Genomic DNA, 134,100 nt, shown 5'->3' with positions numbered 1-134,100 from the left:
TTTGTACAGAAGTAGCACCACCCATGGAGTAATTCAAAAGGTAAAGGTTTGATTTAGCCTCCAAGTTGCGCTCACCACTTAAATAGCCTCTCTGTTAGGATCCAAGCTTCCCTCCAGACTCTTCTTGTTATTTATTTTTTTTAAAAAAAAGAAAATGCATAAAGCCACACAAGACTCAAGATTAGATGATAGGAATTTTTCTCAGCAAACATGTTACTGAAGCCCAGCAGATCCAGAAAGTAGGAAATCTGCTATGAATGGGGGTGAAGAGGCAGGGTTTTACAACCAGTAAGTGAGGACAGGGACGGAAGAGCAGCAATACCACTACTCAGTTCACTGCAGTCAGCTGCATAACTTCTGCATCATAAAAGTTCATGCTTGTACTGAAAACACAATTGCTGACTTTCTCTGCTGGCATGAAGGTTCCTTCGGATCAGATCAGAGGTGCTGAAGCAAAATTAAACTGGCAGTTCAATTCTGCTGCTGTGAAGTGCCTGCTTTACGAACAGACAGCATCTACATCTGGAACTGTCAATCTGAAACCTTTAATTTACTTCAGAACTGAAAGCATAAAATTTTATAAAGAATGAAAAAAAAAAGGGGGGGGGGGTATAAGAATGCCACATGGCAATATCTCATGTTACAAATACGTATCTGCAGAATTATAATAAGAATGCCTCAGTCACAATGCTGATCTTACACAAAAGTAGAATGGCTCCAGAAATGAAACAGAAAGATACCCTTTTTTGGTCTTTTTCTGGCTCTGTTACTTGCATTAGACATGCAGACTACATGTATTTGCTTTTTCAGACCAACACATGGGAGACAATGAAGCAATCTCACCCCTGGCAGGTGCTGGGTGCCTACTTAATGCATTTTACTAAACCTCCCAAGTCAGCCTTTCAGCTGAGCCAGGAGAGAAAACATGGCATCAAGCCCCAGCTCACGAACTTTGGCTGATGCCACCTCGCCAGATGCTCCGTGACACCAGGACCTTGGTGCTTGCTGTTCAGCTCTCCTCTCAGCCAGAGCAAGGACGATATGGAGCCCCCACAACTGCCTGCCCAGGAGGAAAGCCCTGGAAGAATTGGGTGGGCTGCTGGCAGAGGCAGTTCCTCCTGTTCTTGCAGTGCCTCTGGTGCAGAAACTCGGGGCATGAAGAGCGAGACCGGCTTTTGCAGCACTGTGAGATGGGGCAGTTTATCTGGGGGTTGGTGAAAGGTTTGAAGACTTTAGAGCAGGATGAGAGACAGAGACATCGAGGCTGAATTTGCAGCCTGGGGACGAGCTAGAGCCAGGGAAGGGAAGGGAGGAAGATCCCAGACTTTCCAAAGCATCTCAGACCCCAGACTAAAGAAAGAAGAGACGACCATTGAAAGGAAATTGATAGAAGCACATCAGAAATTCCTGCCGTAGACTGCATGTGCTCGCCCAGTAATAAAAAGGAGCTGTTTTTAGAAACCCTTCCCAAGTGGCTGGTTCCTAACTCAACAAACAAGCAGCCCTGTGTTTGTGAAGTCATCCCCCACCACGCACGGAGCAGCTCCATGCACAGATACGAGAGCTCCCTGTGCTTTCGGCAACTACACTCTCAAAGGGGGTGATCTCCCTTGCCTCAATCTCCAAAGCTTTTCGGAGGCTCTCCAGAGTCACCATACACCAGCCCGTTAAGGGACACCGATCTGATTATGTACGGTTATACTTCCAAAACGTGCTCACAGAATGACTTAATTCCTGTTATTAGCACTTGACACGACTGCAGCTCCACTCAGCAATCAGGCGATCCCCCGAAGAGTGATCCCCAAGATGTTCCCGCAGCTCAGCCACAGCTGGGCAAGCTGCATCTCACCTCTGGAGAGATCGATACCGGTGACCGAAAGATGTACGGCGTGCTCAGCCGTGCGAGTACCGCGTAGCATCCCTGACACTGGCTGGCTCCTGAAATTGCTGGTGTTTATCTGCTCACTCATCACTTGCATTAGCTTTCTCACTGCTGACTGCTGGGATGATCCAGTTCTAAAAGGCTCCACTGCTGCGTTGTACATCTTAAATTATACATATGGTGCTCTGCCATAGGAGAAGAGCAATCAAAGTGATTTATTTCTGAGTGAACAGAAAGTGTCCCCTTTGTCTCAGAACATGTAATTACCGTGGGCCACATTCCGATGCTACCCTTACTCACAGCAGAAGTTTCGAGAATAGAGATTATCTGTAGAGTAAGGTATTTCTCAGCAGGTATCAGGATGTTGGTTTTCAGCCCTAAAACATCTACATTAAATACCACATCTTTAATTATTTCAATTTATCTTTAATCAAAAGATGTGTAACTGCAGTGCCTCTCTTTCTCTTTGCTGATAGCTGCTCCCATAGATACACAGAAAAGCAATTAATTAGTGCAAATTTTAGAACAGAAATAGCTATGTAGATATCTGTGAAGATGCTAAAAACATCAGGAGAAAAGCAAGATAAATGTCAATGTTATTAAAAATAAATGTCTACTTAATGCAACATTTACCTAAACGTTTGTGAGGAAAACAATAAATACAGAATTTAAGTCCTGATGTAGCACAATTACACAGAGAGGCTCAAAGGGTAAACTCCACCCCTGCACTGAAAGGCAGCCCGAGATGAAAATCGCATTCCAAGCCTTGATATCATCTGTGTGAGCCCGCTGCACAAAAGTGGATTTTATCCAACATACAGTGACTTTGTAAACAACCCGCTTCTTTTTACCAATACTGAGTTCAGCTTTCTGACGTTTCCTTCCACATCCACAACGGTGCTTTATCAAGCCCCACAGCCTGGCAGAGCGTCGGGATTTATACTCCTTTTTCCACCCGTCAGGGCATTTCAGTTGCCACTCTGCAGGACCGAAGCCTCGGGCCCCTGCAAGACCTGCTGCCCTGAGCTCTAAATACAAGCCCCTGTACCGGGCAAATAATAAACAACCATTTCTTGCATTCTCCCAGTTTATCAAATAATGCAGACAGCTCTTCCAGTGAGCTGACTTATTCATCACCTCAGCAGCCTCCAGCCTGCGTGCAGGTCTGCAAACATTATCAGTAATGATTTTATGTTTTCTAGCAAGCTACTGATACAAGAATTAAATAGCGAAAGGCCAGCAAATGATCCCTGAGGAACCCCGCTATCCACACACTGGCTCAGAGATGATTCCCTCCATCCATCTCCATTTGGAGATCCACCAGCGTCAAAACCATTTTCTGTTGGACGTTGTTCATTTTGTTTCTGGATCAAGATGTGAAGGAGGGCCACTCAGAAGACTACTGCATCTTTTATCAGGCAAGCTTGTAATGTTGGTAAAGTAAAACCCATCAAGCTGATTTGACAAGATTCGTTTTCCTTGGGATCAGGTAGACAGACGTTAACAAAGTGGTCCTCCCTTAATTCGTTATTAAAGGAGTCCTATTTCAGTTGTTCCATTATTTTGCTTCGGATCAATGTCAAGCTGACAGACCTATACTTACCACCAGCACTCGATTTTCATAGCGTGTTAACAACACGCTTTTTTCCACTCACTGACTAAAAAGCAGCATATAGAGGTCAACAGAGCTCCTCTCTTGAGCTCTTCAAGAATTCTCAGATATGAATTTCTTGGATTTAATGATTCTAAAATGTTCAGTCAGTACCTGTCCTGCACAACCTTCTCTAGCTGCCGTCTCAATGGAAAATACTTCAATTTCATCTTCTGTGATACAGCTACATCTTTTATTTTCTAGGCCATGCAAAACCGTGCATTAGCACTGACTTGAACACCCATCTTAACAGAAACATCAAAACCGAGCCAGTCTCCAGGCTGAACATTCCAAGCTTCCACCTGAAAAGCTCCTGGAAGCCTGGTTTCAGCTCTGCACGAGCTCATCCCCTCAGCCCCATGAGAACAATTTCTTTTCTAGAACATCTTTAAGCATTTCTGTCTGAGCTGTAACAATTTCTTTGACGCTTGCATGATGGACTAGGAGGGAGTATAGAGGGCTTCACGCCAGAAAGAGTTAAACCTCTTCTAAACTAGAATAAAACAAAAGCTTTGTTCTACTTAATGTGGGTTATGAGCAAGATCTTGGATCACTTCCTAATTTTACCAGATTGATTTATTCCCCTACAAAACCGTGCTGGAAGCAATCACCCTAACACCAGGGTAACGCTCAACTGCATCCACATCACAAGAACAGTGACAGAAAACAGTGAATGTCCTCGCATGCACTGGCAGCTCCTAAACCTGGCAGGGGTTTGATTGCCTGATGGGGAGAAAGCTGAGATCTTGACACTGGTCAGACTAATAAGCCCATGCTTGACTAAGATTCGAACAGTTTTAATTGCCATCTGTATTATTTGCCTCTGCCATGTACAAACAGTGGCAGGCCCATGTTTCTGGAATATTCAAGGAGGAAAGTCAAGATGTTAATATGTGCCTCCTCCTCACAGGCTGAGGGTCAGGGTACACAACTCCGGTTATTTGGGTTTTTTTCACCCCCCTTACCCTGTTGGATCGCTTCTGACAACATAACGCTGCAGCTTCATCTTCTGCGAAGTTTTGAGAAAGCCCTAAAAAATCATCTTTCTTGTGGAGAGCAGAAGGAGGTATCTGCAGACCATTAAAGACTGCATTTGCATAGCCTAGATATTATCAGCTAATATAGAAACGTAATACCTCTTCTTAGTCTCCCAGTAATATCTAACCCATCCTAATTTCCTGTTGTTTCTTTCATGAGACGGCACATCAGAACAACTGTGGAAGCAAATACACCCTTCAACAAGCTGGAGATGTTGCACAGAGTGCTCCTGCGCTCACATCACAGGAGCAAGAACAGCAATGGTCTATAGCCAGACAGACTTGAGTGAACAACACAGTTCTGCTTAAGGAGAAGTTTGTATCATCAGAGATACAGCTCTTCATCCCTCTCAGAGAAAAACCAGCCCCTTCCCCGCTAACATTTTAAAACTCGCTGCAGAATTTATTGGATCTGCTTCCGGACACAGAAACCCTGCTGTCAGTACAAATGATGTAACTGCAACGTAACGAAGAATGAATACCCACTTTTGTGTGAAAACGCAATCCTAGAAAGCTATGAAAACATTCCAAAACAACAGCTCTTTCATTTGGCCGTAAAACTGCCCTCGTGTTCAATCCAGTTGACCAAAGACGACAACCCGGTATCGCTACAGATGATCTCATTGTAAAGCAGCTCCTAGGAAGTTTTCTTACATAGGAGGCTTTAACCACCAGCCCCGATGCAGCCTGACTCACAGCGGTGTTTGCTCAGCACATTCTGGTGGTTTCAGAGACAAAGCCAGCATTCCCAAGGCTCAAGATAATCAAGTAGATGAAGTCATGCTCTCCGGATGCTCCAGAAAGAGAAATGGACTGGGGCGGAGGGAGGGGGGGGGGCAACACAGGGGACCACATTTAGCATTACCACACGGAAAAGGAGAGGGAGAAAACGTTCCCCTTTTAATGATTCTATACATGAGTGACATGCTGGCATTACCAATAAAATAGTATTTGAAAGGATGGACCATTTAACCCCAGGAGAAGACAGACACACAGGCACTACAACGGAGCATCTAAGTCTACGTGCTTTCCTCAAGAACAAAGCTCTCTGGTGGCTACAGAGGGAGCCTAAAGCCAGTGGCATCTTATTTTAGGAGTCTCAATTAAGCGTCCACTTGTTATCATCCCCATTCTCTTTTGAAGAAGGTACTGCTAATACCAGTCAACAACACATAGCAAAAAAAAGGTGAATCCCGAAACCCTTCCATTTTGGAGCCTGCTTAGGGAGCAGGTTAGGGCAGAGGAGGAGTGCAGAGCAGCTCTAGGTAGCAGTGCTTCAAAGGCAGCCCAAGGTTGGGAAGCAGGCCAGGATTAGATATTGATAACCACAAACATTTCTGAAGCAACTGGGGTTTTAAGAGCCCTTGGGTTTCGGAGTTCAACTCCAACCACTTAAGGGAAAAAGATTTTCAGGCCTTCCTAGAAAATCCTGTATTAGTTGCTTAAAAACTGAAGTCATTGTTTTGACCTAATCCTGAACTCCTGTGCCGCCTTTTTATATTCATCTCTGCCTACAAGCCCTCCAGGGAGGGATCTGGCCTCACGCTGCAGCATATTTCTGGGGCTTACATTGCAATTATTATAATGGACAGCTTTCTTTTCAGATTGGGGGAGAGGCTGGTGAAAATCCTTTCCATTCGCATGTGTTTTCAATCATTTTTTCCTCCTTCTTAGACACACACACCTCTTTCCAATTCAAAAATATATCATCTCCCTGCAGCTAGCACAGCTGGATGGGTACAGCTCATTACTTTTTTAGAAGCTTCTTCCAAATTCCTTACTTTTATTTTAACTCTTGCTTTGTGCTTTCTTTCACCTGGGTATGGAGTATGGGCACGGTCTCTTCTTCTGGATGGAAGTGTACTGTATTGCAGTTATCCGCTCCATATTAGACACAGCCACCATTGGATAAACTGGAAAACTCCCAAGGAAAGCACGTGCCAGGTGCCATGCCAGAATTTGTCTCTACACAAGACAGGCAGCTGTGATTGGGCTCAATTCACTCTTATTGCCACTGAAATGGCAGCATGAAAGTTTTTGAACAGCAAAAGTAGTTTACGCTTAGGCATTCCAGCTGCAGAAAAAAGATAGCTGGCATCTCTGTTGTCAAACATCCTACCGCCTCTCACCACATTGATTTCACTTCATGCTGAGTCTAGCGGCAAAATCCCAGCGCTAATGAAGTTAATGGGAGTTTCACCATTGGATTCAAGAGGGTTGGGATTTCATACAGACTCTTTAGTCATAAAATTCCTTCCGCTCACCTCTGAGCTTAAAGACTGTGCCCGTCACACCCAGCACGGAGGATCTGGGGGTGATCCAAGATCCTTTTAAGTTAATGGAAAGGCTCCCACTAACTTTAATGAGGACTGAGACAGATGGTTAGTGGATGAGAGCATTTTATTTGAGAGGAGGATGTTCTACAGTCACTCACATTGTCATTTTAACTCCTTATGTACTCTTCTTGTGCTTCTCTTATCTCCTGTCTTGACCCCAGTTGTAGCTGGTAATGATTTTGCAAGAGTAGGGGAAAGGAACCTCCCATCATAATCATTCAGGTTCTTACTCTTCCCTTCTCCTACCATTTAATGTGAGCAGTAACTATTGAAAAAGTTTGAATATCAACTGAAGCATTCAAGAGAAAAAAATATAAAGACATAAAAATACACTAGAAGAAAAAAATCTGCCTAACTGGTTGAGAATATGGCACGGCCTCGGTTATACCTGCAGCTTACAGCAACCTCTCTGCATTAAGGTAATGTCCTTTATTGGGAGGGCACATCAGCAAGCAAACAGCTGTGACAGCAGAGCTGTGCTTAAGGGAAAAGTGTTACTTTTGTACCTATGGCAATCGATAGATCTGAGTTAATGCTCTTCCCTTTCTGTGTATCGGTGGAGACTTGCTCCTCCTCCTGATCTTTCCTGTCACCTCGCTATCCTTCTTGCTGCATCAAAAACTCACACTTGGGCACCTTGGCTTTCTCTTGTTCTACCCCATACTCAGTTTTTCTTCAGATATTATTCTATAGGGCACCTCCTTAAAAAGGGCTTACTTACATCTTACTACTGCCCATTCATTTTAAATCCCAGTCCTACAACTGGGAGGCAGTTTCTTTTATCCTGAATGGCAGAAGACACAAGAGAAGAGGTTGTGCTGACAATCCAGGTAAACTTGGTCTGATCCAAATCGCCAAGCCTGTAGGAGGGCTCTGGATGACCCCGAAGCCCATGTGAACATCATGCAAACCTTCACTGTGTCTCCTTCCAACCATTGGCATGAAACGGCTTTTCCTAGTATTTCACACTTTTATTTTTGCTGCTCTTTTAAGCCCTATCCTTGGTATTATGGCATGCTTGAAAACTGAGCAGAAAGTTGCAGGGGCACATGGAGGGCTGAAACAACAGTCACAGTCACCTAAAGCATCAACCAAGGGGTTTTAATTCCGTGTCACTGGAGAGAAACATGTTTCAGTCCTGGCCTTCCCACCCTCAAGCTCCCACATGCCCATTTTTTATTTTTTTTGCATCCCAAGTGTATTCTCAGAGCAATGTATTCAAATGGAAATGAATAATCACCAGCTTAACAAAAGTCATTAATCCCCTGTAAGCACGCTTCTGCATGAATCTATTAATTCTCATTTCCAAGTTTTCAGAATTAAAGTGTTTGATATAGTACGTGCTACCTATTCTCTTTAATTAAACAACCTCCCACAGTTGAAGTGGGTGAAGTATTTCATCCGTCAACAGCACGCATAGCTCTCATGGAAAAAGTTTCAGAGCTTGCCTGACACAAAATAAAATACTGAACATCAGCTGAAGTTTCTTGGCTCACACTAAATCCCATTTGTGGCAGAAGCAGCGAGGGAATTAATTCCCTGGCATCTTTACGATGCGTACCTTAAGAGAGAATTGCACAGGTCAGATTTATATTGAATATCCCCTGCACCCTTCTTCACAGACTAAAGCGTGGCTCAGATCAACAGCAAAAATAAGCATCGCTAATGGTCTGAATGACAGCAAATCAGTGACCTACAGACAACAGTTTTGCAGCACCAGTGCAATTCCAGGTGAATCAACATCCACTCAACTAGTGCGATTTGCCACTTGGCAACTCTGGCAAGGAATCTGAGTAGCAGAGGGGTACGCTGTCTAATCAGTGCTGAAAAAGGGAGAGACTGGCTGTGTTTATACTTCTCAGTGCTGCAAAGCATGTGGAAGAAATGGAAGCTTTAAAAAGCAGGTGGCAGAAAACGCACAGTACCAATTATTTTTCTAATTCTCTTTTTAATTCCCTCTGTTTTTTTGAGGTGTCTACAAAAATGTGTACAGTCTACAAAAGTAATATTTTGATATTTTGTGATTTGTTCTTGTTCTCATAGAGACTGGAAACATACCACTCTGCCAAGAAGGTCGACTTTCATCTATCTGACACAAGCAGAAGTCTGTAGAGGTTTTTTAATGGTGCCTCATAAATAGGACCCAAGGTTGTGCTTTTAGTTCTACGCATGATCGAGAAACCTCACGTACTAAGCACGCAGATACACAAGAAGGTCACAACGGTGCAAGCACTGGGGCAGTACAGACATTGGGGGTCATTTGCCACGGGTGCCCCACGCACACGTGGGATCGCGACCCTGCTTGCTCCGAGGAGCTTAGGACTAGAGGAGAGGCAGCAGGAGAGCTGAACTTGGAGCAAGCAGTCTCGCCCAAAAATGCTCAGGCACTTCAGTAACTCATGTTTTGGGGCCCAGAACTGAAAACTGGTGATTGTGTTGAGACTTCTAAGCTTTTGGGTCACTTTGAACAAGCTTCCCTTAAGTGCGTACAATGTAAGCCATTCCCAAAAGTCCCAGAGGCCTAACACCATCCCCTTGATGGAATCAGATTGCAAGGAAAACTTGGGTCATCCAAGAAACATCATCTAATAACAAAGTCATCTCTGGCAGTCCCAGTGGACTGCAGTGTAGGAGGCTTGTGAATCACTGAAGACGTGGGAAAATGGCAGCAAGAGGAAGAAAAAAAGGCCAGCTTGCAGCAGATAAACAGGTGTAACCTTGCTAAATCCTTCTGCAAGCAGTTGTCAGAACCTGATCCCTGCCTGGAAACTCACTGCTCTTTTCTTTAAGTAGCCAAGCTCTGATACTAAACATCTTATAATGAATTCCAGAGTAATTACTGCAATATTAAGCTTGTGAATCCAGCCAGCTCTAGCCAGCAGAGAAGAAAGCAACATCGCTAAGCAGCAAGGTCTGAGAAGCTGAAATAAAGAGAACCCAAGAGGAACAAACTGCCAAACTTTAGCTAAGCTTGGTGTTATATCACTACACCATCGCAAGATAAACATCAAAACCCACGTGATGAGCAAACTGAAAACAATCACTTGTAATGTACCCTTTGAGCTCATTCACATATTGATAAAGCTTTCATTACAATGACACAACAACTGACTATCTCAAAAGCAAGTCCCAAAACTGGGAGTATGCCCAGGGACTGTCTGTGGTATCATTCCAGAAGACTGAGAGAAAGCATGTTTCTATGCCCAGAGTTTATTTTTTAATGCTGGCTTATTGAAGGTGAACAAAATGGGCAAAATCCCTATGGGATGGGAATGTAAGGTCCAAGAGCACAGGCACAGTAATACGGTAGTGTTCCTTGGAGAGATGGAACATTATTTGAAAGGTGAAATAAAACAAATAAAACCAAGAAAGCAATAGCATCCTTTTTTTTTTTTCTCCAAGCTGAGCTAAGTGCAGAAGTCTAACGTTCTTTAAATTCATACTATTAAGAAAGTTTTGTCCATTAAAAATATATCTATCACTTAAATCACTATCCTCTAGCTAGGATAAAATAACATTAGGAAAGAGAGCTCTGGAGTCAGAAGGCTGAATTTTAATAACCAGAAAATCTGGGGAAAGCCATTGTGGTTCTATAGCAGAAAACCTAGGAAGTCAGGTTGAGCTAAAGAACAGTGCAATAGCTGATACCAAAGTAAGCATGAAATCCTCTTTCACATGACGTTTTCTTTGCAGATTTGGCACCATCTCCACTTTTTATCCTTTTTGCAAGATTGGTAAAGTAAATCTGCTTCGCCTATGATAGTTTAGAAAACATAGATGCATAATTCAGTCAGCTGCTCTGGAACAGAAGTAAGAGTTCTGATCCTCTCTATTCTCTAAAATTAGGCCTCTTAAAATCATAAGGGTAAGTGCCTTAATACTTTCTGATATCAAACAGAAGTCAGTAAGAAATGAATTGTATTAGAGTTTGATCCAAAGCCAAGTCTAGTCACTTTGATCTTTCCATTAAACTTCAGCCTGCCTTGGTATAAGCCCACAAAAAACATGCAAAGTAAACGTTGATGCTCTTTGTGGTTATTGTGTAATGTTGCGAGGCTCTTTGCAAATGATTTTCTCTTTCTGCGTCTCAGTTCGTGGCTGCTGCCCATTAAAAACCAAAGCATTATCGAAGTAACAATCAAGGTGCCAGATAAAGGATATGAATCTGCATGCAGTATCTGATTGTGGAAAGCAGCCATGTACACAAAGGATCAGCTAGAAGTCTGCAAAAACACGTAAAAAATAAACACTATCATGTTCTAACACCTAAAAGAAAAAGGTCAAAAAAAATATATATATGCTGAGGCACATGTGTGCTTACCAGTGTAGGCAGCATCGCTCAGGGTCAGTGATTTTGAGCCTGTGCTTGTGTAACTACACAAGAACCTTGCTTAAGTATGTTAACAAGTCTGTACTTACAACACATGTGGCGAGTGCAAATTGTAAGCATTTACTAGAAGGCAGTACGAAGACTGGCCAGCTTGCTGAGTTGTGGGGCAAGAAATAAGGAGGCAAGGATGCATTGTCAAACTTCCCTATGGCACCTTCATTAACTCTTTCCATTTTTGCAGCACCTGGCTATCTGCCATCTTAGATGAACATGAAAATCCTTAGTGGTCTAGCTCACAATTTATCATAGCTTAATTTCAAAATATTGTTTTTCCCAATTTCTGCTGAAATAGATCCAAGACTTTGGGAAAACATCTCTGCTTTCTTTTCCAGGCCACTAAATTATGGATGTGGTTTTAATCACCAGGAAGCACAGCAGTCCAACGGCCAGGGAAGGATTAGCTCAGAGCACCGTGCTAGAAGTTCAGATCTCGCTTCTACCCATCCTGTCTGGGAAGAGATGGGTCCCATCCAGAAGTCAGAAGGCCACACAAGAAGTAACAGGGAACCAGCAAAAGACTGGGTGAGCCAATACCAGTAACAAGAAAGATGTATTTTAGTCCAGAAGTGAGCAAAAATTTAAAAAATGTAAGAAAGAAGAAAGCCAGCCTACTGGAGGAAGGAAAACATTCACTGCTTTTGTAGCAATTACGTTCTCCTACTTTAGAAACAGAAGCACCATAGTGGATTTCAGTGCTTTTCAGGCCTCACATCGCCCTAATGTATGTGTACTGGTAAGTCTACTAATACGATTGTACGGTTATAGGAGGGCCAGCACAGCCATTAAGACCTCTGCATTGAGGAGAGCCAATTCAGAACTGACATGCACCATGTTTTACGTCTTCTTTACGTTTCACACATCATTAGCTCCTGATCCAACTCATCCACATCAACTCCACGTGGATGTGGAATGACAACACCGCTCTACATAAAAGCCTCCTATTGCTCTTCCATTGGTGATGGGGCAATCCTTTATTTTCTGGGTGCTGATGGCAGGCAACATGTTCATCTGGTTATGGCAGTGGACAACCAGGTTCCCCAGCTGGCATGTGTACAACTACAGAAGTGCAGCCATTTTTCATATTCAACGGAAAAGGGTGGTGTGAGGAGAAGCAGGCTCAAGTTGTTTTTTCTCTCCCTCTGCAAATATCAGACTTGTTGGAATAAATTTCAACAGGGCTGCAAAACTGATTGCAGAAGGCAAAGGGATACGTGTCTCCAAACAATCGGCATGATGGGGAAAGTGGAAAAGCAGAGGACTTCTAATGCAGCCACGGGCACAACTGCAATTGCTAAAACACCATCTCTCCCTTCGGAGAGCACTGAGCTCATCAAGGATTAGTCACCCGTGTGCGGTCTAAGGCAAGTCTGCACACATGTTCAAATGTAATCTAACCTTTCCCCAACGATCACCCTGCTATGGGAAGGTGTGCACCGATTCTGAAAGGATAAGCGAGTTAGTTCTGGAACAAATCAAATTTGAAGGCATCTTTCAAATGGAGGGAAAGTAAACACATGCACACACACATCTATCGGGGACAAAGGGGATTTCTTAGATGTCTTCATTTCCTGCTGCAGAAGCAGAGGCTGACTGCTTATTCAACCCCACTCTCTTTATGCTCGCTCTCTGCATCTTGAGAGAAAAAGCGAGAACCACTTCAGAACAAAACTGAAGTTCCTCCAGCCTGGCCCTGGCCAGCCCAGTCCCCCAGCAAATGCCTTGTGCAATCCTTTTGGAACTTCCCTCCTGCTCGTTGGTGCCAACACATGCATCATTGCATGTGCGTGGGTGAGCGCGCTCCTAATAGCGTTATCTGTCACCAGTCCTTTTATGATGCTTCATTTCCATGGCTCCTCGGTGTACGCTCTTTGTCTGCTTTCCATCATCATTGTACAGTACATAGCAATTATTTTGGCTTCTCTTTTCAGTTTGAGCTGTTCCTTCCTTTTCTATGTGGGCTGGGGGGTATTTTTTTTTTATTTTTTTAATTAAAGGGCTTTGTTTACAGTATCAGGTTTTGAATGAAGATTTATAGCAGACCCCATAATTGTAACAGTCCCAATAAACAGTACAAACTGTCATCTACAGCTACAACACAGTGTTATAGATTTACACCAGCATAACATCTCCACCATGTCAGCATAACTATGCGTCGATGCACTTCAAGCAAATCAGATCTCAAAAAAACCCGCTACTGTTGAATTGCAACTCTCTTGGAGGAATCCTTGGTATTTTTTCCTCTTCAGTACTGGAAAATACCATCCAGTAGGCCAGGGAAAAGGAACTCAAGCAAGCAGGAAAGGAGGAGTGGGCACTAAATTGCTTTCTTCACAACAAAACCATGTATATTTGCACTCCCCCAGCCCTAAAATATCAGCATAACGCAAGAATTTCACTGCCCCTATTTTGATGAGCACGCTGTGCGACGTTTGGGGTAAATATGCAGAAATACTGACCATGTCATTTTCTCCTCCCCATTTCAGAGCTGCAGCTGCTTAGCCTGTAACAGTGAGAACATGTGCACTGAAGCCCTAAAGTCAAGCTGCTGGTTTAGGCTGGGATTCAACCATCCAACGAACCACCTCTGTGAATGCTAAGAACAGGTTTGCTCCGGCGATGCAGTTGCTTGACAGCCTGTTCCTTGCTGCACCCACAGCACAAATACAGCTCCACCTGGGGCAGTGGACCTGCTTCTCTGCAACCTGGATGTGTAAGGGAGAAATGTGGAGCACAGCAATTTTTTCCTGTCTGTTAGGTAGGCTCTAAATATTAAAAGTTGAAAATGGAGGGAGAATAGAGACGACTGAAGAAAGCAAGGAGCTGAAAAACTGGAGCTTTAGGGCACAAGTGATAAAATAGAGCAGGAAAGGGGAAAAGCAGAGTAGGAGACAAAGGGCGAGTGGGGCAGGAAGGGAGTACAGAAGAACAAAGCACAGGACAAGCAGGATTCCTGGAAACTCAACCAGCTCGAATAGAAGCAGTACCAGACCACATGCAAATGCACTAAAAAACACACAAGATGAATGAATATATCAGAGTCCTTATAAAAGTAAAATCATTGCGGTAACAGAAAAATAACAAAGAATTCAAGCTAGATGACTGCATGGTGCCCTATCCTCAAAGGTTGAGAACTGTTTGTAGTATGCACAGCTTGGGTATGGATGTATTTCTAAAGGTGGTTGAGTTTGTTTTTAAAAAATTCTGCAAGTATTGCAGAATTCACATTCTGCTGATGAAAAAGGAAAGCAGCCTCCTCCTTCCCTTGGTAACTAAAGTAGTTCCTGCCATTGCAGTATATGACGAGCTTCTCCATTCTTACAGTTTTAGCGATTTGCAAGCATTTACAAAGTGATTTGATTTAAACCAGAACTGTAAACTGTTCCCTTTTTTTGTTTCTTTTCTAAAGAACGTCCAGAGCTCATGCCATTAACACAAAATGCTTCCAAGAACTAGCATAAAATAGGAAAGCACCTTCAGCTCGTATTTCCCCCACCACAGGATCATGCAATTCATTAAGAAGGGTATTATTTCCCATTAAGGCACCACCGGATGGAAACACTGTTGTTCCAAATGGTCCACAAAGTTTCTAACAGCCAAGGAGACTTTCCAGAAGGTAACAGGACTGCTGAAGACTGATGCATATGCATTTTTGAGGAAAAGGTGGAGGGGGAAAAAAAAAAAAAAGACAAAAGGAAAAAAAAAAAGACAAATCTGAAGTTCATTTAGGCAGACATGTCTCAAAGACCACAGTTAAAAAACATGAGATATTGCCATCACAGGGCCCACGACTGGCAATCTAACACTCACCACATGGCAAAGGACTGAGCTGAGATTGCTGACTTTTGAAACATGCTCAGACTTCTCCCTTTTGCAGAAGAGGTTACACCAAAGAGCATGAGAAGGCTGACAAAGTAGGCGTGCACTACGCATCGCATCAGAAATGTCAGCTAAAAAGAAAAGACACAATTTCTCTTAAACCATCCTGAATTTCACAGCAGAATGACTTCACAGAGACAAACCAGAAAAATGGCACATCTTATCAAAGTTACCTGTTAGCACAAGAAACAAATCTATGCCTTATTAACACAGAACAAACACTGCTAATGCTGGTGCCCATTGCCGAATTAGTACGAGAAAAAGACAAAAATAACTGGAGTAAATAGTTCTCTGCAGCATCCACCCATTCAGCATTTCCTCTTCTCTTCACCTTGAGCTCTGTGCTTAGTCCACGCCAGTTGCAGAAAAGCCTTGACTATGTTATGGAAATCTCAGTTCTAACATAATCATAGTTACCCCGTCATCAGCGGAGACAGGTTATGCCAGCACAAAGTCAGGCCAACGCTGCTGCAAAACCAAGCAACACGGAGTATCCCGCTTTTCACTGGGATATACCCTGATAGGATTTTTCAGTAGGAGGGCAGCCAGAAACACCAGTACCCTTCACTGTTCTTAAGGTCTCAACACCTGGTTTCTCTCCTGCAATGCTAATTCCTGGAATTTACTTCTGAATAAACAGAGTGGACACCAAAAAAGGGTTAAATTTCACTTTTACAAATTAGCTATGCATATTCAAATTAAAATAAACATCCTAATTCTCCAACGAGAAACCATCAGATACTTGCTTCATGATCCCAGGAGCCTGTACTCTCTGCCTGTCTGCTGGTGCCCTTACCCGTGACTCTTTTTTGCTGTATTATCATCATTATCTATGGACTTAGTATTCCAAACATACCAGCCGCCCACAACTGAAGGGCTTCTTTGCATTACAAATTATAATTGCACTGAATGCACTACTGGTTCTGTGACATAAAAAGGAAAGAAAAAAAAAATCATCATCAAGCTTATTTTAACTTGACAGAGTTGAACCCAGGTGAAAAGCTAAGTCAGTAACCCACGGAACCCACTAATTAACTACCATATAGATGTATGTATCCAATTTAATGGAGATCAAAATTTAAAAGAAAAAAAAAGTAACCCATTATTCACCACGAGTTTCAATTACAGCTGGGAAGACAATTCCAGTTAACCTACTCTCTGTGGCCTGGCTCACACTCAAAAAGATGCTTGTCAGGAAGAAGCTCAGAAACGAAATTTGGCTTGAAAACTGGACCAAGACACCTCTTTTGAAATCTTCCCTCAAAAATCAAAACAAAAAACCCACCGACAAAAAAAAGTCCCCAAAATCACAGTTCTCCCCTTTTGAAGATTACCACTGTTTTCTAGAGTAGGACGTTGAGATTAGCAATTTTATCCATCCATTCCTTTATTAAGCTGGACCAAATTAGCATTAATTTGTTAACCTTTGTAACACTTCATGCACTGGTGCCATACATCAAGCTGAATTCCAAACTAAATTCACTTAAGAAAATAGAAAAGAACACTTCTTACCTGTAACTTTTTCCTCATAACTGTGGACTCCCACTGCTGAAGATAACCCATACATTTAAAGAGTTGTTTGTTGTTTGTTTGGGTTTTTTTTAACCTCCTACTCCTAAGACATTTAATGTTAGCATATATGAAAGAAAATGCAAGGAAAAACTTGTCTAATCTTTGAAGAGTTACATGCCACTTCTCTTAGTCAGGGTCTGTACGAGCTTGGGTAGGTATTTCAAACAACAGCGAAGAAAAATCTATTTCATAACAAGAAACACCAAGAACATGCAAGAAAGACTTGCATTTTAAAATATAAAAGTAGCATAACATTCCAGAGGCATGCAAAGGACCAGAAAATATTATTGTTTTAAATACATTATATAGAGGTTATATTTCACATTATGTCAACTTAGGTCCAAAAACACTGAGCGACGGATTTTCAATCTAACAAATGGTTACTATATCCAACAGCTGTCGATGTGAATACTCACCCAAAATGGAGAAAAAGACCACAAGCTATAGCTTTTGCAATACATCAGCACAAGGACATGCACATATGAGCCACTGTTATCATATACTAAAGCTGCTGCATGTTTGGGTTGGAATTGCAGTATACTTTCTAGAATAGTATTGCACAACTGATTCACGTTACTTAAAAACCTGTTACACCTAGAAGCAACTAGCGAACAGAACAGCAGCATTTACCTCCATCCTGCTTTTATTTCAAAACCTTTCATTCACATGGTCCAGGTCTATAATACTATTCAGGGATGCGCACCCTGCACTCTTGCTGTTTTACGCTTTTCCACTTCTTAAAAAAGGAGTTACTTTAGCAATGCACTTTTCACAGCTTATCAGTATAAATATGTTAACAAGTTTCCATTTAAAAATGAGTCGTCCCATCCCACTGGAGTAAGAGAACAAAACTCATCAGATTCGGATTCTGGAGATTGCACAGGTTTCATTTACATCTAAATTATGGAATTAAACTAGATTAAGACGAAGAAGGAACGAAATCCCTTACAGTAATTTAGTAGCTTTTGCCAAGTAAATAGATAGACCTAATCCAAAAGAAGTGTGATCTCTTTTCTAGTTTTTCATTTATAATTTAGGCAAAATCTGGCTCATTTTTATAAGTAAAATTCTATAGTGGTATTTTAAAAGTATTTCAGCTTTCTTAAAACAAAAGTCATCGTTCTAAGTGTGGAAGATCTCTGTTTCCCCACAGTGAAACCATTAAACCAGGCAGCAAGCTTTACAACGTAAGAAAGCTACAATAGAGGCTTGGAAGAACAGCTGTAAACTTTAACGATTTCATATAAATTTATGAGACAAAAATATTTGAATAGAAAACAATAAACAGAATCTTTCAGGAGTGGGACTTCAGAGTCCATTTCTATAGTCCATATTCATGTTAATTACCCAACCACACATCTTTAGTGTCTCTCCTCTCCCCAAAACCAAAAGCTAAGCAAACCGTTTGCTTTTACAATAGAGTAGGACAATGTGAGTTTACCTGGCAGGTTCTTGGTTCACTCTCAGCTTGATCCTTCAACAATCTGACCCCATCTAACGTGTGATTACCCTCAATACTAAACCAGGTCAGCCATGGCACTCAACTGTGCAGTATTCTGCTGACAGACGCTCCAAGCCAGCTGAACACCGCACAGCAGTATTAAGTTTTTCTGATGTACTTCTCTGCAAGACTCTCAGGCTGAGACTCAGCAATCATGCCCCAGGTTCACCCTTCTTCCAATTCGGATCCAGCTAGAAGCTGCCTGGCTTGGCATCTGTGCAGAAGCTGATGTGCCTTTCGCTACAAACCAGTGTAAACCTTGAAGCTCTCCAATGGTTTTGGCCAAATACCACCATCAGTAACAGTTGCATGGCAGTCGTAGGCACTTGCGCAAAGAGCAGCAGCTCCCAGTTGGCACGGGGTTATATACCAGTCAAACAGCTGGCATAACACTTTTAATAGAAAGGTCCCCCTTCCCAGCCTTTGGAATCTTCTCACACACGCATGCTTCCAGAAGACTGAACTGCATAAAAGCTGGGACTGAGAACTGCACTGTAGGTATTTCTCAAGAACAGCAACTACAGCATCCTCCAAGTATAACGCCCTTGGGAGAGGAGTGCTATAGAGCAGAAGGGCTGTGATGTGTAAGTTTAGAAGTGACAGGATTTTGACCATCTTTTTGTACCTACTCAAGGTAGGGCTATTCGGTGATACTACAAACGGTCGAGCTAACTGGAGCTCACTTTTAGCTCCGGGAGCTCGTTGATGAAAAACATGGATCTCAAATTCCTGCCACTGCATGGAAAGTATAGCAACTGCTATGGATTTAGACAACTCATTCACATTTCTGTGTAAACACCAGCAAGGCAAGAAAACATTAACAGCTGCACAGGAATAGTACTTGAAAGTACCAATTATGCACCTATATACAAACCAGATACGATGGGAAATGCCAGACTGAATATTATAAAGAAAAATCACCACTTCTGCTCCATCAGAAATTGAGTCTTTAATGAAAACTGCAGGTGAAGAAACTCAGGTCACCACAATTCTTCTAGTCTTAAAAAAACCCAAAACAAACATTACATACCCCTGACCCCAAGCGCTGACAAAGAGGCTATAAGTAATAAAAAATAAGGGTGAGGTTTTGTCAAAAGATAGAAAGGTACATTTAAAATAAGAATATAAAAACAAAATCCATGTCTATTGCCCCTTTACTAAGCAGTTAGCACTGAAGATTGTTAATGTTTAGGCCCAATCCAGCAAATGAGGTCAAAAAGGCAGCAACACTTGCAGAAACTTATCTTAATTAATAAAGACTGGGAACAACTGAATAACTATTAATAAGTCTGTTGAATGGAGAGCATTTTGATTAAATACAGCATGGGCAAAACCAAGATGAGTCTTGTTTAAAAAAAAAACAAAACAAAAACTCAAGCTAGTCATTCACACTGCTAGGTCATAAATTAACTAACTGCTTCCAAAACAAAATACTTTTACAATTCATACCTCAATACACAGAAGCTGTTTACAGAGGATGAGGTAACAAAAAAAAAAAAAAAAAGAGTATGAAATATCCATTAAAATATAAAGCATATAGTAAAAACTTCATTGAGATGTCTATTTGATTTAGTTGTAAGCTACTGAGACTAGAAAGAGGTTAGGAACTAACAGAGCTTGTAAAAAGGGACTAGGAAAAAAAAAGTGAAAAACAGGACAGCAAGAGACATATGAAGGCTCCTGGAACAAGAAACATGGGGAACATTTCAGAAAAATGAACAAGGGGCATGAAAGAGTAATTGCAGTAATCGGTTTACTGAAAAGGAAAACCATTCCCGTATATCATTTTTCCAAATACTACAAAGAGTCTAAGAGACTGAAAAACAATTCACTCAAAACTGAAAATGCTCATACAAGATATAGTTGACTTTCTTAGCATCATTGCCATACTCACGGTACATGCTTAGATTCACCTAAAGAAAGAACTAGGTACTAGAAGGCAAAAACCTACATTCTCTGCAGAATTCACTTATGAAGTTTAAGAAGCAGCCGACCATGGAGTCCTTCTGTAGGCAGATTGTAAACAACCAGTACTTCTCACCAACTTCCTAATGAAAGCTTCTATATTCTTAGAAGACAGTCACGAGTAGATGCTCTTCAACATGTTGCATGACCATTTGGCATTGGTCTGAATCACTGCTTTCCTTCATTAAGCTGGACCGAGTAGTGTCACTGCCTGATTTTTAGTTAATGCACATACAGAAAAATACAGTCACTAATTCAAATACAGTTGTCAATTCAGATAACCTTAAAGAAATAAGATTTCAAGAGTGGTGGGAAAACAGTAAGTGTGTAGCACTTCAAAAATTGTACTTGCCTCTGGGGTCTGAGCAAGACTGCAATGCGTTCACAGACGTACCAATGCAGTCTCCTGGCAGTAAATCTCCTGATTTACACCAAAGCAAGTCAGACAGTGCCTGTGTCTGCTTTGCCCACACTAGAGTTATGCACAGAGATAGGTGTGCTACCACTGGCTGAAATACAGAATAGGTAAGGAACAAGTTTCAATAGCAAAAATGTACCAGGAAACAGCTCCATCTTGCAGTTTTCATTAAAGCTATAAACAGGCGTACTTATCACAGAATCAAGCAACATGGGGCCCGTTAGACACTGCCTCATAGCAAACTGTCCTCTGCAGTTGTAGTAATTTTCTTTTTAGGCCACGCAAATTCCAAGATCAACAGAGTCATTATTCACTCTATTTCACCTGCTAAAGCAACACCAGGACTACCACCCAAGGATAAATCCAATACTCCATCATCACATAATACCTTTTTTATTACAATATCCAAAAAACTGAGTATGCAAGATTTTGAGATCTCAAGATCCCTTCTTCAATCTCAGGAATGTGCCATCTAAAGACTGTATATTTAAACCATAAAGGAGTTTAAATGTAAAGAAAAGAGGAAAAAATGCATTTTCTTCATAAACATTCTGTGTGTCTCTTCCTACCAACCACGCCATCCTCTGTAAAACCCGAAGATTTCTTTCTGTAAAGCAAATATATATTATAGTGTTGGTAGCCCACCCCGCCCCGTCCCAAGATCAGTTTTTATTAATCTTCTGTATTAGTGTCAACAATCAGCTACAGATACATATTACTTTGAGAATTAAATACATAATCGTTTAATTCAAACAAGCAAGGGCAAGAGGAAAAAGCATTATGTGGATGGCACATTTGGTTGTAGATAATCAAAACATTCAGCCTTTACAATTCAATGATTCTTTCTCTAGTAATCAACTTTCAAATAAAATTTCTCTTTGTTGCAAATACAGACCAAAATACACTAGATAGTTTTCTTTTACTACAATCTTACCATAGTAGTTTAAGAAGTACTATTACAAAATGCTTTTAATTAGTGTACTCTTTACAAAGAGTCAGAGAGGCAATGTAATAGCAGAGTACAGTGTAAAGAGTGCTTCTAGGAACTAGGAGGTTTTGTAATATACTACTCGGTAAGCGATATAGCTACAGAACTCACAGCCACAACTGGTATGTCTACTCTCTCTCTCACTTCAGCAGCTGCAGCTTCAGTGCATTCAAACTGTGCCCGATGTCTCTGAACGGAGAGTTCTGCCTGCGTGAGCAACCTGAACAGGTCAACACTGGTTTGAATTGAAAACGCCCCTCCTTGATCTGAGCTAACTATGTAAACGTACACAGGAGAGGGGAGTTTTGAACTCAGCCAGGAAGGTGAGTGCTCGCCACGGCCACCCAAGGGAAACTCTCAACCTGAAGGGAGGTGGTCGGAGATTAACAGAACTGGAACACAAAAAGAGGCAAACAAAAAAAGGACAAACAGCAACCGACAGAGCAAACACTTTAGAAAGAGCCTATTCCTTAAGCCTGCTTCAGATATTGCTCTCCTCTATAAAAGTGAATTTAGGACCTAAGGCTTGTAAATTATAAGAGGCCCAGGCGGCCGAGTCCATCTTCAACGTCACTGAAGTGCTTTCACAAGATATAGCTTTTCCCCGTGTTCACTGGTGAAGATGGGAGCCTTTTTGTAGTGTTCCACCAACTCATCCATAGTATTAAAGCGACGCTGCCCAATACAATAGACATTGTCCACGAGCTGCACCTTGAAATGTTTGTTCTTCCCTGATGCCTTTAGAGATACCGAGAAGTCACTGGGCTGTTGAGAAGAATTCAAAAAGAAAAAAGAATTACATAAAAGTGAACAAAATGAAGGCGTAATTTTGTGGTTTCAGGAATGAACTGTGTCATATAGTTGATGGTAATTTATGCTAGTCTTTGTTCCACAGCTCGGTGCTTTAGCTACTTAAGAAACCCAACAGTCTATTATTCAATAAATAATTGCCATCATTATTAACGTGCACAGTTAAGTCAGTTAAGTGAAAGCTCCCCAGATGCATAGTCTGAAGTTGCCAATTACATGACTGAATTGCAAATATTATCTTAGTTACTCAATCTAGAAGCAAGAGAACATCAAGGAGAAGGGGAAAAACTTTCATCATGCATGGTCTCCTTGCTAGAGAGCCCTGGAGAAAGCAATTACTGCATTATTGCTTGGTGAGAGGAAGGAAATTCCCCGTATCACCTTTTTCAGAGCCGTGACCACTAGAGGGCTGTTCTGGCTTTGCATTGCAAAAGGCAAAAACCACGTTCACCTTTTATCTTCATCACCGCCTGTACGGGGAATAATTTCTCCTATCGAGTACACCTTTTTCGTAAAAAAAGGATAAAGCTATAGAATACAAACGCAGTACAAATCTCACCGTCAAACCACTGCCTGCGAAAGACAAAACTTAGTTAACACTTAAGTTCTTCAGGACAGAAGAATTTCACGTGATAAATCTCTTCGTCTCGGTGATGGGCTGCTTTAACGAAGAGAGCACTGGCATCCAAACAGCCGGGATGAGACCATTCTGCTTTCTGTACCACATGCTGCCATGGGAGGGTAGAAAGGACACAGTGTCCCTCGCTTCCAGCCAAACTCCATCTCTAGCCATCAACCGCTGCTGCCTGGCTGTAGAGATGGGAGTACAGGCTTTGCCCCATGAGAGGTGGCTGGAGGCAGGTGTCACTAGCCAGAGGGAAAATGGAATAATAAAAACCAAAAAGCACACACCAGAGCTTGTAGCAAGTACTTAATGGAGATAAGTAACGCCTGATGGGACTCCGGAGGTCCTGCTGCAGGGTCTCCGGAGGTCCTGCTGCAGGGTCTCCGGAGGTCCTGCTGCAGGGTCTCCGGAGGTCCTGCTGCAGGGTCTCTGCCCACTGAAGGCACGGCTTCAGGCAGGAACCGTTGGGAGGTGCGTGCCTGTTTCAGACACAGCCTTCCCACAGCCGCTTCGTCCTCCCTCACACCATGCTGCTGCTTCGGTCAGGCCGGCGCTGTGAACCTGAACTCGTCCAGGCCAAACAAAACCCACAAGGGACCATCTGGTTCACAGCACTGCTGTACGAACAACCCCCAGCGCAGCTGCGGCACAGCAGGACTGAGCCCTGAGACGTTACTGCTGTCTCCAGACTCTGGTTTACGAAACCACAGCCTCCGGAGTCCTCTGCACTGCGCTTGGGGGGTCAGGTACATGGTTGAGTACATACCCAAATAAGCTGAAGGACAGTATTTTCTCAGGCATGCTGTCTTTTTTTCCTGCAATGACACGGCTCTCTGCCCCACACATCCCCCACGTTCTGTCTATCCCAAAATGCTGTCCCTTGCATCTCCCCCTCACCTGTTCTAGTACTGATGCCTTCTCTGCCCTCCGTCCCTACTCCATCTGCCCGCCCAGTGCAAACAAAGCTCCCGCTGCGCCTGTTGGTCTGGCTGTGCCTCAGCCCCCCTGGCTTGCACCTCAGCTTTGGGCAGCAGCTCTTCCCCTCCTGTGCTGCTCAAGGCAGTAGCTGCCTCCTTGCACCTCTGGACTAACACTCTTCTATCTCAAGCCACTACATTCCAGATCCACAAGTAACGCTTCTATAAAAATTATTTTACCTAACATCCATAGGAGAATTACTTCTTCCATCTACAACCTGGTGCCACTGGGCCTTGGCCGGGTCCGTGCAGGCTCCAGCAGGAAGGCAGCTTCAGGCATCGAGTTGTTCTGAACCCACTGGCTCCAAATCCACACAACATCCTCCACAACTGCCAGGAGGAGAGGACTGGGGAGGGTTGGGGAGAGGGATGGAAAAAGATGTCTAATAGCGAATCTTTGGGGTTTCCAGCGCTTCACCCAAGATGTTTTGTGCCCTGTCATCTATCCCTAGCCCCATGCTTGAAAACTGCTATTTTAAGCCGGCTAGCTCCAACACAAAATCCCAGCCGCAGCAGCATCACAAACAAGCCGGCATGGAGCTCACACCAAGACTGACTTGTTTCCAACACCTGCCCTCCTGGTTAAGGCTAACCCGGTTGTACCAACACTGCGCTGCCATTCAGACCCCAAAGGCAGTGTGGACAGACCCTTCGTCAGCCATAACCACTCAGGCATAGGACCTGTGGCAATGGACATCTCCGTAGCCCCAGGCAGCAGCAGCCATCAGATGGTAACAAAGCCCAGCCCCGCACAGATGAAGCTCTGGAACTCTGGGCTCATGGAGCAGACACGTAGGGCATGGGCTGTGGGCAGCGTGCTGATCGCTGTGCTCTAAACACAGGCCACCAGGCAGGTCCATAGGGTCTCTCCAAGGACAGCACTGAGAGGAGCACTTGGAGACCAGCTGCTTAGGATTCAAAAAGATGATCAGGTCTTGCTGACTAAGTTCTGCTGCTTCCATGGGCAATGCCTACGCCAAACAAAAACCAGTAACCAGAGGACTCTCATCTAAAATAGAAGGACTTAAAAATGGGAAGTTCATAATCTGAACTGAACACATTTTTTTTTGTTTTTAGGAACAGGAAAAGATGTTATGATACAGGTTTAAAATAAGTGAAATAATCACTTTGCGCTCAACAAAGTTTTAATGTTTTCTGACAAAGCACAGTTGTTTTCAGCATGTCAAAATTATGAGTTTTCAAAGATCCTTGCATCTGCTAAGAATCATTATCTTTAGACCAGAAAAGATGTGCTAATGACATAGAGAGGGGTGCTAGAGTAGGTCTTAGACCTCTGATCTACTGCCCTATGTCCCAGGCACTGGCCAGACTTAGATCTTCATGAGGTCATCTACACAAGACACTAAATACCTTTCCTGCCATTTTAATTATAACTTTAACAAACAAACATTCTCCTGAACTATTGCCCATTCTTCCCAGGCTCAGAGCTTGTAATTACACTGATGCTTAAATACAAGACATTCGCTTATTTCTCCAGAATATGTTACAAAGTTTATTCTTTTCATGATCTGACTTAATTAAAAAAAAAAAGCGGAAAGGCTGATCTAACTCTTTTGAGAGCCATCATCCGGTGCAAAGAGATGGGAGAGCTCGAACAGCTGTTGCAAAAATCCTGAAACCCTTTATTGGCCTCAGTGTAGTAACTTCTACAGGATGCAAGAACAAACAGCAAAAGCAACTGGACTTGCATTTGTTTTTATTTTGGTTCTTTCCCACTCTAACAAACATGTAAAATGGTTAAAAAGACTACTTTAAAAAAAATCTCTAGATAAACTACTGCTCTTAACATTACCATTTCAAAGCATGTTGGTTCGATGCAGCTTGAATTGGTTCCCTGCTGTCCTCCTTGGATTTCCTCCAAGTCTGTTTATTTTATTTACTGTTTAAGCTATTTTGTTTCAACTGCTGGCCAATTTTTCTCCCTTCTCCCTCTCAAATTAATTGCTACATTTGGATGTTTGCACACTAATTTTTCCAGGAATAAAAGCTTCATATACACCGGATAAAGGCACATCAGAAGGAAGCTTTAATCCCTGAAATCTATAGAACAGTCGATGATTCTGCAACAGAATTACAGAGCATAACTTCATGGCAGGGAACCTCCAAGTATTTATGTACCATCATAATTGGGAAGACCTAAACCTGAAGTTAAATCAATTCCTAAACCAGAAAATTGAAGATTAGCTGTTATGCATCTGCAGCTCTCTAGTCCAGGTGTAGCACTACTTTGAATTGTTTCAGATACCTTTATTTGAACTCCTGCTTATGACTAAGATGACCATAGGCTAGCTGATACCTACAGTATGTGGAAGACGACAGGCAGGAAGATGCTCCTTTAATTTTATTTCTTTGGTCTGGAACTTCACTGTCTTTTCAAAAAAAAGACGGAAAACTTTATCATGAAGATAAGGTATAAAGCAATACAAGGGAAAACCAGGAAAGAAGGTTCCCTCTTTACAATCTCCAGTTGAGAATGAAACAAGACAATTTTATCATAGATGGCAACGTTGGGAAAAATAACTCCCTCTGAAAGCCTTTTACTGATCCCATAACTCACTCTCCCCCACTTTCAATCCAGTTCCACCCAGCAATAGCCTTCCTCCATGGAAGACTCATTTTTCAGGCTATTCTAGACCCTTCAAGCTTCCATCTGTGAGCCTGGCCTGGAGGTCCCCAACTCCTTCCACGTCCATACTCAAGTTTTTCCTCATTCTTCTTCCTACTCGGTCACCCATCGAAAAAAAAAAAACAAACAACAAGTCATAGCTCAAAGGTCTAAGGTCAGAGACTGGAAAGAACCATCTGGGAGGATTAAAAATTCCTTTACTTATCCCTTCCACTCCATTTAAATACATACAAATACCCTTCCTCTCTGCAATGTTCACCATGTTCCAAAATCAATTTCACCAGGTCAGAAACATGAATTAGCTCTATCGATCTTCAAATACAGCTCTAATAACATTTCTATTCTTCCATTTAAAAATAAACCACCAGGAAACTTCCTTAAGCCTGTTTTTAAAGATAAACTTTCTCCTCCTCTCCACTGTACTTATCAATCACAGCATGTCACAGAGCATGACAAATGCTTCAGTTTTTGAACAATTGCCATGTTTCATTGCTTCCATTCAACACTTGCAGGATTAAAACCCCAGGAAAATATGAGACACCCTGAACGCTACAGAATGAGCACCTCAAAAAGCAAACAAGCTCTCCACCTGTGCCTCCTCCCTCTGCTGTCACTATTACTGGACAAAAAGCACAGAAGCTAAATGCGATCTCAGTGGACTGACACAAATCCAGCCTCCCTTACAATCTTCAGTATCATCTTAATACATCTACAATACGTGGCATCACCTTAATGCAATACCCTGCAACCCCATTCAGGATCAGTTACTGTAATTTGATAGCTGTGACTCTATTGGCAGAAGGTGGCCATTACTTCCTAGTGAATAATTGCCCCTGGAACGGTCCAAAAAATTGCACAGCTCATTCCTGCTAACAAACAGAACTGGTTTGAGAAAAATAACATCTTCCCTGCTCCACGGAAAGACATCGTAGGGCTCTGGAGCAGTGGTGTTTGTCTAATCGCTGGTTTCACACCCACCCGCAGTGGAGTATAAGGGGACTACGAGTCTTAACAGAAGCTTCCTTTGAAGTCTAAGGGTATCTGCAGCACAGGATCTGCTCAGAAGCTAGAGGTGTGGTGTGGTTGTCCTCCCTCATCACCGGCCACAACCTATTACTGTTAGCTACAGCACTTGCAAGCACACTTGTTTCCCAGGGTGAATCTGAACAAAAACACCTCTTCCTTCCAGATTTGTTTCTCTCCCCAGTGGAATCTTGGATCTTCAAAGCATGACGATCATCTACCCAACCCAGGCCAACAATGTCAGCCAAGACTTGTTTGTCTTGTGCTAGGTACTACACAAAGAGAACAAAAATCTGGCCGCTAAAGAGCCTGCAATTCAAAAAGGGTAAGAAGTGACTGTACAGAGACTGCATAGATTAAATCTGTGTTCAGGACTGCTACTTAACTGAGACAATAAACTTCAGTTTTTAATCAGCTGAGCAGTCTGCAACAGAAAGAACAAATCAAGTAGTATTTCTAACTAGGTATGTTCCACTTCAGTCTACTCCTTTACCTCTCCAAAACTAAGGTGCCATTATCTAGGTATAACAGAGTTGGCAAAAATGTTATCAGTAGGTAACTGTGCCTGTTACATAAACTATGGGCTTAAATGGTTCAAACAAGTTGATGGTTCTAATAATAGTATTCCGGAATTAATGAAGATAATCAGGCTTCTAGCTACCTGACAGAGTTCATCTCAGGAGATTCTCCACCACGGCAGCATCCCTTAGATCTAAGTGTAACTGAGGAGAATATTTTTGGCTAAAGGAATGTAGCTGTGAGACAAACATCTGGTAAGTTAAATCTAGAAAAACATTGTAAAATCTTGTATCTACTAAAATTCAAAATGGAAAAACATGACAGTCTCATCAAGTAAACACAGAAATATACAAACCGCCTTCTATCCAAGAATGCTCTTGTTACTGAGCTATGAAAGGTAAAGTCAAAGAAATCTAAGCAAAACTTATACAGATGACTTTCCATAACTATGGTGATGGAAGGCTATAGAAAACTCTAAAACAGGTCAAAAATCAGGCATGGGATTAGCAGGATGACTCACAGTTTTAGCTATGGTCCTTTTTAGAAAAGAATAACCCCTGTATCCACAGCTTTAATAGGTAGGTTCATAACACAATGTAATGGGAAGTGCTGGTCTGGTGGAAAGATGAGCAAATCAGAGAGTTGACAACTTCATTCTGTTCAGCCTGGTCTCTTTAATCAAGATCTTTCATTCTGATTGTGCTGATGCTCCTGGTGACTTTTAGCCACAGCGTGAACAGCCTCTGTAGTCATGCCCGTGAAATACAGCAACGGTTAAGAATTTAAGAGCTATTTCTGAAATCTTTCTTTGTTCCATACATAAGAAGCTTGAAATAGATCTTTTGTGATCTTTTTCCCAATGCTATCAAGTATGCCTGTTCACTTATTATATCACTCCTAGCACTTCACAAAAAAAAACCCAACCAAACAAAACAAAACCAAACTAGTAATCCCCAATTCTTTTATAATTCACATAAACAAATTTTACGACGGTATGATATACAAAGATTAGGGCAGACAAAAGTTTGAGATGTAGTAAAATATTTCTTTAAACCTAGCAAAAACTAAAACTCTCAAGTAGTACTAAGACAAAGGAGGCATTTACATGCATAACTACAGTCTGTCTTATTGCTCAAAAATCCCCAAAGATAGGATTTGCAAGACCAGATCAAGATTAGAAAAAGAAAAAAAAGATAAGTTCCTCAATTCAGCACATTTTTTTTTGCGTGTGTGCAAAACACTCGCTGTAATATGAGTTGAGTAAATTTTCTGGGATTCCAGTAAGTGTCAGATGCTGGAAACAACTTGAAGACCACATTCTGAATGAATCTTTTTGTGCTCCACAAGCAACAATTTCCCCAGCAACAATGCAGGCAGCAAATTTGAAACTGCCTTGAATACGAGTGTGTTTAGTGTTATGATGTCATATTAAATTAAAAGGTTACTGTGTCCTTTCAAGCAAATTCATTTACTCAAGAGGTAGAGCAAATAAATAAGCTGTAGCAGGGTGGTCACCGTGACATGGTGTGCAGTGAGAAACGGCTGGGCAATTTTTTAAGTAATGTATTCATTCTCAAACTGTCCTTCTGGCACTTTGACAAAAGACAGAAGAAAATTGATATCTATTGTCTCAAATTAACCCAAAACGCAGCATCCAGATCTAAAGCAAGCTTCTACCTGCTGGATGGACGCACCAAGAGTACACTGCATCCAGTATAGCCGCCTGCCCCTGTCAGACAGGACACCACCTTGAAGAGACAGCTGAACTACTGTTATTTAATGATTGCCATAATCTTTTTAGAGGCTTCCTACATTTTAGAAGACTGTATGCCCCACCTCAGTCTTTTCTTCTGTTGACTAAACAAACATGATTCCTCTCAACCTCTGTAACTCAGTCACGTTTTCCAAATTTCTATTTTTCCTCCTGTTCTCCTCTGGTTTATCTGCATTTGCCTTCATTTCGTGATTATAGTTAACTAAGAGCAGAAATAGGAACTCAATGACACAGGGCTTCAAAGAAAGGGTAGTTTGACAGCTATCATGTCTTCTGCAGAGCACATTCATCAAGGAAAGATGCCTGAAATTTAATCAGACAATACTGTATCCAGAACAAAACATTCCGGACTATTACAGAGTTAGATTTTGTCAATAAAGTTACATGTGATGTAAAAATTTCAGGGAATAGCAAGAGTCCTAACTTCAATAATAATAATAGACTACTAATGCTTTCCAAAAATTAGAATGCAAAGTTTGATGTGGGTTTAGAAAAATCTTACAGAATTATGATTTCCTTGCCTTTCAGCTCTTGTTCTGCTGTCATTAGAAGCCTCTGTTCATCTGCCTCGCCAAGAGCCAACATGTCACTGAATCCCAAATTTTACTGTCGTTACATTAAAAATGCAGGCTCCGTTAATTCAGAATATGGATTCTGCTCGTCTAGAACGCTGCCTTTAGTTTATTGAAGTCGTGTTAGGAAAGAAGTTTTATTCTAAAGGGATAGAGTATGCACTACCTAATGAGTCTGCCTCAAGACTACCTCAGATTTTGCCTTCATTCTAGGACCTCTTCTGAATACCTGAAATAGTAATTTAGGAAGATCACAATCAGCAAATAAAAACATGAAACATGCTTCCAAAAGAGTACTGGAAGATAGAAGGATCTTTACTTCCAAATTTGAGTTCAAGCTTAATTCTCTCCCTCACTTAAAGCAAATTCTTTGTTTTCCAGCATACAGTCATGCCAACACTTACTACTGACTAGTTACTGAAATAATTTACACAAGGGATATGCATATGGGAACATTTTTCCACCAATTTGTAGATGATTACGATAAAGAATATCACATGCTCTAACCAGAAATGATGTATGCAATCAATACAACCTTGGTCAGACTCAAGAAATCTTCTAAAAACCATACTACGGCCCAAACTGTATGCAGTTGACACTGCTTTGGTTTTCATTTGCAAAGCATATTGTAAACCAGGATAGCCCACACAATACAGGCACAGTGAAACCTGATTCAAATACGGCATATAGATGTCCGCAGCTGTATAAGGTACATTTACCTTAGTAGTACCATATGTTCAAATTAGAAGACTCAGCTAACATAACTGACTATATTAATTTTGAATTTTTATAAGTGATGCAACAAAATACTTAGATGGAGGCATCTACTAAACAACAATCTGTCTTTATGAAATGGCCCTACAATTCAAACAAATGCAGAAAAGCCCTAACCACAAATTCTGATTTTTTTTTTGTTGGTAGCTTTTGAAAGATGTATTAGGGAGTTATTAAAATCTGTCACCTTTTAAAAAATACAGTCAAGGGATAATTAAATTTTGAGTGCTTTAACTATGAATTCTCCAGCCTCAGCATACATGAAGGGCTTCTCAGTGCAATTTTAAATTTGAACTTTCAGAATTACAATGATCCCTAATCGGCATTATTCACATCCCTCTGATTTCATCAAGGCTCAATTTACAAAGCATATGAGCTGCTGACTTGACCGTCTCTGTTGTGTATCATAATCTTATCAACTAGATACAACAATAACTTTACCTTACTACAACCTGAGTAATCCAAGTAGAGCATAAAGACATTAAAATGGGATTTTAAGCAATGGTTTAAAGAACCTATGTTATTATTCAATTCAAGGCAGAATAAAACTGACCAATGCAAAGATCCCATTTGAAATTAGCTTTAAAATCAAATTTATGACCAAATTTGCAATTCAGTAGAAATATTTATCTTGCAGCACTGTCAATTTGAGGAGGACTGCATATGAGGAACACATGAAAAGTGAAATTGGAGCCCGAAATACTTAGTTGCTTGTGCACTAATTAAGAAACCCTGAAGGATACAGCCCACAGCTGTTAAATTTCAGTGTAAATGTCACCGCATTTCAGTAACAGACTGATTCTCACAAGCAGTAAGCGTAGGGGTTGGTTACGTTGCTTGCTTCTTTAAGGGTGAGAAGCCCTTTACTACAGACAGGGAAGCTATTAACTGCCATGCTCGATAGCCCAAGCATCGGGTATTACATCGGCTGAGTATCACTTACCGAAGATTCACTATCTCTAACAAGGAAGTCTCCTTCCACTCCCCTTTCGTTGAGGGCACATTCCGCTTGGTGTCGGGTAACATTCCCGTAATACCACTCTCTTCCAGCAAACCGTCCTGTAGAAGATGGTCCCGTGTAGCTTATCTGAGGCGGATGGGAAGTGTTAATGGTAGGACCATCGCTAACGATTACTACATAGTTTTTAGGAACAAGACCGATTTGCCCTCGGGAATTTTTACATTTCCACCATTCTGGGTCATTTTCTGGCTTTTCAATGACTTCCATTGTTTCCCCTTTTTCAAAATTGAGCTCTTCTTCTGTGACAGAGCTGAATGGATACAGTGTCTGAACAACGTGGAGTACTTTGGTGCCCTGGCCGTTACTCATGGAAGCGCCTTTCCTTAAGCTGAGAAAGCTGGGTGAATCTGCAGTCGCCTCCTCAACCTCCTCCACAACATAGTTCGAAGGAAACCAGCCAATCTGTCCATTGTAGCTACCTCTCCACCAGCCGTCGCTGCACTTCTCCATTACAATCACTCGGGACCCTTTAACCAGGGACAGTTCATCCTCCCTCTCTGCAACGTAGGCAAATTTCACATAGGCTGGAATGTTAAGATCGTAAATCCGGTCGGCGCTGCTGCCATTGGATGGGTATTCGGCGTCCGTGCTAGGAGTGGGCGAGGCGTCTCGCGTGCTTGTCTTTCGCTTAGTTTTTCCCAAACCTGTTAAAGAGACAAACAAAGTGGTCACTCGGAATGCCTGTCCCCAGACTGCAAACGCTGGATTCGGTGACATGCTCCTCCGACACTTCAACAACACTGCTGAACGGAGACATCTTCTGTAACACTACACAGTCAAGAAACAGTAACCCCTTTAAGTGATTATCTTTAACATCCAGCTGATGCACCATTAGGTAAGGAGCAATTTGCATTATAAGGATCCTCTTCCCTTCCCAGAAGTACCAGAGTTTTAAACACACTTAAAACCGGTGGTTTCTTCACTAGGAGAACAGCTAATCACTGGAACCGTTGCACAGCTTGCTGTTATGTCTCTTAAAAATCCAGCCAAATGATCATGCCTTTTAATTTTAGTGATGACTTTAATTTGGCTCAAGCAAAACATGAAAGAAAACCTAGAAAAATAAACTAGCACAGCAATAAAAGCTAAAGTTTCCCTGCAAATTACTTTTTACTCTCTCCATTCTTCAGTCAGTCCCCAGGCAGCTACAGCTGCAACTCCTCCTTCCAACTGCAAGCTCCCTTTCAAAATCGACACCTCTTTCATCTACGTTTTGTCACGTATTGTAAAAGCGTAAACCTGACGGTGAGGAAGGTCATTTGCATACGTTCCCCTATAATCTGTAAATTCTGATGTACTGTCCCGGCTTTAATTATAGCATGAAATACAATGTACAGAAAAAACAGCAATAACAGTAAGTATGTAACTTTTTTTTTTTCTAAATTAGAGCAACCATGCTAATGTTTGTTTAAATATGGAAGAAAAACTGTGCAACACACTTGGTGCACTTTTCAAACTTTTGCAGCGAGAACTGCTTAAGCGTATATGTAAATGGAAAGATAAAGCGAACAAGTAGCCCTCTTGTGAAATTCACTTATAAAAGTTCTGAAAACAAAAGGTAAAGTCTCAGTACAGCACAAACCAAGCAACACCCAAAATGTCATGCAGGGGACAGAAAGCAAAAACCAACTCAGAAATAGGAGCTTTTGTACTTTTCTCCATGCTCCTAGAGCCTTGCTGGCAGGCGAGAGATTCACGTGAGACACAATGAGATTACAGCAGATTGAATGAAAAAAAAAAAAGAAAAAAATAAGACTTTGCTTTTCTTTCTTCAAGTAATCTGATATAAGGAAACGAATACCATTTCATTTTTATGAAGTAGTCTACTTCAGGACTACTTAATCTGGCCATTCCACTGCTGAAAAGAATGTTCACTTTTTAAATATACATACATATATACCTACATGCATATACAATTAATATCTTCAGCAAAGGTGTTTGTTCAGTGCAAAACTACCTGGTTTATTGCACAGGGTTAGCTGTACAGCACAGACAAACGGTGCACACACGACCATGTGGGGATTGCTAACTAGAAGGGTTAAATATGTTAATTAAAACAGTCTTAAGGTCTCAGAAGACGGCAGAAAATTCTGATGATCCTAAAGTGTTTCCTGACCTTCCCCAGCAGCTCCTTGCTTCCTGCTGGAGCTTGCTTACATCCTACTGTCATTCTAACTACATAATTTCAGCCAAGAGCTGGTGGCTGCATTTTCAGGCAAAATGAGGGCGAACAGTTTATTGTACTAAGGGAGACAATCGCAGGAAAAGAGTGTCCAAGCAAGCGCTAATCAGAAGCCGGCCAGGCTCTGATCTCTGCCAAGACTGGAAATTTTCATCAGTTTAGAGATCATTTTCAATCAAAAGACAAGGATGTATCAGAATTAAGGAGCATTAAATTAGGGTGATATAAACAAACACAACTTAAGGGTCATTGGGAAATTACTTGTTATGACTTCATGGAAAACAAGCAACTGTGTTTCAATAGCTACACTCTACATAAAGCCCTACACTGAGATTGAAACTTCCAGATTAAAAGCTTTGGGTTTGATGTGCTTTGTAATGGAGATATGCAGCACCACTTCTTGGAATTGTAGCAGAACAATTAATAATATAAAGAAAACCAGCAGATAAAATTAAGTAGCTGGCCAGGAGAAAACTAGTTGAAAATCAGAGTACAGAGAAAACTGAGATATGGGGATGCAGTGTGATAAGAGAATGCCATAAACTGAAATATCAAGAGAAAAAATTGTTGACAAACTGGTGAAAGAAAAATTTTTCAAAAAAGAATTCTGAAGTCTGATAAAGGTGTCTAAACACTTAGCGAAACGTTAAGATCCAAGCACTTTCATTCACTTGGAGTTTCAGAAGCTGCATCTTTTTCCACAAACTTTTCAATGCTGTGTCTGGTGTTTTACATGTTTCTGTCTATCCTCCCCATTGAACAGAAACCATAACAACATAGGAAAAAAAAAATCAGAAAGTTCATTTTTTTTCTTTATCAATAAAAGCAGTGGAAGCTCTTCAGTTTAAGCATAACATTTAATGCAAGCAAACTTTTAAGGCTGACAGTATGGTACTGATTAGCCTTTTGCAATAGCAGCAATGTGCACCAAAGACTGCGTTTCCAGCTGGTCTGACCAAGGTAACAAACCATGCAGAGACCTATCTGCAGCCAAGCACAGCAAAGGGCATGCACAACATTATCTCAAACTCATTTTTTCTGTGAGGATACAACATTCATAACTGCGTCTATGACAGAAGAGGAAACAAATTGTTCCACAAGCAGAACGAAGGAAATCTGTTCCTGTTTTTCTCCTTACACCTCCTGCTGCACTACTCCTTCTCTGCCTCCTCCATCTCCTGCAGGATCCACAATAAGCCCCCCTACCATATGACTGCCTTCGCATCCCCAGGTCCTTATCGTACCTCCAGCTCCCCACTGCAATCTCCAAATTGCCCTCAAGGTACACTCCATCTCCCCTGGTGCTGCCCTCCCTACCTTCACTGGGTTGGCCAGCCAAGCACGGTGCCTGGCACCCCACTGCCTTTCAGCCTTGCCTGGACCAAGCAAAGGGCTGGGTGGGATTGCTCTGGCTTCTGCTCCAGTGAGGGACACCAGCAATGACCCTCTCAGCCACCGAGCTGGAGAAAACTAGTTTGTTTATCTCTGCCAGTCTGTCAAGTTTGCTTAAAATTGGATGAGTTATCAAGGGTGGGCAGATGGATGGACGATGACAGCTGACTGTGACAGCATGACTACTGTAAGCTTCACTTCCTTAGGAAACAAGGCTAAAAATACGATTTAGTAGGATGGCTAGTCATAGCTAAGCAAGAGTAAAGTTAGGATGATTATAAACTTCATATGCATCTATGACAAAAATCACAACTCCATTAAAAAAAAAGTACAATCTACATGAGTCATCTCTGGAAAAGTAAACACTGCCATTACTCACTACTAACAGAAATGTTCACTTACTACTATTTATAAAGGTATCTCTATTCTTATGTCCAAATGGAATGAAACCCATGTAAGGAATTCCATGGAAAGCAAAACATCCAAGCGCTTTAGGAGTCACATTTGGAAGAGTCAAACATACTTGTGATTGCAGTCATAATTTTGGCATTTTTATTCTCTTTGTTTTAATGAAAACTTATCTACTAGTGAAATACAACTGTATTTTCCCATTCTGACTCATTGGTTACAGTTCAGGTATAACTAGCTGTTGTAAGGAGAAATCTAAAGCAATGGATTGGCTTTCAAGTGAGGGGAAAAGAGTCAGAGCAAAAGCCTTGGAAAGCAGCAGAAAGCCTGTTTTATGTCACGGCATCTTGTAGGAAATAACATTGTTCACAATCTACAGCTGACCCACACTGAACTAGTTCATTTTCCTTCTTACAAAAAAGTGGCCAAGTGACGTGAGTAGGTTTAATTTTTAGATAGATATAACACTGAGACAAAAAAACTGGTTAGCATAATTTCCAGAGAAGGGATCCACTGCAAATCCTCCCTCTCACTGCAGTGAAGACGAAATCCTCTGGCCCTGAGGTTAGTCTTGGGGAGACTCCGAAACGTGCCTCCTTCATTACTCCGTGCCCTGTTCCTTTCCTCGCTCAGTTGCAGCTCTAAAGAATAGCTTGTTTTTCGAGCAGCAGGCCGAAGGAAGACTTGTTTCCTATGAATTTGCTTCCTGTCTCTTAAGTTGCCGTTGCGCAAACCCCAGCTTCGCACCCTTTCGCTACCAGCTTGTCCCTGCGATGGCCTTCCCGCTGTACCAGCAGGTCCTCCAGCTCACATCTCCAACACCCTCTCCCTGCAGCTCTTCCAGCCTTCCCACCTCATGATCCTTAAGTTCCTCCAGGAAACATCTTTAGCCTCCCCTATCCCCAAACCTCAAAACGGTGTAATTTCCTTCTGGTCACCCTCCTTTGGCCCAACGCTAGGATACTGCCAGTTCCCTTGCCCTTACCTACGTCTTTTGCCATGCTCCTGGCCCAAAGCTTGGCCACCTGTCAGACAGTGCAGATGCCCCAACTGCCCAGCCTTCTCCTCCTAAAATCAAAAGAAGGATTCCCCTCTCCTCCTTCTGCCTTCAATGAAGGCTCTGAAACATGGCTGCTTACCTACGATCTTTATGAAAATTGGTGCTTAGGATAGACAAGTTTAATTATCTTTACAACTTTCATCAAGTTCATACATAACAGTTGTATGGAAAGGGATTTTTTTGCCACTAGTCAAGATTCATATTCCATTTGCTAATTATGCTTTATATTACGTACTACCTTTACCAGAAAAAAGCCCATTTACAAAACAGATATTTTCTCCTAATTTTAGAAAGACTTGTTTGACAAGTCTTTCCATGCTCCTGTGAGCTGGTGTCCTTTCCTGAAACATGGAATGACCACATTTTGGTTTTCAACTGCTTTTGCTCATCCCCAGAAGCAAAAGAACAGATTCACTGACGTGACTGTATAATGCACCTTCACAGAGTTATCCATACTCACATTTATTTTTTTAAGTTCTATTTAAGAATAACATGCACTAAACACTGAAGATATTTGCAGTCAAATTGTCTATCATCCCCCTCCCAAGACTGCTCCCTAAATTTATTACATCTCATATGTGGCTTAACTTTAAACAGACTAAATACAGTAACATTTCTTTTCCAAAGGAATTTTAAGTTTATTTGATACCTCAGATTACTGACTTTTCCATTCTCCCATCTTCTATATATAAAAAAGGTCAGTCAATACCCAAAGTCAATTTCTGAAAAATAGTTGGCAAGAAAAACTAGTGTCATCTGAATTATCCCAACCTATCTTTTCTAAACTCTTCTTTGATTTTAATACATAAATCATGAGCAAAAGTATTTTCTGCAGCTTACCTGCACATCAAATCAAATTCACAGCACAAAAAAAAAGGCCTTTCAGAAAAAAGGTGCAACACAAGAAAACTGTATTGCTTTGAGAAATCATAAAGGCAACACTAAACAATTTCCAAAACAGAATTCTTCAATCCAGAACTCAATGAAAGAGACCATGCCACTAAATACGCCAGATGTGACTGCTTCAGAAGCCTCCAACAACTTCTTATTAAAATATCGAGAACAATTAAGGAAAGATTCCCGTCCTCAGCAAGTAAGTGACCTTTAAACTGTAAAAACCCTGCAAAACCAAGAACAAAAGTGCCTCAATACAACCCAGTTCTTGGAAGCTACTTCCTCTTTAAGGGACTAGATTTCTACGAAACAGCATCCTTCAAATATCCTGTATCACTTTCGGGGAAGCTAGTTGTAAGCCTAAATATACAGCTGGAAACAAAATAACAAATGCTGCTGAGTAAGGTTGTTACCTTCCCTCTTCTCATGGCAATTAGAAAAACAACTTCTTATATATTTTCTTTTATTGCTATATTTACACATTTTAATAGATTATTTTTCGTAACAAGTCAGAACTGATTTTTTGTATCATGTATTCAACCTTTTACGTTTGAAATTAGTTTTCCATCATTTGTTATATATTATCACAAAGCTATAAATCAGGAAAAAAAAACCTCAAGTATGATAAGGGTCATCAAATAGATATTTTGAATTAATAGTACATCAAATACTGCCAGTTACCTTCTTTCATAGTCAGTTTACAAACACGACAAGCTTTTTCTCAATTAAAAAACCTAAATTACCCTGTATCATGTAGTCAAAACACAAGAACTGACACTAAAGCTGAATTAAAAGCACATTTACGTACAGTCAAAGGTGGGTAAAAAATTGTATATTTCATTTTTATCTCTCTAAACTAAATTTTGCAGAGGTTTTTATTCTTTAAATCTCCAGAAACAGAAACGTGATGCTCTGCCCACTTGGAAAGGCAGGCAGGGCTAGCGAGGATGCCTGCCTTCCCACCTCCTGGTTCCTCACCAGCCCCCAAAGTGCCCAAACCAGCCATGCTCTCCTCAGAGAGACTTGCTCCGCCATCAGGTTAGTGCCCAAAACTCAACCCGTGACACCCAGTTCTGTCAAAAGCTGACTGACTGCCGTGATTTTAGCCAGATGAACGCAACGCTGGGCCGATTTTGATGGGTCAGCAGGAGCACACGGATGCCCTTCAGCCCCTGGCTGCAGGGCTGAGTGTCTCCCTCCTCACACGTGACAACACCCTTGCCCAACTTCCCAGTTCACACTCGATGGCAACGCCTTTCGGCACGATGCTCAACTTCAGCACTTGAGTTCGCAGCCATTCAGTATCAAACCGACCCATATATAAAAGCAAAGGTATTGAAAAGAGGAGGAACGAGGGAGAAAAGTTCTCGCAGACAGTTCCTTCAGTTTCTGTCACAACTCTCACACAGGCTGTAAAAGCATGGCTTTTAAACATAACATGAATGAGTATTTGAAAATTTATTTATGGGGAAAAATAATTTAAAAAAAAAAAAAATCTGTCATTGTCATTACAAGTTATCCAGCAACTGAAATGTCTTTACATTTACTGGCCATTCTTCTCTGAATTAAAAACCAAACAACAATAAAGCAGTTACTTGTAAAATTTTTCATACAAATGTTAATACATCTCAATTTGCGTATCCTTCTTCTGAAGTAAAATCCTTTAAACAGTACTTTACAATGAGGGGAAAAAAAAAAAAAAGATCATAGAAGCCACCACAAAAAGCATAAGTATAGTATGTTTTTTTATAAAAATATTTTCATTTTAAATCAGATTTTTAAAATAATGTTTTTCTTCTTTAACAATAAACCCATTATCATTAAAATTGAAACAATGCACTCCAGAGCTGAAAAAATTAACATTACTATAATCTATTAAGACAACTTCCATTGAACAGTTGAAACATTCAAGCAAAACAAAATAAATTTAAGGAAGTCAAGCAAATGAGCTAGGAAAACTCCCTAGAGCAAGAACTTGTTCAAATACTGAATAATAACAGTAATCTCTGAAAGAGTTAGAAAAAGCATTCAAAAAGTAATTTGTTTAGTGACTTACACAAAAAGTTAAGAAATCTGTTTCAGCTGAGATGCAAATATGGTTTAGTTCCCCCCAAATATAACCCCAAATTTTACAGAACAGCGCTCTCAGTTCTAAAAATCTTCAAAGACATGGTAACCAGAATTTCTCATTCAATTTACTAATCAAGGGTTTTGTGATAGATGCAGCAGAAACAAGCAAGTTTATCAAAACCTATTTTTATTTAGAGGCAAGACTTATTCAATGTTTTAGCAAATTTTTATTTGAGATTCTTAAAATCTTTATTTTTCTTGTGCATTTTAATAGAATTGCAATTCCATCTGGCTTCGCACACATGCAGTTAAAAAAAAAAGATCCTTTTCTGTTTACCAAATAAGTTATTAATTTCCTAATACTAAGGCTCTGAATTATATTGCATATTAATGCATATAGTTAATAATTATGCAAAGTGTACAGTTTCTTTTTAAAACAAACAAAACGTATTAACAAAGAAGTAATTATCTTTTTGGGAAAATTCTTAAACATTAAATGATGTAAATGAAGTGATTAATTCACTCAATACAGAGACAAACACATAACTTCTGGATAGCTGGAATGTCCAGATCAGGCATTCATTTAGTTTTATGTTATTTATTATTTTTATAATTTTAAATTCATTTGTCTTTGCTTCTTTATTGAGAAGGAATTCAGCAGACTGAAGTTTCTTCTGTTACGTAGAAAGAAAAACTAAACATTTCTGCAAATTTTCAGCCTGCAACCTCCCACCCCTTCTTCTCCCCCTCCACCTGCACGTTCAGTTTCCAAGTGACCATTCAAAGGCCAAGATCCACATGGGATAGTTAGTATTTTAGAAGCAACACCTCCATCAATAGCACTCTTTAAAGGACAATGCTATACATTCCAGAAATCTTCAGCTGCATTTGTGATACAGAAATGAAGCCTTACAGCTCTATTAATGACTTTTTGTATCTCCTTTAAGCAGCTCAGTATCAAGAAAAATTACACTAGAACTAATCAGAAAATGGAAACTCTTATTTAAATGTCAGATTCTGACATTTTGCCAACAAGGCTGCTTTATCATTATGTTTTTCAAATACAGGAAGAAGCAGTGTCAAAGTTTCCCATACATCAAACACTATTTGGTATGGAGGCTTCCATAAAGAAATCAACTCAACTGTATTAAAAACAACTACTGCGTTAATTCTTGTAATTTCAACTGTGTTAACATGCCTATCTGTTGTCAGGAAAGGCACACTCAAATTCCAGCACCAGATAACAAGTTTCCTGTACCCAAAGCATTTTAGAGCAAGAGGAAAAAACGAAAGATATACTACAGGGACATATGCGGACAGAGTTTTCCAAAGGTGTCAAACATACAATCCAAAGGCTTCCATCCACTGGCTCGTGTATGTTCTTACCCCAGTGGAAAAGTGAAGTAGATGAAGTCTTACTATGCAAATTTAAAATGGCCTTGGGATGTTAAGTCCTCTATGGAATAGGATAATGGCTGTGTCAATCTCAAACAGAAGGCATATAAAACGAATGGGGTTTCTCAAGATCTATGGTTCCAATTTCTGTCTACAAATCTAAATTGAAGATAGCTTGCTTTAAATACACAGTCTTTGCTTTCAAATAGTGATAATTTCAAGATATTTCCACCTACTTCATAATCTTATTAATGATGCTCTCTTGATTTGGTAGGACGCCTCAATAAGAAAAAATAACCAGGACTACCTTAAACCTAAGGCAGTCCTATCATTCTAAGAGCAGATTCATAAGGTGTGGGGAGAAGACACACTAGCCCTGTAGGACTTCCAGTGCTTTCAGTTCCCCTGATATAGAGAAGGAAAGCTACACCGTTTTGCCTCTCCTTCACAAATGCTAACAGAATATTGACAAAGAAATCCCTAACGTGCACAAGGTGCTCCAAACCGTCTACCCCAATACACGCTCCTGTCCCTCAGTAAGCATACAACAGTTTATGTTCTCCCTCCTCCTCCAGCATTTGATGGAAAGATTATTTATATTTAGCTATCGCACATTTATATGAAGTAAAAGAGGTGCCTGGGACAGCTCTGGATACAAAACCAACTTGCTCTGGATACAAAAACCACTCAATTTTTTGTTTTCTAAAAAACATGTAATATAGCAAGTACAAAGTAGACTACCCTGAACATAAGACGATGACCCTCCAATTTAAAGACTCTTCTAGATATCTGAGATGAAATCATTCTATTATGGATATGGGTGATTATAGTATTAACTTGGTCTTTTCATTTCTTCTTGTTTTCTCAGATTTGCCCTCAATTCTGTACGTGAAAATGAAAGGCTTAATAGGTGTTACAAATATAGATTGAAGTTCAGATCATCAAGCCCAAACCTGAACAGATAAATTACAAAGCAGTAATTACACAGCCTCTTCATGCAAAGAAATGCATTAGAAGACAATGATGCAAACACTGACTAAAGAAAGGCAATCTCTCGGTATCGAAAAGCTCAAGATAGTCCCTCCTGAATGGAACATGGTCAGCTACTCTTTGAGGTTATAGTGTTCCATTTCAGTTAGCCCATACCAACACCAAGCGTGATGTAAAGCCTTAGTAACCATACCGTAAGGTCAGATGACAATGCTACACTACACTGATGTTTTCAAACATTAAATACTACAATACAAGAAAATCCAAGGTGTTTATTACTTTTTTCTTTGGCAATCTCAGAACTCCTTAGAAGCCTGTCAGATACTGCAATTTTATTCAAAGCTCCTTTTAGGAAAGGAAAGCAAAGTAAATACCACCTTTTCTTTACTAACTTCTCTCAATTGTGATGCCTGTAGCTTCACTAATCAAGGGCTCTCAGGTTATTTGCAACTACATACGCAAAACCAGACCTCCCCACTACTGAAGGGGAAGTAACAGGGGAAAATGGCTTGCTTAACAAAATAGCCCATCTCCTCTGAGGCTTGGCCCTCACAGTCAAAGCGCAAAACCCCCAATTCACAGACTAAAACAATTTATTCTGTAGACCAAAACTCAATGATGAATTAGTAAGTAATATAGTAATAAATTTACCTCCTGTTCTGGAGAACAACTTCCTGAATGAACAATTCAAAAAATATCTTACAAGTTTGTAAATTGGTAGAGCCTATGTACAAGAACAACGGCATTTTCACTACAATAAAATACATTTTCCCCTTCTCTTTTCTTTCACTTTCCATTTCTTTCATTTCCAAGGTCCCAAAGACCGCTAAACAAGAGCGATGGCAACAGTCGCGTAAAGTTTAGATGGCCTACAGGCAAAGTCCTACAACAATCTTCTGGTGTGAAATACAGCTACAAATAGTCACCTAGCAGAAACAGCACCCCTGAATGTCCACCTGGCCACTCATTCACAGTAAGAGCGGTGTCTGTCCAAATCTGTTTGCTGAGACCACAGAAAAACCACTTGTCAGTAAACAATCACGTTTACCTTTATATAGTGACTCTCAAAGTAAGCTGTCTCTGCCACTGGAACCCTCCTCCTTAAAAACAACGGAGGTGGGCATTTTCTCTCATGTAGCAGGTTTTATGCTGGGTAGGAAGGAAATCTTCTCTTGCGTATTCTAATACAAAGGCCAAATTTTTTGGCATGAATGCCATTCTAGAAATTTTGTTTGTGCGGTATGAAAACATGTCACAGAACAGCCATCTATTGTTCAGGTCTTCAAAACACCTAAGGAACAGAAAGCAATGGAACCCAAGCGGGCCCACACAGAGAAAAAGAAACAAATCAATATTCCAAGAGACCCTAGAATATTAAACATTAGACAGCCCAAGGCCTCAAAAAGATAGACCCAGTAATATTGAAAGAATTATTTAGGGATGGATATTGGAGGAAATACCCACATCTGAATAAGAAGAAACTCCTCAATGGTGCTAAGATTGTAGGAAGAGCAGCCACTGTCACTTCAGTATAGACAAATCACTTGTCCTTTGAGTCACTGGAATTCTTTGGAAAATGATGTCCCTGAGAGTACATACCCCGATTACTGATTTTTGTCAGCCATCTTAGTTTGGTCTTAGAAGGTGATCTGTCTATACACACACCAAACAAGGTATACACAAGACTTCAAAATCAGCTAGTGTCGGCTGTTTCTTCTCTGCTACCGCCTTCACACGCTGGGATGTGAAGCTGAAGGAGAGGACAGCACACAGAACGTATAGAGACCTCATTTTCTGAAGAACTGTGGTCACCACATCCCCCCTCATAAGCACATGCTTACGGGAAGGGTCCAATCCAGGCAGCAGGGTGCAACAAGATGACCCACATGGTGGCCTCAGTTCTGCTACCTCAGCAAAAGCGAGTTCTCCCAGGAACCTGAGGGAAAGGAGGTCAGAAGAGCATGCAAGGCAAGTAGTCCAGTACAAGACACTATTCAGAAAAAAAAAACATACTCTATTTTCACTGCCTCAGAAGAAGAGACGTAATTAGCAGATTGCTCAAAGGATTTTATTCTATGGAAAAAACAAACATCAAAAGAGCTGAGGGTTCAGACACATACTTTTAATGCTAAGAGAGCAAAAGGCTCTGCCTCCACAGCTAGAATAGGGTGTAGGAAGAGCTACCAGCAACGGGATGACTCCCTTTAATAGGCAATGACGAAACTACCTTGGGAGCTCATTTTTGGGCTTGCTATGAGGCCAAACACGAATACATGTTGAAACATAACTGGCTTCAAGAGGGGCAAACCAAAGGTTCTTGAAGGTGACAGCTGAGTGAAGTAATACAACCAAGAACACCGGTACGTGCAGCCATGTTGAGTTAAGGTGATCCTTTTATCTTTTCAAAACACAATTGTGACTAAAATAAAGACTCGTTCTGCAATCTCTAAATGTCAAATTATACCTTCAAGCACATGCACACACCACATGGGGAGGAAGAAGAGGAGTATCTACTACACAAAACTTCTAATAAAATACAAAGAACAAATCTATTCACTCAACGTGCACCAAAACCAGCAAGATTTCTTCACGTCTTCAGCCTTGCTATATTTTACTACAACCACCATATCAGAAAAATCTGCCAAAAGGTAGGACACATCATGGTTTTCATTACATATTTGTTTCAAACTCTTGAAGCAGTAAATCCTTTACATAATCCACCCCAATAAATAATTCACGTAAGATAAACTTTCAGCAGAATATAATGCATGCAACTGTAGACTAAAAAAGAGCAAATTTCTGCTCCCATCACCAGCTAGCACTGGAGCTCAGGAGCACTGCAGCAAGCTGCAGGTTCTGCTTTCACTGCTGCTTTTGGTTTCTTACCTTGAATCAGTTAGAGCGCCCAATGCATACATCCGGCAGAGACAGTCTTTTATCAAGCAGTAAAAGAAGCATTACTCTGTACCTTTAGTTCTTAAAAATATTTACCAATTTTCTTTGCTTTCAAGTCCTTTTGCTACAGGTAACAAAAAAGCATTAAGTTTGTGTTTTATTTTGCCTTTTTTTTTTTTTGCATTAGTTTGCTCTGCATTTTCAGATTTTTTCCTTCTTAAGCACATGTTCTGTTAGAAATTATAATATGGTATTTTTTAGGAAGTCTGATTTTAGTTCAACGCAAGGACTTCAGTTCCTTTAATGCTACTTTCAGTGGACATAGTTGATATGCATAACGTTATTTAAATTTTTACAGGCATACAACAGGTCCATAATCGTAAATTTGTGAGTCGGTTTTACATTCTGGGTAGCTATTTTAGCGTGCATAATAGTAACACTAATTCAAAATGAATATCTTCTTCTACCATTATGTAGGTATCAAATCGATAGTGAGATAGCAGACCCTGCCATGGCAGTAATATCTTCTTACATCATTTTCCATATGCAGAGCTACTGCTGTTGAATATGCCTCTAGATCTTCAAAGACCATCAATGAATTGAAAATAGCCACTTCAGGTAAGTCTATGTTTTGATGATGATCATGAGGCAGACATAGTTTCCAGAAAGTAGGAAAGCATTTGAATTTCTTATTATACAAGTCATCTGCTACCACTCCAGTGGTATCAGCACTGCCAGCTCCTAAATCCACATGCTCTAGATGCAATGGAAGAAATCTCTTCCCTGTGTTACGAAATCACTGTGAGCATTTCCCATTTCTCCTTTCTCAGCATCTAATGACAGTAATCCATGCAATCAGATTCATCTGTTATCACTATGCAGATGGAAGAAACAAAATCGTTCCAGCTTTTTTTTTTCCCAAACCACCAAAGACACCACACCTAAGCAGAGTTCTTATCAGCTTCTCTCACTACCACAAAACCACGTTCCTCAATTTCATCACTTGTGAAGAGTCACTGCTGCTGCCACCCTGCCCCACAAACAAACATGTTTGCTTTGAGCAACGCAACTAAAAAGCAGGATGAAGTGCAGTAGCGAAAGTGCTTTTTCTCAACAACTTTAACCATGGAATAAGCTATCGAGGGAAGTGATTCTGCCCCTCAGCTCTTGTGAGACCCCACCTGGAATACTGTGTTCAGCTCTGGGGTCCCCAACACAAGAAGGACATGGAGCTGCTGGAACGAGTCCAGAGGAGGGCCACGAAGATGATCCGAGGGCTGGAGCACCTCTGCTATGAAGACAGGCTGAGAGAGTTGGGGCTGTTCAGCCTGGAGAAGGCTATTGCCTGGAGAAGGCTCCGGGATGACCTTATAGCAGCTTTCCAGTACCTAAAGGGGGCCTACAAGAAAGCTGGAGAGGGGCTCTTTACAAGGGCGTGTAGTGATAGGACAAGGGGCAATGGATTTAAACTGAAAGAGGGCAGATTTAGATTAGACATAAGGAAGAAATTTTTTACATTGAGGGTGGTGAGGCAGTGGAACAGGTTGCCCAGAGAAGTTGTGGCTGCCCCATCCCTGGAAGTGTTCAAGGCCAGGTTGGATGAGGCTTTGGGCAACCTGGTGTAGTGGAGGGTTTCTCTGCCCATGGCAGGGGGGTTGGAACTAGATGATCTTTGAGGTCCCTTCCAACCCTAACCATTCTATGATTCTATGATTTTAACACACAGGATTCTAGGAAACTGAGCAAGAATTTGTACTATATATAAAAACTTTGACTACTTCCTCTCTGCAAAGACAAACTTAAACTCCTGTATATCGACTGCTTAAAAGTGCCAATACAGACGACTTATCCTCATCCAGTCCTCCAAAAGACATGACAGATGTGCCACTGCTGTCATGCCCATGTTTTCTGACAAGCTAGAAAGCTTCAAAGCAACACAAACTGACACAGGAAAAATACTTTTATTCCTGTTGAATTTCCACAAGGGGATTTTACTGCTAATTTCAACTAGAGATGTTTAGCTAAACTAAAGAATTCATATCATTCCTTCTTGGAAATCTTTATATATGATCAATAATTTGACAAGTAACTACATACTGTATAAAGTTCTGAAAGTTGGTTGGTTATTTAGGGTTTTTTAAAATCAAATGTATTAAGTCCCTGCTTTTGAGTGGAAATACTAGCATTTCTTGCAGGTCTGTGACAAGGAAGCCCAACAACATCAGGAACTTGAAGTTCTAAAGAGATTAAAGTAACTTCTGTTTGCCTTGTAAGGCAGCTCTGTTTTTTACTAACATGAGCTCTACAAGGCTTAAGAGGCTGTGCTATATGACAAGGTATTTATTATATAATGATACTATATTTATTCTTATTTTCACCATTCTTTCATATTGTAGTAAATTTTACACCCACATGGTGTCCAGAAAATACTAAAATTGAAAACAACTAATTAAGAACTAACAGAAATATTTTCAAACTAGTACTTGGTCTGTTACCAATTTAATGTGTTTTCTGTGATCTTGCAGCTAATATGGCTAAGGCTGTTTGCTGATAAACAAACAAAAATTCATCTACCAAAGAATACAAAGGACTCGATTTATAGCTACAACTGTGCCAGAAATACTGTGTATGCTTCTCATGACTACACTTTTAAAAACTAGTGCTGAAGAACTGGAAAAAGTTCAGTTAAAAACCACAACAATTAGAGTCACATAAGTAACTTTTACCAGCAAAAGGCTTTAGTAATCAAACTTTAGTATGCAAGAAAAGATTTAGAAGCGATTTAATGAATGTCATAATACTGCCTCGTATAAAGAAGAGCTTTCCGTAACAGATAGCTCTTAAATCTACTAGACATACCAGGTCAGAACTACCGACATTAAGCCACTAAGATATTTTTTAAAAGTCCTCAAAACCAAAAGAAAAATAGAAAAACAGAAACCACTAACTCACACACCAGAAGTTAAAGGTTGATGACTTATTTGGAGAATGAGATTTCACGACCACGTTACGCCGAACTATGATGGTAATAGTTTAAATTTGACTTGAAATATTTACATCTAAAAAGGAAGTATACTAAACTTTTTAACCAACATTTTTTTCCCAATGTTAAAGAAAACATTGCATTAAAAATGACCTTGTCCACATTTCTGCTTGTTACTAAGCAGTGACTGTCTACAGAAAAAGAGCTAACTTCCCCGGCAATTTCCAGAAAGGCATGGTGAATGTGGTAATAAGTAGCTCTTGAACAGGAAAATGTGAAGTTATAAACATGAAAAAATCCTTTTCACATAAACATATAAAAACAACCAGGGGAGAAGGGGAGAAATGTAAAACTGCACAGATCTACAGATTGACCCAGGTGGACACAGTAGAAACTGACAAACTCAGGAAATACTCCTGGAGGCTCACAACACTTCTGAAATAACGTACGAGGAACAGTGGTGCAAGTGAGGACTGGTTTCCGTACTTTAGTGAGTGAATTAAAACCAAAAAGTTACTGAACAGTAATGTATTGCTGATGTACAGAAGCTTAATAAAGAAGTCATTTGAAGAGTCTCTCATGCAACTTAAACATCTCTGTGAAATGTTACCAAGATTACTATCATTTGCCATCACTGCCAACACTCATCTCTAGTGCTTCTATTGTTCCTACACATTTTGCAAACACGTCCTGTATTCTTGGTGTCCAATCTCTCTTTCAATACCTTTTAATAAACCTTCTTTTGCTGGGCATCTGTTCAAAAATCCACACCAAGAACAAAATGGAAACATCTTCAAGGTTTCTTCTGTGGTTGTTCACTAAAGAGAGCAAGACCAGACACCTTTAAGAAATCCGTATTACACAGTGCTGGTTGTGAAGCAAAAGCAGTAACGTTCAGAAAATCGTGGATTCCCATGAAAATGGCACCCCACTGCCGGATCACACGCATCAGTCACCCGTGGCGCGCTGCTGCCTGGGGAGCTGTGCTGTTGCCAGGAAAATGACTCGCAAAGGGATGGAAAAAATGCAGAAGGGTTTTTTTTTTTGGCTTACACAAACAACCGACTTCTTAATTATTTTTGCTTCCTTCAGATAAGGTTTCTGTTCGGCATGACAGAGATGAGCCAGCAAGCATAGAGAAGGGGAAACTCATGGAGTCGTGCTCGGAGGCATCTCTGGGGGTGGTGCTGGCAAACACCCGCTCCATCCAAACTGGTATGGGAATTCCTTCCCACCTCCAGAGCATGGGAAGAATCATATTACAGATAATTGCAGTTTGGAAGATGCATGCTGGAGGTCTCTTGCTTAGAAAGACTTCATCAAAATGTATAAAAAAAATACTCTCCCCATAAAAGAAATACTGTATAAGGAAACTATTCTAAACTTCATTATAATGAATGAAGATGAAATTTTAATCACAGGCCTGGAAGCTGGGTTTTGCCGTAAGAATAGTAATAATTACCAGATTTCATTCAATACGAGCAAACAGAAGACAGTAATTTGAAATGGCTAAATTGCCATTAACTTTTTATTCACAGTATTACTCAGTTCAGACAAAAAAAAGGGAATGAGAAGATGAATCATTCAAAATACTTAATAGGTGGCCTATACGCTACATTTACATAATTAAAACCGGTCTGTCGTAGCTATGTATCCATCAGAGTTCACTCAAGAAAGAGATTTAAGAACACAGAAGTAATGTATATCAAACAGAAAAATGATATAAACAGACAGCTATCGATAAAAAAAAATACAAGTCTAGCAATGTCTCCAAGTCACTTAAGGAAAGCTAAAAGTTTTGGAAAAATTCCCTAATGACAGGACTAAAAGAAGGTACAGTATAACAGAGTAAGCCCTTAGAAAGTGAAAGACAAAGTGAATGATGCAGAAAAGGATATTGTTTTGCAAAAATATGTAGGATGATCCAAAAGTATCTCTTCAGAAATTACTGGGAGTCATTTAAGATTTGAGGCGAGCTGTTTTTCAGCCCACAAGTAACTGATTTAATGAATATATGCTAAATAAGTGTTAATCCGCATTTTAATATGCACCGGACACATTTAAAAGAGCTGGCTCTGAACACGTTTTATTTGCTGACGTTCCTTCCTAAAAATGCTGAAATACAACGGAAATTCCAGAGGCCTTAAGACATTGCTGAAAAAGGGCTGATTTTTTAAAACCATCGAGCTGCGTGTTCTAGGTACCTACATACCCCTTAACCTTTCACCAAAGCCAAGTCAAACAAGAGTAAAGTTGATGGGATTCTATTAATAAAGTATTCAAGAGCTGAGATTCAATTAATGACGGTCAACAGAGGCCCAGGAAAATTAGTTTTCAGCACCAAACAGGCATGACTTCATTTTCTGATGAGATTAAAATTTTTCCTGATAAAGATAACTTCGTAAAGGTAGTAAATTTACTGGTGTATTTGGCTGTTTATGTATGAGACCCTGTTGTATTAACTGGTGCCATAAACACTCATTAGAACACAGACTACATGGATTAAGAACTATGTAGATGATGCATCTTCAAGAGCCAACTGTGGGGACTATTAATTGAACAGTAATAGCTCTTATAGGGTCTGCCACAATTTGAACTACGGCTAGCACTTTTCGTATTTATTGAATATCTGGTAGTGAGTGTAAATCAACCACTGGTAATTACTGCAGATAACCATAAGAGCGGTGATAGCTATGGGCCATCACACACACAACATACTACATCATTTGTGCGATAACAATGCTTTCAGATGAAGTGTGTTTGTACAAAGGAAATGTAATTGATAAGGAAGAGGTAGGGAAAAGCGCATCTCCATGGGAGCAACCATTTGCTGGAGCACCACAAGTGTGAAAGGTGGGTCCAGGTATGTCAGAGTCCCTCTCTTTAAAGCTGGCTAGCCTTGTCACTAGAAGCACCTAAGAGCCTGCTGTTTCCCTTCTGAGATTTCACAAGACTTATGACTGATTGGTTCTTAAAGGACTTTTCTTTGTTTTTTTTTAGTTCAGTACCTGATATTTTGGTAATAGCGTCAAGTTCAAAGTTGGAAACAGATTTGGTTTAAGGACTAATACTCATGACCGCCATTCCCATCTGTGCTGGGTTAGTGGGTATTTTAATGTGAGTTTTCTTGTGATCTTAGGAGAGGCATGTGTGATGAGATATTAGACATATTTCTATAAAAAGAACTTAAGAATTTGTTTCACTGTGTGCAGCAAGACTTTCAAAAGCTGCTTCTCTAGATCAAGCATCAGCCTTGCAATCTGCAAGCCTTTGTTTAAAAAAAAAAAAAAAAAGATGTGCATTCTTGTTGACGGCTCAGAACAAAGGATCCTCTAAGGAAGGACACATGCTCTCCTTGTTCTGAACGGGAAATTACTGTACAGCAAGACAAGCAAGGCTTAAAGATTATACTTTAGTTGAGGACTCCAACTCAGGAAAGGTAAAAAAAAAAAGTACAGATATGAGGTGTGTAGCACAGATGTAAGTTTCATTATGATAAGCAGTTCACAGCCTTTAAACTATAAAAAAAGAATACTCTTAAGCACCTACTTTTCTGGGAAGCTGTTAAGAATATCCTGAGCCAATATGTGGGTTAGGTATAGCTCAGGCAGTTTCTTACTGCCACAGGATGTACAAACATAAAAGAGCACGAGAGGTGCTTTGCACTCTGCATGCTTAGCAGGTACATGCGGTCACTGCAAAAGCAAAACCTCAGCTCCACCACATGGTATTTTCTGCCTCAGCTGAACAAACAACACACAGATAAAACCATTAGAAAAGATGCAGGGGAATCAGTAAATTGTAATAACGGTCCTTCAGAACTCAAAAACCCACGTACACACGCACGAAGGGCTGAGGTTTGGAAGACGCGACACTCGTGAAGAAGGCTCAGCCATGCAACCACCAAACTTTGCTCCCACACCGTTTCATCGGTCACCGCTGTAGTGAAGCGAAGCACCCTGCAGCACACAGCTTTGTCAAGATCAAGGAGGTAAACATGCACATACGCTAGGACACGTCTCTGCTCCTTCACTTCAACATATTTGTTGGATATAAATAAAAATGTGTTTATTTACATCAAGTAAAACCATCCACATTTTACACAAACACTTGATGTATTATCACAACAGAAACACAATCCTTTCATAAAGTAGCTTTTAGACTAAACACATATTTCAAACAAGATAAATGGATATAAAAAGACCATAAATCACAACTGGAATTTTGATTTTAACTAGTTAATTGATGTTGGAGCTTTTTTTTTTTTTTTTTTTTTTTTTTTACACAAATCTTTGAAAAGGCATAATCAATTTGCTGGCACTATAATGAGTACACTCGAAGAGAACTTGTGGGAAGGCCTATGGTTTTAAATACTACCATAGTAAATCTTGTGAAAACCTTGTTTGCCTGCCACTCGTCCTGTAGTCCTCAGTTTCTATGTACCTTATGATAGCAGCCCAGCAATGGAGAATACAGTAAGAAGTGCATATCTCAATGAAAACACAGTTCTTCAGCCACTGAAAATATAAAACCTCTGACAAACTGGAACAAAACCAACATCTTATTCTCCTGGATGTGATGTGAGAAAATCTGTTACAGATTTTTCCGCATGATTCCACTCCCACCTCCCACTCTCTCCTTCCATCATCCACCATGTCACCTCAAACTAAGGATCAAGAACAAGCATGTTTAAAAATTTTTATAAGCACATTATATTCCCAATCTGAAACCCATCAAGTCTACTAAACTTCTTGCAAAATACAAAACGACTTACCCAGTGTGTCTTTCAGGTTTTTAACCAGAGAACCTTTCTTCAAGCTGTTTTTTCGCTCCACATAATTTGATGGCACATATCCCGTTTTGTTGGCCGCGTTTCTTACCCTCCACCATGTCTTGGAATCATCTAATAGCCAAAGACGTTCATTTTTCTTGATGTCAAGTTCTTGGTCCTGCTGTGCAGTGTAATCCCACTTTGCAATAACAATAACTTCTTCTGTCATCTTTCATGGAGTCCTTCTGCAACAAAATATTAAGACATGCTTATCAGTAAATGATATCATGTAATTCTTACTCAATTTTTGCTTTGAGCTCTTCTGAAATGAGCAAGAAAAGGGTAAGGAAAAATGAGAAAGCCATACAAAGAAAAGCCTCATAGATTGGACTTTTTATTGACTTTTCTTGCTTTTTCTGCTACTAAAATATGACAATCACCTGACAATAAATTCTAGTCATAATGTATTACGCTTGCTTCTTCTGAATATATATAAAATACTATTCAAATAAACATTAACAAAGGCTAATTTATAAAAACCATGTAGTTTTGCATATAGCATTATAAAACCATTCCACACCCGACATTCAAAGTTCTGATCTGAGAGAAAAAAGAAAGAGCAGCATTTCAAAAATATTTTTTCCTTCTGCCTTAGTTCCTCGTCCTACCATATTATTTACAAGTTTTCTGCTTTTAAACAAAGTTATCCATCTTTTTTTCAGCAGTAAGTTAAAAAAAATTCAAGAAGTAATGTAACTCAGCAGTGAAATCTGCCAAAAAGAAGAGTGTACTGTCTTTAGTAAGCCTTAGTTTACAACATTTTGTGAAAGCAGCACAAGATTGCATTTTAGGAGAAGCCTTCATTCCTCTCTTTGCTCCCAGCTCACAGCAGCCCTGCACTGGGCACAAGTCAGCTGGGTAGAGAAGAGCACTCACTGCGCTTTCCTCAATTGCATTTTATTTCTTCCTCACCCGAAACTTATCCAGAGTTCTGTCAAGACTGAATGAGTTGTCTTTTACTTACCTGTAACAAGAATGATCTTTCCCAAAGCTATTTGTCAGCTGCATAAAGACAGCTGCATGCCTCCACGTTTTCCTACGCATCCCAGTAATTACCGGGAACAATGTGAAGGAGCACAATAGCGTGCAAGGAGAAGAAAAGTCCCATGCCAGTACCAGTGACATTCAAACACATTATAACGCCAAGCAAAACATGTTGATTTTATTCTCCAAATTCTTTGTATAAATTTCTGAGAAGTTACTTAAAGTTTTCTAATTGCTGCTGGGGGATTTTTTGGGGGGAAGGGAAGTGGAGAAGGACGAGAGAAAGTGAGAGGTGAGAATATATTTGAAAATCCATGTAGCAGATTGTTTTTTAAAATAAAAGTAAAACCTGTAGATTTCCTTTGAAGTACAGATTAGTAGAAACAGGTTCCACAGTACTTCACACTATTAACGTCCAAGGATCTTGCTACCATGATTTGACTTTGTTGCCTAGTTCTTAGCAGCGCCCACAACTTATGAACTCTGATACCTAATAGTTTACGTGACAGAAAGATAACTAAAAAACAAAACCCAAACCTCACTCAGAAATCTTGTTCAGCGTGTCAGTTAGATCACCTACATTCAGAAAGGGTTCCTTCTGCAGCCTGTAAACACACACACTTTCTCCCTTTAGCTACAGCACAAGCTGTGAAAACTACATGCTAGACAACCTAGCAGTCTACTCTTTCAAAGAAAAAGTAGTGTTTTCCGTATTTAAAGTTAATCTAGAATCATAAGACATCATTTTTGGTTCCAAGAGAGCATTATATAGTGTTGAGCTATGGTTACTAAACTGCTTGACAACAAAGCTCTGGAAAGCACCACCACCATCACCTCTCATGGACACCAGGTACAATGCAGACACGACAGCCAAGGTAGGATGACATATTTGAAAACCTGAAGCTGAAATCAACAGGCTTAAGTTCTCATTTTCCAATCAGAAAACACAGAGGAACATACAGCAACTAAAACATTATTCAAATGTGAGTTTGCGTAGCTGACAGCCCCAAGATGAATTCGGAAAGAAGTTACGATGTTTCAAACAACTGAGAAGAAACACAACCCTTGCGGTTCAAACAGGCTGTGACTTATGCAGGTGGAATTGATGATTTTACAAGAAATAAGTTGCTATACCCATCGACAATTTTTTTTCCCCTAAAATAATAATTCCATCTGACACTGACAATGACATAGGAGAGCTTGAGCTTTGGGCTGCAGTCTCCAATAAACTGCCCTGGTTTCTGACTCACATAAAACAGACAGCCTACAGGTCGATAAGATGATGTAGCCACAGGGGGACTGCAATCAAGCATGTTCTGTTGTCAATATAATCTCTCTCCAATTTAGATCGGTTTATTTTATCTCAGCAATTGTAAAATGGTCAATTCTTACTATTCCTGGGGACATGGAGAACATGAAGAAATAGGACATCATCAATGCAGTTGGCTGATGTTGCCACCACATGTGCTCCACTTCTAAACAATATTATTTTCACAACACAGGCAAGGTAAAATAGTCTATCAATATTACCATATATTAATAATAAACAACACATTAGGCATAATATTTGACTAGCAACTGATGGAAAACTATTAAACTTTCCCTATCGCTCTGAAACAAGAAAAAAAAAAAAAAAAAAAAAGAATTGGCCCCCATTGCAAGAGTTGTCAAGTGTTCCCCCAAGGTGCTGGGCGGAGACAGAAGCACAGGAAGAGAGCGTACGTCAGGGCTGCCAACATTAATTATACAGTCTTCCGAAATTCACTCTGGACAGGGAGCCCCAAGCTGCCCGATTTCCACACTTCCAGTTATTGTCCACGTGTAAAACTGCCACTCTGCCTGAGAAACGATATCACTTCAAAAGCAGACCCCTTGCATGATGCAATTTTGGCAAAAGCATAAAGAAGCCAAGTTTCGCAAGCAGCATGCTCAGACAGAACCCAAGTCAGTAAAGTACTCCAGGTTTTGCTGAATACTCAATGGCACAAGTGTTCCTACCTAAACGGGGACAGGATTTATAGAGTCAAAATGCATCATACAATTGCAGCTAAACATTTGTCCATTTAAAGCCATATGCATGTGTGTGGAAGAGTTTGGTTGTGCTGTTCTTTAGTTTTGTTGGGTTTGGTTTGGTTTGGTTTGTTTCGAGGGGGGTAGTTTTGATTTTTTGTGTTTGGGGTTTTTTTTTTGTTTGGTGGGGTTGGAGTATTTTTTGCATGTGTTTTGGTTTTTGTGTGTTTTTTCTTTTTTTTTTTTAATTTGAGGAACTTGCATTCAAGTTCTTTACAGTATGTTCATATAGTTACATCATTAGATGGGCTTCTTCAAGGACAATAAGGTTCTTCCTGCGACATTTGCAGAGCTAAGATTTCCTTGTATGTGAATAAGGACACATTTGTTCCACAGAAGGGGGGATGTAGAATTAATAGCTTTGAAATACTTCTGCAACACAGCTGTGTGTCAAACAAAAGATTATAAGCAAACAACATAAGTAGATTTGGGGAAAAACATAAGGAGAAAAAAAAATAATACAGCTTTCCAAAGCATCTGAATGTCCCACAAAAACTTGACATGCACTCAAAACGTGGTTTTTCTTTAGCACACTGCTTATAGGCTGCACAACAAAAAATACCAGAGTCCTTATAGATTCTAACATTAACACAAGACTGCTCCACATCAAGAAAATGAAAATCCTTTTCCATTACTGCTAAGAGTGTACCACCTTCTGGAATGTTCCTCCTCAAAAAAGTTCAAAAGTCCTAGTGCTGAAATACAGAGTCTTCTCCTCGTGTTTGACAGGATAACACCTCCCACTTTAAAAACCACCAGTGAAAAGCTTTGAAATACCCATGCAAGCAACTGTAAATTTATGAAATGCAACACAGCCATTTCTCACTACAAGATTGTTTCACTTTAAAAAGTGTATGTATGGCCTTGGGTTTTAGCTTACCATATTGAACAGTCATTTGCTTTATTTTATTGCAATCCAACTTCCAAGAGCAGTTTTTAAAACAAAAAAAACCCAAACCAAGACACCGCACTGAAGAAGCAAACAAACTATACTCCACATCGCAGCCCTTCAAAAGGTAATTCTTACTTTAGCTATGTGAACGATCTGCAATTCCAACTCCTTTTAAGCCAGCATTTCATTCATTGCTAGTAGTGGTAGCAAACTAATTTATTCTACCAACTCTGTATTTGCTGACATGCTACAACTAAATAGTTTAGCTTGATTCAGGTATTTTCAGCCACTTTGTTTCTTCTCTCCAGTATGGGTTTTGTTAGGAGAGGAGTCTTGTCTTCAGGGACAGCTGCCCTACTGCAAAAGCACACTTCAAAGTTTTCCTACACAAAACCACCAAATCTTTCGAGCAAGTGAAAAACTGAAAAGTCTGCCAGGCTAGGAAAGCAGTGAACAAAGCCCCAGGAAAGGTAAAATCAGTTATAAGATGACTGTACTGAAAGCCTGCTCAGGCAGGTGAGGAACATTAGCTAACACTAAGGCAGAAATCAGTGGAATATCTAGTACTGTAGCTTCCGTATAGACTTTATCAGAAGAAAGTCCACAAAGGAGGTTACATTCAATAAACTATCAATGATTCAAGAATTTAGGAACATCAGGAAAAAAAGTATCTAAGACAGCTAACCACCTACGTCATTTTGAACCAATGTTTATAAATGAACCATGCAAGCAGTATTTGAGATTATGGAAACTTAAAAGTCAAGGAACTGAAGAGAATTTGCTCCCATAAACTGCTAGTGATTTTTTCATGTGGAAGATGTGCTCAGATGATGTTACTTTAAACACCAAACTATATGCAGTTGTTACACAGATCTAATTATCTTTTACCACGCTAGATTCCACCACCTCCCTCCATACAGGGATAATGTGTTTCTCCCACAATGATAAATAAGAAAGGATCCATTCCAGCATGCCACCTGAACTGGAATTTTCTCCTACAGACTGACACAAGTTAACACTCCCATTAGTTTAATGCCCTGACCCCTCCTTCTTGCCTTCAGGAGGAAGACTCAGGGTTACAGTTAGTTAGGATAGCGCACACAGGAGGTATGGTTGAGCTTTAAAGACGTAGTAAGAAAAGAAGCCACTGCTCTCCCTGTTCACAATTTATTTTGCAAGAAGGAACATGGCTGAAAAACGACTGACAGTTATGCTTCAAATTTAATCCCTCACCAAGGGAACAAGCAAAAAATTCTATTAATAGGAAGTGACAATTGATATAACAGACTTCTGGAATAGGATGTCCTCCTAAGATACACTGAAAAAAGGTACTAAATTGATACGGAGGCTTTTACATGACATTTATGTGCATAAAACATGTAATTGCTACACAATATTACCTAAGACATAATTACTATAGAATATTTAGTTGTCTTGGGAGAATGAAAAGATAACTAATGACATATCAGAATTTTCTCTAAGATTTGAAAGCTGAACAACCTCTCCTCCCCCTGATCCCAGGCTCTGAAAAGCAAAATGGGGTTCGAATCCTTCATCGCATGTTGCTGATGAGCCAGCTAGCTGGTGTCCACTTGGTTAATGTTTTGTCAGCTGTAGCAAATAGGCAATATTTGGTCCTCTAAGATAACATAGTTGTGGAAAATAAAAAAAGTCTCTTTCGATCAAGGCCTCTTTCACAGTAAGTGGATATGCTTACCATATTTGTAATTAATAAAATAACTTGTATTAGATGACTTCATCTGATGTACAGTAAGTCTGAAGCTTTCTTATTTATGAAGATACAATCTCTAATTAGCCTGCCTACTCTTTCAGCAGGTTTGCAGCTTTGCTTTCACTTACAGTTGTTTCCTTTGTTGCATGTGTGGGTGTGTAGTTAGTTCGTTTTTGTTTTGTTTTGTTTTTTTTAAATCAGCCTGCATGAAGTTTTGACATATAGAAAGGTTTCAAAAAGTGCATCTCTCTACATTTGAGATTGCTTCACTCAGTTTTTGGGGATCAGTAAGGCACCAAACTCAAAAGACAGAACTCAGAAGCCACTCAAAATAACAGAAATGTGGATTTAATGAAAACTTGTGAAAAAAGAATACTCCTTTTAGACATACTTTTAGCTATTTCCAGTAGAACACAGCATTTTTGATGCTTAAAAGCACTGATGTTTAAAAAAAAACCAGGAAAATACCATCTCCTTCACGCAAAGGCCAAAGCTAACCTAAACCAAGCAAAATATCATATTTCAAATGATCGCTACAAGAAAATCTCAAAATGCAGAGGTTTAAAAAGAGCGAGCAAGCTCACTCAAATTATAGCAAAGCATAGCCCTTTGTTAAAACCAGTAAAACCCTTTCCGTGCTTTGTTACATGGGTTATTTGCTGGCACTTAGACAAATGGAGATGGATCACATAAAGGCCACCTTGTCTAACTGCTTCTGCAGTTTAACACTTTTAATACTGCATATAATATGTGTCAATCCACCTCAAGGGACACATTTCTTTGGAAAGAGGTCACTGCGCCAAAAAATATTGTTAAGAATACTACCCCTTTCTTTTAAAAGAAGTTAACTAAATAGCTATAGTGACCAAACATTCATCATCCAGCTACACAGTTCTGAGGTGTCAAACCAGTACCCGAGCAGAAAAAAACCCCACATACCTGGGCTGCCTAAAAATGCTGTTTTAACACAAGCTTGACAATTAATTTGAGGTATTTCACTATTAGGTCTCATTAGGATGCATTGACTACTGAACTAAAAGTGATAGCTGTGCAAGCTAAAGTGATTATTATCTAATTTACTTTGATGTGCAAACTGAAGACATAGTCACAATCAATAGAAGCCGGTGTCAGTACTTTAGGAGGTTAGTTTTGCAAAGCTGAAAGCAAGGATCATTGGAAGCTGTAAAAAATAAATGTGAACAAAAACATAAATAAATTGATCAACTGCTAAGGAGGAATGTTTTATTATGTGTTCCAACCTACTCTCACTATTTGGCACTTATGAAAGAAGTATTACACAGTTAAAAGGATATCCGGCTTCAAAAGTGAGGTAAAAAGCTCTAGAGGTTTTCTGTGTCCCGTCCCCCAAGTCAGGAAATGAAAACTGAAGGTATCAAAATAAGTACAGACCAGCTCATTAGTAACTATAAAAAGTTACTAAACTGCATTTGGAATAAATTAAATATTAGCAATAGAATAAGTACAAAATTAGACAGAACATTAAGTTTCCTGCACGTGATGTAGAAAAAAAATGTTTAATACTTATTTCTAAACTACGGTATTATTTTACAGTGACAACAGTTTTCTTCTCTCATTAACTAGGGTACAAAAAATAAAAATTAAACACTTTTAATCTTCAAATGAACTCCAAGATAGCAGAACCATCCACAAAGTTTTTACAATTTTAATGTAAACTTTGAGGAAAATTGAGAGCAATGAAGACATTCTGGAGAATTAGTTGTGCCAGTAATTTGAAAGCATAAATTGGACATCCTTGATAACACCACCAAGCAGTCAGATGAACTCTAATCCTAAAGAAAAACAAGGGAAAGAAACAAAGGACCCACCCCAAAAAACCCACACACAGCATAGCAGCAGATTATGGATGTGCAATTAGTACTTATTAAAAGGGTTTTAAGGAAGATAGGCACAAACTCCTTTTTTTCTGTGCATTCTTCACTTCATTTGAGCTCCTGATTTTGGTCTACCCATTTAACCAAGCCCGCAAACATGCTGGACAGATTAAAAACCAGCTTCCGGGCAGGCTCAGCCACAGGGGTGACTCCGAAGGCAGGCTCAGCAGACACCATGAGCCTTTCTGGCAGGTCCCAAGACATTTGTTCTTAGGTGCAAAAGTACTTGGTTTTCTTATGAGTCACTTAGGAAAGAAGAAGAAAAAAAAAAAAACAACACGCCACACAACAACAAACCCAATAACAATCAAAGATAAAACGGTGAGGGCGATACAGCCCAGCAGAACGGTTAATCACACAGGAGGTGCTGTGGCCCCCGTGCCACCGGTGGGACGGGACAGCCCTGCCGCAGCCCAATTCTACGGGCGCTGCAAATGTGGCTTCTTTAGATGATGTTCTCTCTAAATAAAACATAAGCAGGCTGCATATCTTCCAAAAAAGTGAAAGACCAGTCTTAATTAACTATTAATTTAGAACCGCACGAGCTAAGTAACTCCATCTTGCTGCTGCCCCACAGCCTGCCCCCGCACACCCCAAACCCTCTGTTCCACCCGCCATTGTTTCAGGGCACACTGCTGCAAGGTTTGGGGGTTTGCTGCTTCAACCGGATGCCGCTGACAGCTTCCTAGTAATGCTTGGTTCTCTCAGCCCCACAATATATCTGATATCCCAATCTCTAATACAACTGCAGCTACCGGCGCCTTGTATCTCGCCTCACACAACAACTGCAAACAGGAAACCTCAAGACTAGTTTAGCGGTAACGAACTTCTGCATAGCTCCAATAGAGCACAAAAGTTAAGCCTGTTTTTCGTCTTATATGTGGCTTAGAAGTCTTTTTAAAGACAAAGGAATAAAGAACATAGATTAAAAACACCTTGAAAAATATCCCTCCTGCTAAGGAGTCAGTACAGCATTCTACCATCCAACAAGAAAGAAATCTCACTTTATAAGCGTTTATATAATAACATATAAAAGGATGTTTGTAAAAAATTTCCCACTCAGTGTTTTCATGAAGCCTATCACATGCATCCCTCTGCCCAGATGAAATAAGCAAAGACTGCTTCAAGCGATCTCTTAAAATGTAAACTCATCATTTAAGGAAAAAGAATAGTTTTAATCACAAAGTCCTCATCTCCTTGGCAAGACCCACGTACATTTTGCATGCAGCCCAGAGTCTTGGGAATGACCATCTCTGACGGCTGCAGGTGATGTCTAGGCCCTTTCCAGCTCTCCAAGCTCCACTCCAGTAGGAAGGTGTAGCATCCATGTCTACCAGGCAAGAGCAGTGGGGATGCCCTCGAAGGTAAAGGGCACAACAAATGTAGTGAGGGCAACCCCCCAGCTCCCATCTTTCTCCTTTTTTGTAAGCCAAAGTCACCTCACAGCCAAGGCTGCCCGTTATTCAGACTAATACAGCGTCATCACTTAAGGCATATGGTCTCAGGGAAAAAAAAATGAAGTTGCAAGGACACAATTCCGTCACAACAGTAGGACTCTGAAAAATATTATTAAAGAAGAATAAAATTGCTAACATTTATATAAGAAAGTAGCAGATACTTTAGCCTGGTCTCTAGTGGTAGAAAGTCATCAGGGCTGTTACAAGGTAGGCTGCTGCAACACTAAAAGAACACAAAATTGAGTTCTGGCCTTCTACTAATTCATGCAATACTACTCTAATTTTATACAATGTTCACTCAGTTTCACATTGTGGCCTTCATACAAGCTAACCTTCCCAATTTCATATGTTTTTAATTTCATTAGTAATATTCCTGTGTCACAAAATTTCCTGTTCCGGGACAGTTCAAGATACAAATGCTTAATCAACGTGGCAGTCTTTAAAACACATAATACTATCTTTCCTATTTATGCGATAAGTACTCTGCTGTTTCAGGAAGCTAAGTCTTTAAAAATCTTTTGATGTCTTACTTAAAAAGAAAAGGATATTTACCGTTTCTGGACCAGCATGCTTATTATAAAGTAGGCAGTGTTCATTTTTAGCTTCTGACAGATGATTTAAATTTAAAATTCTATTTCAAAGGACAAAAAGATGGTATTCTATAGGAACAAGGTGGTATTACATTACTGTATGTTAAAATTTAGCTGTACTAGTTAGTTGCCTCATAACTTATGCTTAAAAGATAGATAATGACAGTAGAAGTTACCGAGAAAGCATTCTAACAGGTCTTTAGCTAAGCTGAAACTGAGTATGGTCACCAACACACAAGGCAAAAGGCTTATAATAAAAACATATTTTCCATAAACATGGGATGACTATTAAGAAATTTGCTAGGGACAACCTTACAGGATAAAAAACAAGCAAACATATTTCAGCTTAGTTTTTTGGTTTCGGAGGGGGTGGGGTGTTGGGGATGTTTTTAAGAAATTTGCATTTTTATTTCATTTGGAAAATAGGACAAGAATTAACAGACAGTACTGGTAACCTTCTAGAGACCAGGCAGAAAACATTAAGCATCAGGATTTTTGTAGTTAGATGATTTTATTAGTGCTTCATCCAACCCAGATGGTATTTTTGGAAGCAGGTATTTCCTAATATCTTGAAGACTATACAAAATTGCATCTTTTTGTGCCTTCTTACTATATACTTATCAGAAAACACAAGGAGAGCGAATTATTAAGTTAGCATTGCTGTTTTCAGTCTGTTGAAAGAAGAAAAAAAACAAACACCTGAATATAAAGCAACTCCAACTGCAGTTAGTCAGCTAACATCCCTTCTACCAACCCCTTCCTCCAGCCTTTAGCCCCCATGTGCTCCTGCCATCTGCCCTAAACCTTCCTTTCCTGCAGGCTCCACTAGCAGACAGGGATCAGGCAGGTGCCGGCAGCAGCTGCAGGTTCTTGTTCTGCCTCCATCAGCAGCCTACGCAGATGCAACTACTGAGGATGGCCCAATCTGCAGTGACTTTTTACACTATTAGGGCAAAAAGCTGCTTCTTGCTTTATTTTGAAGGCATTGCCATCAAGAGTAATGATCTTCCACATAGCAATGGTAAAACCCAGAATGTGCAGAGAGGATGTGTTCAGGTCCTTTGTCTGCCAACGGCATGAGACAATCAGGGAAGAAGCAGCTTTTTTGGCCTATGCTGCTTGGCTGCAGAGCAAACACAGCAGAACCTCAAACGCTGCCTCACATTTAGATAAACACAGCAAGAGGGTCAGAAAAGAGCATTGGCTCACCTTTGCCTGAATTCTTTTAAAAGCAGGTTCAGAAAAGCCACACAGCTAGTAAACAGCTCAACTGCACTAAAGGAAACTTTTGGGAAAAGAGACCTCGTCTCGCCTCAAAACCAGCAGCAATGATTAATGGCCACATCTCTGTACTGGTTTATGGGTGTTTCTACTAAGTCAGAGACATGGACAAGCTTAATGTCTATTGGTGTTGCTCTGCACTGTTATCTCCCCATTCCTCCCAGCAGACCATGTTTAAGTTTACCTATACATTTGGAAATATATTAAAACAAAATCAAAAAAAATCACCATGATAGAAGAAAGGGGATAGTCCAGGAAGAATATAATGTACATTAGGTGCCTAGACAAGTTGACTGAGCTGAGCATAAGAAGGCCCCAAACATAAGAAGGACATGGACCTTTTTTGGAGCGAGTCCAGAGGAGGGCCACGAAGATGACCTGAGGGCTGGAGCACCTCTCCTATGAAAACAGGCTGAGAGAGTTGGGGCTGTTCAGCCTGGAGAAGAAAAGGCTCTGGGGAGATCTTATAGCAGCCTTCTAGTACCTAAAGGGACCTACAAGAAAGCTGGAGAGAGACTTTTGACAAGGGCATGTAGAGATAGGACAAGGGGCAATGGATTTAAACTGAAAGAGGGGAGATTTCAACTAGATCTAAGGAAGAAATTCTTCACCATGAGGGTGGTGAGGCACTGGAACAGGTTGCCCAGAGAAGTTGTGGATGCTCCATCCCTGGAAGTGTTCAAGGCCAGGTTGGATCAGGCTTTGAGCAACCTGGTCTAGTGGAAGATGTCCCTGCCCATGGCAAGGGGGTTGGAACTAGATCATCTTTAAGGTCCCTTTCAACCCAAACCATTCTATGATTCTAAAATTACAAATCATTTTACACCTACCAACCTCTCCACAGTCCCTTACAAAAAGGGAGTAGGAGGGAGACGAGCACACAAGATCATAGAAACAAAAAACCAAAACTCTACTGAGAGGACATTTAGGTAATATTATCTATATGATAGACTGGTGAAACATGCTCTGCAGAAGAAGTACTTAAGTGTACTGCTGTTCATACACTTTCACCTTCACTATCAATGAACCTTCCGTCTTGCCTTGAAATTAAAACAGCCAGCCACTCAGGATATGGTGAACACCATGAAATTTTATAAAGGAGACATCCTTGAATTTCTTTCAAAATGAAAAAAAAAAAAAAGCATTTGAATTATTTGCCTCCATTGTTACTTCTTTTCCCCTAGCTCAAACATGCAATGGTCTGCAGGAATTAATACTTCACTAGAAGTGTTAGTACATTTATGTTTTGTATAAACAAAGAACAGTTCTCAGATGTAAGAAGTTTAACCTTGATCTCGCACAGAAGGACAAAGCTCAGAATCACTGTGGATTGCTACGTTTTACTGCTAATCCCTTGAAACACTGCTACCTACTTTTCAAGGGATTTCACTTTAAACTGTCCATAAAATGCTGAAAATAAAATTGAACTGCTGACCTTCTGTTCCCCAATAGAAATATCATATATTCACTTTTTAACTAGAAAGAGGAAGAGATGTTTGTTCAGTTCAAAAATGCATTTATTCACAATCAAAGCTGTTTAAGGAAAAAGAGTACATTGTCCATTTCTAGACAATGTTCACTTCATAGTCCTGAGCAATTTATCAATTGCTTTACAAAAAAACCCATTCAACCTACCTCATGACAGTAGGAAAATGTGAAAAATATGTATATTAAAACAATTTTTAACTTTCTAGCTCACAGAGCACTTTAAGGGCTCTATTCAGACTCTGTTCCTGTGAGCTTTTCAGTTTACTGTCTTTTCAAATACTGAATAATTTCTTAGACTTCTGTTTTTTTTTTTTACCAGATCACCTGGACCAGAATTTTTATCCAATATAAAATGGTGCATGTGACAGCAAAAAAAAAAAAAAACACAACTAAGATACTTCTCAATTTAACTCTCAATGCAAAGTTCCACAGTTTTTTACATGAATTTGGGGTTACTGAACATCCATTTTTCTTATCTAGGAGAGTTTCTCAGGCAAAAAGCTACTTTCTAGAAGCACAATCTTTGAATAGTACAGGTAAAAATAATCACTGGACACAAGATATCATTCTTGATTCTGTCCTTATATACATAACCAAAGAGGCAGCTTGAAAGATAGTGTTAGATTTCATTAAGAAACAGCTAATACTATTCAATTTATTCCTGTATAAATCTGTACGTCTTCCTGAAGAAGACTGGACCACAAGACAGTTACTGAGAAAGCTATCTTTTTAATTTCCTGATAGGACATGTACCAAGAGAAAGCACGATTTAAATGAACAGACACTCTCAGATCTTGTACGAGATGTAAGTGAACGCTGCAGCTTCACAAGTCGCTTGTGATCAGACAGATTGCTGTGCTAATGCTACGCAACCAGGAAAGTATCAGCCCAGGCAAGAGAGGGCCATCCCCGTCTGCCTCTAAAGTTATCCTTCCAACAGCTCTTCAGAGCCAAGACAGGAATCCTCTCTTAACCGCTCCCAAAACAGAAATGTAGAGGAACACAATCCCTCACACTTTTCCAAATAAAACAGGTTTCAAAATGACCTGTCCTATAACTCTTAAAAATCCTTTAAATTTAAAGTTAAGACTGGACAGTCTTGAATGTTAACAGCATTCACTTATTTCAATCAAATTATTTCTTACATATCTTCCTCCAGTTCAAAGGAGGTCTTCTTCCAAAAAATAGTACTTGTGAGTGCCCTGCCACACAATCACAGCAGCAAGCCATTAATTCCTCAGTCAGAGGGAAGGGACAAAAAAACAAGAGGGAAACACCATTCACCAAAGGTAGCAAAGGATGAAAGGGGATTTACTGAAACCCTTCTGCTACGTCTGCTCCAGAGAACGCAGGCTGCTGTAAGCACCTTCGGAAGATGCTCCTTATCCTGCACTCTTAACCTTGCAGTTCAGCTGTCAGCTGCACTAAGTCAGTTGACACAGACAACCTAAAAAGTTGTTCCACTGCTATTACCCCAACATGATTTTCCACTGCACCAGAACTGCTGCTCAAAAAGATAAGCTTCTGAAAGGAAACTTTTACCAGATAAAGCCTAGGACTTTTTCCAGAGAAACAGTTACCCCAACCCGTGAATAAGCAATTAGAAGAGTCTACATTTCTATGAGCAAAATGTACATTCAATAGAGACAAATGTTGCCTGGCAATGCCAGACTCTCATCCTCCTTTATTCCTACTTTGAGCTCCAGTGCCTGAAGAAAACTGGATCTTTCCAAACTCCTCTAAATCTCCTACTGTTTTATCTTTTGCCAGAAATTTCTCCACAGCTCACTCTTCTCAATAAAATCTCCCTGCAATAAGCAAATAGGTTCAAAATTAAACATTTGACTTTGGCTGCTACATCACATTCTCTTTCATCCAGAAATGTTATGTACTTTTACACTGATGAGACATTCTATCTTCACATGCTCACAGACATGTTTTCTTCCTTACTCCCACCAGATAACAATAAAATGCATCAACAAATATGAACAGGAAATAATAGTAGCCTAATAATTTCCAAACATGGAAAGAGACTGTGGGGATTAATATCTGTACTAGAACCAAGATTAAATAAAGGAAAAACAGGTTCAAAAACACAGGTCAGAAATTTGGAAGTTTAGCCACAGTGTTCTTCTTCCTTCTAGATTAACATAAATTTAATTTTTTTTATATATTGCTACTGAGTTTCAATCAAAGTAACTATGCCATCATTGTTTCATATACAATTTTACTTGAGAGCCACACAAAATACTTAGTAATTGACAGCTTCTTGTAGTACCTTAGTATTACTTGTAGTCAAAATTCAAGACAGACACGTCACAATTCTGTTATAAGCAGTAGACAATTTCTTCATTATCTAAATCAGACCTTACTAAGAGAAGCCAAGAGTCTTACCAAGTCTGCATCAGGTCTCAATGAAAGAGGCTTTTTAAAGAAAATTCATAAACAAGTATTGGGAGCTGTGGAGCAGAGTATGAAAGGAGCAGCAAGTTAGAATCCTTTGGCTCATCAAAAATAGGGGCATGTATAGAAAAATTCACAAATTACCTCTCAAGGTGGGGAAGAGAATAGAGAGAAGGCAGAAGACACATGCATCCCCCTTCTTCCCTGGACCTCAGTAAGAACTTACAGAAGAGTGATCCCTTTTCCTTTTCTGCATGACAGAACCTCTGAATGCTTCAAGTGACTAATACCAAGCATTTTTATTTTATTTGTTCTTCTTCTTAAGCTCCTTGTTGAAAATTAAGCTCTGAGGAACAGGTCTTGGACTGAAGTGTTATTTGATGCCTTATTTCTGCTCCTCTGGTGGGTAATATATTTAGGTTCAAAAACTTAAGCCAAGCTTTAGTTCCATAAAGGTAAGCAGTACCGTGTCATTGCATCAAATGCTGCCCTCAGTTTTTATTTTTCTTATTTTCAAGGATTCTGCAGAATTAGTCAAGGTACTGACTCAGCATGTGGAGATGCGCAGCGATCACTTACAGACCAGAATCCTTAGTCTGACTAAAGAGCGGTCTGCTTTGTGCCGTCATTTTCCTCAGCTTCTCCTGAACCACAACCAGGGAGGAGGCCCCAACAACCCATGGATCTCTCTGCCATCACCTTTTTTCCTGAAGAATGTGCAGCAGTAGCCATTTCTCACACAACTAGACATAAGCCCGGCACGTGTATGGGACGCCCTCATTTTGGCCACATGATGATGTGTTACCGGTTACATGGTTACAGCTCACAGGTCAACACCTCCTCAAGTTTCTGTAACTTACTGCAGTCAGAAAGTATGCTATAGCAGCCATGCATCCAAAGAGTACCTGAAGTGCAAGTCAGCAGTTCAGAATGCAAGTTTCCCTTATCCCTCCAATTTCTAGGGAGCACAACTGTCAAAACCTTGCTTTTGAGCTAGTTTCAAAACCAGTTTCATAAACATAAATACACACACACGTTTAGTAGTTCTAGTCAAAACATTTAGTAAACCCAAGGATGTCACACCCTTTTCTTTTGAGATAAATGCTTTAGCTTACCAAGCATCCTGATCTTCATCATCATAAACCAGCACTCTCTCTAGCAATAAAGGAACAGACCTTTCCAGATCCTATACAAATCCAGGGCTGGCAGAAAATGCTATTCAGTAATCTTCAGGGAGAACTACGAGAAGATAACTAATACTCTCTGACTGTTTAATCTTGAAAAACAAATTCAGACATCAAATAAAAAGAGAGGTCTAACCCTCATTCAACAGCATTTTTGGGGCTGGTATGTGATAACTTGAGAACTAATGGTATGAAACAACCCAGCTTATCATGGAATGTGCTAAGCACCAACGGACAAAGAGCTACTGATTTTGATGCAAGACAGAGAATTCAAAATCAGTCTCTTGGGAAAATATGGATCTCACAACTACCTGCTGCTTCAGGGAAAGGATCTCTCCGACATCACTGACATAGCCTGCTTGCATGAGAGGCAATATGCACTTGCATATAGGAACACATCTGTTAAGATGTCTGTATTTCACATTAAAAAAAAACAGGCTACAGGTCAATTTTAAAGGTTAGTAGGAAGAGTCAGAACAAGCAGTCACAACAAAAAGACGTACTAAAAAGAAACGTAAGGGCTCAAACCAGTGAGGAACAAAACCAGTGTGAGTAGCAATAACAGTAGCAGGGGACCTGCTGGAAGGATTGCGCATACAGCTGCTGAATCAAAAAGCAGGAGTAGGATCATTTAAAATAAAGGAGTGGGGGGCGGGGAAGAGGAGCAGGTAGAAAATAAGCTGCACAGAGACTCTATTATGGGGAACAACTAAGAGCAGCTGGCTGGCACAAGACAACAGCCTCCAAAATAAGGAAGGATAAGATGAGAGCTGCAGGGGAGCCCTGAAACAAAAGGGTGTGAAGAGAGAGCAGAAAGGAAAGCAGAGGTTAAACCCAGGAGATTGCAAGGAGTCTGTGATGTCTTAAAATAAGACTCTCGAACTTAAAATCAAGGAAAGAAAAATAGACCGTAAAGGGTTTGTATCTGCATGCACAGTATTCTACACTTCGTGTTACTACCAGCTTAAAAATAAACAGGACAAGCTCATTTTCTCAGTTCTCTCTGCTTAGTACAATTCAAGCTTTGTTACTACAGTGCAAATAGTAATTGTAATCCAAGATTAATTACCCGATTTATTAGAAACAGAATTCCACAGCAAGTATACCATACTAACCTTTAAATATTTTCTGTTCTGTGAAATCCACCACTTTCAGCAGTTATTTGAGAGCCTCTGGGTAACCTACACAAAGCCATTCGCTAGATATGAATCAAGATGAACTGAATGTACAGTCTCTTCCTATTCATTAAAAGGCATTCTTTCAGCAAGCCAAACGTTTTTTAATATCATAATACATTTGAATATGATGTTACAAGGAATATGTTAACAGCACTACTGAAAATGCACACGTTTACAGTTTTAGTTGTCTTTCTACTACACACCAAGTCTAACGCAAACAATGAATCATTTAAAGTTCCCTCAAAGCCTCCACACCAGAAGAACTGCCTTCCAGCCATTATCAAACAGAGGAACAAGCCTTCAACTGATTTTATAAGCTACCTATGCCAACACTGGCTGTGTGCCCACTCCTGCACAGCGCCAGCTCAAGCCGTCTGCCCTACAGAGCTACAGAACAGGCACGGCACCCCTCATACCTCAGGGGAGGGGATCTCCAGGAGGTGTTCACAAGCAGGAGATGACAACAGCTCCTTTATGGGGCAGTTAGATCTTGAAATAAGTCATTGGCCTCAGCTGCTAATCTGCTTCCTCCTTCAGGAGGGTCTGGGATCACTGACCGGCCCCTGCACCGATACAGCCTTATCGCACTGCACAGAGCTGCTACAAGGGCTGCTCCCACTCCCTGCATCCCAAAAGTGTGAAGCTGACTTTCCCCGACCTATGCCTCTATGTATGATACTCTGCTAAGTCATGAATGCTTTCAGCATCTCAGGATACCCGCCCTGTGATGCAGTTTATCTGCATAAGCTATCCGGAAGAGCTTCTCAAGACCATATTCTAAGCCACATCAGTTGTCCCTCAAAAGCACAGTGCACATGCAAATCTTCTAACTGAAACTGGTGTAACACAGGGATACGTTTATTTAGAAACTACAGAAATAGGGGCTCAGTAACCAGTTCTGCCAGTGGCACTTCTCTGAGCACTGGTCAAGACACTAAGGGCTGGTCACTGTATGTTTTGTGCTCAGTGCATGAATACACTCAAGCACAAGCTTAACCTTAGCTTATTCGTATATATCCATTTTTTATATATAGCTTAACTCATAGCTATATTTACGAGCGACATGCTAGATTCTTTTCAGCAGGCAAAGCTTTTTTTGGCTCAGAAAAACTGACACGCTGGATGAGAAGACAGCCAAAGTCCATACTGGCTATCAAACCACAAAACTACTTCTGCTAGGAAAAACGTGGTCACTGTTTTATTTTTACTGAACTGAATTTTCGCATATTGATGAAAGCTGTACGGTGTTCTCTGATGAAGAATCCATATGGATTGCAGTTAAAGTATACTGCAAAAGTCATTTGTGGGCCATAACAGGTACCACTGATATCTACAAACCCGAGTTGCACCTGAAGCTATCAAAGCTGGAAAAAAAATATAGACAAGTGATTCTTAATAATCTATTTTGATATTATTAGTAAATAAAAGCATACCTGTATTTTCATGGAAAGAACTACAATTACTACAAAGAGAAACAGAAAAAATGTAGTAAAAAATCTAAAAAAGAAAGCACTAAAATTAAATAATTCAGAAAATATTTATTTGGGGGGTACACCTGTGGTTATGGGGCACAGAAGTGAGATGAAAGTGTTCTTTCCTACTGTCTACAATTAAAGGTTAGAAAGTATTATGCCACTAGTATAACATAATGGGCAGTATTCTATAAATCCATTTATTATACTAAATGTCTGCAAATATATTTAAGTAATGCTGAAGTTGCATTCAAAGGCTTGAAATCAACACTTTAGACTCCTAGGATAATCGACGTAATTACAGGAAACTTTTTTTTTTTAAGGGAAAGGAATCCAGACATCCACTCAGTACATACCTTTTGTTCTCTTAGTTACTCTCAGAATAAAAATTTCCCATAACTAACTCATACAAAACACTAAGAATAAGCATTGTTTCCTTGGGTTTAAACTCCTCAAAAATCAACAACTACAAATATGCTGATCTACAGAAAAACACCAAGAAATATTTTGATACAGCATCACAGACAGTTCCATCAAGTTGAAATGTCTGTGGTGCTTTTTCCTCTTTAAACGAGGGGGAGGATCAGTCTTTTGGAAGCTGTGAGCAGGTGCCCAGTCTCGCAACACCAGAAGCACATTTGTGTCATGGCTGTTCAGAGTACCTTTACAGACTAGACTTTTCACTAAATGTTGTGGTACTGCAGTCAGTGACATCTGATCACAGTTTGGCAAATCTGCTGAGTACTAAGACACTGATAACTTGTACCTGTTTGCTTCTGGTCTCATCAAACAATCTCACTCCTGTGTACAGAGGCATCCCTGAAGAATGGAACAGTACATTCCATAAAGGTGTACGAAGTCTCAAAAAACTATACCATTAAAGAAGATTTCTCAGAAGGCTTTATCTAAACGTTATCACTAAAATACAAAAAAGAAATTCTCAAGAAAAAAAAAAAAAAAGAAAAAACAGAAACAAACAACTGAAAAAAGCCAGCTTGCCCAGCTAGATAAAAGATGAGCTAGCAGACCCTGACAACCACATACTAATTACACTATAGTTCTGACTCAACAAAATCCTATAAGGACACGTTATTGCCCGCAGTTCCGAGAAGTTTAACAACATTTTGACTACCATTTATGATTATTTACTCTGTTGCCAACTGCATTTCCTTTTCAAAGGGCAAAAGGTTTACTATGTTCTGTTTCAACAAGGCATTTCAAGTGTAGGCTTTACTGAACCCACACCTAATGCATTCATTTCCTTTTGGGAAAAGCATTAGAATGCTCCATGTTTTGCAGAATCACATCTTTACCTAGTTGAATATAGCCCATCAGAAACACATACAGAAAGGATGAAGAAGACAAAGTATTAATAGGAAGTTAATTTCAGTAACAAAATAAAACTTAAGTGTCGTCTAATTGGACATAGCAAATATTCGGGGTACCCATACTTTAAAAAAAGGGGGAGAAAAAAAAAATGGACACAACCCCCATCAACTGACACATCCAACTAGTTCTTCCTCTCGTCCTTTCAGTGAGCTATTATCTATTTATTGCCCTTGAGGAACATATAAAACTTTCAGCTGCTGTAAACACCTTCACTTTGGGCATGTTTGGTTCCTCTCCTCCCTTCTTATTTTAAAGGGTAGAAGAAAAAATTACTCAATAAGCCAAATATAACAGCAATAAGTTCAACAAATAGAGATGACTCTAAATCCATAATCCAGATTCCAAACGCCTATTTCTTTGAACAAAGCAGTGGATTTTTTTTTACATTATTTTCACAGAACATTTAAACAAAAACTACTACACAACAGGACAAGAAAGAGATTCCGAAGATAAAACTCTGGAGAGTTTTATATTACACATATGAAATAAATAGAAAATTTGGGCCATAGTCAGTAAACTACAAGTTTAGTTTGCAGTAGAAATTTTGGTAGAAAAATTAGAATCATTTTACTATGGTTAACTCTACAGTTTGATGAATTATTTGCTTTAGGATTGTGTGTTTCTTTGTTTTTACCTTAACAGTCATTTCAAGAACATTTTAATTTTGCTACTTACACAATACACAAAAAGTATAATGAAAACTTACTGGAGTTTACACTCTAGAAAATTATTACAAAAGATTTCTCACTACTAGTCTTTAGATACAAATACAAAAGGCTCAAGGCTATACTCTGATCTGTTAGAAAGGCCAGGGTTATAAATTTGTTCATTACATTCAAAGATATGTATTAGATAATTTGAAAACGTATTGCAAAAATCAATTGTAGCATCTCAGGTTTTCTATCCTAGTTTCAGCATTTCCCTCTCAGTTTGAAGGGAACTAAATCATTTGCAAAAAACATATGTAGATGTTAAACTTAAGACTGGAATGCATTTTTAATTCTAACTGGTTCACCTGCACTTTATTAGACGAATTAAGTCTAATTTCAACATCTGATAACACTTCATTGAACAACCATTTAACATAACTCACAGAAAAAAATCAAGGCACACAAGGACTTCATACACTGCTTTCCATTTGAAGTCTCCAAAATGTCAATAATTAGCCTTCAAAACTTCCTTCTGAAGAAGGTAACATTATTTTTGTTTTCATAAACAGAGAATTTGAGTAAGAAATAATAAATCCACCTGGCAAAGTAATGAATGAAACTAAGATTACCAGTTTTCTGCTCCGTGCTGCTGCCACTACAATGCTGAAAGTTCATTCAGTGTCCTGCCTTTTTGCTTTTATTTTTTGGTACAGTTGTAATGAGGTCTCATTTTATTAAAAGTTTCTGTTGATGACAAATCCCTGCTAAGCCACAGAGATCAACTACAGTTACTAGAAACAGACAACAGGGTACACGAATTAATAGAAAGAAGATAGTCAGACTCTACCACGAAATGAATCCTATGGAAAACATCAGCTTCGTTAGGTTACCTCAGGTCTTCTGAGCCAGCCCAAGAAGATACTCTGTATATACTGAATGCAATTCTCTCCTACTCTCACAGAAAACCTATGAACCTTCTTTCCTGTCAATACTTTATAAGCTATTACTTAGTTCTTAGAATTCAATCAAAGAATAATATTAAGCCTGCTCCGCCACAGGCTATGGATGGCTGCTACTACTCCATACCTCCCACACCATCACGTCCTGCCTACAGTGCCTTCAGGAAAAAAAATCCCAAGTTAAAGCAGCAGGTAACAGGAGGTGAGAGCCAAAAAACAGTGGTAGCAAGAGCTAGTGCTTAATTAATAATCTGAGCTTATCCTTTTTTCTTGTCTTTCTTTGAAAGAGCAAGCTAAAACTGATTTGTCTCAGATCACTGAAGGAAAAAGACTTGCTATTTGATCATCTATCCAGCACTTTAAAAAATAAAAAATTACAAGCACTACACTACATGAAAGCAAAACCAAGCAATACATCCAGCTGACTCATTATCTTTAGTTACAAAAATCACCACTGAACTTGAACCACTCACCTTTGGCACACTGTTAAAATGATCCAGGCAGTGAAAGGCAGGACTCTCCAACAAAGTTACGTACACCACTGTCTGAAACAACAAACAACACACACTTTAGTTTCAGCACTAAACTTAGGAGAACTTTAGCTAGGTAATTTAGTTTTCATTCTATCAAAATCTCCTAAGAGATGCTGAAGAGCAGGCAGAATGGCTTTAACTTCATGCACCTGTTTAGCATAAATAGAATCCATCTTCATATTTCACTCTTCTCAGTGAATACAAGGTCAATTTAGCCACAGACCATCCAAACCATCTAGGAAAGCAAGCAACTACAAACCCAGCCATCACAGTACAGAGGAAAAAAATCAGTCAATAAACAGAATTAAAAATTCAGCCCAGTTTTAGAAAGATCACGTTTAAAAAAGCATCATTATCTACCATTTCCTTCACTTTTACATTAGTCAGTTTAACTTGCCTATGCTTCCTAAGAAAAGGGAAACACTGTTACGTGTGGAAAACTGAGGCACATCAGCAAAAACATAGCCAGCAGTTTTGTGGGACATGACTGTTTCCACCCAGGAGGCACTTGCACACATCTGGATGTGTAATCCATCTGGATCACTACCGCGTGTGGCTTGGGTCCCTCTGGCACAAGAGATACTGACCCAACATGAGTGAGCTCTGACAGAGGCAGTGAAGCTGGTCGTAGGGCTGAAGAACTCCGGTAATGGAAATTCTGGCTGGATGTAAAGGTTTTATCACAAAGGTGGCTAAGAATGGCCACATGATCCCCAAGAAGTGATGGACCTTCTTCCTGGTGGAGCCTCAAATTCTCCCAGACATGGCCTCAGCTGCAGCCTTAGCCCTGCCAGGAGGTGGACAGCACACACCTCCAGAGGTCCCTCTCAGCCTCTGTTGTTCTGTTCCGTGTTTCTAGCCACAACCGTAACCTTTCAAAATAGACTTCAAAACATTTAAACATTTCTTTCTGGTTTTTAACAATGCTTCTAACTCCATAGGACGTCTGACAAATTCAGGCTGTATAAACCCATTAAGATCCAATTCAAAGAGAAGGCAAAAATTCTGAATGTCTTCCTGCACTGCAGCTCCTAGCTCATAAGGACAACAGATTACAGCTCCTACTCAAACGGAGGCCACTTATGCACAAAGGTTTCTGTTCAGAGTCTTCTCTGAACAGATTCCAATCAGTTGCCACTCTACAAAAGCATCCAACAAAGAAATTCTATTAAAAAGAGCAATGAATCCAATGATCCCATACATAATGGGGGGGGGGGGGGGGGGGGGGGGGGGGGGGGGGTGGAAGTATCAACAAATGTAATAAAAATATCTTACATAGGTGTTTAAAAGTGAGATTTAGACTTCTACCCATTAATAAGTGGAGTAACAGAACTACTGAAACCATAGTTGGATAAACATTTAAGCAAAAACATATTGCTATAGGATAAAGCAAGAGAGAGTCCCTGTCCCTCAGCTCCCTCCTTGGTCCCCGGCAGCTGCAAGCGGAGTCAGCGCACAAATCATCTCCTGCCCCTTACCATCCACCACCAAAGTACCACACCAAGCTTCTGACTTTATTTGGAGGGTTTTTCGGTTTGTTCCTTAAAGAAATACCCAACAGCACTCTCAATTATTGCTCACACCTTCACAAATGCACATTCATGTACAGAATCTGTGTTTGAAAATGAGCTGAAAACAATACTGTTAATCATCAATACCTGAAGAACTAACCCTGTATTTATCAGTCAACTGGAAAGGAAGTACAGTTGGGGAAAATAAGAGTCCAAATTCCATCTAAACACATAAGAAAAGAATGAGTCGTGTTTATCTCAATATAACAATGCTAACTTCCTTCTGTACAGCAAGGATGGCTTTATTTTTACAGCTACATTAAAAGTAGCTCAGAATGTTAATAGTAATAGTACAAAGAGTCAAAGGAGGAAGTAGTACAAGAAAACCTCATTCCTACCAACATTTTGATTGAAATAAAACTGTTAAACTAACAGACACACAAGTGCAAGATGCAAACTGCTTCCTGTCTTCTCTGGGCTCAATCCCATTGTGTGGCTATCTCCGTTTATTTTTCTCCTGCTAAAATCTTCACTTTGCATGGAAGAGCCAGAGGAAGTTTCCTGCTACAAGGTCACACTAAGAGTCACTTCTCCAAAGAGTAACCGATTTCCTTCTCACACCCCCACAGCCCAAAGCTTCACCAACATTGTGATTTGCAGAGTGATTCAAACTCGGGATGGAAACCTGGGCTGCAAATAATTCTCTTGTACTTTAAATATGTTTCTTGAAACAATCTTTCAGTTTTAGAAGTTCAAGATTTTTCTTCTCAAAGGGCAGTAAATGGAAACAGCGGTTAGGGTTTAGGACCATCTGCCCTCAGGCAGGTTTTCTAGCTTTGCTGCTGTGCCCTACCAGCCAGAACTCTAGAGTTGTATTCGATAGTAAAGCCAGGATGGGGAATGAATAATTAAACTTTGAGAGTACAAATAATCTCCATCAACCTTCAAAAGCTTGGAGCGCGTGTGGCAAACACTGTCCACCCAAAAGACAAACCGGTGCAACATTAGAAGACTTGGGAAATGAAGTCAACAACTTTCTGAAAGGCAGCAAAGCAAATGGAGGAACAGAGCTGAGCAGTCATTTCCCAGGGTATCATCAGTGCCCATCACTTCTGTACCACCTAGTGTGACATCCATTTGTCACATCTCAATCCTAATACCAATTATTAGGATTAGGTATTAGGATTTGATAACTGATGGCCTGGATAGGCACACCCTCCTTTGGGTTAAAAACTGGCTGGATGGCCGGGCCCAAAGAGTGGTGGTAAATGGGACTAAATCCGGCTGGAGGCCGGTCACCAGTGGGGTTCCCCAGGGCTCAGTGCTGGGTCCGGTTCTGTTTAACATCTTTATCAATGACCTGGATGAGGGGATTGAATGTACCCTCAGTAAATTTGCGGACGACACCAAGCTGGGAGGCTGTGTCGATCTGCTCGAGGGTAGGGAGGCCCTTCAGAGGGATTTGAACAGACCGGATCATTGGGCTGAGGCCAATGGCATGAGCTTTAACAAGGCCAAGTGCAGAGTCCTTCACTTGGGGTATAAAAACCCCAAGCATCGCTATAGGCTCAGGGAGGAGTGGCTGGAGAGCTGCCTGGCGGAGAAGGACCTGGGGGTGTTGGTTGACTACTGGCTTGATATGAGCCAGCAGTGTGCCCAGGTGGCCAAAAAGGCCAATGGGATACTGGTGTGTATCAAGAATAGTGTGACCAGCAGGAATAGGGAAGTGATCCTGCCCCTGTACTCGGCACTGGTGAGGCCACACCTGGAATACTGTGTCCAGTTTTGGGCCCCTCGCTTTAAGAGAGATATTGAGCTCCTGGAGCGGGTCCAAAGAAGGGCGACTAAACTGGTCAAGGGGCTGGAAAATAAAACTTATGGGGAGCAGCTGAGGGAGTTGGGGCTGTTTAGCCTGGAGAAGAGGAGGCTGAGGGGAGACCTGATTACAGCCTACAAATACTTGAGAAGGGATGGTGGGGAGGTGGGGGAAGGGCTCTTTACATTAGTGATGGGTGACAGAACAAGAGGAAATGGGTATAAGCTTAGTCAGGGGAGATTCAGGTTGGATGTTAGAAAGTATTTCTTCTCTGAAAGGGTTGTCAGCCACTGGAATAGGTTGCCCAGGGAGGTGGTTGAGTCCCCATCCCTGGATGTGTTTAAGAATAGGGTGGATGAACTACTTAGGGATATGGTTTAATGGGGATTAGGGACGGTTGGACTGGATGATCTCTAAGGTCTTTTCCAACCTAGAAATCTATGAAATCTATGAAATTCTACTGCAGTAATGTCAGCCCTGCTGCATGCAAAATGCCACGGTTCCTTACCACTAATGACTGCCCTCATACCCTATGCTTACCGTGAGGTCCAGAGCAGAGGAACAGAAGATGACAACAAGGGACAGAAATGGCAAAGTATAGGAACTGGATGAACGCATGATTACAAACATGCAAGGTAGAATGAAAAGTTTGTCTACATTTGAACAGCACTCTCATTTGTTTTCTAGACGAAGGTCTTTGGAACACAAGGATTATACAAGTCCCTTATACAGTATATTATACACTAAAAAGAACTTCTGAACAGTCATAAATAAAAGTTTGAATCTGCTTCTTCCAAACGTGCACCAGAAGATGAGTCTCAGTAACATCCAATACAATAAGCAGCTTATACCTAACTGTGTAATCTTTAAAGATTACAACCTTAAGAATAAATTACTGCTCTTGTAATGATATTACAAGTAACATGCAAAGTTATTAACCACCTTTCCTTTCACTAATAGCTTTAATATGCCCCATTTTCTTTATCCCCATGGCTAAAATCCAGATTCAGCCTTACAAGGACTATTTCACTGACAATTCTCTCAGGCTCTCTTCCCAATACCCGACCACCTCCTACTTAAATTCTGTCATGAAATAGCTAAAATAATCTCTTTGATACTTAATATGCTAATACACAAGAATGACCTGACCATAAACCTGTACTGCACAGACTGGGAATTTTAACTGCAATGGTTAAAGCATCCAAGTGACTCCAATAACTATGATAAAATTCAACAACTGACGTATTACTGGTGACCTTCTGGGGAACAAATGAAAAGCATCACATTAATACAAATTCTCCTGTGGAGAAGATCAAGTTGGCAATCTGCCAGTTCATTACACCATCTAGCTCCACTCCAACATTAAATATTGCCTTCCTTTGTAATTGACTGAAATACACTGGAGCAATTGCAGGTAACCACTTTGGGCTATTAAAGTATTCCATTAAGACTTCTCCATTAGGCAGATATTTCAAATGAAATTACGTCAAAATAGGCTATGTTCAAAATATTTTAACTATGCAGACAATTGGGCAGGCACAATCTAGTTCCACAGAGCAGCAGACAGATCAGCTTAAGAACTCAAAAGCTCAATGCCTGAATTTGCTTAAAGGGAAAAGAAATCCACCAAGTTTATTCAAGACTCTAGTCATATATATCCTCTCAAAACTCACTTATTATTACTTTCTTCTAAAGCTAAGAAAATGGTAATGTGAAAATACACAACTATTCTTTAACTCAGATAAGTCAAGGCATTTATTAAGTACCACATCTTAAAACTAAGTACGGAACACAGGCAGAAAACAGAAAGCAAGACTGGATTCACATTGTGTTTAAGGTTTCAAAAAGGCAGCAAATTGCAATGTCGCATTACAATGCGTATAACATTCTGAAAACAAACACAAAAAAATCCTTTCATGCTATATCCTCTCCACAACTAAGCTTTTCTTCTCTAAGGTTGCGGTTCCTTAACAGCAAGGAAGCAAGTGAAATGGGGCACGTGAACAGGTTCACTGCCTTGCACACAGAAGAGACTGCCAGATACTTAAATCGCTGGAAAAAGATTTAAATCTGTATGCCAGCTGTGAAAAAGAGACTAGCCCTTGAAGCTAAGACAAACTTCTGTGTTTAATGGGCTTTTTTTAAGTGGTCCAGGTCTGAAGCCATCACCAGAGGCTGTAAGAGTTAGCCAAGAAATTCGGGTCTCTTTTGAACAGTGCACAGGCAGGAGGTTGTGTATCTTCTCTGTGCTGCTATCTGGCATGCAAAAGCTGTAGTACAGCTCCCAGTGTCTGTAACAAAGAGGAAGCAATTAGACATGTGGGTATCATCGGTTGCTCAAACAACTATTTAAAAAAAAAAAAAAAAATCAACCAAACATATAGTTGGAGGGAGGAGATAGAGAGAGGAACGCAGCTAGAGAAAGCGTACAATGGCTCACACTTGAACCATATGCAATCAAAGAGGCTATGCTGACCTATATTCTCATTTAACTCCTGCAGTGAAATGCATATGCTCTGCAGACTCTTGCGTATACATGATACATTTTCAAAAAACATGAACATTTTTAACATCTACTTGCACAACCATCAACTCTCAATCTACTCGTGAAGCACAAGTAGTTAAATTTCTAAACAATATCAACATTTAAAATAAATACTGTATTTCAAAAACCAACTTCCATTGCCAGCTTCCTCTGTAGCTGCAATCCAAACACATGCACAACCAGCAGCTTTTTAAATTTGAAAGAAATGAGGAGGGTTACACATCTGTTAGTGACTGCATCTGCTAAGAATTCTACAATATAAATTACAGATTTGATTTTTAGAAACATCTCAGCATTTACAGTTAGATAACTTTCTTCAGCACTTTAGTATTTTGTACATACAGTTTAATAATTTGTTTCAGTGGAACTTCTGCCTTTCTGACTGATACTTCAGTTTGTTGTTTGTAAAAACTGCACAATGACAGTCTTTTCCATTAGGTAAAACCAGCTCAGAATCTTTGAAGACCTGAGTGGTTAACAACTCATCAGCCCAAGCAGCTCATTCACAAATCTATTTTTCCTATTGCATCTTGGCCATTAAAATGTTTTACATAAAGACACATATGACGCACCGAATCATACCAGTTCTTCCAAACCTCTCTAAGTAGAGTCAGAGCTTTTAAATCAATACTTGTGGACTTCAAGGTTGTGAAAGATGACCACGAACAGTATATTAATATACTCTTTACAGTAATCTGCACTTGTAAAATTACTGAAAACGTACACCTCCACTGGAAAAAGGCAGTCACAGATGCCTTTTGGAGAAGTGAAAACCACAGATTAGGATGACTTAGCTACCACAATGCTAACTCACTATCAGAGAAACTCTCGGCAGAGAAGGTTTTACCCTTCCTCCAGGTGCACAGCCAATGGGTATGTAAGGATGCTCGAGGGATTACTGTCCAAACAGAGTATCTTATTCTGAACAGCATGCAAGCTCTGCCCTATTCTGTTCAGACAAACTGCATCTGAAGTACTGTCAGCATAAACGAGAACCATTTCACTTTGAAGGGAGGGCAGAAAAGTCCAGGCACCTTGGCTCTCGAGTGAAGAAATCTATAAAGACTCCAGCTGCGGGAGCAAGTTGAAGAAATCTCTCTCAACCACCACTAGCAGAAAGAGTAAAAAGATTTATTGCTTACTCAAACTCAGTATTTCATTTACTATGTTGAAAAGCACAGGGCTGCAGAACTCACATAAACAGACATTAAACTGGAACCCATTAGTAAAATTGAGGGAAGGGGTTAAAAAACAGAGATCCCAGCACAAAATCCCTTACTGAAACTGGAATATGCTCAAATATATATATATGCTCAAATAGTACCTGGTGTTAGAGTTCAGCAATACATTGATGAAAATGATCTTCCTTGGGAGGAGGAAAACACTTTTGTCCCAATACATTTGTATATCAAAGGCTGGGAAAAAAATGACACTTCAGATTTAAATTTTTTTTGAGCCTCCTCTGATGACCGAACTAAAGAAAAACAACAAACTTGATGCAGTTCAAATACAAAATTATGGTAACTAGAGGTTCACAACTAAGAGCCAAAGGTAAGTGGAAGACAAACGCTCAGAACTTAGAAGCGGCTTTGGTTCCTACACAACTTGGTAGGTGGTACATGCCAGCCAGCGATGTGCAGTACTGTGACTGTCCTCTTTGGACACTGCAGAAGGGCAGTCTCCAAAGTCAGCACCCTCAACCTGCAGGTCAAAACAAAACCACTAGCTTTCTCAGATCCTCAAAAAGGAACAAACAGCAGAGTTGCTAGGATCACTACTTCTCAAGAACACAGAGCACATCTGCTTTTTCTTCCAGTTTAATCATCAGACACTTTTGAAGCAGTTTTTGCCTGAACTGCCCCAGAAACTTTGCTTTACGTTGACAACAAGAAGAGAAATGTTAACACAGCCTTGGTTCCACCACAGCCCTAGCCGCAGGCGCTGCTATTATTGCTGTTTGAAAGTTAACTAGATATTCCACAATCTCGTAATACACAAATAAAATTTGGCAATACCCTACCTTCTGAGCTTTTCAAGACTGATTTTCTCCCTTTCATGTCTTGTACATGTTTGATGGTGTCTTATTCTACTCATTTTAATCACGCCAATTCAGTGGCAGACTACAAATGAAAATGCAATAGAAACATTGCAGGCCCTGTAACAATAGTCAAAACAAAGATTTCCTATGGCAGCTGTCAAATTAATGACATCTCCAAAGCTATCTAAATACAGTATCTGGGCAGAAATCCAATTATGTCAATTCTGTCTGAATACCCCAAAAGAGAGTCCTACTGGGGTTAGAAGTGGAAATAATTTTAAGCGCAGATTAGCTACATAAGCAGCTCCACACTTGAAACCAGAACAAGGGAACAAAAACCTAAAGGCATGACATTTATCTGGACACAAGGGAGAGGGGAAAAAGAACTGTTAGACATCTGGCAAAGGTCAAAGCCAATTACCTTGTCCAAATTTGCCCCCCAAGATAATAGCTTCCAGGTTCGTTTCTTCAAAATAAGACGTATTGACTCCACTAATTAAAGAGATTTCTGCTTATCCCTACATCCTCCACTACTGCTTTGGTTTTCCCAAAAATTCTTTTCCCAACAAAACATTAACAGCAGTAGTAGAACATGGCAACTTCCCAGAAGCACGAACTAAATTTATCTAAACTCTACATAAAAGAAAATAATCTTCTCCCTCACTTTAAGTATTAGGCAGCAGTGACAAACGGTATTGAGGACTTTTAATTCAAAAGTATGATTTCTTGCTGCTTTCGCTGCTTTCCTTAAACCATTGTAACCACTGATTTCCCTTTTGCTTTGGAAGTGTCTGTTACAGCTTAATTATGTGGTGATTTCAGCTTGCTGAGCCTTGCCACAGGATTCTGTTTATTTGCGGTTTTAAAACAGACAGTGATCAAGGTAGGGGGAAAAATAGCCTTTTAATTCAACAAAGAAAAAAATACATGTATTTTTGTTTTCTTTCTTTGCAGGCATACTAAAATAACTGCTTTAGAAACTAGAGAATACAAGTTTATCTGTTTTTTAAACGAAACTATTCATGAGACTGCTACTAAACTAAAGAAAAAACTGCACACACCAAATAACTGAAGCAATATATTTTCGTTAGTAGCTACATTCTAACTAGAAACCTTTATCTCTATTATGAATAGATAAATAAACCTTCAAATAAATATAAGTGAATGATGATGAAAAATAGCAGACTGATTTAGACAAAGTTTCTAACCCTGATCCGTCCATATACTGCAGAGAACACTTTCCAGGGTAAGGCTATAACTCACTGTATATATATTGCAAGTGCTTCTGCTATCAACACTATATCAAATTCAGGAGAGCCTAAAGCATTCATTATGAATGGTCCTATATTTAGGACTGCACATTCCAGGCTCTGCTTCTTACACCAAGACACACACAGTTAAGAGGTGGGGGTTTTTTTTGTTGCCTTTGGTGGTTTTTTTTTTTTCCCCTGAGCACAGTCATTAGAGAGATTCAGAAAAGCCTGAAAAGCAGCAGCTTTTTTTGGTCAAAATCTGGTAAATTCTCAAGTGTACTGCTAATTAAAAAAAAAAAAAAAAATCAAACAAATGGGTAACACACAAATGCAGGGTTGCACTCCAGAATTTGAGATAGCCTTAATTCAGAGCAGTGCCAAAGAACCACCAGCTACCATCTTCACCTGCTCAGTGCATTTAATCTCAAAGTCATTTTGAGAGGCATGCACTGAGATCCCTTTGTAAGCCAGCAATTTTGGATATTACCAGTTTGGACACAATTCAAATCAGTAACGCACCACATTTTCTCATGTTAAAGCCTAACTTAGAATTTTAGACACAATAATTTTAACTAAACTTCTTAATAGTACACTTTACTGTGAGTATTTTCTTACAACGAAAACATACATGGTTCATTTAAAAAAATCTTCCAATTGAACCATGCAGTCAATGATGCTGTCAGAAACATTTTGGAGAAGCCTAGAATAAATTTCTTTAGCTTCAAATTTTTTTTTTTTTAAGTTTAAGAATATATACAAGGAATCCATTTCTTGCCAGTTCTTTATTACAGGAGATTTCATTTTTGCATTTGCTCTCTAGAACACACGGAGCATAGTACCATGAATTCTCCTTTAAGTCACACAAGCACTGCAAATCCAATTACTACTCTATTAGGTCTCATTTAAATCCCATACGGTATGACAATAAACTGAACAAAATGAGCATCAGCATGTTTTTCAACCATCTTTACAGTATGACATAGATGGCAATCACAGTTTAATAAAATTTCATTTACAAAGAAAGTAGCTCAAAATTTTCTCTTTCTCTGCCAGGCATTTCTGGAAGACTTAAGAAATACTGTTTCTTCCCACTCTCCCTTGAAGAAGCCAGTTGGCCATCGCTATTTCATGGTTCTCGAACACCTGAGCCTTCTGCTTGTAGCACAGGAGTTTGTGTTGGTGCTCAATGCTTAACACACATGCAAGCCCTACCAACCACTACCTAGTGAATTTAATGTTTACTCCAAAGCTGTCACAGTTTTTTGTTTTTTTTTTTTTTTAAAAAGATTTCCTGGGTAAGGAACCCTTCAAAAAAGGGTAATGTCACATTGGGAAGTGAGGAGGGAAAAGCAAAACAAAACCCCACCAATTTGAACAGTACTGAAAAGACCACAACATTTTTATGTAAACTCTTATCCTATCTGGATCTAAAAAACTATTGTCGCTAAATATCGCAAAGTAAGCTTGAACAACTTTCAGAAGCTCTAAATACTTCACCACTTCAGTGCAGTTAATTTATGCATATATTATAATCATGTGCCCCTCTACTTTCATTACAATATTTCTCGAGCTTATCTCTCTACCCAGCAACTACTGTTTATAGATGCCCAGGTCTGCCCTTTGTTTGGGGAATGCAAAAAAAAAAAAAACCAAAGAAAGAAAACAAACAAAAAAATCCCTCATTTGTAGCAAGCACTTGTCACACTCAAAGCTCTCTGAAGGATGCATAATAGCTGTTTCTTAATCATAGAATCATAGCTGACCTGACTAAATCATCTTCCTTGTGCAAGCTGGAAATCAAAATGTCATGCTGACATTTAAACACATGATCTGTTGTTAACGCACAAAAGCCAGGAAAACATACGCTGTCCACTTTCAAACATATTACCCAGACACTTTGTTGCTAGGACAGAAAGCTTCAGAGTTTCAAGAACAGACTTTTAAATATTTCAGTCATCCCATTAAACAATTTCAGTTACAATTTTACTAAATTCTTTCCTTTACATGCTTACCACCATGAGAAACAGGCAAGTGCCAGGTTGAAGGAGAGAGCATGCTGAAGGGGGGAAGGGAGGGTAATTAAGTCATTTCAAGGTTTGTGCTCCAGTTCTGCAATTAGAATGGAAAGATTTGGGCCATAGCTTTCTCTGCGTGGAGGAGATTATAAAGACAGTAACATTATTGATTTTTTTTTCCCCTTTTGCTAGAAAAGGAAATAAAAGGCAGAGGTATTTTTCAATGCATATTAATCAATCACATGGCCTTTTCTAGTGTATTTACATAGGTATTTTCTGCAAGCTCTTTAAAATGCCTTCTCCACTGCTTTGTCTTTTGCTTCCATTTAAATCACTGCTATTCATCTTCATCTTATATCTAAAACTATGGGTAGACCACATTAGGGAGTGACAAAAGCCAAAGACCATAGACCTTGAATTATCTCTGCCTGTAGCTTTGAGCAATATAACAGATCTTAAGGAAGATAAGCTTCACTTACAAAAATATGAAGCTGCAAGCTTTATGACCCAAGTGTCTTTGCCTGGAAATGAAGCTAAGAGTTTAATCTCCTAGTTTTTAAAGCTAATAAAGAACTGAAAACACTACATTGTATTTGCATATTTAAATAATTTTGAAAACTTTGGTTTACTTTTAAGGAGGTTAAACAACTCCCCCTCTCTTCTGACGGATTTTATTTGTATCTGCTTTCATTGTGTTTTACCATTCCTTTCAGTAGGCTGTGATGGCAAATACAGATCCTGTAACAAGAACTTATTCTCTTGGGAAGTTACACCTCTGAAGCTGCAAAAGTGCACAAACATTCCCACATGCTTCAGAACACAAAGCCTATTGCCATGAAATCTAAGAGTAACATACTCAGAAATCCACTGTCAATTGATAAAGCAACTGATTTTTTCAAGAAAAACTGTGTGTATGTCACAACCTTCCATTTAAATCACCAATATCACAGATGCCATGAGTGCTTTCTTCTTGACAAATACAAAATCAAGAATTTTCAAAGCTAGAGACTAAATACAGACAATGACCATATCACGTGCTTAAATTATAGCTACTGTATTTTTTAGAAGCACTAGGTACACCTTAACAAAACAGTGCAACAAGCTTCAAGTTCTTAGCACATTTGACATATGGTAGCAAAAAAATATTAAAAAAATCAGTCCTGAAACAGACATCTTGTGCAAACAGGATTCAAAATTCTGGTCATGGTCCAACAGTCAGAAATAAACATACCACAGTGAAGCACTACCAAAGACAAAAAGCATGATGCATCATCTAGTACCGGTTCTCACCCCTTATGGGCTACACCATTAATCCATTCCTTTGCCAAAAAATGATTCTCTCCTTGCATTTTACTAACTTGCAGTAACTTTGCATGTGTAAACTTAGTTGTTTAACTAGAATTACATTGCCCTTCCTGCTGATGACATGCATTAATGATCTCAAGAAGGGTCAATCAATATTCAACATTTCAAAACATACATGGAACAAAGCAACTCAGGCCTACTTATTTTTATTACAGACAGATTACTGTCTCACTTTGTGAGATGCAAAGGAAACAGAGGACAGGAGAAAAAGCAATCCTCCAGAGGCATACCCATCAAAATTCCCTAGCATGAGTTTCTATGCCGATTACTGATCAGTAATGAAGTTTGAAAAAGATAGTGCTAGACTTACAAACTGTAAAGCTAAATGTTACACACTTTGCATAACTTATGTCTCAAAAGCCAGTTTTAGCTTTGCCACCTAAAAAAGCTGGCTGGCTTCACCACACAGAAACACGACTCCTCTTTTCTGCAGAGTACAACCTGATGGAAGTTTCTAATGAGCACACTGGGTCTGAGAACCAAACTCAAAGCTGACACAGAGCAAAAAGACCTCCTGTTTGAATAAAGCTTCAGATTCTTGAGGGAAGGATCACCTCAAGGGAGGACAGTATTATTTCTTCTTCCAGCCTTTTAATATACTCACAGGTAAAAAACTTCTCTTTCCTATCAATGCTATCCCCAGAGCTGAGAGGCAGGAGGACTGCCTGGACCTGCTACTTGAAGAAGACTGACGCTGGCAAGCAGAAGAGTAAATAATCTGACATAAACACCAGCTTTAAAAAGTCCTTGGCACATGTTATTGAATCAAATGTATGATGCCAATTTAAAGAATGAGCCGTGAGACTAATACATACAAGTCTGCAAACTTTGAAGGCATTTGTATACCTATACAAAGGCTTTACTGAAAAAACAGAATGAGACTGTGGGGTCCTCAAGAACCAACCACAGAACTTCTGTAATTCTCAGCAGGGCAGGACTTCCCCCACAATTCAAAAGACTGACTCAGGCTAATTACCACCAAATGTTATGAAACAATTCTTCACTCAAAAAAACCCAACTCAAAACAAACAAAAAAAAAACCCTCACACATCTATGGTTTCAAAGCAAACTTGCAGAACTAAAAGTATTTGTAAATCAATGGCCTGAGGGCAGCATGAGTTCTGCTTCTGGTCTACAGAGCTTCTTCAAACAGTACCAACGTGCAAATGAGAGTACAAATCTATTGGGGATATATCCTGGTTGCTAGACCATGCTATCACATCTTCATTACTGCCATTACCTGCAATGCCTAGATTACAGCTTGGATGGGCATGCAATCACAACTTAATTTTATTGCAGAGAGATCTGCCAAATTGCTCCTCACTGGTGTCTTCAAAATGAGAGCTTGGATAGCAGATGTAGTCTTTTAGTAAGTGGCTGTTAAAGACTCCATGCCTTGCGCACAATATGGAGCAGGAGGCTGGTGCAGTAACTCAGGAGAGGGTCGAGCGGTGCAAAAGCAGAGGAAGAAAAAAGGACAAGAGCGACCAAAACATAAGAGGAACAACACTGAAAGAGATGCAGAAATATTTTACGCAATTAGCAATTTCCTGCACACACAGGGAAGGCAAAATACACATGAAAGAGCTATGCAGAGTTTAGTTTTCTTAATTAAGCTGATGACAAACAACCATTAATTATAACAGATTTTTTTTAAAGCATTCAGAACAATCTGACAGAAAATAAGGGTTGGCTGGTAACAGCCTAGGTCCAGACATCCTTTTTGAAACATTGACATTTCAGAGATAATAAATTTAAGAAAATCTATAAATAATAAAGGAAACGCAGACCATCTACACTGAGTATTACACCAAAAGATTTCAGGTTTTAGTTAAGGTTTTGAATTTGACAGCTTAAACTCTAATCCTGAAAGATAAGATAAAATAAAATACTAATGAATTTGAGTCAGCCTTTCAGAAGGGGAAGGATTGTGGAGATTTTTGTTGTTAATTCTGATCCAAGTCTAAGACACAAGATGAAAAGGTTCAGCATACAGCAATTCTTCAAATGTCTGACTACGTGTTCATATTGTGATTTTTCAAAGCTTCTTTTAAAATGTGAATACACAGTATTTCCAGAAAAAGCAGAAGAGCTTTAAAAAGAAGGTATGAAGAAAGAGGCCTAATAACAAACCCACAACATACTAATACTTCTCTTAAACTGTTTCAAAACCAGTTTCTACATGAATGGAAATTTGAGAAATGTATTACCATCCTGACACAGACCCCTATGCTTAAAGATTGTTTTGTATGTAAAACAGGTAAAGCTAAAAACTCTAAAATGTCTTCTATTTTATTCCTAACAAAAACTCAGAAGTTGCATTCAGAACTGCCAAATTCTTGATCAAAATGAACATTACATCAAGTACATGCTTAATGTTACATATGGTTTTACAGAATTTCAAAAGGAAAGAACAATGTGTTATTACTGTTGTTTTTTATTTATACCCTAGAAGTACCCGGAATTTGCAATCAAGATTGAAGTCTTTAAGTGGAGTACAGATATGACCGGATATACTGTTTTTTTTAAAAAAAAAGTCTGCTTAAATTATATAAAAAAGAAATAATCCTTAGTCTCAAAACAAGGAGGACCATTTGAAGATGCATTTCACGAGGAAAAAATAATAAAAAGCCCATTCAGAGTGAAAGAAAGGATAAAGTCTTCCCCTCCTAGAAATCTTCCTGAATTTTCGGACAGTTACCTATTGCCCCCCACAAAAGAATGTACTCTCAACATTAGGACCCCCCACCTCTCCCTGCGCCAGTTCACGCTCCTGACCAGGACCCCTAAAACTGGGGAGACCTGCCCCATGGCCCAGAGCAGGAACACGTGCACCCAGATCCCAGGAGCAGCTCCCAGCCCTCCTGGCCCTCAGCCCTCCTGGCCCTCCTTCCCACCGCTGGCAAGAACCGCAGCTTCCTGCTTCCTGACTCTGACCAGAAGATCCATCCTCGTCAAACTGACTTATTAATTAACATAGGCTTAACGAATCGGTGTTTTCCAAGAGGAAGGAGGACATTTCTCCGCCAGAAGGCTGTGTGACTAAGAACACCAGAATCGTTGGTAATTATAAACACATGTAAAACTGCTGCTTCACATCACTGAACACTGTCCCTTCGCCGTCACGTTTTTATGGCAATCGGGGTGCACAAACGCACACGTTTTTGTTCAAGGTCAGAAATGGCAATTAACTGGTACGTGGCAAGTCCAGCTGAACTACGGAGAAGATCTAACGCGGGGGAAACTCATGACCTCATCGAAAGCCTTGGAGTTTCACACAAACCAAAGAGCACGAGGGCTGTGGGTTGGAAGCTGTTACGAACAATTGCCGTATTGAGGTACAACGCCTTTTAAAAGAAAAATTTGCGAAAAGGACTTAGTGGAGTAACATGATTTCCCCTGCGAACTCTCTCTTATTGCTACAGGAAGACAGAATTAATTTTAACAAATTCTACCAGCTAAGCAACTACTGTGGCAAAATATTAATCATGCAAATTATGTATGTCACAAGTAAGTTTTTTCCTCTCTTTCTATACAATGAAAATTTCAAAATTCATTGTCTTTGATTCTGCAGAAAAATCACATAATTGCGTAAGCTTGCATGAATACAACTAATCTTAATGAGGAACTACTTTATTAGTTTGCCTTTCGCAAGATGTTTTTTTCTAACCAAAACCTGACACAAATTCCCCAAACATCTTTTCTGCATTTAAAAAGTTTCCATAGAGTGTCCAGGATTAAAAATAACCCTGGTACAAATATCTCCAGTAATGCTTCCTCAGCTTTTACTAACCAACAAAAGCTTAACAAATCTACTCATGAAGTATAATCAATACAGAACCTTTTAAGGAGGCACAGCTTATATAAAAAAAACAGTTTAACAATACGCAAGAATTAAGTTCAGGCATAAGCCTGGAAGAGAGGTTTAGGCACAAAAAAGGTTGGAAAGGAACAACTGAACACAGTAACAGAGATGCCAGTAGCAAAAGGATGTCCAGTATTTCTTAGCATCTCCCAGAATAAACACAGTGGCAGGTAAACTGACAGTCCTGCTGAAATTAGGGCGTATTTTGAAACATAAATTATACCTACACCTTGCTGCATTAGGATGGCAGCTCAGAAATAAGCATGCAATCCCTCCAGCAGAATTTACTTCAAAGCTTCCCCCTCTTCTGCCGACAGACCTCGGCAATAGATAAAATTGAGAATGTGGTTTTCATTCATTTCTTCCAGGCACTCTAAAATTCACACATGCACCTCAGAGTGGCTTGAAATCTGGCGTGCCATATGGCAGTGCATTTGTCATTTCCAGAAATATGTTGAATATGGGTTCCAGAGATATAAAGCCCCAATAAGAAAAAAACCAAACTCCTAAAGCCAACAGATTCTGCTCAAACGCCCTCAACTTTATACGATACGCAACCAGAGAGCCTGGGCTTTGATCAGGCTTCAAAGAACCTCTTCATTTGCCCCAGAAAATAAATCTGATGCCTTAGCTTGTGGAGGCTCATTTCCCTACTGTTTTGCAACTCTAAAGTTATTTACACTTGCCTTAAGTGAGACTGAAGCAGAAATAATACATCAACATCAATACTCATACTATACAAACACGTTGCACTTGGAGCACAAAGTAAATGATTTACAAGCTGCAAAACAGCGGAAAATCAGGATCAAGAGTTTTATGGCTGTTTCAGTGTGAACCAACTGAAGAAGTAGTAATTACTTCTTCCCATGTCTGCATACAAAGTTTAATGGTGCACATTACGAAGTAAGATTCAAAAAAAATAACAGAACAATTAGCAAACAGATTATTTTTTTTAAACCTGAAAAAGAAATAAGGCTCTCCTGGTGGCTGAAATAATCACACAGTCTCCAAACTCAGCAAATTAGAGTGACATTTCAAAAAAAAAAAAATTAACAGAGTTGAGCTAAACATCTTGCTGTTGCTAAAATAAGCAAGCCCTGTGCTGTAGGTAGAAAGCAACTAAATCATCCTTCTACTACAATTTCTACTTTCCAGGGATGTCTGCTTTCCACTATTTGCAATCTGTGATGAAATAATCCTTTTTCTTTTTCTAAAATAGAAAACGCAGACTAGCAAGCAGCAATCAAACTACAGGAATTATTTTTCTCCTTACTTTGTTCCTTCAAGGCTGGAATCACAGAGCATGGTATTTTCCAAAACAGAAACAGAGAAACAGAGAATCATTCACCTTTTTACTGGCACACTCAGTTTTACCTTCCTCTCTTTTCTCCTCGTGTTGCCTCTTGAAACCAAGTTATCTTAGCACACATCTTTTTACCCCAAGGATGAAAATTAACAGCGAGTAATAACTCTGTTGACAAGAACTGCTTTGGGGATGGTACTTCGTTTTGAAACATACACAGAAATCAAGAAAAATCTTACTCCAGAGGGGTGGATCCTAGTCTCTAAAGAACTTCCCATGTGCATATTGCACAGTAAGATTTGTTTCAGAGACAGTGTATGTATACAATTTATCCAGAATGGGGAGGTGACCAGAAAGACTGCAAGAAAGTGCAGGTGATTCTCTAATCAGAGTCTAATCCAGACCTTCTGCGAAGTTGTTTTTATGTACAGGGAAGAAAATCAAGAGCACTTCCACTCTAACTGGGAGATAATACTTGCAAGCACCTAAAAACAACAACAACAAAAAGTCCTATGGCAGCAGCAACTGGGATATTTAACATAGCACAGACATTGTTCCACTATACTAATCAATCATGTTCATCCAAGACCAGGATCCATTCAGCTGCTCGAGCTGACGAGTGTTTCAGCCATCCAGAGACAAGACTACCACATATCTGCCGCTCACATCTCCTAATGATGACAGCATATCTGCTCGTTGCTGCTAGAGGCAGTGGGCTTTGAGAAAGACAGGGCTTCCTCCCCAGGCATAACAAGCACAGAGCTGCCAGCTGCTGGTGTTGCCATCTAGGGAAGTTATTCCTAGAAAAGCAAGAAAAACGTGTGGGCTGAGCTGCAAAGACAACGTAGAAGCTAAAGCAAGCAGAAGAGTCCTCGGTCATAAAAAAGGTGAAGAAAATCCCTATGTCTGATAAGATTTAGGCTGATGAGCAGATCCCTCCCTCCCAGTCAATAACTGGGCTTTTAGATATACTGAGCTTGTGGGTGGGATGAAAAGCTGCTCACACGACAGCAAAATTTTACTGTACCCAGCAGACAAATAAAGTATGCTAAATTTCCTGCTCATTTTAAGATTCATAGCAAGGCAGAACAAAAACAAACAAAAACCCTAGAAAATCTGCACTTTACAGAGCTTCCTATGTTTTGCAGGTTGCATGGAAATCAGCTGCTGATGCTGCCAGAACAATTCGAGAAGAACCCAAGTTCATGTTCAACAAGTCTAGACCTGCTGCAAAGAAAGGAAAATCCCACATGGGAAGCCTAAATGAGAGAATGACATCAGCATAGTATATGCAGGTGTTCCTGGGTAAGAGAAGAAATTTATTCTTTAATTACTCTTAAAATAATAACAGTTTGAAATTCAGCTTTTACCATATTCTTAATTACAGGTCTAGAAAACAGTAAAATCATCAGCTGTCAGAGTTGCACACACTCTACCATCCTCCCACAACAATTACTATACTGGCAACAAACTATCCTACACAGACAAAAGTACCCAGAACAGCAGTTCTCACCTTGTCACAACTAAAATGCTACAGAGACACAACTGACTCTCAGCTATCCATACACTTCTTTTAATCACGGTTTTCTTCCCTTATGTGCTTTCCTTGCCAAAGTCCCAAATCTAAGCCTCAGAAAAGCTTACTAAACTTATTCGTAAGCGGCTCAAGTATCATAACTCAGTTGCTCAAATATTTGGAAGCCTTCACCTGGTGGCTTTGAACCAGAGTAGAGGACCAATCTAGGGCCCTGCAGGTAGTAATACACTCCTTGGGGATCTATCATTAACATGGTAACAATGTTTCAGCTGAAGCAAAGCCAAAAGATTCAAGATGGGAAATGTAGCTATAAACAGTAAGAACGTACAAGTTTACTTCCTGTAGCCAAGGTCAGCAAACTCTTAGAACTTCAAGGTACGTGCCAGTAAAGCGATTTTCCTTTCTTACTTACAGATTTAGCCTTTAAGGTGTTCTATGCCCTTTTTCAAGCTTTCACTGCATATTTTAATTTTTTACTTAAAGATCTTCCTGCATTCCGAGACAATTCTTATTATTTTGCTTTGATGCTTTTTCCTTGGATGTTTTCCAGATGAAGCTCTAAATTGAAGTTCAGCAGAAAAATGATCAGAGCACTACATTTCAATAACAGAAGCATTGAAAATGTGGCCTTCAGTGTATTAAACTCATTGCTGGAAGCTACATATGAAAATATATTACCCACCTCAGAAAACTCTCCATTGTTATAATTTGGTCATTTCACACACCAGTGATCAATCTCAGCTAAGCACATTCTGTAAGTCCACACATAATGATAAAAAATTAGACATACCAGAGAAAAATTAAAGCCCTTCTTTCATGAACAAGTTTATTCACCTAGTGATTTTATATAAAAATTACTTTTCTACTGCTTCTTGGTATGAAGCTAAACAAGCTGAAGATATATAAATTGTTGCTTACAAGGGTCAATGACTCAGCAACCTGCATTATGTCCACTTTGCAGCGAAAGCTGGTAGGCACAAAGAATCAACTTTAAAAAACAATCTTAGAAGTGTGCTCAAATTCAACTTTAAAAAAAAACAAAAACACCTATATTCACAGATAATACTACTAGCTGTAACTCTCCTTATTCAAGACTTATATTCACCAACTCCCCTTTCCTTTACCTACCCTTAGAAATGTAAAAGTTTCTGAGTGGTGTTGCTACAGAACATTTGCTATTGCTACAGCTGATTCTGTTCTGAGCGGAGCTACAGAATCAGCAATTGTCACCAAGTATTCTACATCAGTTCTTACTGTACATCAGTACAAAAGAACAGAGGCTTTTCATAAAAGCAATGTTCTGGAGAAATATCACTAAAAAAGATAATATCCAGCTATTGGAAAACAGAAAAACTTAAGTAATGTTGTTTCCACTGTTCCTCCAATACCCTATCACACTGAGATCCAGTGCTGGACCTCATCACACAATTCTCACTACGGCACACAATTCTCACTATGGCAGCTCTCCCACAATAAAGACTGGACATGCAGGAGGAAGATGCTGCATAGGGAAGGAAAGTACAGTGTTATTTTTGTACAGTCCGAGTCCAAAGCCAGTTTACACTGGTTAAATCCTACTCCAATTTGGATCACAGTGATATTCATAAGTTCAGTTCAGATTCAACCAATCATTCCCAAATCACCAGGCTGCAGGCATACACACACATAGGTAGAAAATGAAAACACGATATTCAACAGAATAACCTTTAAGGCACCGCGTACTTGCTCTCAGACTGAGCAGATAAAGCAAGCAGACAACCTCATTTCTGCGACTGGTGTGCGACTACACGCTTAAGATAGTGAACCAACAAAACAGGAACACAAATATCTTCACCCAAATCCTGTTCACAGCTGTTAACTTAATGGAAAGACTCTTTCAACATGAAGAATACACAAACAAGAACCTCCACGGCAACTTTAGTAGCAGACCGTTAGACAAGGTGCTTCCTAACACAGAAGCTGGATGCCATTCAGCTACCTGACAGCCTCTAAGTCACTTGGGAAAAGTGAATTAATCAGAAGACGTATATTTTTAAGGCAATGACCAGTGTCCCCCTGGTACTGCAAAGGGAGCAAAAGGGAGACTGGGGTGGGGAGCAAATTTGGATGCTTTGAAAGAGGGATTAGAGCAAGAGGCTGTGTGATTGAAGACAACGTACGACGATTGCTCTCACATAGCAGCTGCAGGAACACACGGACGTCTCCACAGGACTGTTATACACCACAGCATTCGTTTTAGCCTTCCGTAAATTTTCAACATTTTAAGACAATTGCACTGAAAATGATACAAAAATAACAGAAAACATTCATGACTTTTCTCAATGTGAAAACGTTTTTTTATTTAGTGAAAGACATTTATTGATCCAAACACGTGAGAGCTCACCCCAATACCCTAATGCAATGCCAGAACATATTCATGAAAGAAGAAAGTTTAAAACAATTATCAAGAAATGTTGCATGTAAGAGTTCAAAAGTGTGGATCATCTGTCCTCATTTCAGAAAGCTCATCAACTGTATTTTTGAACATCAGTTTCAATCACAATGTTTCAGTCCAATCTTGCTCATTTTATTCCCAAATGAGTGTAATCATGCTAGACAGGATACAAGGTGAGATTTTATTTTTAGTTTTATCTAATTATTTTTTAATTGCTAAAATAATTCTGCCATATGAATGGATTACAGAGAACCCAAAAGCATATCCACTCACAATCAAGGATATTCCCAACCCTAACTATGTACAAAACACTGCAAAACGGAAAAGGAGGAGAGAAAAGACTTAACCAAGCCACAAAGGAGAGGTGATCACCATCCGTTTAGATAACGCAATAATCAAGGCATGCGCCAACTAAATTAAAGTTTTTCCAGAATGAAGATCAAATATTTACAAGCTTTGTAAAATACAATGGCACTTCCCTAAGAAAATCTAAAGGTGCAGCTACCGAAACTATGAACCACATTGATACCAGGTACAAGTATTTTTAGTGGGTTTGGAGTTTTGACTGTTGTTGGGCTTTTTGGAGTTGAGTTTGTTGGGCTTTTCTTACACCTAGTAGGCACCACAATTTTAGAAGGACGGTGTCAGCAATTCAAATACACCATCGAAATCTGGCTGCTTAACACCAGGCGCAGCATCTTGCAAGCTGGGCACATCTCTTACGTTCAAAACGCACAGGCTCACCTGCAGGCAGGACCACGCTGCCTGACAGCTGGGGCTTGAAAGGCAACATCTCATTTTATTCCCCCCACACCTGGCTGCCATGAGGTGACCAGTGGACACGACTGAAACTGTCCGATGCTGTATTTCGTTTTCTTGAATTTCGAGCTGCTCACAGTTTACAAGCCCTGCCCTGCATTTTTACCAGCACTTCCCCATGCAGCTGCAGAGCACGGGAGACCTGGGGGACATGCAGCCCTTCCCTCCTGGCTCATCCTTACCAGCTGCTTTGCCAAACCCGTTTGGTTTATGCACTGAAAAACCATTTCTAAACTGCCGAACGCACCTGGAATTAGCAATGCCAAGCTGTTCTCCACACAATCAACAAGAAAAAGGCCTTACGATCACAAGTTAGTTGATTATCTTGCTGATCCAAGGTCTATATACATACATAGACTCCTCCTAGATTTCTTTGTAACTAAAGTGATGATAATACAGCAACAGGTGCTCTGCCTCAACCATCCGAACAATTATCTTCTTCCTAGTGCAACTCCGCCTTGACTCACCTGCGTTCATGATTCGCTGACATCAGACTCAGGATTGCTATCTTCGAAGAATGAAACACTTAAAATTTTACTATCTGCCTAGCAAGCACAGTATAATCTACCGAATACCAAGCTGCTTCTAAAGCTATGTACACTTAGCAATAGTATGTATGCTATTGCTGCAGTAGAGTAAGGCAATGTCCATTAATTCGGATTGCAGTTATGTTTGGTATCTTCTTTTAACCACAAGGATGTCACTTATATTATCTCAAAGGAATTCAAATGACCAACTACTTAACCGCTAAAATTATCCATCCGGAAAGAAGAAAAAAAAAAAAATAATCAAAGAACAGAAGAGATAAATCACAAGGACAAGCCGAAAAGACTCTTGAAGAAGATTGAAACTAAGTCTAGTTGCACCATTAAACAATGTATTGTAGTTAAAACATCCGGGGGGAAAGAGTTTAAAAAATTGTTTATTTCAATGATCTGCATTAATATACTTATCTTCAAACTTTGATTCATCTAAAACAGACATTATAACCGTCAATGAATTTAAGGGCTTTTCTTACAACGCATTTTAATTTTTCCTTTTTTCTGCTTTCACACAGTCTGGTTTTCTGTTTTAAATTCTAGATTTCCATATTTTAAAATTAAACACCAAACTCAATCATTCCTTGTTTTCCCCATGAGGGACTAACTTCCTTTTTCCATCAACTTAAGCAGACATTATATCGAGCCCCACCTGATCCACTCTTGCTCTTTAACATCTGAGAATTATCACTCATTAAACGCTAAACTACTAGCAGTCCCGCTGACTTTACAGGACTGCTGATAGAGTAATGTAATGCATAATGTACAGGTGTAAAGTCTGTCTGTAAAAACAAGCTGGCTATGTGACACTGCAGGCAGAATTTCAACATGTAATTTAACATACATGTTGTGACAAGTTAAAGAACGTATAACTGAAAAAAAGTTGACCTGCAATGTAACTGTGGTTCTTGTCTTGGAAAAGACGTACCTATGGTTCAGCTTCAAGTTCTGAAAATAAGACACGTTCATTCCAATAGGAGCACTACAGGTATTAAGCACACGCTCGCATTTTCACAGGGCCACAGCGGGAAAAGCTGAGATATAAAACAACAAACAAACAATTTTGGCAAGGCCAATACATTACATCTTCCTGCCATTCCACAGAGGTGAAAGGAGTATCAGAACAAAATAAACATCCAGGATCTCCCATCAGCAAAACTTGAAAAGATCCCGAAGGAACACGACCATCAGTATTACAAGACAGAACTAACGGCAGAAGACACACACTGCCGCAACAGCAACATTCCACAGAGTTTAATAGTTCTCCATCGTAGGAAGTCCGCAACAGTTCAGTCCGTGACGATTCCCTGAGCATTTCTTAAGAGCCTCAGAGCTCATAAAAATGATGTGTCATATTTTGAGACTTGTGCTAAACACAAGCTTTATTATTACCCGTGTTTAAACCAAAGACAATCTACACAGTCCTCACGGAGATATCTGATTAAATTTCTAACATTCATGAACTAGAATTTTAATATTGAATGCTCAAAATGATTTAAGTCTTTTGATGTAACGGAACATAAATCACTCAGTGTCAAGCGGAAGGCAGATCCTTTATTATAGTATTAATTATTTGGGATATTAGCATTAATTTCTTTCTCTATTTGAATTAAATGGAATTCAAAACAGTGTGAATTTATGAATAGTCCACAACATCATTATTTCTATATTATCCCTGCAGCACTAGCAGAAGACTGCCTACAGACCTGAAAATGCAAGGGAAGGAGATTGATCATCAATTTTTCTTTTAATCTTTTTTTCTGAATGACAGGAAAGGTGAAGCTCAAAATATTTATGCTCTAAATGGCTTACACTCTTTTTTGATGTAAAAATATACACCTTTATACCTATAAACGCCATCTACATATCTTTGTATTCAACATGCAATGATTAAAGGAAAACACGTTTAAGCAAGATACACCGTAGCCAATTTCTTTTACGACTGGAACAAAAAGATTCCTAATTAAAACCACAAAGCTGCAAAAATAGCAGGGACTTTTACAAAATTTCAATATTCGCTGGAAAAAAACGCTATGTCTTAACTTAGATTTCTGAAGTCACTACGTCCACAGGATTTCAAGGAGTTCTGGTAGGAGGGACTAATTAAAGATACAATCATGGTATCTTTTTTCCTGCAGCTAAACAGCACAGATTTTTAATTCACTTATGTTACACCTATAGCCAGACAGTATTGCTAAGAAAAATAAGTCACAACTCAAAAAAAAAAAAAAAAAAAAACCAACCCTAACACTGCTCATGTAAAATTGCTGTTTGCAGATCATCTGAGTCAAAGACATCAGAGCTCCAGATACCAAAGGACCGTAACCCAGCATAACATTCCCATACAAACCATGCAAAAAAAATAAAAAAAATCAGTATTTACAGGTTTTTATCCAGCTTTACAAGACTTCTGCAGTCTGGTTAAATCAGAAACAGCTGTCCAACTGAAATTGCGACTTTACAAGTAAACAAAAGCCAAAGCTAAAAATAAGCCAAACAAACCATCTGTGCCACTGCCACTGCTCGCAGCCCAGCTATACAGGTGTCAGCTCCTGTCCCTGCCCTCCACAGCAGAACTACCACAGGGTGCTTGTATCATCACTGACCGACAGCACTAACACAAAACAAAAATTCAGTGAACAAAGTGCTCACTTCAGACCTAAAAAACACTCAAAACTTGTCCTTCTGGCTCTGTTGAAGTTCTAACTAAAATCACTGAAAGAATCTGAAACATACATATCTTTAAAGTGACTGGATGAAGTCCAACTACCTTTTTTTTTTTCCTTCTGCTAATCTAGCAAACAAACTTTCAATCTAAAATTACCGATTAATTTTTCAACAAACACTAAATCTATTTAAAACAAAACAAACAAAACCCCAAAGGGCACTAGTTTGTCCACCTGAACTCAAAACCAAGAAAGCCTACAGTGAGTTTTGCCAAGGCAGGTGGCAGCGTGCATTTGCAGCAGCCCAAGTCTCCTGTGGTGGGACCCAGAATCCTTGACATGTCATCATTCAAGATCTGTCAAATTTGATAACACTCTGTGTGTCTGGAGGGACACCATCCATTCAGGAAAATGAACGTGTGATTTGTTGTCATGACAGCTATCAAAATTCAGCCCGAGAACATATCATACAGCCACGTATCTCTCCCTCTGCATTAAAAGGCTGAAAAATACTTTCCTTGCCATCATCCAAAACACCATTAGGATGTCAACTAAGAAGTCAACTCCCTTTGAACAGCAGTAGCCCAGGATGGCAGTAGGAGCCAAGTCCAACACAAAACGGATGTGGGAGAAAACAAGTGTGATGGATACACTGCTATTGTAAGAACAGGAAGGGAAAACCTTGCAGCCATGCTATGCTACACCAAGGGTGTTCCTACTGTATTAAAACCAAGAGGTCAGCCCAATCAATGCTTGGGACTCCTCTCCTCTGGTTTCAGTGCCAGGGTTTGCTGAACAGGAGGCTTAATTTATTGTTGTTCCTTGAAATGTTTTATTAGTCCAAAATGCCCTAAAGAAATTCAGAGTAATACATCAATTTAACTCTCCATATGTAAAGTAAGTTTTAACAGGATTTAGCGTTCCTCTTCTCTCCTAAACCTGCAAAGGGATTACTCATGAACTGCTTTATTTTACCATATAGTTAACTAAAACTTAATTGGTACACAGAAAGGATTATTTCAGCCAACTTAAATTTGACAAGAAGGACAAGTTAGAAAATCCCAACACATTTACAGTTTGTATCCTTAAATGAACATCACCGTTCCTTTCTAAACCTTCCCACCCTGCAAGGATCTATTATCATTTTGAAGGAAATGTTCTAGAACACTGTTTAATGACTTTTAAAAAATAACATAAATAAGAACAATATAGTTAAATCAGAAGAGAAATTAACCAATTCTTTTTAAATAGCTTACTTTTATTTTCTTTAAAATAAAAAGCTTTCTGTTTTTTTTTTTGTTTGTTTTTTTAAATGCTACACTGCTAGCAGAATACAGACTCTCACCCCAGCATGAGCAGAAAGCATCTGCTTTTTCTAACCTTCCTCCCATTCTCCTGCAGAGTCTGACAGTTCCTCTGTATTTGCATGGATCCAGTGTAACCTGTGAGGAAAGACAGCCGAGGGACAGCACTAAACTAAAAGCAGCTTCTTGCACTGTAAGAGGACGTGACCCTGCGTCAGAAAGAGCATCCGCAGCCTCTGGCCTCTTGCTAAACTTTTGTACCTGCTTTCACATCCCTGTCATTTCTCCTTATTAAGGCCCCCACAAATATTCTGATCATTTCTAGAACTCAGAAATTTTAAATGGCTCAGAAAGCTAAAAATCTGCCTTCCTACCAAAGAAGATAATAATCTGAACGCCTGCTCATTTATTTTCGGTTATTGATCCATTTTGGCTAAACAGTCCAGCCCTGGCACAGTAAACACTATCCACACCGCTTCCAAGGACCACACGTTAGACACCTGCTGAAGCAACAGAGGAAGAAAGCACTATCAAGACAGCACAACCTGCTGAAACACGACAGTAATGAGTTATTATTGAACTTTTTTTTTAAATTAAAAATCCTCTTGGAAACAAAGCTTATATTCCATACGATTGAAAAACAAAAAAAAAAAACAACCAACCAAACAAACAAAGAAGGAGGTTGCCTGAGAAGGATACTACCTGATTTTGTAAACATATGAGTTTTGTCTCATAAAGTTTCAGCTATACTCTAACTGTGGCATATCTCACTACCTGTTTTCATATATATTTCTATGGTTGTGTAGTCTGCAGACAGTAACTTAGATGAGTTGAGGAAGACTTGATCAAGTTTCTTCAGCCTAGATTAAAAACATACCTGTATTGCATTTTATTTTGCATCTGTATTCTGTCACAGTTGTAAGAGAAAAGCACCATTTTTGCGAATTCAGGTATCTGCCAAGAGTCCCAGCATGCTCACCTCACTGTCTGCTTTGCAGAATAATCTGTATTAGTTACATGCCACCATATTAACATTTGTTAATGAGATCAAGACCAAAACCAGCACAACAAACCTACAGAAGCAAAAAGCCTAAGCCACAAAGTTTGTTTCTATTACTTTGAACAAATCCTGGCTATACCAATGTGCCTGAGCTTCCACTCTAACAGATGTTTCTCTTAGCAGGAGTATTTCTAAAACTTTACCGATATCAGGTTAGTGTGCATGGCTGCAGTAATTTAAAATGCAATAGGTTGCTATTCGCTAATCAAGATTTATTCCCCTGTACCTGAATTCTTAAAATTAACAATACGCTATTAAAGCTTAAAAACCTTCGCTGCCAGGCCACCTCACGGCACGCCAAGTTATTTATGCTGGGTTTAAAATACGAACTCACTTCATTAATGGTGAGAAACAAATTAATTTGTTGTGTCACATATATTTAATGGAATATAAAAATATGTATTTCATATTTCAATGCACTTCCAATTTACTCATTTCATTAGCATTTATGAAACAATTAAGAATCCTTATGATAGGGAAAAAAGATTACTCCAAGAAAAAAAAACTTAATACTTGAAAGAATTACTTTACCCACCACTGAATAGAGCAACTGTTTAATTGGGCAGAACACCGACGACTACGTTATTATGAGGAAACTAATGGGCCTAATTGAATCTGCAAGAAAAATTTAAACAGAACTACCTAAAACAGAAATGAGCTTAGGATTCCCGGGCCAACAATCATAAATTTGCAAAGAAAAAACAGAAAGTCGTTTTTCAAAAGGTCTAAGTCACCAGGATCTCATGTAGTATCTTTTTCAGAAGACTGGACAACAATGCACAGGTCAAATGAACAAACAGTACAGGCTTCACTTGTACGCTTTAGGAGGAAGAAACGACGTTATTTCCCACATTACAAGCACCATCCCAGTTTTCTCTGAAGGTTTTCCACTCCAGGAACTAATAAAGATTCTTGACTTTCGCTCTGTGGAAACTATTGTTCTGCAACGTTTCTGTACACCTAGTAAATAAAGTGCATTGCCTTTAACTTTATTATTTCAGTAGAGCAGAAAGCAGCTTTCCTGCAGAGCCTCTCAACTCTCCGCCTCTTCATCACGCCAGATGACCTACTTCAGGGGCACAGGGTGTCCAGCGACAAGCAACCAGCACCTCACCACGGGTCTGACCAAACTAACCGAAATATGGTGGCATCCGGTTTCACAGACAGTTTTCAGCTATCTAAAAACTCCTTCAAACATCCCTAATAAATCCCCACCAGCAATCCTCCTTCCTCAAAACACAGAGCAGTGGGGGGGGGGGGGGGGGGAAATACCCACGGCTGAGAAACCATCGGTCCCTTGATACAAACAGGAAATATATTCTAGAACATACACTTCGGATCCAAAGATGCCTTGGTTTTGATTTCAAACCTGCAGCAAGTAAATTGATACAGCACCTGTCTCCATGAGTCTGGAAGCAGCTTTTATGCTCAAGGAGCATGAAAAACACAGATACTCTGGGTAGTTTTGCTGACCATGACTAGCAAACAAAGCTATCTGGGCATCACTTTTTGAGTTGCTACTGTTATAGTTTCTACCAAGGAAAGCCACAAGCACCGCAAAGGGGTAATGTACCAACAGCAACACAAGGTACAAAAAGCAAAGGCTCGAAAAGAAGCAAGCGTCGCTGACCTTGTCCCTCTTCTTTAGCTGACAGTAGATGCGAGGTGACACATAAAAGAGCAAATACCTTTCCTCACACTCCCACACAGCTAGCCAGGAAACTATAGACGAAAAGAGAGGAAAGGGAGAAAATAAGTTCCCTTTCCACCGCAATGAAGTTTTGAATTTATCGTATATATTCAGTAGCCAGGATGTAATAAAAACGATCATCCAGGCAATCAAGGACTAGCGCTGCTGTTGGTTTTGGAAAAATATAGCAAAAGAGATTTTGTGTATCATTATATCACAACAGCAATCAGAATCTTCATCTGGTAGAAGAAAAAGACCAATACAACAGCTAACACTGCAATGACAGAACGACAGCAACAAGAGCTAACATCGTAAGGAGTCTGTATCTGTTTCATGGCCTATATAAAAATATTTGCTAATTACAGTCTAGATCTTCGTGGCACAGGTGTCTTCTGTCTCTACGTTTATTCACTGTTCCCAAAAGTGACATCTTCTATCGAAGTCTCAAGAAGCAAGTCGCTTACAAAGATGAAGCGATCTGCTTAACTGCTTAAACTGACTCGGATCAGACAGAGGATTTCAATTTCCAGAGTTGTGAAATCAGTATTTCTAAGAAGCAACACTATTTTACATCAGAAGTTATAGTCCTAAAAATGAACATCATCTACATGGTCCTGACTGCTTCAGATTCCCAAAAAGTCATGGCAAAACAAGTACTTTCAAACAGAAATTCTTCATAAGCTCCTACCCAGTGAGCCCTTTCAAATTTCTCCATATTAACTTACCAGTTCAAATTCTCGATGATACAAACCACGCGTGGTTAGGCCATGAAAATTTGTTTTTACAAAGGCTGCTAGCACTTCTCATGAAAGAGAAGCCTAATTCTCCTACATTGTGCCACTACAACAGTAGCGGTAGATTCCTCAGAAACAAATATTGCTTCACAGCAAGGTGAAGAAACATGCTTCAGCTAAAGAACGCTTTAAATTCTTGCAGAGGTTCAGTCAGCATTCAAGTTTTAAAGTAACAAAAGAACGAGCCGGTTTTGAGCTAAACGCTACATGTAATTCACAGAATAACCCCGATACATGCAGAGGGCCACATGCCCTGTAAAAAAAAACAACAGTGGGAGATGTTAACATCGGAACTAGAGTGGAGAAGCACTCGTGATTAGCCAGTCGCAGGTCAGACCTGAATTACAAACCTGAATCCTGATCCGACAACTTTATCTGAGGTGGGCCACGGCACCCAGCCTGCCAGCAAGGGGTATCTGCTAGTGTGGGCGCATTTTTACTTACAAGCAGGATGAAAAGACTTATAAAGCTTAAGTAATTTTCCTCCCAGAACACTCAGGGATGCGCTGTGTCGAGCAGCCAGTACGCGAGGTGTAATTTTACCTCGCTGAGTTTTTTTTTTCTTAGCTTTAGGTCCTTTACCTACATCGGCATCGGCCGGGGGCACACCGCACCGCGCTCCTCACGAAAAACCCCTTGATGGCTTCAGCTCCCATCAAGTCGAAAGTCGGGAACGGAAAGAAACAAAAAGGGGGCCCAGGAGGCCGGATCCTCGGCCGCAGCCCGGTGCGACCGCCCGCCGGTCCCCGCGCGGGGCGGCGGCGCTCCCGCCCGGGAAACTTTCCGGTTGCGCCGCGCTCCGGCCGGGAGGCGCTGCCCGCCTTCCCCCGCCGCCGGATACGTCGCCTCTATTCGCCCGCCGGGCCGGGCCGGGCCGGGTGCGGAGCCCCATAGGGGAAGCGTGTGCCGGGCGGGGGGTGTCCCGGCCCGCCGCTGCCCCCCGGCAGGACGGCGGGTGGCACAAAGCAGCGGCTGACACACACACAGACACACTCGCACACACAAGCAGCAACTCGGGAGGATGAGGAGCCACCCCCGACCCCCCCCTTCCCCCCCAGCAGCTGGACGTGGCACACGAACACCTCCCCCTCCTCTCCGGCCCCCCGCGCCGCCCCCGGCAGGTACCAGCCCCCCCTTCCCCCGGGGCGGCGACGGGGCCTCCCCCGCCCAGGTGACACCTGCCCCTCCCCCCGCTCCCGGCGGCCCTTCCCTCCCCGCCGCCCCCCGCGGCCGCCACAAGTTTACGGCGGGCCCCGGCCCCCACTCCAGTCCCCTCCCCGTCCCACCCGCGGCCGCGCTTACCTCCGGCCGGCCGGCGGGGAGCGGGGCGGGCGGCGGCGGGGAGGCTCCCAGCCCAGGCGGGCTCCGCTTCTTTGTCTCCTCGGCGGTGGCGCCCGCTCACTCCCCCCTCCGCTTCCCTCTGCCCTTCCCCGGGCGGATGCGGGCCGCGTCCTCCGAGAGGGGCCGGCTGGCTCCCCCCCTTCCCTTTCCTCCTCCTCCGCTCCGCGCCGGACGCGTCCAAGGCCCCGGCCCTCGGCGGCGGCGGCTCCGCTCCCTGCCTCCCCTCAGCCTGCTGCGCCCGGCGGCGGCGGCGGCCCCTCCCCGCTAACCGCCCGCCCCCCCCGGCACAGGCACAGCCCCCGCCCCCGCCCTGCCCTTCCTGCTGCTGCCGCTGCCGCTGCCGGGATTGCGCGGGAGGAGCTCCCCGGACTCCCCCTCGCCCGCCGGGAGAGCCACCGCTCCCCCCGCCCCAGTGCCGGGAAGGCCGGGCCGGGCGGCTCCCTCCCTTCTGCGCCGCCGGGGCTGCGGACCGGGGGCGGGGCAAGCGGGGTGGGGGGGCGCCTGCCCGACGCGGGTGCCCTGACACCCTCGCACGCACCCGTCCCCCACCAAGCCCCGTGAGACTCGGCGCTGCCGGTAAAGCTCCCCTGGCTTCCCCCGCTGGGAGTGGAAGCGCCCGGGGAAAGTACTGGCGAGCGCTTAAAGAAATGGGGATGGAAGGGCGGGGGGCGCGCACTTCGGGGCGGGGCCGGGCCGGGGGAAGCGCCCCGGAGCGGAGAGCGGACTCGGCGCCGTTGGCCCCGGCGGTGCGACGGGCCGGGGACACGGAGCCGCCGCCGCCGCCGGGGAACTTCCAGCAATGGCATCAGGGCGCCTCCGCCGCCCATTGGCCGCGGGGCGTGACGTCACGCCGGGACGCGCGGGGCGACCGCGGCTCCGGCTTCGGCTCCGGCTCCGGCCCCAGCGGCGCCGCCCGGCCGTTCCCGGCCTCTCTCCGTCTTTCCTCTCCCCTTCCGCCCCGGGGCAAAGTTTCAGCCTCAGCGCCCCCCACACTAACGGCGGTAGTTTTTGTTACCGGGGCTCGGTACGTACCTGCCCAGGTGTCGTTCTCTCAGCAGAGGGCACCGGGCACGGAAACCACCCCGAGCCGCCCTTCTCTTCCAAAACCGAGCCCCGTAGGCGGGTGTGTGGGTGGTCCGGGCCGCCCCCTGCGCCCCTCCACCCGTGGGAAAGGTGGGCGCCGCCGCGAGTGGTTAAGGGTGGCGGGCAGGAGCGCCCCGCGGGGGTCGGGGGTCTCGTGGGAAGGGCAAACGTGCCGGCCTGGCTAGTGGCCTCGGGCAGTCACGGTCCGACCGGCCCGGTGCCTTCCCCCGGGGTGCAGCCCCTCCGTGGGCGTGAGTGACCCTGGGCTGTGGGGAAACGGAAGGATCGCCCCTCTGGAGCGACTGGGAGAGTTCAGAGTAAAAACCAGTGCTGCGGGGCGGGGGGGGGGGGCGGGGAGCGTTCTGAAAGGTTATAAAACCATTAACCCTTCCCAACATGGTGGCTCCCAAAGAGAGGAGGCTCGAGTGTTACGCATGCTGGTCTGATCTCTCCTCAGGACACGGTTCGTGGCTCTGAAGGCAACACTGCACAACACCAACTTTTCCAAATACGAAATAAAGTCAGTCTTGTTTTCCCTGACCAAGCTAAAAGTAGCAGGGAGAACCTTGCACAAAGATTTTCAACTCTTTCCGTATACCTATGGAAAAATGCATACTTGGAGATCTTTCTGCGTTCCTACTTTAAGTAGTTTAGAAATCCTCCAGTCACTCCCCCTTGTTGGTTTTTACTAATTCTCGCAGCATTTAATTGATAGTTTAGGAAGCCCCAAGCACCTTTCACGTGCCCGTGAGATGAACCTGAAAGGAAAACGCGGCCTCTTCTTTCTTCCAAGAAAGACTTTGCCTGCACCTCGGGCAGGAACAGAAAGCCCCTTTCCTTTCAAGGCTTCCCGTGCACACATTTGACTTCGATTCGGAGTGCTGTTAGCCTCCCTTTCGAAACAATAATCTGACCGTGCTTTTTTACAGCTGGAAAATATTTGGGGTACCTGCTGCCTCCACCCTGCCGCACGGTCAGGCCTCCCTCCAGCCTGCAGAGACTGAGGCTGAATTTAAATGGGTTCAGTCGTCCAAGGACTATCAGAGATAAGTATCTGTTGTTCCTGGAACAAAATGCACCATGGGAGCGATAATGGAGAGGTGGATTACCCCTGCTCTCCTTTGCATTTATGATACATGGTTAACTTTCGGTCTCAGTTTTGTCCCTTGGTACCACACCCTTGCTAATGCCGTCCTTCAGAAACCTTCCACTTTGTTCTTTTCCCTACAGCACAGGGGAATTGAGGATGTCCAGGGGAAGGTGACGCAACTCCACGGGGTTTCCAGGCTAAATTAGACCTTCAAAATTGTTCGGCACCATAAGATGTCTAGTAAGCAGTAGATCTCAAAGCTTTCCAGGTATCTGAAAAAAAATGATAAAGCACACCTAGCTTTAGCAGATTAATGCTAATAGGATTTACAGAAGAAGAATGTTTTAAGGAGGGATTTGGGTGAATATATTGTCTTCAGGCAAAGGACTAATTTAAGGACTCTGAAGCAGGCTGTTGTTAAATACATTTAATTACATTAAGAAACGATCCATTAAAGTTGTTTTTTCCGAACTGTGGCTTGTGACGAACAGAAGACACTGCAGAAAAGGTTCACAAGGATACATGGAAGGGTGTTTTAACTGTCTGCTGAATGTGTTGTTACGTTTCACCAGCAAAAAAGACCAAGATGTTGCCCTGAGTAGTATTTCAAAACGTTGAGCCTACTGAAATATTAATGTACGCTTTTCGAAATGTCATAATTAGCTGTTATCTCTGGAATAACTGTTATTAAGAAGAGCTGGCTGCTTGTGATTTGAGTGCGAATTACATTCTAAATATGAGAAGATGATCAATTTGGGGGAATCTGCACAGAAGTGAAAGCAGTACATGATGTGGCGGGCATGCTATTTTGTATAAAGAAAGTAAATATGCAAAATGTGCACTTTTGCATATGCATAAGTGGTGCAGTCCTTAGAAAATATATACACAGGAGAGAAGAGCATGAATATTTCTCCCAGCCTAAGGCTGTAACTGTATAGTAAAAATAAAAGAAAAAATGGTTAAGCAATAGAAAGATGCCTCTTTGTCTTTGGTAAAGAAGCAGCCTGCCTCGTGCTGCTGCTTCAAGCAGGGCTACATGCAAACAACAAACCCAGCGGTTGTGTGACGGGCTTGTTTCACAATTATGTACGGCTGTCAATTTGTCTCGACATTCGTATCTCGCACTAGAGGCTAAAAAAATCATTTTGTGTCCTTTGGCTTGCATTTCTTTGTTTTTCTCGACCTTTCTTTTTCTTATGACTACCCATTTTCAGTCCCCTACATGATGCTGCCTGTGCTTTACCACCCGCCAGGCCGAGCGGTGGGTTCCTCAGGACGGCTGCACAGCTGTAATCTCTGCCACAGATCCCAGCCGTACAGATCCAAACCATGCTAACATATTTACACCTTGGCATGGCAAGGACACGGCTGCCACTTCCCAGATGGACTCCTTCCACCTTCTGCGCAAATACCTTATCCTTTTTCCAGGTGCATCAGGTTTACTCACCAGCTGTTCTGTCTAGAGTATGAGCTAATACCTGCTCCCATAGGCCAGTGGGAGACATTTTAGCAAGGATGTGAGAAGGAAGGACTGGAAAGTTGTTCGAAAATCTGTGAAACGGCATTGTCCAGTTCAGAGATGGGTAGCAAAGGTGTTTGGTCACTCTGTGTTAGTCTGTTGGGAAGGAAATATACCTCAATTTAAATTAACCTGTTCTAAAAATCACTACTACTGCTTTTCAAAACTGCTTTTTAAAGGCATTGATATTGTAATAAATTCCATTTATACACGTGGCGTTTTAAAACTGTGCCACTAACAGATGGAGAGGTAAAGAAACACTGGGTACTCTGGAATAAAAAAGATTATTTTTAATTCTCTCTAATCTGAAAAAAAAAGTTAATTTTAATTCCCAGTTTACAATTCAGTTAATTTTAAAATGTTGAAAGCGGTGTCAGTGTCTTTTATCTCAAAAAAAAATCTCCTTCTTAAAGGGTTTACATCATCTAGTTTCTGCTTAAAGCATATGCTCAATTCCCATGTAGGTGAAGGGGAATTACATGACCGCTACCAGGGGAGAATAGATCCCAAATACTCAATTAGTTACTGCTGAGTCACTTAAGTATATTTGCACAATGATTCTAATTCAGCCTGACGGTAACGCAGCTGCTTTTCTCACTTGCTGCATGGCTGCTGCATCTTCAATGACATTTACAAAAAAACGTCGAGGGGGAAGAACGTGTCCTTAGAGCTCAAAATACATCCGAATTCTTCTCTTCAATGGACCAAAGCTACCCAAAGGTGCTGTAAAACTGCAAGCTAAATCTATCAGCAGATCGCATTTTATTATGACAAATTCTATCGTTATCTTTTGTAGACAGTTGCTAAGATTCAAAGTATTTATGTAAGGAAAACAAACCGGTGTTTTGGGCTTTGGAAATGTCAGGGCCCTTGATTCTCCTGTTTATTTAAAAGTGAAAGTGTGCTGAGGGACATATGTTGAACTCTATCCAAAGGTTAAAACTGATCTTCCATATAGTTTTGAAATTCAAAATATTGCTGCCAAATGGTTTGACTCTGCAGTGTAATCTCCATTTTGCATTTAAATACCAAATTCTGCCTAGGGCCGGCTGTTCTGCACTCTGAGACCAGGGCGTTGCATTTTCCAGCCATGAGGTGCATCTGTCTCAAGGGAGGAGCACAACCTCCTGCCACGTGGCAGGGCCGTGCAAGAGTTTAGAGCGAGCGGCGCAGGATATAGCCTCCCGCTGCCAAGGTGGGTTGTGTCGGCAAAATGTAATTACCCACACTGGACTTTGCTCAGGACTGCAAGCTGATACTCCCCTCTCATGGGGAAAAACAAGCAGGGAGAGGCAACAGAAGAGAAACAGTGGAGGTTATCTCTTACCCGGAAATCTAGTAGGCTGCATGACCAACTTATGGATCACATAAGCCCAGGGACCAGTGCTTGCTTTGCTCGGAAGGAGCATTTTTCAAGCGTATGTAGTTGTTTATCTCTACTGATGGAGGGAAGCTCAACCCGGTGGGCCCTCAACCTCATCAAGCTCCATGGCAGCTTCCTTTGGGACGCACCAGTCGCAACCTTACAGCGTCTGTGTGCATGGGCAAGACTTTTTCTCTGGCCCATCCCAGCTTGGCATGGCAGCCATGGTCTGGCGAGGTGGGCAAAGGGACTTGCTGCAGATTCATAGTTACGTTGGTGGATCCTGTCAACTCAAGATTTGGGGCAAATGGAGCAGAGGGGGAGTGGCACAGATTTGGGCCAAGAGATTTGAAAAGCAGCTGCAGGTTGTGAGTGAAGGCAATGCAACAATCCTGTAATGTGGCGCTGAGTTGGGTTTAAGTTCCTACTCAGCTCTGTACTATGTGTCTACAGCCTTAATTACCAACTTCATATGCGAGAGATGACTTCACTCTTAGGAGCTCTAGCTGATGTCAGAGTTTCACAAGCTAACAATGCTGTAGTTAACTGCAGAGAAGGAAACAAATGCTCCTTATTAGCCTTCCCATTTCTTTTCTAATAACTGATGACTAATCATAGGCCCTGCGTTTGAAAAGTATATTGCCAATTATTATAGTATTGTCACTGTTATACAAAATATTCGGTATCTCTCAGAGCACTGATTCTGAGAAGCATAAGGCTATGCAAGAAGCTCAGCCTTCAAACAATGTTTTCATCCTTCATGACTGCCAGGATAACTCTGGAAGCCTGATCCCTGTGAACTTAGAAACCTGTAGATAAAAGAAAAATCAATGTGCTTTTAAATCAGAATTTTACATTAGTTTCATGATTGGTGTCCTGATTGAATTTTTGACTGTTTGAGGTTGGCGATTCTAAATTAGGTCAGATACTGTAAGTAGTTTTCTGCTATTATATGCTGACATGAAGTTTACCTTCATGCAACGTTTCATGTTTGAACAGCAATGCAGACTGTTACCCATCAGTACGCGAGGTTTTAGTTTACAGGTCTACACAGATGTACAATCCACACAGATTAAACACCATCTATGATCTACATGGGTCATAGCCAAACCTGCTTTGTCTGGTTCAGAAAATACGAAAGTGTAGTCTACATTTTACTGTTCAATCTGGAATTAAAAGCCAAAAAGGACCATAACAGTAGAGTGATCACTAGATGATTTTCCCAGCATCTACAGGATTTGCAATAACAGGGAGTGAAATGCAATGAATGTACAATAACAAACCGATACTCCACCCACTTTTGATGAAAAACTCAGCTTTAAGATCTTCTGTATGGTCAGTTTTTAAAATTCCTTCTTACGATTACAGAGTTTATGATCTCTACACTTAATAAGTGAAGTCATCCTTGTTTTCTAAAGAGAAATATGTTTAAAAATAAATATATAAATAGATTTGACTTTAAAATCAACATTTGGATATACAAGACAAGGGACCACTGTTTCCAGTAGAAATAGTGCGTAATTGTTGTAAAATACGGTGTACTCTAGTATTTTGCTGTCACTCAGCAAATAACCTCAGTCACCACTGTGGAATTTATTGAATAGTACATCGGTATAATCAATTGCTGCTCTAACTAATTAAAATTAGAATTAGCTGAAAGAAAAATAGTATAAAGAACTATCATGATTGAAAGAGAAATTGTCCTGTGACTCCATCAGTTATAATTGAAATTGCTGAATGATTATATGGAATAGAAAAGCTGAATACAAGACAGCAGTATAAAAAACACTGGTCAAGTACAAATATTACATAAAATAATCTGGAAACATTGAATTGTTAAATCAGAGATGGAGAAAATTTTGACTGTACACAATTATAAATATGGGTCATTAACTGAAATCAAGATAAAGTAAAATTTCTTTTAAATATTGATTGTGTTTTAAACAGAACTCACGTTCTGTACAGTTAATTAGGAACAAAGTTACTTTTTGGTTGTGACAAAAGAGCTGGAAAGAAATAATCAGGTTGCAAAATACAGTTACAGGTTTCTTGGGTTTGGGTGGGTTTTTTCAGCTTTAAAGCAATCTATTTTTAAGCAGCTCTTGCAAAAACAGCAACCTGGCAATAGCAAATGGCTGAGCATATCTAACCTCAGATCTGCTCAACTACCATTCTTTTAGCTGATCTCTAGTACATACAGGTATTGTCTAGAGACAAGAGAAATAATTCAGAAATCAGTGTTCCCAGCCTTTGTTTTCTATCTGTCACTGTCACCCAAGTGCTATATAGCTTTAGCTTAGTTGGTAGAGCTTTGGCAGTTTAGCATTCCTATCTTTTATACTATTATATTAAAAGTTCACTGGGATGATGGAGGGCTAATTTGTAGTTGTAAAGCATGGAGGGCATTGTATACAGGTGGTATGTTTTAGTGTTATGACTTGCAGCAGCAAAGTCAATTCTGATTTAGCTGAAAAATCCAGCACTCAGCTGAAACATCGGGTGCTTTTTTTTTTTTTTTTTTCAAAAAATTTTGGGTGGATCTGTTCTATTTATAGTGTTGACACTCATTAGCCAAAGACTTTGTCATATTAACATAAGTCAAGACACATTTATCTGTAGAATGTAAACATGAATAAGAATATGAAGCAGAGAAGTCTGGACAGGCATCTCAGTTGATGCCATCTGCCAAAAGTAGGAGCAATTCCTAATCCTGGTGAGAAATAGGCTATTCTGGACAAAAGGTCCACATAGTTCCCCAAATTCCTGATTCAGAATATCGCAGCTCTTTCAATACCAAACCTCCCTTGAGTGGACTGTGTTCACCATACCCACAAATGCTTGCTCTGCCATGAGGCGGGAGGCATGGGGAGCGGGTGGCCACGTGCTGCTCAGCTGCTGTATGAAAATGCCGAGGTCCAATGTGTTAAGGAGCTATTTGACCTAATAACCAGTTCTATTCTAGGTTTGAAATTACCTACACATTGACATTTAAATATATTTGAAATTAGTTATTTCTTACAAATTTTTACATGTGCTTTCCTCCTTGCATGCTTGGAGGGTTTTTTGCAGAGCTCACCATTGTGGTATCCTGCTGCTCTCCTGGGGTTTCAAATTTGGTGGATGAGATCCCTAGCTGACAAGGCAAATTGTGTAAGCAACCTGAATTGAAGCTCATACTTTGTGTTGATACTGATAGGTCTTGATGATCCTTTTGCAGATCCGTCAGGGAAAAGACCATTTCATCTGCCTGCATCCCACGGAACATAAGTTCATTTACCATAGGAGTTTCCCAGCAGACTGCAGGGAACCCTGCAGAGGGTCAAGGCTGGAGGTCCATAGCCTCTGCAGCCCCTCTCAAAGCCCCTGCCAGCACAGACATAGCTGGCTCACCTCCCCTTGCCAGCTGCAGGCTTCAGAGCTCCTGCAAAAGCATCGGGGAGAGAGAAAAGCTCCGCACCGTGGGAGGGCGGGTGGGAAAAATGATAATGGGGAGTGGTTGCATTCTCCCCATTCCTGTCCCAAACCTCGTAGTCACTGGGCCCTCTCCACCGAAATACCCCTGGGAGGGGAATTCCTGGGAAGTATCCAAGCTAGAGGGAATGAATTGTGCCTTTAGGTCGAGATGTTACTCCTCACGTAGGTCTAAAGATGTTACGAACTGGGCTTTGTGCTGGTCCCCGCTCTGTTCTTTGCCCGGTGCAGCGTATGGCATCACAGTGCACCGTGTTTTAATGGTATTCCTCCCCTAACGGGTGCCTAACGCTGTGCTGCCTTGTGCTTTGGTGTCTGTAACTTTGGAATTGTTTACGGAAAAGCTTATGGCTCTCACTGATTTCATCTGCTCTTGCAATTTCACTCTGAGTCATCCAATGTGCTGTGTACTTTGTTTTACTTACAGATCAAACTGCCCAAATCGCATCTTTAGTTAGGTTGTCTGCTCTCAGCTTTCTTTAGGCAAAAAAAAGCAAGCAAATAAAAAGTTTCTTACTCTCAAAACTGTGGAGGCACACTTGAATATTTGTACTCCTAAGCTCTTTCTTACTAAGAGGTAAATAAAAATAAGCCTGCCATCGCACTTTTAATAGTGCTTATTTGGGATCACAAGTTATGCATACCAGTGGCTGGCAGCTCTGGGTGTTTGGTATCTCTGAAACTTCCCCGTATCTCCATGTGGGCGCCTAAAAATCGCATTACCCACCCTTGGGAAAGTAGCGATGTTATAACACCTCACGGGGCAGTGGTGAGGCTTGATGAATGTTGATAAAGTACTTTGAGAAGCATGAAAGAATAGTAGTCCTACGTTTTTGGAGCACTTCTAAATAGTCTAGGTCTACTTTCAGCTGCATTCAGAGTTTTTTTTCTTAACTGGGCTTGCACTACACTGCTTTGCCTGTGAATCTTCATAATGAGGATGGCACGATTGCTCCAGCAGTGCAGCATCTACCCATTTATATTTCAGTCTTAGACCTGACTTGATCTTTCGAGAGTGGTTGGTTAAGAAGCAGCGGCATGCAAAGGACCTCAAAAGCACTGCGGAGGGAATCTGCTGAGATGGGTACAACCACCTGGTTGCTTCAATTGCTGCCTCTAACCTGTGGGATAGAAGTAAAGTCAATCTCACACTCTTCTGTCGAAGCTGTGCCTATTGAGAACACTGATTACAGTGAAAATCCTTAAACTACACTTGCAGGGAGAACCTTTTTACTTTTATGATTTGCTGAAGTCAGGATGTCACTAAGTGAGTGCAACCCTCTTCAAGCAGGGATGCTGCTAACAAGCAACACCAGTGTTGGTTTTAAGAATAACATGTTCAGGTGCACTGGCCAGGCAAACGGAACAGAAAGTTATTTTTCCACAATTTGGCTAAAAGTGCCATAATTATGTCCATTACTTTATCAGAGTTGTAACCTTTGTCGTTGTAAACAAGAAAGCCTTGCCAATTTTCCACTCAATGGGAAATTTCTGTCTGCTTTGATAGCAATACACTAGAGACAGCACATAATGGTAATGTTGTCATGGAGTGCCAGCTCCAAAAGAGAGGAAAATGGCTGAAGAATTAACTCACAAAATAATTTTTCCTTTTTTCCTTTTCCTTTTCCTTTTCCTTTTCCCTTTCCCTTTGCCTTTCCCTTTTTTCTTGCTCTTTCTTTTTTTCATTCTCTTTCTTTTTTTTCTTTTTCTTTCTCTTTTACATAGTAACATATAGAGAAAAGGATTTCTACCTCAGATAGGCCTGTATGTCTTTTTTGCTATAATTTAAGCTTTAACAAATTTATCCAAAAAATTTAGCAAATCCACTTGACTTCTCAGCTGTAATTTCCCAGGTGCTTCCTGCGTATGTCTTTTGTCAGTGCTGGTTAAAAATTGGAACAATAGACTTGCAGGCATGCAGATATGATATTAGAGGTAACGTAAGCAGAATAAAGCAGTTCGGGGAATATACCTGCCAATGAATTTCTCTCCGTTAGATGAATGCTGTACTGTTTTTATGTATCTCTATGTCAAATTATGATCTGCTTATGTGCCCTCTCCTGGCAGTTCCTTTCCTTCTGAAGGGCAGGATGGGCAGAAAGGCCTTGGTAAGCCATACATCTACTTGCTGCCTATGCGCATCAGCTGAGCTAAAGTCAAGAAGGAAACAGCCTGTCCCGTTCGGAGCTATATTTTGGTCTCAGTTCCTTTTCTGAACTGCTGTGTTTGACCCGTGTCACCTGAGTCCTCTTTAATTCAGATTAATTATTTGCTGACCAACAACAATTGATTATCTGAAACACATGTAAATATTACTCTAGACATTTGTGGTTTCCCTATGGCTAATTCGTAGATTAAATCATAAATGTTTATACTCTGGGAGAAAACGTTTATTCAGAGCTAGGAGAGCATGTCTCTAGTATGGACATATGCCCAGCAGTCACCGTTCAGGCTGTGACTATTTGGACAAACAGCCACCTATATTCATACTGATTAATCTTTTTCTACATAAGTTATACAAATTTTCTTCATTCTTCATATCTTTGCTAATATTTTCCCCAGCATAGGTGTTCATGACATGCAAGCAGGACCCAAGCCCAGAGCTGGACATGATGCTCCCTGGAGAGCATGGACAGAGCCTCTGGATGCAGCCACCGAAATGCTGAGCTCGGGAGGAAGGGAGAGGCCACATGTCTCTCTCCTCCTTTCCCAATCCTGCGTCCCGCATGCACCAGTGCTGGCCCTGACTGGACCTTCCACTTTGACTCACTAGTGTGGTGTAAAGCTATGTAGGTTTTGCTGTTGTTTGTTTTGTTTTCTTCTGGGTTGTTGAACCAAGGTGGTTCAAGTACAAAGCCAATGTGCGAGTGCCAGTATTACCATGAGATACAGAGTGGGACTGTGCAGTGGCAAGGGTGTGAGAGATGGCTGGGACCTCCAGTTCTGGGGTCACAAAGTGGTTATTTGACTTCCCAGGACTTGTGAATGCAAACCTGTGGGGCAAGGGGTCAGAAGAACAGCACCCTCGGCCAGCACCTTCTGCAGGGAGCTCCTGGTGCCAGGCTGCAGGAGATAAGGGGCATGAGGATCTCTTAGAGATCTCACCCCTTCTCCTCTGGCCAGGACAAAGGGAACCTGATCTTACTTTGCTGGGGATCCAGTCTCTGATTTCGTATACATTTTAGTGACTTCCTCCTTTCCACGTGAGTGACTGACACATCAAGCAGTGACACTACACACCCTTTCTCTAGCGCCATAAACCTTGCCTTTACCTTCAACAACAGAGGTGGAGGGTATGCGTAGTCAAAGCTGCTGCATAACCATTGTGGATCCATCATCCAGTTGTGTGCCTGCTCTAAGGAAGCCAGCTGTGGCAGGCCCTCAAGGCAAACGAGCGCAGTATTTTTGGGTTGTGATCAAGCCTAGACATGACAAGAGCATCAGGGACGGTCCCAGGCACGTGCAGACATGGAACTGGTGGTGTTTAGAGACTCATCGAGTTGAACAGGAAGGTATGGATTTGCAGTGTTGAGTGCAAGCATCTTAATAATACATAAGTCTTTTGTTAGTCACTTAAACCTTTCATTGAGCCAAGCCCTAAGCAGCTCATTAAGTTGCAGTCATACAATCAGGAAGCCGAAGTGATGTCACGTAGAGCCAGTGCCCCCACATTGCCCCTGCTGAATATCTGCTGGAGTGTAGTGACCCATCCTTAGACACCTAAAAATGATTCTTGCAAACTCTTTCATGTCTACTCAAAAGTAAGCTATACGTTCATGATTTACGAGTGATTGGAGAATCAGCTTTCCAATTATCCCTGATTTTCTTGAACATTTGTGTACTGTTTGAGCAGCCGTCTAATTTCTTCAGATTAAATTGACAGTTGTATTTAGATGAGGAAAAATCTAGTACAAGTGGCTTATTTTACAGATTTTTATATGTTAGGAACAAATCCTTTACGTACCTTAGGTGGAAGTGGATTTAATGAAGAAACAAATGTCTCCGAGCATCAGCCTTAGGCAATAGCATTTTGTTATTAAAAATAACAAATAACAAACAGCTGCAGAAAGGGAGGTAGAGTCTAAATTGGGAAATTATGGGAAGATTGCAGCCAGGGAAGAGAGAGGCTGCGTGTAGGATTAGCAAATGTATTCCTCTAACTTCTCTACCACAAATAAATCAGTGGAACGTGGATGACCCTAACTCTGGTAGGGAAAGGCAGCACACAGTAACCCTATCCCTTCCACTCAGCTCCCTTCACTCCCAGTAACACCCCCAGCCCTGGAGAGACAAAGCCCTGGCTCTTCCTGCCCTGCAGCCACTGCCAGCTCAGGCAACGCCAGGATGCAGGAACATCGCCTCTGGGACTGAACTGCTCCTCCTAACTTTCTGTGTTTGCTGTTGTTCCTACATGCTCTTCCCAGCCTTCATTTTTTGAGGAGATGGATATATTCCAATCCAAATGCTTTGGTGTAACAAAGGATTTTAGTAACACTTCCATTCATTTACTGCTTGCTAAATGAACAGCTTAATCAGTATGTCCTATAAAGGAAAGTGTTCAAGGAGGATGTTCTCGCAGGGACAGACTTAGAAGAAATAGTATGTATATGAGAAACAATTTACTTTGGCACATTTTTAAGTATTTTGCCTCCTATTACAAATGATGCAGTGATGCAATTTAGAATGCAAATGACTAATCAAATATGATTACTGGTTTCTACATTTTCATTAAGTCTGAGGAAATAAAATATACCTTCTAGAAAACAGAACCATGAACTACTGATACGTGTTATACAACTCAGGCAGTTAAAGAGAGAAGGCATCTCTGCATTGAGATATATAGTATACTGGAAGCCTGCATCTCTTATTTATACACAGGAAAATTTTGCTTCAGGTTTAAGTGCTCACTAGTTCAGATATTAGGATGATGAACTAGATCTAAAATGTTAAACCCATCGATTAGAATAAACATGTATGTGTTGAAAACATAGGCTCTGGTGAGAAGATGAGCTGGGCTGGACTGGCGCTGTACCACTGCCGTGCAATAGTGGTGAGGATTCCAGCATGGATCGTGTTGTCTGGATAAGATAACTTTAAATGACAGCCCCACTCAAAGCAATAGTCTTCTCTTAATGTTTTCCTGTATAATGACATCTATATCCATAGCAGCACATGAGCAACAACAATACAATTACTAGTGCAGCACGAATTAATTTCTGAACAACTGTCTCCTCACATGACAGTCCTCTTGAAGGGAAAATGTAGATCAACAGGCAAAATCCACTGTGTTTGCACAAGGCTGGGACACTTGGGCTGCCCGTGCAGCTGGAGAGTTGTAATCCAAATCCTCTCCACACGTGACCAGGGCGAGCTCGGGGCTGCCTCACCAGGCTCTTCAGCATAGTTTTTCCCAGAGAACAAGCGAGCAAAAGGCTGCTGGGCTCGTTGCAGCCGGACTGTGAACAGGTTTCTCCGGGTGCCAAGCCCAGCTACCAGGTCTGCTTCCAGCCATCCGCAGGCGAGCAGACAGCCTGGCACCGCGGCCGCCAGAGACGGGGTGCTGGGGTGCACATTGTGGAGGTGGAGGCTGAGCCGCCGGGGAAGTTGCAAGGGCTCAGGGGTCTTGAATGTCCTTCTGAAATACCATTTTATCAAAGTGGATGGATGCTGGCAACACATAGTCCTCCCCTTCTTGGGTAGAATGGCTGCACAGCCAGGATTCTCGGCTGGAACTGCGTGGAGTCCTCAGGGAACAGCGGCACACCCTGGTGGAGCTGGACGGGTGGTGAGGGGCTTGTGCAGGTCCTCTGCACCACGGGGGAGGACAGAGTGACTGCAAGGGCAGCCCCGGTTGTCCTTGCCAATGGTCTGTCCTCTGGCTCGGTCTGCACAGTGCGATTAATGCAAAATCCCAGTGTGGTCAACCCCGCCTCGCCTACAGCTAAACCGCACAGCGCTTGCGAGGGACGTGCTGGTGAGTCCCCCATGAAATCTGCCTTCCCCTGACACACCGAGACCTCTGCGAGGAGGCCCGAGCCTAGCTCCCATCTCCAAATTTCCCTCTACAACTGACTTTGCAGACCAGTTGGGGAAGGCACCTCCGTGGGTGCAAAGGAAAGGGCCGTCGGGGCTCCTGTGCATCCTCCCCCACTCTGGCACCGCTCCCACGCACAGCCCGATGCTCACCCTAGGGATAGAGTTTGAAAAGACACAGGTAAAAAGACCAAAATAAACCATCCTCTCTAGTACTGATATAATTCTTCAGTTTAGTCTAAGCCACTCAGCCAAACCGCAATATTTTGAGAAAGAGAGTAAATGTAAGTACTCATGTCCTTACAGCCAGTAAAAACGAAATAAAATAAATGCAGCAGACAGCCGGTTACAATGGACAAACAGTCCTTTGGGGAAGAATTTCCCAAGCCAACCATTAAATTGAATACGTTTTTTCCCTGCTCAATCTGGGCTCCCAAAGAAAGGGTAGAGCTCGGGGGATGACAGAGGAACTGAAGAAATGAGGTAAAAAAGCTACAGAAATTGAATTTCCTCACTGAGTAATTCTTCCATATACTGCTTAAACTTTCCTTACCTAAATAAATACTCTGGGGCACACAGGTATTTACATTTCCAGCGTGACTCTGATGGTAAACTTTGCCTATGTTGTGGCTGCTCGAGAATCTCAGAAAATAGCTGGTGCATTTACATCTTACAGATCGTCTTGAGCTAGGCAACTGTTAGGAACCATAAAACCCTCCCAAACGTTTGAAAATACCGGAGTCTTAGAAAAAAGAAAAAGAAAAACAAAACAAAGTGAAAAAAAAAAAAACCAGACTCAACACACACACACACACACAGAGCAAGTTATTTTAAATATATAAAGAAAAAGATCTTTAGTCTTTTTAGTCACTTGACCATGAACACCTCTGCCTCTTTCCTTTTCAGTGCTTAATTGATTCTGCCTGGACAGGCCACATATAAGCAGAACAGAAAACAATGAGGTAATGAGAAAAGTATTTCAGACACTTAGGCTGTAAAATATCAACCTAAATATCAGCTACAGTTGCACTGTGTAGTACTCTCAATATATACAGTTCTATTCATTGCTGGAGTATCCCATGAGACAGGTATACTTTATATACAGCTACATTTAGGACAAAGAAATTACAGCGTGCAGCGGTTAAGAGACTTGCCTTTGATCAAAAAGCAATTCATTATCAGAGATGAAATTCAACACAAAGCTCCTGATTCCACTGCTCCCACCCACTGCCTCAACAGGAAGATAAATATTTTTACATTCATAAAGTAAGAATTGAAATACTTTTGCTTCAAGTGCTTTCGACATCTCAAAAGTATTTTAAAAAACCTCTCGATTTGTTACCTTACTTATAATCTAAATGAATCAAAAAATCCATCCCTTAACTACTAACCCTACATACATGTTATACAGCAGCATAGGGACTAATAGCATCAGCTCTTGACACGTGCAGATGGGTAAAGTCTTACCTTCTTGCTCTCCAGAGCTGGCCTTTAGAGAGTTTGTTTATAATCTCACTTTCTCTCTTTAAATGAACAGCTCAAATCAGATATATTGCCTTAAAAGGAATTAATTTATTTTTTCTCTGTTATAAAGATCTACTTTCCATCCTTGAAAGAAAAAAAACATCTAAATAGAAACAAAAACCAAATAGCAGAGCACAAGCCGTGATTTATTCAGTCCAGCATATGAGCATTAGTTCTTCACTCAGAGCTGAAGATGGAGAAATTAGAACCAAATTTGCTCCTTTCATTCAAAGACAAGACCATGAATCAGTACATGTTTACTTACAGTCTGTCTTACCATACTTTGTGTGGAGGAAGTGCTTTCACCCACACATTGCTCCGCCTGACTTGCTCTTGTTCAGATTTCATGTAGAAATGTCCTTGTCATCAACAATAAGAGGAAGTAAATATAGTATTGTAGTATTTAAATCGTTTCATCAAGAGTGCCAATTAAAAAAGACACCTTAAAGTTAGCCTGCTGGGAAGAAAGAGGATAAAATCCATCACCCATATAGATTATTTTTTTTTTCTACTCTTCAGTGGCCTTCAGTCCTGCATCCCTGGTGTTAATTACCTTTCACAGAATTTTGCTGTCCCCTCACTTTTATTGTTAAAAATAAAGTCTTCCATCATAAATTAAGACCATCATAAACTGAATCATAGACCTCAACCTATGATTATTTCTACCACCAATAATTAAAAAGTTCGCTGCCATACTGAAACAAATCCCACAGCCTTTGAAGTTGTCTGCATGAGTAATCTGTGATGTCCCCTGTTTTAAATATTTACTAACATTGTCTCCAAGTTTTGAGACCCTTGAGAATTTGACAGATCAGTTTCAATTTATTGCAGCCTAAAGATCTTTGCAAGACCAGGAATAAGAAGAGGTCTTGCCTAAGTGAAAGGGAAGAGACGGCTCCAGGCCAGCTTGCAAACCCTGCAGCAGCTGATGGTGCGTATGGGAGCTAAAGCCTCTTCCACACTGCTTGTCTCCCTCTCCTCCCCTCATGCATCGTATCTACTCAGTGACTAAAGACAATATTCTCAATAAAATGTTGTCATTGAAGATATGGGAAATACAGCAGAATAAAAGGTCAAAGTATGTTGTTGGTCCACTGACCTGAAAATTCAAACCAAGTCAAACCGATTTATTTCTAGTGTGAAGAGATTTACATTGCTGATGCTGGCTGCACATGTGCTTCTGCAGTCCTCCTGACCAAGAAAATGCCATCATCTTCATAGCTTGGAATAACGTAAGTGAATTTTATAATTAGAATAGATATGTGCAACAACATCACTCAGATATGAAAACAGACCTAGTCAGGAGGAAAATTTTTTATATTATTTTAGAAGCAGTAATTTCCTTTTTTTGCAAACATTGGAGAGCGTACCAGAAAAGGTTCTTGTGCCATCATCCTAAATTCCATTCATCTCACATAATAAGGGACAAAACAAATGAGAAAATAGCTTGGGGGAAATCTATGAATAAAGGTAATATCTAAATAATTCAGTTCTCTGAAATGCTCTTTGAAGCCTTTTTCCCATCTTAGTGAAAAGGGTAACATGCACTTGTGGCAGCCTATAGATGAGGACTATGTTAAAAGACATTTAAATCAAGATGTGATTCCAACAATTTCCAGCTTCCCCTGCTTTGGAGAGCACTCTTTTAACATGGACTGAGGTTATAGGAGTTGTAAGAAATATACAATTTTAAAACACTTTATATAATTTTTAGAATACTCACTATCTACTAGCAGAACGTCACATTTGAAAGAAAACTTAAACCAAGGAGAGAAACACAGCTCTCCTGCAAGATTTCCATCTCTGCAGGATCTGGAGAAAACAAAATACTTTGCATTGACTGCTCTAAGATGCGGATGTAATGGAAAGGACTGGAGCAGAAGCACATTTTTAAATAGAGATATCCCAGGAGAGACATGGTTCTTTGAACTGCAATACTCTGGCATCGATGCTTGGGGACAGGAGTCAGCAAACCTCCAAAGCTCTTCTTATGGATGGCATCTGTAGAACAGATAAAACGTAATGCACCCAGCTTTGGGGCAGGGGGCTGAGCAAGAGACGTCCATATCACAGAACCACAGAATGTTAGGGATTGGAAGGGACCTCAAAGGATCATCTAGTCCAATCCCCCTGCCGGATCACACAAGAACGCATCCAGGCAGATTTTGAACATCTCCAGAGAAGGAGACTCCACAACCTCTCTGGGCAGCCTGTTCCAGTGTTCTGTTACCCTTACTGGGAAGAAGTTCTTCCTCATGTTTAGGTGGAACCTCCTATGTTCCAGCTTATATCCGTTTCCCCTTGTCCTATCATTGGATGCCACTGAGAAGAGCCTGGCTCCATCCTCATGACAGTCACCCTTTACATATTTATAAACATTAATGAGGTCCCTCCTCAGTCTCCTCTTCTCCAAGCTAAAGAGACCCAGCTCCCTCAGCCTTTTCTCATAAGGGAGATGCTCCACACCCTTAATCATCTTTGTGGCCCTGCGCTGGACTCTCTCAAGCAGTTCCTTATTCTTCTTGAACTGAAGAGCCCAGAACTGGGCACAATATTCCAGATGCGGTCTCACCAGGGCAGAGTAGAGGGGGAGGAGAACCTCTCTCGACCTACTAACCACACCCCTTCTAATACAGCCCAGGATGCCATTGGCCTTCTTGGCCACAAGGGCACATTGCTGGCTCATGGTCATCCTGCTGTCCACCATGACCCCCAGGTCCCTTTCCCCTGTGCTGCTGTCCATATGGTAAAAGCTCCTTTCCTGGGTCGAGTGACAAATGCCAAATGCAAGACTTGCAGCACTATCAGGACAGAGGGGATTACAGCTGCCTTCCTTCCCCCACAGCTCCATCCCTGGACACAAATGTCGAAAAATAAAGACTCCGTCTTCAAATGCAGTCTAACACAAGAACTACATTTTGAAAAACTGTATTTCCAAGTGAACCTATTAGAATTAGCTTCCTCAAAGCACAAGGGCAACAATGTTACAAAAATAGAAGAAAGATGAATTGGAATAAAACATTTGGGTGGAAACACTGACTTGTTGCCATGACTAAAGGGAACTAATTTATTTACTTATACATTCTTTGTAGTCTCATTTTCTCCCATGCGACAGCCAGTGACTCATCATTTGTTTACTGATGAAGAAAACATACTTTCTGAAATCTGTACATAGAGGGATCTTCTCCGGAAAGTTTGCATTCCTCCCACGCCCAAAAGCGGGCTGAGCCTCCTCCGCAGTGCCCGTCCCATACGTCCCCACAGCCCCACGGACAACAACCCTCGGCAACTCGGGGCTGGCAGGGCAGGGCAGGGCAGGGTGAGGTGGAGGAGATGCACCTGCACAGGTGCTACCCATAGGGACCATCCAGGGCAACAGGGTGGCCAGGCTTTCTTGGCTTTCCTTGCAGGGTTTCCCAGCCTCGGTGGTTTGGGGACTTTCCGGGCAGAAAAATGTAATGCTGGAAATGCTGCTGGAAGCACTGTAAGGTTGATAGTTTGGAGCCAGCTGTGGTGTGGTGTGTCTACTGTATTTCTGGGCTTGATATATACCAGCTCAGGCAGTGCTACCAGGAAATACACGAGGAGATGTTTACCTTATCTTTTCCTTCCTCTCCCCTCGTTTGGATCCCCATCCTGATAAAAATGAGCAGAAACTGAAATGGAAAGATATTTCTGGGATGCTTCTTCGAGTCAGCAGACAAGAGAAAAAGATCTCCATTGAAGAAAAGAAGAGAAATTCATAATTTTTGACAAAGCAAGCCAGCTGCAAGAACTGCTGTGATAATCTGCCAGCACCTTAGGAAAGAGGACTACTCACTTGTAGGTGTGTCATGTAAAAGACTGGTACTTTATTGTTGTTGGATTGCTTTTTCCTCTTCCATTGCCTGTGTTTCGAAGAGGCTTGTTGGATCTCTCAGGGCGGTTGTTAGCTGGCAGTGTACACCATCCACTGTGCAGAAGAACACAGCCCCAGACAGTGGGGCTTTCCTCAAACCCCAGTGCCTTTCCCCAAACCACAGACCTCTCTACCATGTGAGGTGATGGACAGCTGCCGTTTTTTGATGTGGTGGGTTTGCGTCATTCCAGGCCTCTAGTTATTAAAAAGTAACAAAACTGCTAACAGATAAACACATGAGTTCGTCAGCTCTCCCATTAATTAAAAGGGAGTGTTCCAATATGAGCAATAATTATCCTAAGCGGATACAGGATACGAGCCTCCTTGCAGGACTGACTACAGCAGGGAAGCTTTTAATGCCAGGAGGTAACGTTAGTCACCTGGGAAATCCTGAGATTGCTCTCAAACAGCGAGACTAAGCTACCTGTCTTCAGCTGGAAAACAAATGATGTCCTTTGGTCATAGCCAGTGCCTGTTATCAAGTCCACAAATTCTGCTTGTGGCTTAACCATAGGCTTGCCTTTGACAGTCCACTTCATGTATCTGTAGCTCACTTTCTGTAATTACAACATCAAACATAGAAAGCCCTGGATTCAGAAAAAAAATGGTTCGGTGGGGTGGCTTCAGGAGGGAAAGGTGGTGGTTCCTCACTCCTCTTGCTGGAGCTGTGCCCTCAGCAAGGAGGAGACAGTGGCGAAGCCATCGAGGGGATACAGAGTCCAGCCATGCTGGGATGTGGATGACTGTGTGGAGGAGATTCTGCTGCCTGCTGCCAGGCAGCCAATGCATTTTTGGTTTGAGATATAGTATCAAGGCTCTGGATCGCCCCTCCGCAGGGAGCCCCACATTACTGGGCTCTTGATATCGCACAGGGACCTGTGGGCTGAACTGAAGTGATGCTGCGCAGGGACAGCAAAACCCCCTGAAGCTCCTGAGTCCGGCAGCAGACCTTCCCCATCACAGCTATTTGTGGCAGTGCTGGGTGTCCTCCTCTTCCGGTCATTCCATTGATTTAGCTCTTTGAGCGCCTGTGTCACTGTTAACATTTGCTATGCTGCAGCAATGACACAGATTGTTAGAAAAAGTTTTAGGTAACCCGGGCTCCAGTAGTAACCTTATTGCAGCTTTAGTGTCACAGAACTGAACTGGGAAAGCACAGAGCTCAGCCTCGCGCAGCCCTGCAGGAAGGACACCCAGGACACCCGCAAACCTGACGATAATTGAAAGGTTTTATGTGTATTCGTCTCTGAATCTTTGCTTACATGAAAATTTGTATGGACATACAATTTATCTCTCTCTAAACTAAAATACTGCAGGGCGATTGTTCAGCTTGTAAAATATTTAGACACACACACCCACACATGGCCCAATTTTTTAAATTGGGTTTGTCTAGCTGCATGCCTAATTTGTTTGTGCAACTTCTGTGATTGAATGTTCGGCTATCAAATGGACATGCAAATGCTTAGATCTATAGAAACCAAATTCACTGTTTCCCCGTTTTTAGGTGTAAACAAGAGAAATGTTAAATACAGACTCCCATCAGTCCCCAAGCAGACCCCCAGCAGTCTGTGCTGCTTTTTAAAAGGAAAGTGGACCCCAGAAGAAAAAATTCCAGTTACCCCACCACTAAGTGCATTAAGCCTAAAATAAGTAGTTCTGTAAATATATGTACTGAAGCTGTAAGTGGGAACTATTCATAGTGGATGGTCACATTCTTAACCCTAGACTATGTCACTTGTCAGATAACTATTGGAATTCCCAAGTTGCATTTACAAGTACTGTATTGTATTCCAAGAACACTTGGAAAAAAAAGCTATGCTACTGTAAAGAGGTGCTCCTGAATTTTATTTACTCATTAATGCAAAAAAAATTAATTAGCACATTCCTCAAGCACTGGTTAAGTTAAACTTCATAAGGGTTTTACTAGGTTTCATGCATAACTCCCAGGAACTAGCTCAGAGAGGTTTTAAACTTGCATTATGGGACAAGATGAATATAATATCATAAACAAGGTGTATATATAGTCTGTATAAAATCATACAGTATTTATGCACCAGTCAGTGCTATGACTCATGTTAAACTGCAGTGTGAACGCTACATCACCGTAAAACAGCTATTACCTATGAGAGATCTTGTGCCTTACAATGCACTGTTGTTCCCCTCTGTGCTTAAGAATCACAATTTTCCAAATTCCTCTCTCTAATTTCATAGACGTCATTCGTATGGAATTTCTGCTCTAATGTTCACCTTAATCTCTGCAAATTGAATCTCTTCCAGTTGCACGAGGTATATCTCTTGGAGGAATCCCCTCCCTCTCTGGGGCATTTTATTTGCCCTCTGTGGCGGTGGGAGTGGTAGAGATGCGCTGCCGTATTTCGTCAGGGCGCGGAACTGTCAGCAGGGAGTGTTCTTCTCTCTCTCTCCGGAAAATCACCTCGCTTTTTCCCAGCTCACTGGCCAATCCCACTGTGTTGGTGTGGGCACGATTCCCGCAACCCTCACCCAGAAGGAGCTGGGATTCGTTTCACACCAAGACGACAGCAAACGGAGGAAGACAGGGACCAGGGCTGCTGTGCCATGGTTTGAAGTGATGATGTGTTTACAGACTGATGCAGATTTTATTTTTAAGTAAAGCTACCTCTGCCTAACAAGCCCTGTGCAGGCCACGGAGGATGAAGGCAAGGGATTGACTCATTTCCTGAGCCCAGTCCCTGTCACCGTGACTCACCCTGGGTGTCACGTCCTCGCCAGGGAGCCATGCTGCACCCTGTGGGGCGCAAGTGCTGCTCCCCACGCAACTCTGAGTCTTGTGGAGAGCCGGACCTGGGGGCAGGCACCAGGGGAGACATAGCTCCACAACAAGGGGAGCCAAGGCCTCTGCACATCCTGTGGTGCCGTCACCATATGTAATTAGCCCTCCTAGCATTTCTTCGGGAGAAATTGGTTCCAAACATTGGAGATAAAACAAAGAGCTGCTTTTCTTTTGCATGCAGCAGCAGAAAGCTGCCTTTGTTGCTCTGAACACAGAGACAAATCACTCCCTGCAGAAGCGACAAGCACTTGAGAATGGGAATTCCTCCTATTTTAGAGGTCTGCTTTGAAGCAAGAGGGATTGCACCTCTGTGCTGGCCTCTCTTCATCAGCTGTGGAAGGAGCAGCTTGCTCTGGCATAAACATCTCTAAAGGAGATGTCTGAAGTTAGACCAGGGTGATGGAGATAACTGGAAGGAGGCCTCTCTGCATCTCATGCAGCCCGGCCACCAGACTGAAGTTATCTGCTGTGCCTTTTGCTCTAAGTGCTGTAGATGCCCGCACCTTAGATGAGCTGACATGATGATCTTTAGGAATGATGTTTAGATGCCAATAAGTATATCGAATTATTTGTCCACTGAGGGAATATAGCAGGAGCTTTAATATCTATCTTATGTGTGGAGATGGGTGTTTGGAGCCTTAATTTGGAGCTACCTCCCCCTCCCAGCTCCTGATTCAACTGGTTGACCATAGGTGCCCGGTGCATTCTGAGATGCCCAGAGCCTGTCCTGTCCTGCCTGGCCTCCAGCTCTATGCTCCAGAGGCACATGGTTTTCCTGTGATTCCTGTGATATATCTGTCAGTCCCCAGTGCTGCATGTCTGTTGTGCCCCGGGGCCATCAGGTCGTGCCTATGTGTGCACAACTGAACGAAGCCCTAAATTACCGCCAATTATAATGGGACATTTGATACCTCCGTCATGTGTAGACGCCTTCCTCTTCATGGGTGTCTTAAATCAGCAAGCTGAGTCTTCCCCTATATTCTTTCCCTGCCTGGATGTATTTTTATGTTTCTCTGACACATAAGAAATAATATGCAATTCAATAACAATCCCTTCAGTATTATGGATTAATTTAGTTAGGGCAGTTAATTTACCAAATATTTTCTTGCATGCTTTTTTATCAACTGCTAAAATGTTGCTGACACTTCTTAACTGGCTGCACTCTGTCTTCATTATTCTTTCTATAAAAGAAAGTTTGAAAATAATTTTGCATCATTCCCATTTTGTAACAATTTATTTCACTTCTCTCTTTAAAAAAGGGTCCGCTTCCTCCTGATGCCCTTTTGACTACCCTTCACTCCTTGTTTTCTTGATGGTTTTATCTTTTCCTGGGGACTTGAGTGGAGCCTGACAAGGAGGCTTTCTAAAGGCACACTGCCTGCTTCTTCTTCCATTTCATTTTCTCGTTCGGGGGGGCTGTAGGCAGACATGCTGCAACAGTGGTTTCTTTTAGAGTTCTCTGACTTTCTTAGAAACTCCTGTTGGTTTGTTTGTTCATTGGCATATGCCATTGCATCATAGCGACTAGTTCTTTTAACACCTTCCAAATTTTCTTCCATGTCTCTTACCTCCTGTACCAAACATCTAACCCAAAACTTCTGGTTGTCAGTGGCAGTCTCCTGTGCAACGTCTTTTTGGAGTTTGCTTACTTTAAACTGAATCACTGTGAGTACCAGCATCAAACTTTGTGTTATTCTCACATGCCTAACCCCCACCTCACTGGACAGAAATAACTCCAGGCTAACATATTTTTTGACAGAATTCCAGCTGCACAAAATCCCCCAAAATCAGAAACTGTAGATTAACCTTCCTGTCTACAACCATGTGATACTGTTAAAAAATCAAAAAGGAGCATGGGAGGTGAAGAAAAAGGAAAGAAAGTTATTCGTTGTGTTTCAGTCCTTTGAACATGAGGAGCATTCTTTTACATTTTTCACTGCATCAGAGAGAGAAAGGAAAGGAAGAGGAGGGAGGGAGGGAGGGAGGAAGAGAAGAAAAGGAAGGAAGGAAGGAAGGAAGGAAGGAAGGAAGGAAGGAAGGAAGGAAGGAAGGAAGGAAGGAAGGAAGGAAGGAAGGAAGGAAGGAAGGAAGGAAGGAAGGAAGGAAGGAAGGAAGGAAGGAAGGAAGGAGGGAAGGAAGGAAGGACCTTTTTTTTGGTGACAGGATAACTCCAAAAGTGAGGTTTTAAGACAGCTATCAGGAAGTTCCCATGAAGGTTAAAATGGCTGGTGACACCGAGACACACTATTATCTGAATCACGATGCAGCTGTGCCTGCGACTTAGAAATGCTGTGATATTTGCAGTAGCTATACTTGCCATACCATGGATGTCAGGGTGGGGTGAGGTGGTCCCTGGTCCCTGTATTGCTAAACTCTGGGGCTGTCCATCTTGGGATTTTTCAGATTCCCTCTTGCCAGGCTCCCACCCCCACATTCGTTCTTCATTTTCCCTAATAAAAATAATCTAACACCCCATACCCTGCTGCCCCCTTTCCTCATCCGATTGCACCCAACTGCATTAGTGTCCTCTGTCCCATCTCCATCTCCTGCTGCTGAGCCTGGACCTGTGCAGCTGGTGTCTAGGGGCTCTCTCCTTGCTGGCACCCTTCGACGCTGTCTGGGGCCTGCAAGGAGAGGTTGGGGTGCTGCAGCGGGAAGGATGCCCTCCAGCCAGGCCCCCAGTGCAGGAAATTGCGCTGGAAAGCACACGCCTCCAGCACAGCTGGGGACCCAGCTTCAGGTGGCCTGATACAAGTGCCTCACGTGTTGGAAAAGAAGAAAATTAGGAGGTGGGGAGCTATCAAAACTAATAGCGGGTTTGTTCTGGAAGCGCTGAACAGAAGATAGGAAAACAAGATCTTCCCACAGAAGATCAATATTGTTACTATAACTAAGATCTTCACAAAAAGCAGGAGCACACATTTCCTACGTTGGCCGTTGTTGTAACAAGTGGTCCCTGCTGTTCACATTTAAAAACTGACCTTTTTGTCTTTCATTACTGCCACGGAGATCAATAATCTCATGCATGAGGAGAGTTACTGGTATCTGTAGGATGTCCGGAGGATAAAAAAATAAGGTTGTGGTATTCACTCTGCCATTCGCCTAAACACCTCTTTGTGAGTGTCCCAAAACAGCCCACTGAAATTTCTCCTCAGCACAGAGATGGAAGATAAGGCGAGAACTCATCATCATTCATTCTACATAATTAATCAGCTATGATAAGAGCTTGATGAAGCAACATTTGCAGTAATGCAGACTTTAAAAATAGATTGTATAATTCCCTCCATGTTTTCAGTTTCAGTCTACATTCATGCAGGATGTTATGCAAATCCATAATCACATCCTTTCCTCCCACACACATGTGCTCATAAGAAGGCTGGCTGATACATGCAGAAATAAAACACACGTACCCATCTGAAAACATACTTGTGTTGAGGTGCATGCATTGAATTTAAATACACTAACAAATATTTACATTATTTTCAGTGTTCTTTCCAACTGCATGTTTCTATGTGTGCTTACATACCATATCATCATAACGTGTCATGTAAGCACAGTGGTATCCATCCATGAAACCGCAGAGACATGAGATGAACGTTGCTGGTGAGAGACACAGAGTACATGTTCAGATACATCTCTGTTACACACAAACATTCAAAAGATTTGTGTCTTCCCTAAGTATACATCACAAAACAGTTGCTGCCACAGCAATTTTAGTCTCTATTTATTATCTGATACATTTATACAGGAAGGGAAAAAAATGAAAGAGGAAAAGAAGG

General features: G+C 40.9%; 1 protein-coding gene across 3 annotated transcripts; it reads right to left on the bottom strand.

Moving 5' to 3' along the window:
- Positions 1 to 21,005: 21,005 nt before the first annotated feature.
- On the bottom strand, positions 21,006 to 107,524 carry NCK2 (NCK adaptor protein 2). Of its 3 annotated transcripts, XM_086619601.1 has the most exons (5): positions 107,490 to 107,524; positions 75,574 to 75,645; positions 53,402 to 53,643; positions 32,281 to 33,002; positions 21,006 to 22,381 (listed from the first exon to the last, which is right to left on the bottom strand). In XM_086619601.1, exons 3-5 carry the CDS (start codon positions 53,625 to 53,627, stop codon positions 22,187 to 22,189), a joined length of 1,143 nt encoding a protein of 380 aa, XP_086475727.1. In that variant the 5' UTR covers positions 53,628 to 53,643; positions 75,574 to 75,645; positions 107,490 to 107,524; the 3' UTR covers positions 21,006 to 22,186. The 3 variants fall into 3 exon arrangements, with proteins under 3 accessions (XP_086475727.1, XP_086475736.1, XP_086475743.1); XM_086619610.1 differs by lacking the exons at positions 75,574 to 75,645; positions 107,490 to 107,524 and adding an exon at positions 71,047 to 71,145; XM_086619617.1 differs by lacking the exons at positions 53,402 to 53,643; positions 75,574 to 75,645; positions 107,490 to 107,524 and adding an exon at positions 33,466 to 33,492.
- Between the last annotated feature and the right edge of the window lie 26,576 nt (positions 107,525 to 134,100).

Source organism: Tauraco erythrolophus, chromosome 1 (genome assembly GCF_009769465.1).
Source record: "Tauraco erythrolophus isolate bTauEry1 chromosome 1, bTauEry1.pri, whole genome shotgun sequence".
Classification (NCBI taxonomy): Eukaryota; Metazoa; Chordata; class Aves; order Musophagiformes; family Musophagidae; genus Tauraco; species Tauraco erythrolophus.
Note: the sequence above shows the minus strand (reverse complement) of the source record. Positions and strands in the feature narration are given on the sequence as shown.

What these genes read in the sequence shown, in the direction of transcription:
- NCK2 (XM_086619601.1), bottom strand. Translation starts at nt 53,627, where the DNA reads ATGACAGAAGAAGTTATTGTTATTGCAAAGTGGGATTACACTGCACAG. An exon ending in AAACCTGAAAGACACACTGG is followed by an intron (nt 33,003 to 53,401) that starts GTAAGTCGTTTT and finishes TCTCTTTAACAG; the next exon opens with GTTTGGGAAAAACTAAGCGA. An exon ending in TTAGAGATAGTGAATCTTCG is followed by an intron (nt 22,382 to 32,280) that starts GTAAGTGATACT and finishes TCTTCTCAACAG; the next exon opens with CCCAGTGACTTCTCGGTATC.